The 141,550-nt window shown below is 33.5% G+C and overlaps 6 protein-coding genes, 3 long non-coding RNA genes and 1 pseudogene across 10 annotated transcripts; 2 read left to right on the top strand and 8 right to left on the bottom strand.

Annotated features, from left to right (window-relative positions):
- Window positions 1-22,721: 22,721 nt before the first annotated feature.
- Window positions 22,722-24,429, bottom strand: LOC140058232 (galactosylceramide sulfotransferase-like). The gene is made up of 2 exons (XM_072103796.1): window positions 23,685-24,429; window positions 22,722-22,786 (listed from the first exon to the last, which is right to left on the bottom strand). Exons 1-2 carry the CDS (start codon window positions 24,427-24,429, stop codon window positions 22,722-22,724), a joined length of 810 nt encoding a protein of 269 aa, XP_071959897.1.
- Window positions 24,430-49,837: 25,408 nt separating this feature from the next.
- LOC140058231 (uncharacterized) lies at window positions 49,838-51,298 on the top strand (annotated as a pseudogene).
- A 4,876-nt stretch (window positions 51,299-56,174) lies between these two features.
- LOC140059132 (uncharacterized) lies at window positions 56,175-75,255 on the bottom strand. 2 transcript variants are annotated; one of them, XM_072104977.1, is made up of 10 exons: window positions 75,088-75,255; window positions 74,061-74,238; window positions 70,220-70,370; window positions 64,258-64,345; window positions 63,304-63,740; window positions 62,805-62,994; window positions 61,437-61,652; window positions 60,885-61,051; window positions 60,273-60,469; window positions 56,175-57,979 (listed from the first exon to the last, which is right to left on the bottom strand). In XM_072104977.1, exons 3-10 carry the CDS (start codon window positions 70,347-70,349, stop codon window positions 57,383-57,385), a joined length of 2,022 nt encoding a protein of 673 aa, XP_071961078.1. In that variant the 5' UTR covers window positions 70,350-70,370; window positions 74,061-74,238; window positions 75,088-75,255; the 3' UTR covers window positions 56,175-57,382. The 2 variants fall into 2 exon arrangements, with proteins under 2 accessions (XP_071961078.1, XP_071961079.1); XM_072104978.1 differs by lacking the exons at window positions 74,061-74,238; window positions 75,088-75,255 and adding an exon at window positions 72,058-72,167.
- Window positions 75,256-82,354: 7,099 nt separating this feature from the next.
- On the bottom strand, window positions 82,355-101,063 carry LOC140059131 (inter-alpha-trypsin inhibitor heavy chain H3-like). Its single transcript, XM_072104976.1, has 15 exons — window positions 101,043-101,063; window positions 100,489-100,652; window positions 100,047-100,103; window positions 99,624-99,784; window positions 98,604-98,714; window positions 98,227-98,365; window positions 97,582-97,851; window positions 96,091-96,376; window positions 94,970-95,520; window positions 94,242-94,527; window positions 93,501-93,554; window positions 92,907-92,945; window positions 90,998-91,111; window positions 90,069-90,431; window positions 82,355-83,477 (listed from the first exon to the last, which is right to left on the bottom strand). The coding sequence occupies exons 2-15, from the start codon at window positions 100,642-100,644 to the stop codon at window positions 83,251-83,253; spliced, it is 2,814 nt and encodes a 937-aa protein (XP_071961077.1). The 5' UTR covers window positions 100,645-100,652; window positions 101,043-101,063; the 3' UTR covers window positions 82,355-83,250.
- LOC140059294 (uncharacterized) lies at window positions 84,210-89,702 on the top strand. The gene has a single exon (XM_072105160.1). The coding sequence runs from the start codon at window positions 84,264-84,266 to the stop codon at window positions 88,899-88,901; it is 4,638 nt and encodes a 1,545-aa protein (XP_071961261.1). The 5' UTR covers window positions 84,210-84,263; the 3' UTR covers window positions 88,902-89,702.
- A 2,686-nt stretch (window positions 101,064-103,749) lies between the features above and the next one.
- Window positions 103,750-105,487, bottom strand: LOC140059139 (uncharacterized). Its single transcript, XR_011847125.1, has 3 exons — window positions 105,455-105,487; window positions 105,205-105,261; window positions 103,750-104,884 (listed from the first exon to the last, which is right to left on the bottom strand). It is a non-coding gene; the product is annotated as an uncharacterized lncRNA (long non-coding RNA).
- Window positions 105,488-106,197: 710 nt separating this feature from the next.
- Window positions 106,198-110,968, bottom strand: LOC140058230 (uncharacterized). Its single transcript, XM_072103793.1, has 6 exons — window positions 110,474-110,968; window positions 110,161-110,365; window positions 108,828-108,972; window positions 107,230-107,781; window positions 106,742-106,789; window positions 106,198-106,373 (listed from the first exon to the last, which is right to left on the bottom strand). Exons 4-6 carry the CDS (start codon window positions 107,759-107,761, stop codon window positions 106,198-106,200), a joined length of 756 nt encoding a protein of 251 aa, XP_071959894.1. The 5' UTR covers window positions 107,762-107,781; window positions 108,828-108,972; window positions 110,161-110,365; window positions 110,474-110,968.
- On the bottom strand, window positions 108,149-117,934 carry LOC140058229 (uncharacterized). The gene is made up of 8 exons (XM_072103792.1): window positions 117,821-117,934; window positions 112,179-112,373; window positions 111,616-111,768; window positions 111,204-111,503; window positions 110,474-110,581; window positions 110,161-110,365; window positions 108,828-108,972; window positions 108,149-108,290 (listed from the first exon to the last, which is right to left on the bottom strand). The coding sequence occupies exons 1-8, from the start codon at window positions 117,932-117,934 to the stop codon at window positions 108,149-108,151; spliced, it is 1,362 nt and encodes a 453-aa protein (XP_071959893.1).
- Window positions 117,935-122,821: 4,887 nt separating this feature from the next.
- LOC140059135 (uncharacterized) lies at window positions 122,822-124,163 on the bottom strand. The gene is made up of 3 exons (XR_011847121.1): window positions 124,082-124,163; window positions 123,376-123,480; window positions 122,822-122,834 (listed from the first exon to the last, which is right to left on the bottom strand). It is a non-coding gene; the product is annotated as an uncharacterized lncRNA (long non-coding RNA).
- A 7,898-nt stretch (window positions 124,164-132,061) lies between these two features.
- LOC140059138 (uncharacterized) lies at window positions 132,062-139,028 on the bottom strand. Its single transcript, XR_011847124.1, has 3 exons — window positions 139,008-139,028; window positions 132,254-132,323; window positions 132,062-132,121 (listed from the first exon to the last, which is right to left on the bottom strand). It is a non-coding gene; the product is annotated as an uncharacterized lncRNA (long non-coding RNA).
- Between the last annotated feature and the right edge of the window lie 2,522 nt (window positions 139,029-141,550).

Genomic DNA, 141,550 nt, shown 5'->3' with positions numbered 1-141,550 from the left:
AAAAGTTACTATATTTGAACTGTCCAGGGGAGGAGTTAAGGTTTGTTGATGGTGGCTGAGGTGGTGAAAGGAGACAGAAGGCTGGGGGACCGCAGTATCACTTTTCCCCACTTTCGATGTTTGTTCGTTATACAACAAATTTCTGTTTCTGCACGTAACCATACATATAGGGTATCAAAATGATTGCAATTGTACCGGGAAGGTTTTAAACTACATTTCAAAAAGGGGGAAGGGGAATTGGTGGGAGAGGGGGGTTGGGAGATGTGTAAAAGGGTGTAAAAGTTGGGGTTCAGGGAATAGTGGCCTTAGGCTAGGTGTAGTAGGTTATCAAATTGACCAGAATTGTGGTAGGAAATTGTTTGAAAGTGGGAGTGATGGCAGGCCCGTAGCCAGGGGGGTTTTTATGATTCGGGCGAACCCCCCTTTACAGCGACCCCCCCCCCACCCTTAACCGACTGCAAACCCCCATCCCCGACATCCCCAATACCTCATCCTCCAAATACGTGCCCCACAATACAAAAGGTTGTTTGTAAATTGAAAAATTCGTAAACTCGTTCGTGAATAACTCATACCTTATTTGTTAAACAAATGAATTGGTTGCCGATTTTCACCTGAAAAATAATATGAATTTTTGGTCCCAGGATGTAACATGATATTGACGCGAGCTTGGGTACGAACGAGTTGTACAAAGAACACCGCTAGACAACCGCGTACCTATTGTTTCGATCACTGGCAGTCAGCATTTATAAAGTATATAGCCTTCCGACGTACATAAAAAAATGGAACGCTGCGGTTACCTACAATATTTATGTGTGGCTATGAAGTATAGTGTATCATCATCATAGAGGATTATAGTGAATTTAATATATTACACTATAATATCTATGATATCATGTACTGTAGTTTACATTAGGCCTATAGCATTCGATTATTTTTTTCTACAGTAGACCACCAGCCGATACGTAGGCCTATACTCAACTGTATCAATACCACCTATTTACATTGATATATTTAGTTTCCTCAACACATTCCTGTAAATAAATATAGATAGAGCTATCAGGGGCGGTCGCAGGACTATCTTAAGAGGTTTGCCTAAAGACTCCAGGGCTGTAGACACTGAGTATTTGAGCAAGCAAATTGTTAATTGACACCCCTAGATGGCCGCAAATAGTACTCTCGCACGTAAATTTATAATATTTTTTTTTTCGTTCAATGCAAACGTCACGGGGAAGTCTCCGATTAAGGTACTTTTGGTACGGTAATACATTCTAATAACTGTACATAATTAATGTAAATTAATTATCAATTAATAATTTTAAAAAGTTGTACAAAAAATATGAAGCTGTTTCTATAAATATATTGAGCAAAAGGTTAAATTGTATAATTTGGAATTTTAATTCATTTCAAAATGCTAAATAAAGTCAGATGTTAAAACCAAATTTTCCAAAAATTCATTTTCATTTATCCACTATAAACTTTACAAAAGTGTTTTTTTAAACCACACTCCAAATAAAACAAAGAAAATAATGAGAGGACATTTGCAGAAAGAAGCAAACGTTGCTCTGTTACCGGTATAACACGGTTCAAATTTTGGAACGTCTATAAATTACTACGGAAATTCGGCCTATTTACGACGAACGTACGGAAATGAAGATAAATAGGGTACTACACGCATCGGAAATACAACACTATACGCACAATTATGATTTGGCCTAAAAATTGGCAAAACGCAATAATTATGGACAAATCGATTGGCAATATGCCTAATATTTAAAAGGAATGAATATAGGCTATATTTCGTTTGTCGATGAATTTTTTAATTCATGTGTGAATGATTGATCCATTAGAGGTAATCTTTGATGGCTCTAGTCACTATGCGTGGGTAATTTGTGAATAACGTAGTAGTATGCTACATACACGAGCCTAGATAGGGAAGATCTGTACTGTCGTTCATTGCGAGAGGAGAGGGAAGTCCGGTAATGTGAAAAATGTAACAAGATTGTCGTTGTTTTAGTCGTCGTCAGAAGTTTATCGACCGACATCTATTTCTCATGTGTAGTAGAGCGTTTCTTTGATTGAATAATTTTTTTTGTATTATAACACAAGTTCATTTTGGATTTTCAGTAAATTACCAATGGTTTATTCAAAGTCAAACTGTAACTAATCCCTCATTATTCAATCAAAATATTATTATACTACTATATTGTTGAAAAATGGATTGCGTGACATGAAAATAGATTGATAGTAAAATTAATAAAGATACGTTCTTGTCTGTGTAACAGGTTCGTACTACTAGCGTCGTAGCTTTATCGCGTAGTCTTTTCCGGAGCTGCAGCACTGGCACAAACACAATAAAATCATCCACAGAGACAGTTCTTGGTTTGGAAAAGTTAAATTCTTTTATTGAAGCTAGTAACCAGTCGGAAGGAGATAGAACAAAAACAGTGTTACTATTTAAGATAACATATCAGTGATCGATCGATCGTATCATTAACGACAGTATAGGCTACTATTGCGTTGTGTCTAGTATAACAATCAATTAACTAATCAACTATATTAACTATAGTATAACATCAAATAACTAATCAACTATATTAACTATAGTAAAACAATTCTAAATTTAAGAGAGATAAAAATATAGATGCTTACCTAGTAACCAGTCGGAAGGAGATGAAAACCTTCACTTTGGGCTAGGCACTAGTAAGTGTCATCCATTCCCAGTTGGGTACTATGACAATTTTTAACCGATGGTACATACATTTACCATAACGTTATTTCGTAGTTTACAGAAGGATTGTATTGTAACTCGAGTCATACACATGTAATTATCAATTTAAAGTTCGGTTATACAAAAAAAGAAACTATTAAAAATGCAAATCAATTAACAAAATCCCTTGTCCATTTATGAACTGACCCATACTGAAACATTATACACTAAATATTCATGACTATTTTCCCGCCACTTGGATGAGGTGACTCATCTATTTATAGCATGGTCACTTATCATTCCAGCTTTTACTTTAATGAGTCCCACAAGGTTTCTCATATTCAAGTCAGATTCAGCAGATAAATCATTCAAGTATTTGGGTATAAGCATACCTGTTACCCTGTTACATCTGGTTATTAGGTATGCATGCTCTGATAAAGCAGAGGATTATTTTTGTAGCGTTCCATTTAAAATAAATTTTATTACAAAGAAATATTTTGGTTGTGAAGGAAGTTTATCGACCGACATCTATTTCTCATGTGTAGTAGAGCGTTTTTTTGATTGAATAATTTTTTTTGTATTATAACACAAGTTCATTTTGGATTTTCAGTAAATTACCAATGGTTTATTCAAAGTCAAACTGTAACTAATCCCTCACTATTCAATCAAAATGTTATTATACTACTATATTGTTGAAAAATGGATTGCGTGACAAGAAAATAGATTGATAGTAAAAATAATAAAGATACGTTCTTGTCTGGTTATTAGGTATGCATGCTCTGATAAATCAGATAAATAAATTTTATTACAAAGAAATATTTTGGTTGTGAAGGTCGTTTTAACAATTAGACTAATATCAAAACATTCAACAATGATAAAATGCCCTGCAACTCTGTAACTACTTTACCTTGGTCCTCCCCTGGCTATAATAAGCATTGAATTTGCCTTCTCTCCCAAATTGTACTTTGGGGCTTGTAACTTGAACGCAAAACAAAATACCGAGTGAATGATCAAACAATCGTTTTGTTCAATGGTAGCATGCTGCATGAGAGTGTTTTTGAATGTTATGTGCGAGACTATCATTTCCGGCAATCAAGGGGTGTCATTTAACAAAATTCGCCTCAGACCACACTGGGGGGGGGGGGATGGGCTTGGGACAGTGACCCAAATACTAAAGCTTGGTTCCCACTAGAACGTAACGCAATGACGTAAACGCAACGCAAGCGTTTTAACCAATGACAAGCGAAGTTATAGGCCCTGTTTCTGCTGCCAACTAAATACCATATATTATACGGTATTTTTTTAATACAGTATATTTTTGGCAGCAGAAACTGCGCTCATAAAAAATATACCGTATTTTGTATACCGTATTTTCCCCACAAAAGTTGTGGATAAAATACGGTATTTACAAACTTATACCGTATTTTTTGTACCCGTTTCTGCTGCCAATAAAAAATACCGTATTTTTTTTTTACATGACAAAAGGGGAACATTCGTGTTTTTATTTTCTGTCGCTGTCAGCTGCTTTACACACGTGTATAGATATATTCGGCGAAAATGTGGAGCGAAGACGTCACAGTTTTACTTAATAAATGTGTGTGGGGAAGCTAAAAGGTAATAAAAGGGACAACCACATTTATAAAGACATTTATAAAAAAATAAAGCAGGAGTATGGAATAAACTTGTCTCCAAAGCAAGTAAACTCAAAGCTGAAGAGCCTGCGAAAGCAGTACAACATTGCAAAATACAATAACTCGGGGAGGGAACGAATTAATTGTCCCCATTACGATGTTTTCTGTGCTCTCACAACATCTCTATCACTAGGGCTAGGCTGTTGAAAGTGAGACGTAAAACTTCCTTTATTGCGACTTTTAATTATCGACCAAATTAACACGACCACCCAAGAAGTATTGTTAGCAGACCGGGGTACTAAAAAATACGGTATAAAAAATACCGTATTTTATACCGTATTTTTATACCGTATTTTGAGCAGTTGCAGCAGAAACAGGCCCATAGACAGTTTGCAATCACAAGCGAATAAGCCATCGCTTGTGATTGATCAATTCACTTGCGTTGCGTTACGTCCTTGTGTTGCGTCGCTAGTGGGAACCACGATTTAGTGTCCGAACCCCCCTTGACAGATCCTGGCTACGGCCCTGGATGGCTAACATAATTTGTACTGGAACCGTCTTACCATTATCTGGGGTGTGTTGGGAGGAAGGAAGAGCGTAGCCGAAACACTGGCGTAATGAAGTATATATGATTGGAATTTTACTAGGAAAAGTTACTAAATTCGAACTGTACAGGGGTAGAGTTGTTAAGGTTTGTTAATTGTGGCTGGGATGGTGAGAGGAGAAAGAAGGCTGGGGTCCCGCAGATCAAAATTAGATATTTTAATTATCAGCCTATATGACACCTATTCATTTACAAAGTTTACAACGTACTTATACCCTATAGGCCTATACTTAGCTATGTATACTCTTCTCATTAGAAGTTGAATTTGTTCTGGGAAGCGTTTGTTTTCAAAAAAGCAGTGTGGGGTGTGATAAGTATAGGGACATACTGGCGTTGGGTGTTATACTGAGAAGCCTTTAAACTAATTTTGAAACCCGCCCTGGGGTGGGTATTAATTGCTAGTGAATTGTATATACGATAAACACAGTCTCCGTGTAGAGGGCGCTGTTCTATATGATGTATCTATAGAATTAGCCACGCCCGTATTAGGGCACTGTTGATTATTTGATACCTTGTTTACACATGTACACCTTCGTAAGAGGGTGCTACGTTTGATCTGTTTTGCAGATAGTTTTCTATTTATGTTATGTTTATTAATACTATTTGGAGCTGGATTTAAGTATGCTTAATTTCAGTTCACCCTGTTTATGGCTGAATTTGCTGTATGAAAGAGTAAGTCAACAAGTTATTTTGTTGCAGTATTTTTTGTCGGGGATTGGATTTATCTACTGAATAGCGGGGTTGACGGTTCGCAAAGCTCGTGAGGTCAGCACAAGTACATGTCTTGAACTGATTTGATGTTGCTCATACTTTTGTGTTATGTTCCTGTGTTTGGAGGATGACTGTAGTTGATGAATGATTCTGGTGGTGAGAATCCATTACCCATACGGAGAATGAATCCTCTCACCTACTGATTTTGATTTTGGAAGTGAATGTTGGGATAATGTCTGTACTCACATTGGTCATGTATCGTCGTCTAATAGTGCATCTATCTGTCTGATGGCTTAGATTTATCAACTATGAACTTGTCTTAATGAAAAACATAAATAATAAAACTCGTCCTAATTATTAAAAACCTAACCCACAAGCCAACTGGACGATCCAACTCGTCGATCCAATTGGGTTTTACCAAAGAACTTATAACACAAGAATCTCCTGTTCGTCCGAAGCGGGTAACAATTTCGAAAGGCATTGTGGGATAGAATAGAGCTATGGGTGGCGCCATTGTGAGCCATGGAGTAGGGCGCCCGCATCAAATTAGAAAGTCAAAATCATAGAGGGGATCTGCTAATGCTCTAGGGGGGGATAAAGTAATTGACTGACGAGTAGGGCGCCCGCATCAAATTAGAAAGTCAAAATCATAGAGGGGATCTGCTAATACTCTAGGGGGTATAGCAATTGACTTCCTAGTTTGGAGGGGGTGCTGTTCCATGCTGTGAAATGGCGTCGCCCAGTTTGACCTTTTAACCCTGTACTTCCGATACTGTGTTTTGAATGCAAATTGAAGAACAGGAGATTCTTGTGTTATAAGTTCTTTGGTTTTACTTTGTATATGAATGAATATAACACACCTTATACATACGAATTTTAACCGACCAATCAGAACAGGGTTGACATCTTTTCTTGAACTTTAAATTTGGATGACATTTCCAAGCATCCCGATGCTTTCGAAGAGGTTGTTTCCGAAGACATGCCGAAGATGAAGTTTTCTGTGACGTCACAAGTTATTGATGGAATCAGAAAATTCATTTTTGTGCTCAAATTTTTAGTTCGTATGTTTTACAGCGTTTTCAACCCTCTTTAAACCATTCTAAGGCGTTCCGTGCGTATCCGGATATTCACCCCCTGGACATTTACCCCCCGGACAACTACCCCCCGGACAACCACCACCTGGACCACTACCCCCTTAGGACAACTACCCCTTTAGGACAACTACCCCCCGGACAAATACCCCCCGGACAACTACCCCCTTAGGACAACAACCCCCTTAGGACAACTACCCCCTGGACAACTACCCCCCGGACAATTACCCCCTAGGAACAATTACCCCTCGGACAATTACCCCCGGACAATTACCCCCCGGACAATTACCACCCAGAAAACTATCCCTTTAGAACACCCTAACCACCCAGACCATTCAACAACCTGACTCTGCAACTATTAATTAATAAAATGTCCTAAATCTGTATTGTATTTTATGTAGATAAGATGATTTTAGATTTTATTTGTAACGCATGTAATAAACCATTTAAACCAATTCAATTGTTAAACGAACATCGTACGGGAAGCCTTTTAGACAACGACGTAGACGACGCTGAATTACGTAACGACTCTATTGTTTATCCTGCTTTTGGCATACTATGCAAATTATGCGAGATTGATTGTACAAAGGGTTTTAAAATTGGTCATTTAAATGTCAGAAGTCTCTCTAATAAGGTGGACCATGTTCGGAGTTTACTTTCGGAATGCCGTTTCCATGTTTTAGGAATTAGTGAAACCTGGCTAGATCAAAATATACATAATAGTGAACTTGCAATCCCAGGATACCTATTAGTTAGAACAGACAGAAATAGACACGGAGGTGGGGTGGCTATCTATGTAAACGAAAATGTTGATTTTGATGTCATTGACTTTGGTGAAAATACAATTGAATCGGTATGGATAAAAATTAAGCCGGTTAACACTAAACCGTTCGTTATAGGTAATGTTTATAGACCACCAAATTCGTGTACTGGATTTGTTGATATAATGCATGATCAAATATCTTTTATACTAGATAGTATAAGAGAGATTATTGTTGTTGGTGACTTAAATTGGAATATATTTGATAAACAGCATTCTCGGAACATTAAAACCCTCCACCAAATTTTCCAATTAAACCAGTATATTAAAACTCCAACGCGCGTAACGGAAAACAGTAGTAGTTGTATTGATTTAATTTTTTCAAATAGGGATGACTTTATAAGCAAAACTGGAGTTGTACCAATTGGAATTAGCGATCACTCATTGATATATGCAATACGTAAAAAAATTAAAATAAAATTGCCCCCGCGTATTTTACATACGAGAACCTTCCGGAAATTTAACGAAGATTTGTTTATTTCTGATCTTGCATCTGCTCCGTGGAGTATTTGTGAGGCGTCCGAGGATGCTGACGAGGCTTGGGACATTTGGAAACACATTTTTACTGATATTTGTGATATTCATGCTCCTATGGTGACGGTCAGGAGGAAGGGAACTGATATTCCATGGCTTACAGACGAATTTGTTTCCCTTTCTCGTGACCGTGATTATTTAAAACAAAAAGCCGAAAAAACTAAGAACATAGATGATTGTAATTCTTACAAAAAGGCAAGAAATAAATTAAATAATTTGTCTAAATCACTAAAACGCGACTATATAAATAATAAATTAAAGGATAATGTTAATGACACTAAAACATTATGGAAAACCATGAAAGACTTTTTACCCAATAAAAAGAAACAAACTAAAACAACTCTCAATGTAAACGGTAATGAAATAAACAATCCAACTGATATTGCTAATCATTTTAATAAATATTTTTGTTCAATTTCTAATGAACTTGCATCCCATTTTAATGACAACCAAAACGATATTACCGTTGAATCGTTATCACAATTTCAACAACGTTTCAACTTTAAAGATATTAATGGAAATGAAATTGAAGCTTTGTTGGAAAAGTTAGAAATTGGAAAAGCTACTGGAATTGATGGGATTTCCGCTAGGTTACTTAAAATTGCATCTTCACAAATTTCTCAAAGTCTTGCCTTTTTGTTTAACTGGTCATTAAGATCTGGTGTTATTCCAAGTGAATGGAAATGTGCTAAGGTTACTCCGCTTTATAAAGGAGGATGTAAACATGAACTTAACAACTACCGTCCAATATCTGTTATACCTATTGTTATGAAAGTTTTTGAGAGATGCATCCATAATCAAGTTATGAATCATATAAATGAGTTTAATTTATTATGTAAAAATCAATCTGGTTTTAGGTCGTTACATTCAACTTCTACTACACTGATAGATGTATGCAATTATATATATAAAAATATTGATAATGGCTTGGTAACTGGAGCAATTTTTCTTGACCTAAAAAAGGCGTTTGATACGGTAGACCACGATATTTTATTACGTAAATTATGCACCTTTGGAATGATAAACACTGAGCTTGCATGGTTCAGTAATTATTTAAAAAATCGCAAACAATTTGTTAATTTTAATGGAAAAAAATCTGAAATTTTAAATGTCAACTATGGGGTACCACAAGGCTCAATTCTTGGCCCTTTGTTGTTTATTTTATACATAAATGACTTACATGATAGTGTTGATGGGATTTGTAAAACAGTCCTCTATGCAGACGACACTGCGCTTTTTTATGCATGTAAATCAAATGAAGAGCTTACAACAGTTTTAACTGAACAGTTGGAAAATGTAAAACAATGGTTAGATAAACATAAATTAACTCTAAACATTGATAAAACCAAATACATGCTTTTTGGTACTCATGCACGTGTTAATAAAACAACAGATGAAACAGTAATTTTTGATAACATTCCGATTGAGAAAGTTGAAACGTTTAAATATTTGGGACTTACATTTGATGAACAACTCTCATGGAAAGTACATATTGATTCTATATGTGCAAAACTATCAAAAATTCTACATCTATTTTATAGATTGAAAAGTTTTACATCTCCTAAAATTATTAAAAGATTATACAATGCTCTATTTTTATCACATATTGACTATTGTTCAACAGTCTGGGGTACTGGTTCAAACGCCCATATTTTAAAATTGCAAAGGGTACAAAATAGAGCTGCACGATTAATACTAGGTGCTGATATTCGAACTCCTGTTAGACAAATGCATTATAAATTAGGTTGGCTAACAATTAAGACAAGAATTGAATATCATACAATTTGTTCAATATTTAGATGTTTACAAGAATCTGTACCTTCATACTTATGTAATGTTTTGCAATATATTAGTAGTGTACACAATATTCAAACCAGAAACTATGAAAATAATCTGTTGTATTTGCCCAGATGTAACCTCGAAATATACAAACGTAGTTTTGTTTATTATGGAAGTTCACTCTGGAATGGCCTACCTTATGAATTAAGAAAACAAAACAATTATAACCGTTTTAAATCACTTGTTAAGATTCATTTATTGTTGCCGGTGGTCTAGGATGGTTCCAGTGAAATATATTTAAATATGGTATAAAAGTATAATAATAATGAGAACATGCATTGAAGTTTAGTTTTAGTTTAAGTTTTAGTTTAAGTTTAGTTTAAGTTGTTTTCAAATTTTGTTTAAATGTGCCGTAGGGCCCCTCGGAAGAGCAGTTTTATTTTATTACTGAGAGGGCTACCCTACTAAAAGAAAACGAAATAAATAAATAAATAAACTATATTTTAATTCGTTACTTTGACGAATTGCTATTCATTATTGTAAACAAAAGTAAAAGATTGAACATAAATATAGCCTGGTGGTATAAACTGAAGATTGTCACACATGATCATAGGATAGTCGAACGTATTATATAGTACTCCATGTATTTACTGTAAAGACTGGGTTCGCTAATAATAATAATAATTTTTGCGTCAGGACAATGCTTCGATAACCACTGGTCTTAAAAGAATTAATTTTTGTCTCAAATTTGTCATATATGTATTTTTGTACACTTGAAGAATAATATCACTTTTGATATTTGACCTCAATGTTCACTCGCCGAATAAACGTCGATCTTTAAATAAATTCCCCTCAAATAAACGGTGACCATGTCACTCCCATGAAACATCATATGGAATAATCGGCGTCTATTTCCATTAGATTATACCCCCTCCCATTGAATAAACAACTTTTTTCCAATAAATGTCCACCTAAAAACCACCTAAACAATAAACAGCCCAGGCCGTTTTTTCAATAAATACGGTACTTTAAATCTAGCACATCTAGGGTCTAGCGTGCTGTTAAACAGAATAATCGGTTAAAAACGGGTGTTTCGAAACTGGAGACCCGAGACCAGAGACCAGAGACCCGAGACCCAATACGAAAAGGGAGACCTAAATATACGAAAAGGGAGACCCACGTACGAAAAGGGAGACCCCACTATACGAAAAGGGAGACCCCGCTATACGAAAAGGGAGACCCTAATATACGAAAAGGGAGACCTAAATATACGAAAAGGGAGACCAAATATACGAAAAGGGAGACCCAAATATACGAAATGGGAGACCTAAATATACGAAAAGGGAGACCCACTATACAAAAAGGGAGACCCTAATATACGAAAAGGGAGACCCAAATATAGGTCTCCCTTTTCGTATTGGGTCTCGTGTCAGGTCTCTGGTCTCGGGTCTCTAGTTTCGAAACACCCGTTAAAAACAGATGATTTCATTTTTACAGAAACCGGTCCTATATATTTGTCTACTTTTGGATTGGGGTGGGGGGGGGGGGGGTAGTTGACCGGGGGGTAGTTGACCGGGGGGTAGTTGACCGGGGGGTAGTTATCCTAAGGGGGTAGTTGTCCTAAGGGGGTGGTTGTCCGGGGGGTAGTTGTCCGGGGGGTTGTTATCCTAAGGGGGTAGTTGTCCTAAGGGGGTAGTTGTCCGGGGGATAGTTGTCCGGGGGGTAGTTGTCCTAAGGGGGTAGTTGTCCGGGTGGTAAACATCCGGGGGGTAACTGTCTAGGGGGTAGGTGTCCTAGAACCGTTCCGTGAGATACAATGTAAAAATGTTGGCTACAATACATATCTGGGACATTTTATGTAATTACCTGATTTTTCCTACGAAAGTATTGAGTGGTTCCGGGAACATTGCGTGTAGTGTCTATTACCACGAAAGAGTGAAATTACTTATCCATGCTACGTTTTTAAGACATTCTGATCTGTATACTGTATGTAAGGATCGAGAATTAAGTTGGTCAAGATGAGTGTATTGATAGTACCTTATTATAATTGGGTTGGTCACACATGCCTTTTAATTTAATTAATGAACTAGAAAAGTTAATTGAGTACAATTTTACTTTGAAATAAAAAACCACCATATTCATTCTCCTGAGTTAATTAGCAACATAATGGGAAAGGTCAATAAAATATAAAAGTATAATTCCAATGTTGTCAATAACATAGTCAGAAAGACTGTTGTTTAAAACTACCCACGCTATATCAACATTAAGAAGGTATTAAAGCTATACGATTAAAGTATGTGGGGTAATAACATATTCTTAAAATTCTAGTAAAATTTTCTCGTTAAAGATGTATTGTCCCTTTGACTAATTCCAAAAAAATAAAAAATAACAGATTTCGAAAAAAGGTGGGTCATTTTGAAGTATCATAATAGTTATTAACTATCACCAAAGAATATATATCACAAGAATGAGTAATCCGCGATTTTCCCTGTAACAGTAATATTGTCCATGTGGTAGGGCGCCGCCATAAGTGTGGATGTATCTGGGATGTATGCAACTTTTTGTGACGGTTTCACTAATCAAAGGCTGGACCACCGGTAGTATTTTCATGATAAAAACTGTTGTCAACTACATGCCAACATCATGTTAAATACTATTTGGATATTTAATTGTTCGTTTTATGCAATTTATTTAGTAAAAACTGCCGTATAAACAGTTTGCTTTATCAACCGGGCGCTACAATAGCGTGACCGGGCGTGTTGGTGTTTACGCGTTTTCACGTAGGATAGTTTAATAATATTCCTATATTTAACTTGTTTCTGGTAAAACAAATAAATGTTAATGACATTTAACATTTTTTCCTATTAATAACATGTATTTTATACTAATTTATATCATAAAAACAATACTTAATTTACCGGGCGTAGAGTAGTACACGGGCAATGGTAAAGAATAGGCCGTGCTGAGTAACGATTCGTTGACTTTAGGTGTTGCTGTAATAGGCCTTTTTTGTGAACTAACTTAGCATGTTAGTAAATAATTGTCTGTAAAAGTGAATGTACACTAGTTTGTTAATAAATATGTATTATAAAATAGTTTACAATTGCAAAACTATTATCATAATTCTATTTAATGTGACATGTATAATATCTATTAAATCAAGTCTTATTTGTATGTATACATCCGCCCTTATGAGGGCGGGAATCACTCTCTGGAGCTCTCTGTTACAAATTTCTCATGCAAAAATCACGGAATACTCATTCTTGTGATATATATTCTTTGCTATCACCAAAAATTTATCGCGCAAAAAAAATAATTTAACTGAAATACAGACGTTTTTTTGTTAAAAAAATAACTTTGACTTCCAGAAAAAGCTTTCGATCAAAACATATCCCATAATGAAACGCGCTTGTTTGGCTACTCTGTATGCATAATCATAAAACTTCCTCACGATCTGTGTGAAAATACCTTCTCAACCGTGACGAGTTGTAAACAATTGTAATTAGCATAATGCATAATGCGTACTCGTGGTTTGAAATCTTTGTTTACTTTCGCTCGCGACGATTTTCCAGACGAAATGTAAACAAACTAATTTACCTATTAATTACGTAAACTTGTTGCTTTTGGCTTGAATTTTCGACTTAAAGTGAATAACTTTAATATTACTTTGATATGGCCAATTTAAACTTATAATATTTTGACCTTCATTTTTTTGTGTTTCAAGGGAAAATGCATCTTTAAGATATTCAACATGAGAGTCAATCCATGATTTGACAGACGACGCCATTGTTGATAATAATAGTTCATTCTTATAGCCCATAAGCAAGCTCTCAGTTTCTCTGCATATATTATTACCAGGTCATTGCTTAGACGTATGGAAACATACTCCCATAATAATACAGCTAGTAATCAGCGCAAATTTGTTTCTTGATCTAACCGGTACCCATTGATTTATTCAGTTTTGTCCCTTATCTACAGCCTGCAATGAGCAGACGTTGAGCAGTTGTCTCTCATCATATTATTGACCATGATTGCGCTGATGGCTAAGGGTGAACCAAGTAAGCAGTACTGTATCGACATGTGATAATTGTATTTGAATTCTGTGGAATATCTTTGTGTCATGGTGTTGAATATTGGTAATACAATTTCCCTGACGTAAATGACGTAAATTTCCCTACTCTGACGTAAATGTGTATTATACTATGTACATTGACAACACTGAAAAAAAATTGTAATTTATTCTCCGGTGGAAACTCCCGATAACTAGCCTGACGTTAATGCTGGACCACCACCAGCTTGCGTTTGCGCTGCCATCGAGTTTCACATTGATCATGAAACCGATATAATTGAATTGGCCACTACTCCAATATTTCTGTAGTTTACTGATAGTTGAAATTAGTCTTCTGATTGTGTTTTATAGATCAGCATCGCTTTTGTTACATTAAGAAATAATTCTACTTTCTTATTCTCAATTCAGACTCTTTTCACAAGATATTCTAGTTCAGTTTGTGTTTCTACTTACAAGGCTACGTAAGTACGTCTACGTCTATATTGACGTTGAAACGTATAGAAGAATATACAAGGAAATTTAAAGTAATAAATTATAGTTTATACACAGCACAAGTACTTTCTTTTAACTAAGGCTATGTTCAGACCCATGGCGTTAGACCGTTTTAGCGTACAACGTTACTAGCAAGGTCACGTTACAAACCGCAGAGAAAAAAACGAGGTGTTCAGACCCATAGCGTACGATTATCGTTAGCCTAGATCTCAGCCCTACAATTAATTATGACAAAATTTTCCGTAAATAAAACATACCTCAGCATTATTTAAGAAAAATATAGTAAGGCCAAATTTCTGTTTCTATTGTTTTTATTTTGTAGTAAAAAACATTTTCCCCAGGCTCTTGTGTTACGAAAATAAAGCAGGCCTCATAATGATGAAGAAAAAATTGATTGTGATTAGTCTATCCAGTCCAGTCAAGGATATATATTCTTTGGTCCAGTCGGTTGAAAATAACCCTTAACTTGCTAATAAAAGGGACACAGCTCCCCTTCTTTGTTTACTGAATTTTTTAGGAGTTAGGGCGTTTTCAGCATTAAACTTGTCCAGTCTAGTCTGCCTTGTATGAATGAGTGACTTGATGATGTCCCACGTTAGTTTTTAGCTTGAATGAAATGCGTGAATGGCTCTAGGCCTAGCTAGGCCTAAAAGCGGATGGGATCGTAGTCCCTATGTTTAAATACAAGGTGCATGTATTTATGTCATTTGTTAGAAAATATAATGGTAATCAGTTGATAGTAGTTTGTAGCCTGTGTAACAGTTGTATTTATAGTGTAGTTAGGCCTTATTTATTCTGGCATTTTTGTTATTGAAATCCATCTCACACATTGACGATACAAGATGTCAGCCTAGGTCAAACCTTGTTTCGCGTCATAACAGGAAACGTTCTGATTGGATACAACGTTGACTTACAGTAGCGTCGTACGCTAAAACGGTACTATCAACCGTTTTCCACTACAACGCTACAACCGTTGTACGACGCGTTGTACGCTAATCCCCAACTGTTCAGACACACATTCTTTTAGCGTCGTACGCTAAAACGGTCTAACGCCATGGGTCTGAACAGGGCCTAAGGATGTGGTATATAAAAGTGGGTAGATTTCAGAGTAATAGAAGTGTTAGGATGAATGGTATATTGTTTTTACAGGTAATTAAAACGGAATTTTAGTAGTCAAGGGAGACACTTTATCAAAGTTCCAACCACAGTAATTGACAATGTATTTCTATAGACCAACGGGTATATCTAATAGTGGAACCACAAAAATGTAGGATAGACTAATTTCTAATTGGCAACCAATGGGAATTCAGTGTATTTTCAGTTGTTTACTAAGATGCATACTAGCACACTTCATTGTTAAATTAGCCGTTCGATAGTTGTACAAACTTTTCAATCTTTGGATACTTTGTGGATATATTACTTTGAATCTCAGTACTATTAATTGTCCATATCATAGCCTTTGTTCCATAATAGGAATCATTCAACCTTCATCAAAACGTTCATCTTACTTGGAGTATTTATACAACGGTTTATTGTATCATTTTGTTTACTGTGCGTATTTCAGTACATTTCAAGCAAATATGTAATCAATTTATTCGAGACACAATTTCATTTATTATTCTTCAACGGCAGTTTCATTAATTTTACTGATATTTTTAAAATAGCTCCAACAAGAAGCAAACGCTCAGCGCCGTATGATAATTGGTCAGTAGCGAAACTAAAAGGTGAACTTAAGAAACTTGGAATTGGACACTCATCTAAGGCCACGAAAGCACAGTTGTTGCGCTTATTCAATGAAGCCACTATTGCTCGGCCAGCAATCGAACCTCAAGCTGCCGAGGGTACTGATATACTTAGTTTCTAAGTTGTCAACAACAGTTCAAAATCTGCAACAAAATGTAGCATCATTGACACAAAAAGTGAGTTTGCTGAGCTCTCAACAACAGCCGGCAGTTGGTAGTCCTTCACTAATCAATAATACTGCCACTAGCTCTAGAGCACCGACAAGTGAGGACATCACACTGGAGCCATTCTCCATTCATTCAGCAGTCGAGGCATTCGAACGGCCTAGTACGTCGGCAACTGTTGTTGAAGAATCCTCACAAAGAGGAACACACGGACGTACCAGGTTTGGATACGCTGCGGAATCACTGCCCATGGTGGAAACTATATCACCTGCAATCCGCCAACAAATATTATCAGGTAGGAACATTAATCTTGCTTCTCTATTATTTCCTTCATTCAATGCTTCGCCCCGAGACAATAAAGATGAACTTAATTTGTTCAAACACGATCCACGATTGGCAAAATCCCTCAATATTGGACAATTTATTCAAGCCTTTGGGATTTATAAAAATATAAGGAGCTCGACAAATACGAAAGGGACATTGTAGATATGGCTTCTCGATACCCTGGAAATGGTTTTTATTTTATGAATATCACAAACAATTTAGCTTAATTGCGGCTTCACATTTGAGATACAACAATGTCCTTGTCGACTGGTCCATACGAAATAACACGCTTTTCGGTAACATTTTTGCCAATAGTCGCCCTAACACATGCAACTATTGCAGCAGCACACTACACAGTACAGCCTTCTGCGATATATCCGAAAACTTACCTAAGAAAGCTACTAGGAATACGACCATCCCTAACGCAGACAACGACTGGTATGGTCGACGACGCGTCTTTCATCAAGGCAGAGAAATCTGCAACAATTATAACGGTGATAGAGGGTATGTAAAGAGAAACTGCAATTTAGCTCACATTTGCTTGTTATGTAAAGGCGGCCACTCACAGTCAGCGTGCAGGTGGTCAAAAAACGGACAGGGGCCTCAAATGATAGGGGCCACTGCACAACGTTAAACGAAACCGCTAACTACGATACAACAATAACCACCCCTATAAATATTGAACAGCTACATAAGCATATGGCACTGTGTCCATACACGTATCTAAAGAACTATTTGTTAGACGGGTTGGTACATGGTTTTTCTACAGGTATCAAATCACTTCCAGAGCAATCGATTGAATGTAAGAACTTAAAATCGGCTACAAGGCAACCCGATACGGTTGCCGAATTGATAAAAGCAGAAGTTACCAAGGGATATTTATTAGGCCCATACAACGTTATTCCATACAATCAATATCGCATAAACCCTATTGGCATCGCAGAAGGCAAATATTCAAACAAAAAGAGACTAATCGTTGACTTGTCCGCTCCGCACGATGATATTAACAACCCGAGCTTGAACGAACTTATAGATAAAGAGCAGTATTCACTACAATACGTCAAAATAGACGACGCTATTAGAATTATTAAAAATCAGGGTCGTGGAGCATTATTTATTGATAAAAACAGATATAACCGACGCATTCAAAATAATACCCATCCACCCCGGACTCAGATGCTACCATGGAATTAAATGGAAGGAACAATATTACTTTTTTAAACAACTTGTTTTTGGCTGTCGTTCAAGTCCAAAAATATTTAACACACTATCCCAAGCAGTTTGTTGGATAGCTTCTAACGTTTATAACATTCATAATATTCTTCATCTTCTGGACGATTTTCTTGTAATTGAATCTCCGACGGCAAACGCACAGTCAACCAAAATACGTTTTCTGGATATGTTTAAAACCCTTGGTATTCCGCTATCAGAAAAGAAAACAGAAGGACCTTCTACGTCGTTAGAATACCTTGGTATATACCTCGACTCGATTAACATGGAAGCGAGACTACCAACAGAAAAAATAGCGGAATTCAGTAAGCGTGTCTCCTGTACAAAAAGAGAATTACTGAGTCTCTTGGGGCATCTACATTTTGCTTGTAGGGTCATACACCCTGGCCGTTCATTTGTATCGCACTTAATCAGCCTGTCAACTACAGTTAAGAAACTTCACCATCATATACGTATCAACAAAGATTGTAGGACCGATTTAGCGATGTGGTCCCTGTTTTCAAAACACTGGAATGGTGCATCTTTCTTTTTAAATAATAACATAACAATTGCTAATGACATTTCGCTGTACACCGATGCAACACGCACATCGTTTGGTGGTATATATCGGAACGAATGGTTTCAGGGAAATTTCCCACAAACATACCTTACGGACAAGACGTCCATGGCGTTCTTTGAACTTTATCCCATCGTCATGGCATGTGTATTATGGGGTAATAATTGGTCTAGGAAACGAATAATGTTCTTTTGCGATAATATGGCCACGGTTGAAATTGTCTCCAAGGGTAGGTCCAGAATACCTGATATTATGAAATTGATGAGGAAACTAACATATCATTCTGCTATCCATAATTATCATATATGCGCCATTCATATTGCAGGGAAACGAAACGTTATAGCTGATGCTCTTTCTCGCCACCAGATGCAGAAATTTCGACGGCTTGTACCAACAGCCAATGCTCTTCCGACACCATGCGTGCACCATTCAGAGCTTCTAATGAATTGAAACTACAAGTTGAACAGTTATGGGACAACTCTATTTCTGATTCTACGAAGAGAGTATATAAATCTGCATTGCGGTGTTTCCTAACATTCTTGACCATGTCAGGCGTACCAGTAAAGAAAGCAACACTTCCGCCAATTGACGAAGACCAACTTATATACTTTGTTACCCATTGCCAAAAAGCGCTAGATCTGAAATTTGAAACAATCAACTTGTATCTGGCGGGAATACGTTTCCACTATATTAAAGCAGGTTTACGAGATGTTACAGTGGGGGCAAACAGACTCCACTATGTGTTACGAGGGATTAAGAAGTCGCAAAACACCTGTAAGGCAAAACGCGCCCCGATAACGTCAGCAATCCTGAGCGATATGTGCGCCATACTTTCTGATGTTACAATGTATTTTTAAATTAGCTTTCTATGGGTTTTTAAGATGCGGCGAATTTACAAGTATAAGAGGGTCAGGTGCATACCTACAAATTAATGATGTTACATTAAAGCCGGAATCACAATGTTTTTTACTTCGTTTAAAGGCTTCTAAAATCGACCCATTTAGAACAGGGGTAGAACGATGTCTAACTACATCGCTATTAGGTTAAGACAAGGGGCATCTCCACTAGCGCCACTTTTTCTAGAGAACGAATCTAGTACGGAGCCCTTATCACGAGTAACTTTCTTATCCTGGCTTCATGATATACTACAAATATGTGGTCATTTTCACGGACATTCGTTTAGAATAGGGGCGGCAACATCAGCTGCGGCTGCAGGAGTGGAGGATCATGTTATTAAAACAATGGGTCGTTGGACATCCAACTGCTATATTAGGTACATCAGAACAAATCTAGAAGTAGTTAAACAAGCACAAAATGACATGTGAGAACGTTCCGTTCCTTCCTCCTCCCCTCTCTCACACCACTTGCTCATTTCCACTGCTTCATTCAGGCCTTCCTGCTGCTGCTTCATGTAAAAAAAAAAAAAAAAGGATTTTCATCCAATCATTATACATGTTCGGCTAGGGGAGGGCTTTTCCAATTGGATCTTCATCCAATTATCCTGGCCTCCCTGCTGTTGCTTCATGTGAAAAAAAAATGGATCTTCATCCAAATACACATGTTCAACTAGGGGAGCGCTTATCTTCCCATTGGATCTTCATCCATTTATCAAAGACCTCCCTGCCACTGCTTCATGTTGTAAAAAAAAAAAAAAAAAAAAAAAAAAAAATTGGATCTTCATCCTAATACACATGTTCGGCTAGGGTAGTGCTTTTCCTCCCATTGGATCTTCATCCAATTATCCTGGCCTCCCTGCTGTTGCTTCATGTAAAAAAAAAAAAAAAAAAAAATGGATCTTCATCCAAATACACATGTTCAACTAGGGGAGCGCTTATCTTCCATTGGATCTTCATCCAATTATCTGGGCGCATCTTCCACCAATACCCTCTATGTCTCCGTTCTCATCCACAATAGCAACAATAAAATTATATACATTATTATAACTAAGATACTGTCTTTGGGGGCTTCTACTCATTTTATTCGCTCATTTGGCTGGTATAATTCTGGGGAATTATTTTGCCCTCAAATTCCACAATTTACCTAACGGATGTCACTTACATCCTTACCGATATACTTAATAACAACCATTTGATTTACTGGCTCCTGTGACAACACACTGGACCTTTAATACAGCGATGTCATATGAGTGGTAGCCCCCAAGAGGCCCAAATGTAGTTTATTATTAAGCTTTAGTAGTTGTTAGCATTGCTTGTACAGTATCAGTAGAAATAAATATTATGTATTGTTAAATATGTATACTCTGAATAAACTTGGAAGCTTAACCTATTTGTGTTGTGTGTAAAAGGAAATTTAAAGTAATAAATTATAGTTTATACACAGCACAAGTACTTTCTTTTAACTAATGTTTCCACTGTACGATACATTTTATGTTTCTCACTACTTGCTCTTATTGTTCAATCGATGTTAATACTGTACCTAAAAAAAAAATACATTTGTGTCAAAATATCTGCATAAAATGTTTATTTGCAGAATGTTAATTTGAACCTAGGCCTATTGCATTTGATGCAGAAAATATTTTTAAAATTATAAATACTGCAATCAGTAAACATCCAAAACAAAATTTAGATTTATTTGGTAATTTTCTCTGCCGAATAGATAGTTGAAATATTTAAAAATTAAACCAATTCATCATGATAGAAACAAAAAATTATAAAACAAAAATACATCCCTTCTGGTGGTGGTCTACTGTAGCCCTAGCTAGCAGTGTACTGCCTAGGCCTACTACACTCTACTTCTAGAAACAGAAGTAGGCAGCAGTTAGGCTACTCGAGACTGTCAGTGCTAGTAGTAGTAAGTAGACTAGTACAGTAGCAGCAAATCCGGGCCTAGGCCTAGCTAGGCCTCTCCTGTTAGCGAAACAAAAATTCACCAAAATGAATAAGATTCAACATCAAAGTTACCAACTGTAATTCTAACTTAGCATTCTGCTAGCTATAGTTTTCGTGTTTTCTTCAAGATTCGTCTCGCATCACTAACTCGACTCTCTCGATCGCACGCATGCATTGCTATCGTTGTTGGCTGTTGATTTGGAAAGCATCATCATCCTCACGATGTATCGAAAGAATATGAATATTTATGAGCTAACTCAGGTCAAGGGTTAAATTAAACTGGAACACATTTGTCTTTCAGACAAATAGCTTACGGTTTGTTAATTTTTGCTTTAAATTGCGATTTTCCCGTGTAAACAAATTTATTTTCAATCCAAATTGAGGTCAAAGTGAATAACTTTTATGTGCAATTAAATGACCTATTCAACAAAAATATTAAAAAAAATAAAATTTTCAGGGAGACAATACATCTTTAATGCTGTTTGTGGTTGAGGCTAATTTCAATAAAAGCATTTTTGGTGTAATGGTTATGTAACAAGCCTTTCAATTAACAATAGCTTCAGTTGACTAACAATAGAACAGCAACGCGAAAATCAAACGAGTCAATTTGAAAAGAAATAGGTTTTTTAAACTACTCGCATCAAAAAACGTGCACCTTAAATCAATTAATTATGTTTTAAAATTACAAATTACAAATTATAACGCTTGCCTCTTGTACAAAAATGAAGTTTTTTGGACAAATAGTTCTCGAGAAAATGTAATTTCAGTTTACTTGTTACTTTAAGACTGCTTGCCGGCTTTTGAAATCTGAGTTGGTGCTCAGAGAAGGAGGTAGAGTCAATAAGATGGTTGGTTCAGGTCTGAAAAGTATATTCAAAAAGTGGTCCAGAATTGGGACCATGGTCCCAAATGGCATATCTATCTGTATATTCATTTTGGTAGCGATCTTGTAATTACTTTTTGAGTAATTCTGCTAACAAACAAACAAACAAACACACGCTACCCATTACATTTCCTCCTTGTCGGAGGTAAATAACAGCAATAACCAAAGCAGATATACACCAAGATCATGAGGAGAGAGAGAACAATAGAGGGAATATGCCGCTGTGCTATTTTTGCTACAACAGTACTAGCTAGGCCTAGGTATGCTTAATTAGGATGGACTAGACGTTAATGAATGTACTGCTCGGTGATTTTGAGTTTACATTGAATTGTTGATTCCTAAAAATTTATATATAAATCCTGTTTTCCCAGTAGGCGAATATATTCGTGCGAATCGAACAGTCTTCAGTTCTGATTTGATGCATTTTTCACGTCACAACAATTCTCGACTCTCGTGTGTTAAGCCGATTTTTCACAAGGCTAATTTGTTTGCATGAATCGAAAGCGTAAGCTTATAAACATGTGTTTCATGTTGTCATCTTCCAAATCCCTTTCTACGCATGCGTATAAGCTGACGCTCTCGATTCTGAATTTCCTTCACTTTATTCCAAATCACAATTGTTAAATTAATAATTTTAAAACAAATGCTAATAATATGAAAAGGAACAGGGCAACCACGAACAAGCAAAGCTTTACAACTGTGGCACCCTTAAAAATATAAAACAAATTATTTTAATAGTAGGCCTATGCATGAAAGAATAGAAATTTACTAAAACAGTTTTTTAGAGTACTGCAGATAATAAATATGAAACTATACTAACTTATATATACATATAATTAATAGCATTGTAAATAATAATAATTATTCGCCTAGTGTAAAATAGGATTTAATGTTATAATGTTAACCACGCGTAAATAAAATACATGTGCTATACTACGTTTTGGTATGATACTGAGAAAAATAAGGAGCTTGCCACCTACCGTTTTTATTCAAATAAACTCCCACCCCCACCCACATAGGACATCATTTTTAATAAACGCCCCCCCCCCCCCCACCCATAGAACATCATTTTTAATAAACGTCCATGCGAATAAACGCCCGGGGCTTTTATTTATGTCTTTGCAAAACGGCCCGCCACATTCATACTTATACACTTTTGTATTACAAGACATTTCTATTTTTGTGGTAGAATTCATTGATAGACATGCTAATCATATTTGTGTTAACATTCCATTTTAAATTGTCTCGTAACCGAACACCTAAATATTTATATTTTTATGGTTTTTCTTCTTCTTCTTCTTCTTCTCCTCATTTTTTTCTTGTTAACGATTGTCCCGTTCAGGGGGATTGTCCCGTTCAGGGGGATTCTTCCGTTCAAGGGAATTGTCCCGTTTAGCATCATCTTTCTAATTCGTTTGTTCATCTGTTGTGGTGCTTCTGTATGATATTGACATTCCTTGCTAAAATTGCGTATTGTATACTTCATACGTTTCTTACCAGAAACCTGCCCGTCGACGCATTTAAGCCGCAACTTTGACGTCATATTACGGAATCGCCAAAGATCTGCTTCAAACGATGGTCCGTAGTCAACTATGCGTTCATGCAGTCGTTTTAGAAAATGATTATACAGCAGTGTATCGGCATGGTTCCGTTTTCGAGCTTTCTCACGAATCTCCTCAGACATAGCGTTTTTTTTAGATGTTGGTCTCATATTTTTTGGAAGATATAATACATCTTCTAGACTCCAGCAAAGTAGTTTACTTAGTAACACTAAAGATTCGTCGTAAAACTCGTTTATGAGGACTAGGTCCATATCTTGATCAAGTCTAGCTATTGTCTTATTTATTATTGTATCATTACGAAAACTCTTCCTAGATAACCCAAGATCAAATATTTGGTTGTTATAACCAATGATAGAAGACGAAGCTTTACGATATTTGGTCGGGTTAGAAACAAACGCTTCAAAGGGCGGAATACCTTCTGCTGTGCTGTTAACGTATTTTACCAAATGGAAAAACATAAACGACGATTCTAACTGTGCCGATGGTTCTCTTATAATTGTAATGTGAACAGGATCTTTTTTCATGAATGTATTTAACACTGATCGATTATAACGAACATGCAATGTAAATATATTATATTTATAGTTTGAGTAATCTCCCTTAGTTACATTGGGAGGTGGTAGAAACATCTTATGAGATTTGTACTCAAAATTTCGATTACCGAAATGAATTGATCCCATTTGTCCTATTTTCCTCACGAACGTTAGTGAATGTTTGTATCCGTACAACTCAATGAGTCTTGCAAGAGTTGTACCACCTGTCTTGTGAGTCTTCAGGAAAACTATAGTTTGTCTTGGGCTGCATTTTAGAACTTCAATCGTAGGCCTATTGAGAGAGAGAATAATTGTTTTATCATTGTATTCCACGTAGAGCAGACTATTAGTTTATTTAAATAATGAATTAGTGTTGAGTAAAGGTTTTGCAACTGGTTTATGTTGCGCGCGCAAAGACAGAACGTTAACAAGACGGTTCTGCACTTGCTTTTATATAACAATTATAAGTTTTAATACATTTTTATACATTTTAATTCCATAAGATCGAAGAAGAAAGTAATATGTAATACAAACATAACAAAAATTGGGAAAATGGAATAGGATACGAAATTGGCATGGATACTTTAAAAATTAGGTATCTACGTACGTTTAATCATGTATCTACGTACGTTTAAACATTAAGTATCTACGTACGTTTAAACATTAAGTATCTACGTACGTTTAAACATTAAGTATCTACGTACGTTTAAAAATTAAGCATCTGCGTACGTTTAAAAATTAAGCATCTGCGTACGTTTAAAAATTGCATCTGCGTACGTTAACAAATTGCTTCTACGTACGTTTGAAAATGTAGTATCTCCGTACGTTTACAAATTGCTTCTACGTACGTTTACAAATTAAGCATCTACTAAGTTCATAGTTAGAGAAGAAGTGGAAGTGACTGTGAAGTGAAAGAAAATATAAAATCTTCAAAACGAAAGAAAATAAAATTATTTCAATTTGTATTCTGATAATTTTCAAAAAGATAGTATTAACATAAAGTACCGGTATGCGTTCCTCAAAGATATCGTTACAAAATATTAGTGCATTTTAGTTATGGACAAAATGTCAAATGTCATAGGTTGTTAAAATTAATGATATACTTATAAAAACCTAAAAAAATTAAAATGAAATGCATCATAGACGTGACACTCCATAGCTCACTATGTTGGTCGGTAAACAATAACTCGTATTCATATTTTTTTCGTTTTTTTGACACTGGATATTAATACTTGGAGGCAAATATAAATGTTTTATTGTTCAACATTTTTTAACATTTTGCAATTTCGATCGGTTGGTAAACACTAACTCATATTCATATTGTTTCGTTATTTTGACACTGGATATTAATACTTGGAGGAAAATATAAATGTTTTTAAAAATTGTTGAACATTTATTAACATTTTCAGCAATTTCGGTCGGTTGGTCGGTCAGTTGGTAAACACTAACTCATAATCATATTTTTTTCGTTATTTTGACACTGGATATTATTACTTGGAGGCAAATATAAATGTTTTTAAAAATTGTTGTAACATTTTGTAACATTTTCAGCAATTTTGGTCGGTAGGTCGGTCGGTCACTAAACACTAACTCATATTCATATTTTTTTGTTATTTGGACACTTGATACTTGAAGGAAAATATAAATGTTTTTACAAATTGTTGAACATTTTTTAAAATTTTCAGCAATTTTGGTCGGTTGGTCGGTCGGTCGGTAAACACTAACTATTAATCATATTTTTTATTTATTTTGCTACCGGATATTAATACTTGAAGGCAAATATAAATGTTTTAAAACATTTTTCAATATTTTTTAAACATTTTCAGCAAATGCATATTCATATTTGTTTCGTTATTTTTACACTGGATAATAATACTTGGAGGCAAATATAAATGTTTTTAAAACTTGTTCAACATTTTTTTAAATTTTTTAGCAATTTCGGTAGGTTGGTCGGTCGGTAAACACTAACTCATATTCATTTACATTTTTTTTTGTTATTTTTGACAGTAGATATTAATACTTCTTGGAGGCAAAATATAAATGTTTCTTTAAAAAAAAATTCAACACAAAATAAAAAAAAAAACATTTAGGGGACAATGTATTTAACTTAATAGCGCTAAGCATTGATTATTATTATCAAAAATATTTTCTTAAAAAGATAATGGTAACAACAGATTTGGTAACCTTTGGCTCGCATTACTAAAACTCTGTCTAAACTATCAAACTAGTTTAACAAAAAGTTTTATGTGTCCAAACAAGGCCATATACATAGCTGCAGTCGCGTGCTCAAATTTTATTTAGTGTTTACCGGCCGACCAATCAACCAACCGACCGACCAAGCGACCGACATATAGTGAGCTGTAGAGTTGGGTTGCATGCGACTAATAATGGTAGTGATATTCCGAAATATGGTAGTGCTATAACGTCATCGTGTCCATATATGGGCACATCACACTGTTTTGTCCCATACATTATGATAGTGTTGACAGACCTTTAAAAAAACACCTACTCTGGAAGTACGGTCTAAACACATGTACAATATAATTACATTAGTAATTTTTTGTCCACAACAAATTAAAATAAAATACAATACAATTAGTTAAAGATGTATTGTCCCTTGAAACACAAAAAAATGAAGGTCAAAATATTCTAAATTTAAAGTGGCCATATCAAAGTAATATTAAAGTTATTCACTTTAAGTCGAAAATTCGAGCCAAAAACAACAAGTTTACGTAATTAACAGGTAAATTAGTTTGATTACATTTCATCTGGAAAATCGTCACGAGCAAAAGTAAACAAAGATTTCAAACCATTAGTACGCATTATGCATATGCTAAATTAGGATTGTATACAATTCATCACGGTTAAGAAGGTATTTTCACACATATCACGAGTAAGTTTTATGATTATGCATACAGAGTAGCCAAACAAGCGCGTTTCATTATGGGATATGTTTTGATTGAAAACTTTGACTGGAAGTCAAAGTTATTTTTTTAACAAAAAAACCTTTGTATTTCAGTTAAATTATTTTTTTTTCGAAACATTTTTGGTGATAGTTAATAACTATTATGATACTTCAAAATGACCCACGTTTTTTCGAAATCTTTTATTTTTTATTTTTTTTGGAATTAGTCAAAGGGACAATACATCTTTAAAATTATCGTGTTATTGCTATTCAAACTATAATTTTTAGTTTATTCACCCAATTAAAATTATATTTCAAAATGTAGCATTGGCATCTTACCGTTGCGAATTCCATAATCGTGTTGTATTATACATTGGTATTGGTGATGCAAAGGATTCATACTGTGGTGACACATTGTAGAATACGCAGCATAGTATCAGGCACGATGTTAAAACAAAAACGAAGCTCTACAGTGAAAAAGAAATATTCTTACAAAAAAACTCTGCTCGATTTTTTACTTACTTAGTTTTAATTACATATTGTTCTTTCTTCAATAAAATATGCTTTTTTATTTATATTCTACTTAATAATTTAAGAAATAATGATTTATTATCAATTATTTTGGTTTGACAATCAGTAGTAGTAGTAGTAGTAGTAGTAGTCTGAAATTCTCTATTAATTATAGCGTATCGAGGATTAAATACATAGATGTTTTGAGGATGTGTATTATGATTGGCTTCAGTTTTTCTTCTCTAGTTGATTTAGCTAATCAATTAAGGAATCAATCAATCACTTTTTTTTCAGAACAAAGTCGTGGCCTATAATGTATAGAACAAATCATATCAATCCTATAACTAAACTATAATACTATGCATATTCCGGGTTTGGAGCCTTACTTCCTAAGGTTGGAGTGACCAACTCATATCCAGAAACACAATTTCTATATTGACAAATAATATCCTGACGGTAATTATACCCGGCCGCAATGCTAGCCGACCACATTATTATATATTTTCCTATTAGGTTAAGGCAGAAACTATAGAGGGCCTGAATCAATACATGAATAGTCATGTGACGGAAAACCCTGGAAATAGTTTTCAAGCGGTACACTGTACACTTTTTGTGTAACAATTATCTCAAAAAGTTAAATTTCAATGATCACACACATTTCACAATATCTTCTATATATAAATTTACGTAAGGGAAAAATTCGATAAATCGCGGTTTATTTCTAGAATTTTTACGTTACTCGATGGTATATAAAGTTGGTTCGTACTTTCGGTACTGATTTTAACCATCTGATGTAACCATGTTTACTAATTAAATTGAGTTAGATAATTAGTTATTGACATTTAAAACGAATTTAGGTTCAACGATTTGCCCCAAATAGGGGTGTTTCGTGGTCGTGGTATACACTGTCCAATAGATGTCCAACTTTAAAAATACCTGCAGACAATAATGCGAGGATGCTTCGCATTTTCCTATCTCCTCCTACGATATTTGTTTTTAATAGCTGAAAACCGGTTGAACAGCTCGAGTACAGCATCATAATGTTGAAGACAGGCCGATTTTCTTTAAAAAATACTATTTTGATAGATTTAATATACGTTTATACAAATGTTTTGATCTGCGATAAATGGAAAATTCCAATCTCTGTTACACAAGTGTCTATTCCCTCAGGCGTCGTAAAGACAAGTACAGTCATCTATATAATAAATTTACCTAAGGGCAAAATTCGGTAAATCGCGCGTTATTTCTAGAATTTTTACTCGATGGTATATAAAGTTGGTTCGTACTTTCGGTACTGATTTTAACCACCTGATGTAACCCTGTTTACTAATTAAATTGAGTTCGATAATTAGTTATTGACGATTAAAACGAATTTAGGTTCAACGATTTGCCCCAAAAATAGGGGTGTTTTTCGATCGTGGTATACACTGTCTAATGGATGTCCGTCTTGATAAATACCCGCAGACAATAATGCGAGGATGCTTCGCATTTTCCTATCTCCTCCTACGATAATTGTTTTTAATGGCTGAAAACCGGTTGAACAGCTCGAGTACAGCATCATAATGTTGAAGACAGGCCGATTTTCATTAAAAAATACTATTTTGATACAAATGTATTGATTTGCGATGAATGGAACATTCCAATCTCTGTTCCTCAAGTGTTTATTCCCTCATGCGTCGTAAAGGCAAGTACTGTATACTCATAACAGAAATTCGATCCATTTTTTTTTCAATCTGTGCTGCAGTGGTTGGATATACAATTTTTTTAAACGGATAATGAGCTAGAGTTTTCACTCGCCGTATATTATGTACACATCTTTATTATTGCAATTAAACCACCCACATCATCACCCTTCTCTCACTGGCATGAGTAGCGTTGTAAAACCAGTAGAGGATAGGCCTACGGTACATCACATGCCCTAAACGCAGAACAACTTTGGTGGGTAGGGTAGGAACCAACTTAAGTATGAATTGGCTCTAAGAAACAAATGAAAACCATTAGGCCTACTTATTAAGTTGAGTTAGATAATTTAATATTTATTGACGATTACATCGAATTTATGATTTTCCCCGAATAGAGGTGGTTTTCACAAATTGTTTTACATTATATAAACATATACACGTCGTAGTGATGTATCGTTACATGTACTGTACTATTTCAATCGACTTGGACGGTGATAGTTTCAACAAAGTATTACATCGCAATGTTTTACTGTGTTTAGTGGTATATTATTTGTAAAACATGAAAACAATTAATATTTCGTTACTAAATAGAATAAAGAATATATTTAAAAATTGTTCCTCTTTGCACCCATCCTCTTCACATACAAAACACAAATTAAGTTTGTTTAAATTTGACTTAAACAATTGGTCTCATTTTGTGACAAGTTTCTCTTTCGGAAGAAATTCCCAGGGTGCTAATTTTAGTTGAGTACATAAATCACATTGTCTATTTATTCGTTCCTGTAAACGACATGTATTTGTCCTGCGGTACGTACATTTGAAATCGCCAGTTTTTAAACGCTGAAATTATTATGTATTCGAGAACCATCTAGTTCAAACAATTTAATTTAATCCTATTAAGCTTTTCAGTGTGATCACTCATCCGTGACGTCATTTATACGCCATTTTGTGAAATCACATTATCAATCTTATCTGCATAACTTGTCATAAAATATCAATAAAATTCACTATAAAATGTAAACTTCAAGTGAAGGGTAAAACTATTAGCAAATAAAAACGCGTTTCAAAGTCATGCACGTGAAATTGCTCGTTAACAATTAAAAAGCTCAACATTAAGTTTGATTAATTTAGAGCATGAATTAGGCCATTTGCGTGTTTCAAAAATTACTACGGAAAAACACGTTTTTGGAAGGTTTAAAATTACATTTGTATCTATAGTCACAATGCACTTAGGTGATCCAAAAACCAACCGTTAAGGAGATACGGAGCTTCAAAATGGTATAGTAAATAGCGGCTATTTTGAATTTATGATTATTAACCCACTTCGTCCGATTTTGGTAAACTTTGGAAATGATGTTCATTTCAACAAGAAAATGTTAAGAAACTTTCCTGCAGATACTAAATTGTTTGCATAGTAAAATGTCATTGTCAAAGCAGTTTAAAAAAGTATATGACGTCACAACTATCATATGGCGTCATAGGTACGTCATATAAAAATTTAAATATGCTAATTAGAATGTTTAATATCACAATTATATTTACTTGTAATCCACATGTCCGATTTTGGTAGACCTTGGATATGATGTTCATTTGAACAATATTAGGGACTTCACAAAACACGACGGGAAGTCACAGAACGGTGCTAATGAATCATTTTTTGCATGACAGGAGCGGTCGCAGGACTGTTCCCCAAAGATTCCAAGGCTGTAGACACTGGGTGAGTATTTGAGCAAGCAAATTGTTAAATGAAACCCCTAGATTGTCGCAAATGGTACTTTCGCACGTAAAACTCATGATAAATTGCACTTCTAGTTCGCCGGAAATGTTACTCACTCTATAGTGCGCTACTACTGAGCAAACAGAGAATTGTAGCCTATATTATTTTGCCGGTAACAAAACATACCCGACTAACAATATAGGATAACATTTTTTTTCGTTCATTGCTAACGTCACGGGGAAATCCCTGATGAAGGTACTTCTAGTACGGTAATACATTCTAATTAATAGTTTTAAAAAGTTATATAAAAAATATGAATCTGCTGCTATAAATATATTGATTATTTTTAATTAAATGCTAAATAAAGTCAGATTTTAAAACCACAATTTCAAAAAATTCATTTTTATATATCCACTATATATTTTACAAAAGTGTTGTTTATGATTTGGCCTAATAGTACAGGAAAAATTGCAACATAATTTTTTCCACCACAATGCATTTCTATAAGGTCCGTATATGGACATACTAAAAGTCTAGAAAAATCCAGGTAGGGGAAATAGGTTTTTTTAAACAAAATGGCTGCCAATGGCGAAAAATTTCTAAAAATGAACAAAAACATATATTGTAAATCTAATTACCACTTGATATCAGGTTTTATAATGCTTTTTATATTTCTTTAGTGTCAAACATTTCAACTGCAATATGCATATTAATTTAAGTGCTATTTGGCAGCAAAACACACATTAAGTATCAAGATATCACCACGGTTATAATAATAGAAAACGTAGTCATATGCATTAATGCAGGACTACGGTGTCTAATAAAACAGTTCATTTAATTTTGTACTGTCACAACAATAGAATTATACAAACTTAAAATCTATTCAACCTTTTACTGATTCTGAGCTTATCTTTCCTGTACTATAAAAATTGGCCTTAGATTATAGAAAACCCCCGGAACAACGCAATAATTATGGACAAATCGAGTATTAGCCTTGGCAATATGCCTAATATTTAAAAAGAATGAATATAGGCTATATTTCGTTTGTTCATGATTTTTTTTTAAAGCAATCTTCATATGTGAATGCTTGATCCATTAGAAGTAATCTGTGATGGCGCTATTAGCACTGCTATGCGTGGGTAATTTGTGAATGACGTAGCTATAATAGGGAAGATCTGTACTGATGTTCGTTGCGAGAGGAGGGTGAAGTCCGGTAATGTGTCATGATAATGTAACAAGCCAGAGATGAAATAAAATCACGAATACATTTAACTGATTGTCGGTGTTTTATTCGTCATCAGACGTTTATCGACCGACATCTTTTTATTTTTTTGTGGCCTATATATATATTTCTCATGTTTCTTTTTTATTAAATATTTTTGTTTGTATTATAACACAAGTTCATTTTGGATTTTCAGTAAATTACCAATGCTTTATTCAGTCGACACTGTAGCTATAATCCCTAACTATTTAATCGAAATGTTATTATTATATTACATTGTTGAAAAACGGATTGCGTTATATGAAAATGGATCTATAGTAAAACGTAACAAAGATACGTTCTTGTCTGGTTATTAGGTATTCATGCAGTGATGAAGCGGAGGATTTTTTAAATCAATTTTGCTTCAAAGAAATATTTTGGGTGTGAAGGTCGTTAAATTGACAATGAAAAAATGTCCTGCACTTATGACTAAGCATATCAAGTACCACCTCCCCTAAATGTTAAAGGTGACCATTTTTAGTCGCGTGGACGCGACTCTATAGTTCACTATGTCGGTCGGTCTGTCGGTCTGTCTGTCGGTCTGTCTGTCGGTCTGTCTGTCGGTCCGGTATCACTATGCGTTTTATCGCTTTCTGACCTTATCTTGATATCAGTTTAATCTAGCTAAGTCAATTTTTCACAGTATATTCCTTATGGCCAGGAATCGATGTGGTTATGTTTTCACGGTGCGCAATAAAAAATTACGCGGTCTACGCACGACTTAACGAAATCACGTTTGTAATCATATCTTCACAACCATGAATCACAATTAAATAAAATTTGGTACTCATAAATTTCAGGGCATAAATCATCATATGACAATACAATTACGTGCGTAGCGCATGTAACGCATGCGTACGTGCGCTTAAAATTTTCAAAATTTATTTTCGATGAAATAAGAGTACGTTTCAGGCAATTTTAAGCGTTTAAAAAATGTCCATGAGTGCGCAGATTTTTTGCGCGCGCACTGCGCGTTAAATGTTATTGCGCACTCTTTTTGCCCGATTTATGTTTTCTTGACTTACTTTTCAACTCGAAATTACGTTATACGAGCACGTCAAAAGTGACAGGCTACGCACGTGTAAATTAAAAAAATATAAATGTTTTTAAACATTTCAACATTTTTAAACATGTTCAGTAATTTCGGTCAGTTGGTAGGTTGGTCGGTCGGTCTGTCTGTCGGTCTGTCGGTCTGTCTGTCGGTCTTTCGGTCTGCCGGTCTGGTATCACTATGTATTGTAGCACGCGACTTAATGGCTGTTGGCCTTGTTTAGATAACACACTAACTAATTTTTTTTTTGCCGTCAATGCGGTACTTCTGGTACGGTAATAAATAAAATACTATTAATTAATGTAAATTAATTATTATTATCAATTATTGGTTTTAAAAAGTTAGACAACAAATATGAAGCTGCTGCTATAAATATTGAGGAAAACGTTAAATTGTATTATTTTGAATTAAATCCTAAATAAGTCAGCAGTTAAATATAGTTTGTGATCTTAAATTAGATCTAAAAAACGTAGGGAATGGGGCTTTAAAGAAAATATGACAAGGAGCAAATTTCCAACATCTATTTAACGCTGTGCACTTTCAAAGAAACAGAGGGATGAATATTATATTGGAAGCAAGAACTTCAGTCCAAAATTAACAAAAGCCAGTGAAGTAGACGAGACTTGCTGTGCCTATGTATGGTGGAATTAGTTTGACGGCGCCAACTATTACATTAATGTATGTACTGTATTGGGAACTGTGATCCAACTCCATATTTAGGATATGGTCGAATTATTAAACCCCAGATTCATAACAGACTTAAGATATTTAAAATATAAGATAGCAGTTATAAAAGATGCAGATGCAGTTGCAGACAATTAACTGGAATGTTCTATTGCATAACTTCATGATCTTAACCTGGGTGCGTTAAATGTTAAACCGTATTAGACAGACTTGCCTTAAGCCTGTATGTCTATGCAAATGAGCTCCAAGGCAAAGATTTCTCCTATCGTGATACTACGTTTGTTTCATACTGTACACTCTAAAATAGGCCTAATCTGTTCCCTCTGACATATTAAGACTGGCAATGTTGCTGCGGATTATTTAAATTTCATTTCATCGGTCAACATGAAGCTTCGTATAATTTGAAACCTATATATAAATCAGATTATTTGCAAATATGGACAAATTTAATACGACTAAACCATTGACGACACACCATGATCATCAGCATGCTCGTGAAGTTAAAGGGGTATACAGTACGTCATACTTACAACCTCCGTATCCATATATGTATGGGTAAAAATCGCGTTCTACGTCATCTTATAAAAAAAATATATATAATTATATACACATCTTACCGTACGTGATACCGATTTTGTATGTGGGTCAACGTGCGGTTTGCATTTCAAACGTTTAAGATTTATCCGTTGAAAATTAAAGAAACCTTTCCTACAATTTGTGTCGTTTTGTAAAAATAATACATATGTATTACTTTAAAAACATTAAACCAGGTCATTCCTTGTCTTAAACGTACGTTTTATGGTAAATTACGATAAAAAGTTTTTTTTGCCAGACTCCGTTGATACAAATTGGAGAAAACCCGGTATTTTCGCTGAAAAGTAATAGGAGTCTTCCATTTTGGCCTCACGATCGATCGAAAAGTGGGTGAATTACAGAAGAAAAACAAAAATATCAATCCGCGCGCAATGCATTTTGGGATTTATAGCGGGCCGCTATAATTATTAGAATCGACTTATTTTTCAAATGTTTAACCATTTAAAGACGTAAACAGTTATCGCCATAGGACCATATAGTATTATTGACATTAAATATAGTTTGTGATCTTAAATTAGATCTAAAAAACGTATGTAAGGTGTCTAAGTTGTTAAATGCGGCAAAGATAATATTTTATCAGCAAAACTTAAAAATATAACAGAGTTTTAGTATCTTTTCTGCTAGATGCGCCGATGAACCTGGCTAACTATACTATATTTATTAGTCTAGGACCTGGGTAAGATTTGTATGCATTTAATTTAAGAGAGAATATCTTAACTACTATAGGATAATTTGACCCCAAGGAACAACATGGGATATGTGCCAAATTCGTTATCCGGGGCGAACATGCCCAAAACTGGGGTCAAATGTAAAAAATGTATGGTTCTTATATCTCGACAACCACTTATCGTACAGATTTGCTTTTGGTGTCAAATTGTTCAGAATATACATATTTATATTCGGTCTAACACAACTTTTGCGAAAAAATGACCGGAAATGCTTTTACTGACCTTTGACCCCAAAACACATTTTCTGTTGAATTATTCTTTAAAATGCCAATGGACAAACTGTATGGTATCAAATGAAAGCATATACAATATGCTACCCATTGCTACCCAACTTGTATTAAAAATGTTTAATTATGAAGCTAATTGTATGGAAAATGTGCATATTTTGATTAATTTCATACAAAAAAAATGAATATTTGGTAGCGTAATTGTTATGTTTATTTATATAATATTAAATAATTTAAGTTTTTTGAAGAACAGTTTGTCCATTGGCATTTTGAAGAATAATTAAACCGAAAATGTGTTGTTTGGGTCAAAAGTCAGTAAAAGCATTTCCGGTCTTTTTTTCGCTAAAAGTTGTGTTAGACCGAATATAAATATGTATATTCTGAACAATTTGACACCAAAAGAACACTTTTTAAGAATTATTTAATAGGTATAAATAAACCAAAATAAATTTACACTATTTAATATAATCATTTTTGTAAAAAAAAAAAAATATGCACATTTTTAACAAAATTAGCATCATAATTACAGATTTACAGATACAAGTCGGTTAGCAATTGATAGAATATTTTATGGGATTTCATTTGATACCAAATATTTTTTTCCAAACACTTAAATTATTTAATATTAGATAAATAAACAAAACAATTACGCTACCAAATATTCATTTTTTGTCTATAAAAGTAATCGAAATATGCACATTTTCCATACAATTAGCTTCATAATTAAACATTTTCAATACAAGTTGGGTAGCAATGGGTAGCATATTGTGTATGCTTTCATTTGATACCATACAGTTTGTCCATTGGCATTTTTAAGAATAATTTAAACAAAAAATGTGTTTTTTATCATTTTTGGGTCAAAGGTCAGTAAAGCATTTTTCGCTAAAAGTTGTGTTAGACCGAATATAAATATGTATATTCTGAACAATTTGACACCAAAATCAAATCTGTACGACAAGTGGTTGTCGAGATTTAAGAACCACACATTTTTAACACCGATTTTGGGCATGTTCGCCCCGGATAGCGAATTTGGCACAGATCCCATGTTGTTCGTTGGGGTCAAATTATCCTATAACAGTTGAGATATTCTCTCCTAAATTAAATTCATACAAATCTAACCCAGGTCCTAGACTATATCTCTAACATAATCTAAAATTATTTGGCCCAAACGTAATATAAATTCAACCGTGTTCGTATTATGTAAAATGTAAAATGGGTATACGTGAGATAGATTAGCCTATTGATTGCTCTAATAGGCTAGTACGTCGTTCACGTTACAATGCAAACAACTAGAACCATAAGTGCTCAGCCTGTTTAAAAAAATATATTCTGACAAGAATAACAAGAAAGCTACATTACCTTTAATAGATTCATAATTTCCACAATCTAATATGATTTTACCGAGTTTGTGAGTAAGTACAGAGAATATAAAACCTCTAGGCCTACGAAATGTCACGAATACAAGTTATATTACAATTATATAAATTATTATCAAATACATAATCCTTCAAACACACCTTCGTGTTTTATGAAATTGAAATGATCTGTTACAACAGCAAATGTACAAAACGCCAGCTAATGTCGAAACGACCGCTAATGTAGAACAATCCACCGCTAATGTAGTAAAACCTTCAGCTAATGTAGAAACACCAACAGCTTATGTAGTAATTTTTTTATGTATACAAAATCAACACCAGTTAATGTAGAACGGTCAACAGCTAATGTAGTAACGCAAATTTCCTCCCAGCATGTAGTTACTATCGCCAGTTAATGTATAAAATATTATATATTTGTCTAAATCATGTGCAAAAGCATTTCTTTACTTAGCTATCAGTCTATCTCTTAATCGATAGCTTCTCTTAAGACCACACCTCTCGTAAGTGACGATCTCTTTTAAAGGACCACCATCTCTCTTAAGGGACCACCATCTCTTTTAAGAGACCGTTTCTCATAATCGACCATCTTCCGTAACAACGACCTCTCGTACGTGACCACCTCACTATTAAACGACCACCGTCTCTGTCAAGGAACCGCTTCTCATAATCGACCACCTCTCTTAACGAACACACCTATCGTCAGGGAGAGAGAGAAAGAGGTTGTTGTCCCTCCAAAGAGGTGGTTACTTACGAGAGGTGTGGTCGGTTATGAAAAGTGGTCGCTTACGAGAAGTGGTCGATTATAAAAAGCGGCCCATTTAAAACGGTGGTCCTTTAAAGAGGTGGTCTCCTACGAGAGATGTGGTCGTTAAGAAGGTGGTCGCTTACGAGAGATGATCGGCTTAGAGAAGCGTTCCCTTATGAGAGGAGGTTATCAAGTAGAGGTGTTGTATTATGAGAAGTGGTCTCTAATCAGAGATGGTGGTCGTTCAATAGAGGTGGTCATTTACGAGAGGTGTTCGTTGCTAAATGTGATATATTATGAGAAGTGGTCCCTTAAGAGAAAGAGAGAAGTTATGGTTCCTTAAAATATTTGGTCACTTACGAGAGGTGTGGTCGTTAAAAGATGTGGTCGCTTACGAGAGGTGGTCGATTATGAGAAGCGGTCCCTTATGAGAGAAGATGATCCCTTACAAGAGGTGGGCGATTATGAGAAGCGGTCCCTTAACAGAGATGGTGGTCGTTCAATAGAGGTGGTTGCTAACGAAGGTTTACGATGTATGGTCGCTTTCGAGACGGCCGCGTTTAGAAGTCAGTCGTTTACGAGATAGCTAAGTAAAGAGATGCATTTGCATGAATTAGACATAGGTTTGTAAAATATATAAAATTTTCTACATTAGCTGGCGATAGTAACTACATTAGCTGGGAGGCAATTTTTGTTACTACATTAGCTGTTGACCGTTCTACATTAGCTGGTGTATACTTGTATTTACTACATAAGCTGTTGGTGTTTCTACAAACATTTGCTGGTGGATTGTTCTACATTAGCGGCTGTTTCGACATTAGCTGGCGTTTTCTACATTAGCTTTTGTAACAAGCCCTATACTTAAATTCGCATTCGCATCTTTGACAACCCTAATTCATGTTGTTAATAAAAAAAACGTACAGTATCCAGAGTTGTTCAGAACTAGATATATATCCCATGTGTTGCGTCTGGCCAGATGAAAACGGTTACCTGTACATTTATAGATGTTGTGTCGCTGCACAAAAATTAAAAGATGAAAGTTTTAGCAAAATGACCAGGTGGTACAAATTGCGTTGACTTTGTGCAGTGTTTGTTGAAGGCATGGTGAAGGGATTTCAATCTACTGGTACATGTCTTGAACTGTTTTGATGTTGCACATACTTGTGTGTTATGTTCCTGTGCTTGGAAGATGACTGTAGTTGATGAAGGATTATGAGAGGATAAGAGAATAGGACGCATTACCCATACGGGGAATGCATCCTCTCACTTACTGATTTTGATGTTGGAAGTGAATGTTGGGATAGTGTCTGTTGTTGTCTACTAGTGCATTAATCTGTCTGACGGCTTAGAATTATAAAAAATGAATTTGCCTTGATAAAAAACCTAAATATTAAAAGCCTACCATCTAAATAATCTCTCTCAAACTAAAAGAAAATATTTATAAACATTGCCAAGTAGAGAATAGATCCTGTAACCCACAGGTTAGCCTCAACACAAGCCCACCTCAACGATCCAATTGGGTTTTAATTTGTATATAAATGAATAAAACATACATTATACGTAAGAATTTTAACCGACTAATCAGAACAGGGTTGACATGTTTTCTTGAACTTTGTTTGGGTGACATTTTCGAGCATCATAATGCTTCTGAAGACGTTGCTTCCGAAGACATGCCGAAGATGATGTTCTTTGTGACGTCACAGGTTATTTAAATAAAATCATAACATTCAATTTTGGCTTAGATAATATATACTGTTTCGTATGTTTTCAGGGTTTGCAATCCTCTCGAAACTATTCAAAGATAGAATGTCAACATTTTGGCTACCTGATTTCTCCTCTCTACGAACAGTATTGAATGTGTTCCGTAAACACTTTAGTCGTGTACAGTGCCACCTATCAGTGGTTCCGAAAACATTGTATGTAGTGTTTATAAGCCAACTGACACGAAAAGCAATTGAGTCACTAAAAAAATTCCAAAAACGCCTTCAGCACACGATTTTCTGATTGGATAATTACTTACTACGCTATACGGCACGCGCTGACATATAATAAATCAGAACATGTCATGCAGAGTGAAATTTTGTGAGCTATCGGCTCACGTTCGGCGCACACTTGAGGAAAATAACACGCGTGCCACAAAAGATTGAATCACGATAGGTATTTTCCTAACCGGTACCCATTGAGGTATTCCGTTTTGCCACTTTTCCTGATGACTAGGGTGAGATTCGAACCACAGTAAGCAGTACTGAATCGATATGTGTTAATTGTATTTGTAATATCTATGTAATATCTTTGTATCATGGTGTTTAATATTCGTAATATAATTGCCCTAGTCTGACGTAATTTTGTACTATATTATGTACATTGAGAACACTGAAACAATTTTTTTATCTCATGTTGAACCTTTCGATAACTAGCCTGACGTTCATGCTGAACCCCCAGCTTGCGTTTGCGCTGTCATCGAGTTTCACATTAACCATGATACCGATAAAATTAAATTGGCCAAATACTCAATATTTCTGTCGTTTACTGATAGTTGGAATTATTTTCTGATTGTGTTTTACAGATCAGCATCGCTTTTGTTAAATTGAGAAATAATTCTACTTTCTCTTTCTCAATTCAGACTCTTTTCACAAGATATTCTTCAGATTGTGTTTCTACTTGGGTAATCATCAGGAATAGTCCTGAACAGGGAGATGAGCGCCCCTGCCCACCGATGAGTTTCGGGATCCTTTTGACCCGTCAGGATCCCTACCAAGGGTTATAGGCCCCAGGTTTTTAGTTGTTTTTAAAATTAATTAGTGTTCCATGACCTTCTCATCAAAATTAACGTCTCTCATTTTTGTGCTATGTCAACATAAGGTCAATGACGGCCAAATAATGGGGATAGCTATGCAAACAAGTAACAAGTAACAAGTTACAAGGCTACGTCAGTACGTCTAGGTCTATATTGACGTTGAAACAAAATGGATTGTAGGAAGAAATCTAATCATTTAACTGGCATCACATCACTCTCATTAAAAGATAGAGATCAAACAAAAGTTTGTAATTACCAAATGGATCGACTACTTGCAGTAAAAGTGTTCATTCATTCAAATACAACATTATAATATAGTGCACCGTAAGAGTTTTACTCAAAGCCTCTTTACTTTATTGGTAATGATCTTCTTAACATTGATTGCATATATAACCATATAGCAATATTGTCACGATTTCTGCAATACTAATCATTACAATTGTTTGTAATTTGGCATTTACCAACAGTCAAATACCTTACTATAACAGTTATCATATACAAAAATGTAAATTATCTATACTTGTGTTAAGAGGACTGAGGTATGTTCAGTAATACTGTATTTTATACAATTTATATATCCGATCTATAGATAATCCTAATGGTATGATTTTTTAAATAATGTTCTATACTAATGTACAGCTCTATCAACAGCACGATGTATATTTTACATTACCCCGTGGAATAGTACTTAATGATTAGTAAGTATCTTCCACAATATGTTACACAATTGGAGAATAATATTTTCTATTTTAATTACTTTATTTCTTTCATGGATTTAGGAATAGAAGGTTATGCACCGACGGTGACATCAAACGATTTTCCAACGCGCTTGCCTATATTAAAGCACTGCTGCCAATCAAACAAACACGCTCATTGAACTCCGTATCAACTGTTACAAAACATAGCAATGTAGAAATCGTATGCGCAGTCTGATTGTTCTATTGACATATCTCTGCGTCGATGATTAATTGACAACAATAATATATTGCTGAACAATTCTGTTTTAATTTCATCACAATTGGACAACGAAAAGTTCACTTTCTCACCACCGGTAGTTTTAAGTAGTTGGTAATATTAATAAAATATGCAATTTTTATATTGAATTATCATATATTGGCCTGCCACCTCCTGTCATAAAAAATTGCGTTAATCTATGAATATTAAATTATGAATTTGACCATATATGTTGTTACCCTGTATTGTGGTGTACAACAAACGCGTTTTTAATATATGGCTAAGCAGTGGTTTCTTCATAAATCTCCCTAATTATCGATGTGATTTAACAAGTTTAATTACATATTGTTCTTTCTTCATTAAAACAATGATTTTTATTGATATTCTAATAATTTAAGAATTAATGATTTATTATCAATAGTTTTGGTTTGACAATCAGTAGTAGTAGTAAATATAGTCTGAAATTATAGCATATTGGGGATTAAATACATACATTTTTTGAGTATGTATATTATGATTGAATTATGTTTTCTTCTGTAGTTAATTTAGTTTATTAATCAATTAATAAATAAATTAATCAATCAAATAATCAACTTTTGTTTCAGATCATTTTGTGACATATACTTTACAGAACAAAATAGTATTAATCATATAACTGAACTATTAGTACTCTGCATATTCCGGGTTTGGGGGTAACCCATACTGTACCCAAACATTTCAGTAATCACAATTTCTAATTTCTCACGTACGGCGAACCTTCGTCGTACAGCCGCCGTACAAACGTACTTAATATTTAAACAATTATTTTTCATCTATACACAACGTTCGTCAAAATAATATCTATAATAATAATACTTGACGGTAAATTATACCCGGCATACATTGACAGCCAATACAAAGTCATTGTACATTGCAAATAGGTCTTACAGACTAGACAACTATAAACCACAGCAGGATTTGAACTATGTAAAGCTAATACCTAAAGCAAAACTTAACAGTGGATATATTTTTCCAAGTACTTCACTCAGTTTCTAAGTGCTTTCATTTGTTTGTTTGTTTGTCTGTTTGTTAGCAGGATTACTCAATAAAATATTGCAAGCTTTTTACCAAAATTAGGGTTAGATAGATATGTGGTAAAGTACCACGCCATTACATTTTGGACGGTCCCAATTTTGGACCACTTTTTGGTATTATTTTCAGACCTGCTAGTGTTAAAAGATAGGAGAGCATTTTCAAAAACCGGCGAGCAGTCTTAAAGTAACAAGTAAACTTAAACTGCATTTTCTCGAGAACTACTTGTCCAAAAAACTTTTTTTGTACAAGAGGCAAACGTTGTGATTTGTAATTTTAAAATATAATTTGATTTAATGTACAGGTTTTTTGATACGAGTAGTTTTAAAAAACCTATTTCTTTTCAACTTTTATTTTTATTACAAATCTAATGGATTCCTTGTCTGAAATAGGCCTACGTGTGTTTCGACACCAAGATCGTGAATCTACCATATTTATATAGTAGGCACATTTTTATATAACATTTGCCGCCATTTTGAAAAAAACGGCCGCCATTTCAATATAAAGCCAAAAAAAAAGTGTCATAATGGATTTCTTGTCTGAAGTACATGCCTTTAGACACCAATATTGTGAATCTACAATATTTAGATTAATTTTATATAAAATTAACGGCCATTTTAAAAAATGGCCGCCATTTCAAGACAATGCAAACAATTAAGTGTCAACAGGGCTTAGAGGGATCAGAAGGGATTAATTAGAATTTACGGCTATGTTGACTGCCTCTAACATTCTACTACTTCCCCCTAACTTGATTTCTAAAGCATCTTTTCAGATTTTTATCCTAAGCCCCTTTCTCACAGAGTTGTGTGCCAGGAATATTGCGGGAATATACCATTACCATGCCGGTATGGTTTTCTGTGAGAACGGGTCGTCTTGGCATCATGCCGGCATCATGCCGGCATCGACATGACCTGCTTTAGACCTAGTAATATTCTAGGGATATTCCCCGAAATGCCAGACGGGCATTCTGTGAGAACGTATCGCCGTTATATTCCGGGGTTTCCCGTCAAGGCTTTGACACCTTGCGCGGTCAAGTGTATCACTTTGGCGCCTATTCAATTCAATTAACAATAATAATGTCGAAATGGAGGGATAATGAAATAAGAGAGCTGCTTAAAATAAGGGGACAAGAAGAAATTTGTAGCATAATCTATAGGCCGCTAGGCTAGGCCATAGCTCTTTGTTGGTGCCTGACCTTTCGTCGCCTTGTAAATTGTAGGCCTACAGCCTTCTAAGGTGTTTTACAGATTGCCGATGACGGCAAATTAATTGCTATACCTGTATAATATATGCACAATATACTGTACATAGCATGTATTGCATAAATATGCTATAAAGGAAGATAATAATCTATAACTTAACATTCGCCGCCATATCATCGCTAGACAAAAGAATAATAACAATAAAGGACGCCCTCAATAATTATTTTGTCAGAGACTTTTTATTGGCCGAATATGCCCGACTCCTTTCTCACAGAAAGCCGGTATATACCGGTTATATTTCCGGCACGATAGTCCGATGAGAATGGGTATATGCCGGTAACGATACCGGCACGACGCCAGCACTGTACCGGTATATTGCAGGCACATCTCTGTGAGAAAGGGCTCTAGACTAATATACTCTCTAAGCGCATGCCCAGTTCGTGTTTACCAATTCCTATTAGACTCTCTCTCATACGTACTTTGGGTATTGCGCATGCACGTTCCAAGTTTCAAATACTTATTTTTCAGCCTTAGTAAACTATAAGCTTGCACATTATAACTGTTTCCTAATGCTTCCGTTCTCTTGAATATTATAATTATGCATAAAGGCGCGGCGCGAAAAAATAAAATGAAATATTTGGCCTAGCTTACTCAAATAGGATGATAAAGCTTAGTTCTAAGAAAAATCATTTTAATAAGGTGATTTCCATGATTCTTCCCATGCCTGTGAGGTTCAAGCAGCAGCGTTATCACTCCACGACAGGTACTGTGTTTTTATTTCTATAATAATAATAATACTTTATTTTAACACGGAAAAGCTTGTGTCACCATAAAGGTGTTCTTCTACAAGGCCGTGATCAACTAACAGTAGTACATTACACATTTAAAAATAACAAATTTTAAAAATAACAAATTTTAAAAATAACAAATTTTAAAAATAACAAATTTTAAAAATAACAAATTAGAGAACAAAAATATATGAACAGAAACCTTAATTACATTTGTGATAAGAGTACAAAATAAATAATAAATCACACCAATAATTTTTTGAAAGTATTCAAATTTGTGGCATTTTGCATTGGTTTTTTTAGAGTATTCCATAAACTAGCACCATGATATGAAAAACTTTTTATGTTTTTATATGTTTTTTTAACGGCAAACACATTTATACAAACAAAACAATACACACAATAGCTAGTGGCAAAAGAGGCCAATAGTTTCTGTTAATTAGGCGTGATACTCCAACAATAAACATTAAATTGCCTGCTGTTAATAATAATAGGTAATCATATTTTTTTTTTCTCTTTTGTGGCGCAAACACCACTTTTATTCACATTCATATTATCTCATATTACATAAAATCGTATTATTTAACTTGTAAATGTCGTTACAGTTCATAAGTAACATTTTTACATATATGAATTCTGTATTACTCTTTTTTTCATTAATTTTCTTATATTTTGTTATACACTTGACAGGATCATCATTATCATCTATCCCGTTTTAAAATAGTTCACACATTTTCATTTGTTTGTTTTCATTTTACAACCCGGATTATACAATATATTTATATACATGATAAAAAAAAAACAATAATAGCTTAGTACCACCAGTAACCCGTATCACTGTAATTCTTTTTCTGTTAATCGTATCAAATTAGAAATTATATTATCATAATCTTATTTCTTAAAGCTACCCATTTGTCTATACTTGTTTCTTTATTGTTAAATGTTTCACATTCAATGTTATATAACATATTGCTTTTAAATGAATTCCATAAAGATTTACCCACTGGCTTATTTAGTGCAGATAACATTTTTATTCTATAAATAGTAAATGCTGCAAAAGTGTAAATATAATCTATTAGCTTATTAGCTTAGGTAATCATAATTAGAAACAATTCTGTAGACTGTCTACAATATTTAAGACAAACATAAAAGTGAGTTTAATGCGAGTGTTTAATTTAAGTTCAAGATTGTTCCAAAATTCGCCGGTGAAGTATAAATCTCTTCTTTGAATCTTCTCTATCTTATCTATGTGGCATTGTCGGTAGAGATACCAGATTGAAGAACAGTATTGGACATATTTATATAGTTACAGCAGGATTGAAGTAGAATATCCGGTCGAATAAAACCCAGCATCTTATTGAATTCTAATGTAACCTTTTCCACTCGATGTGACCAAGACAAGTCATGAGATACTACAACGTTAAGTAGAGTAATATCCTTAACATTTGAAAGCAAATTTCAGTGGCCGTATTCACCAATCTTACTTAGGCTAAGGGAAGTATTTACCCATAAAACTTAAGAATTTTTAAAAAACACTAAAACTTAAGGGTAAAAATTATCATAAATATTCATGAGTTGTCCCATTGTCCAATCAACAGAGGATTTAATTCCCCTATGGTCCAATCACTTTCCTCCTCTCTAAAACGAATGTGCATATTCTATAAAAGTGTAAGTGGTTGGGGGATTGGGGATGATGAAGAGAAAAGTTTGTGGACGATGATCAATAAATAGAAAATGGCAGTCAAAACAAAAACAAGTAAATGAATATTAGACCTAGACTAATTTGTATGAGGATCAAGAAAAATAGGTCTAGCCTAGATTCTACTAACAAATCAACATTTTGTGTAGGCTTAAACCTGTCTGTATTGAGGCATATGCATCCTAGGCTGGTTACTGGGCAGGCCTATCCTAGCATCTCTAACTGTAGATATGCTAGCCTAGGCCTACTAGAATGAGGCTAATTTCTATTACAACGAAATGGTATGCCATCTTCCACGAAAATAATGGTAGTCAAAACAAAAACAAATAAATGAATATATAGGCCTAGACTAATTTGTATGAGGATCAGCAAATAAAAGTCTAGATGCTACTCAAACCAAACATGAATCCTAGGCTGGTTAGTGGGCAGACCAACAGGGGGCCTACCATCTCCAGTTAGCCTAGACTGGGGCTTTCTACAAGTAGGCATAGTACTCGCACATACAGAATCGTCAGCACAACCAAGGTACTGAAGTTGAATGGAAAATATACCAAGTTAAGGGTTTCCCTTTACCTTAAAACCTGAATACCACTTGAGTGAAACCCTCAATATTTTCTTAACTTTTAAGGTACCTCAGAGGTCCCTTAAAAGTTCCCTTATATTAACTATTCATTCATTCAGGCTTATCGCCTGACTTTATTTACTTTAGGCCTCTGGCCCCTAGTAATTAACAAAATAATAATTACTTTGAAAAATAAAGCAATTTATGGTCACAAGATAATTGAATTAATTAATTTCGTTCTCTAAGCAAAACATATATCTTAACTTATAAGCATGATAAATATATTTAGATTATCAATAATTATTGGATCCTGTGATGACATTAAACGGCAGAATTTAAAAGTATTTGGATTTTCAAAAAATAAAGAAGGTATACATTTTTTTCTGATTTCCTTGTAACGAGAGCAAACTGTAACAAAATGATATACATCTTCAACTTCATTTATATTACATATTTTACATAACCTATTGCTGCGCTCTATTCTTTTCCATCTTCCCTTTTCTACCTCTAGTTGAAGTGTGCCCAGTCTTAGTTGACTTAAAGCTCGCTTATATCTAGTATCAAGGGTCCGTAGTAAGTATCCATCTACTCCGAAATTGTTTTTGAACATTTTATAATATCTTAATTTTGAGGAAATATTTATGCTTTCAAGAAAGGATTGGCGTTCCATATCGGTTAGCCTTTCTTTTATTTTATTAATTATATACAATTTATCAAGGACATTATTTTGTGAAAACCATATGTTTCCATGACCAATAGAGCATAACATATGTTTTACATCGCTTACCCAACAATTACTATTATTTTGAGATTTATAACATTTCTTCGCATATTTGTCCGCGTTCATATTTACTAGTCTTACCCAATAACGGATAACATTGAGTAGGCCTACACTTTCGATTGATAAAGAGAATCGTCCACATTCTCCTCTAATTAAAACATTTGTGGCTGATTTCCCGACCCCTAAAACTACAGAAATTATTTTGAATATCATCAATTGTTTTGTTGTTTAGTTTTCCCCATATTTCACTACCATACAGTATAATTGGGTTTATTTTAACATCAAATAAGTAGTTCCAAATATTCACTGGTAGATGTCCATATTTCTGATATACTATATTTTTGAGTGAGAAAAGTGCTTTATTAGCCTGTGTATTATTTTGTTCTCTGGCCTTTTCCCAATTTCCTGAACAATCGAAAGTGACTCCAAGATATTTAAGAGATTTTACTATTTCAATTTCTTTACCAAGATAATTCCACTTTTCGTAGTTCTTAAGTTTTCCATTTTTTAAAAAATACTATTATTTTACCTTTGTCAATGTTAACTACCAATCCCCACCTATTACAATAATATGTTAATTTATTTAAAAGATCTTGTAATGAGTACACTGTATCACTTATTAAAACTAGATCATCTGCATACAGTAGGTGATTAATATTTATGTCATCAATTTTTATTTTTTTTCGATTTTCAGCAGTATGTAATAACTCAGTTATATCATTAATAAAAATATTAAATAATAATGAAGATAAAGGTGACCCTTGTTGTATTCCTACTGCACATTTAAAGGATTCTCCAATTTTGTTGCCAACCTTTACATGCCCTTTTAGTTTACTATACATTGTTTTTATAACTTTGATTATTTTACCTTTTATACCAGATTTTCTTAGTTTACTTATAAGGAAATCTAATAGAATCGAAAGAGCGTTTTAAATATATAAACGCCGTGTACACAGTTCCTCGTTTTTTTAGTATTATTCAGTACCTTGGTTGTGCTGACGATTCTGTATGTGCGAGTACATCACGGCTGTTTCAACGCAAATAATGCCCGACATTAAGTGTTTACAACGCGCTTTTCTTTTTATTCGCTAGGCGCGCGTTCTCGAACACTTTTTCATATGTTTCCATGCACCGCCGATACTTAGCAACTGCTGCATAGTTTGTTCACTACCTTAATGCATAATAATGGTTTTATATTCATATATAGAATTCTAAAATAATTAGACAAAACTAAGATTAAAGAAAGCAGACAAAACAGGTAAAATTCAAGACTGACAATGATGTGGACTGCTTTGAAAGAAAATCCTTTAACATTTTAGGTATAGGCCTAATGCACCGCGCCGTGGTTAACGCCCTACATCACCAAACTTACTACTGTAAGTTAGATATTTGTCTTTATATATATACTTACATAACTTTGCTTGTTTGGCCAAATAAAAAGCTCACTCTATCGGTCGGTCGGTTTTGTTTTAGTTTCAATTCATCGTTCAACCCGAAGCTTCGTATAATTTGAAACCTATATATAAATCTGATTATTTATAAATCAGGAATTGACGACACATCATTATCATCAGCATACTCGTGACGTTAAAAATTACTTACCCAAATAATACCTCCGTACTCGTATAATGTATGGGTCAAATCGCGTTCTACATCACACATTATATCGTACCGATACGTGATACCGATTTTGTATGCGTCTCAACGTGCGGATTACTTTTCACACGTTTAAGATTTATTCGTTGAAAATTAAGTTGTTAAACGTTGCAAAGATAACATTTTATCAGCAAAACTTAAATATAACAGATAGAGTTTTAGTATAAAACTGTTTAATGAAAACGACAAAAAGTAAACATTTTGGCTAGGTTTACAGTAGGCTTCTTAGGCTAGATGCGCCGATGAACCTGGCTAGCTATACATAATATAGCTCTCTAACCGAATCTAAAAGTATGCTGAAATGTAATATAAATTCAACCGTTTCCGTAGAATGTAAAACGTAAATGCGTATACGTGAGATAGAATTATCTAATAGGGTTAGTACGTCGTTCACGTTACAATAGAGAGTTTACGAAACACGACGGAGAGGGACGACGACGGATTACCAGTGCGCGCTGATGCGTGAAAAGATGGTTGTCGTCCACTTTAAAAAGTTCGTTTACGATACGCGATGGGACGACGACGTCGCGTCACGCTCGGCTTGATATGTTTGTAAACAATCATCATGGCTTTCGTACAAGATGCATTAAATATCGCACTTTATGAAGATATAATTGACCCTGAGGAATATTTGCTTTTATATAATCTTAATAAAACAAATAATTTAAATGTTCAGTACAATGATTACAATAAATTTAATCTGGAATCTTACAATGACGACGAATGTAATGCGTTTTTCAGGTAAGTCCGGGGATAAATCACCCACAAGCCAATCATTCATCATATTACTAAGACTTAGTTAGGCAGTAGGGTAGGCTTTAGAGAAAGTAGTATTGTCTGGCATAATTATGAGCTAATCTTTTTGGCTAATTTATTGTCACCAAGTTGATTTAATAAATTGTTGGTCTGTCTATAATACAGTATTTTTAATATTATTATTCATGATTTATAGCCAATATAGGCTACTTATTTATACTACTAGGGCTAGGCTAGGTATTCAACTTAGTTTAGTTACAACACATGCTTTCAATTTTATTTAAAGATTTCGAAAAGAAGACATTTATCGACTGCAGAGAGCTCTACAGATAGAGGATGATGTTAAATGTGTTAACGGTCTTAAAGTTACTGGCATCGAAACTTTGTGCATTTTGCTGAAAAGGTTTGCATATCCATGCAGGTACATTGATATGGTGCCAATGTTTGCCAGGCCCATTCCCCAACTCTGCATGATAACGAATATGGCTCTGAATTACATATATAACGGATTCGAGCATCTGTTTAGCAATTGTTTTCGACAGCCTTGGCTATCACCTGGCAATATGGAACGTTTTGCTGCTGCAATCTGCGATTGACAATTGTTGGGGGTTCGTGGATGGGACGGTGCGTCCAATTTGTAGGCCTGGTGAACACCAAAGAATTGTATATAATGGCCATAAGCGTGTACATTCATTAAAATTTCAGTCAGTTGTCACGCCAAATGGACTAATCGCAAACCTGTTCGGACCAATAGAGGGATGTCGCCATGATGCCTTCATGTTAAGAGAATCCAACTTATTACAACAGTTAGAACGTTATGCCGTACGGCTAAATGGAGATCCTCTCTGCATTTATGGAGACCCGGCTTATCCCCTTCGTGTCCATTTACAGGCTCCTTTTAAAGGAAACTTGACACAAGGTCAACAGGATTTTAACAGATCCATGAGCCAGGCTAGGGTGTCTGTTGAATGGCTATTCAGAGATATCATAGAAAATTTGAAATTTGTGGACTTCAAGAAAACCCAAAAAATAGGCTTAAGTGCAATTGGGAAAATGTAGTTTGTTGTCTGTTAACAAATGCTCACACGTGTCTTTATGGCAACATTACATCCAAAACCTTTAAATTAGATCCGCCTGCCCTTATGCCCTTATTTCCGATAAATTATACAGGCAATACAAGTAATTATAAAATAAATCATTTTACACCTTTTTAAAAGTTAATAATTTTAATACAGTAATACATTGGATCATATTTATACAATCAGATTGATACACGTAAGTTAGGTATACTGTAAAGTCTCAGGGCAATTTTATTTATAGTAGTACTGTAAATGAACTCAACTGTTTAAACTTTATATTGAACATTAAAATATATTAATGTTACTACAGAATACATAAGCATATTTACTTTAAAAGTTGTTTATATTGCATTGTTTTTAATATTGCACAATTATTATTGTACCGTGTGTAATACAGTGTATTCAATTTGTTAAAATATATTATGAACTCAACTGTTTAAACTTTATATTGAACATTAAAATATATTAATGTTACTACAGAATACATAAGCATGTTTACTTTAAAAGTTGTTGATATTGCATTGTTTTTAATATTGCACAATTATTAATTACCTTATACAGTATATACACTTTAAAGGACTCAGCAAGTAATCTTTTAATGGTTTTAAGTTAGATGGGAGACCACCTTTATCAAAAACAGAGAGGGCTATAGAAGAAACCTAAAAATACAATTTCTTATCCCTATTTATATGCCTAGTGTGTAAACATTATTGACATAATTTCATTAAACATCCACATACAGTACAACTCTTATTAACAATTTTTTCAATCTTCTATCAACTAAAAGTCGTAGTTAGCCATGCCTCGGGTCACATTATATGGTCACCGTACAGGTAGGCTACTACATCAGTACTTATATGAATGGATGACTAGTCGGTGACAATAACGCTAGTTGGTCATACCCAGTACCGTTTTGATTTTACGATCATTCGGGAAACCACCTCACGACCTCTTCACCTGCAGCTCGTGCTGTGGCTGCATCACCACTCTCTGATCTTATGTTTAAGGCATTTTACTCCTGACTTAGCAAATCTTCTATTGCAGCTTCTGTTTCTGATAATGCTGATGGAGCGATACCAGACCCTCTTATCTCATTATTCAATTTTGCCCTCAACTTGTCCTTTAATAGATTCCATCTATCCCTTACATTTCTTCCATCTAAGTTAAAGTCGAAAGATGGTGAAAGATTGCCTGCAATGTCTTTCCATACTTTTCCGTGTTGCTGCCTTCTTTCTCTGTACTGGAAAGGATCCAATGTATCATTTCCTTCACTAACTGGTCATCCTTTTCTGGAGACCACTTCTTAGTTGGAGATATTTTTTTTGCTAAAATAGGATAAAAAATGTATGTATAATATCAATCAATAACACTACAGAATAAAAGTATTCTGTCATTGATGTTGTTATAGCTCAGTATATTATAGGCTAGGCCTCAAACCAAATCTAGGTAAACCAATGTAGACAGGTCTGGATGAAAAATGACTGGTATGACCTAGCTAGTCTCTAGAAGTAGGATGGGTTGCGCCAAAAGCTAAATTTGTGTGTCTTGCTCGAGCCTACTAGCATATAGCTAGTACTATACTACTACTAACTAGGCCTAGCCTAGGCTAGGGCCAGTAGTAGGCAACCTAGGTAGGTGGCCTACCATTAGAGGCTAGGCCTAGTCTAATGCTAGCCAGGCTAAACATTCAACTTGGATTGCCACAAAAATATATAGGCCTAGCCTAGGCTAGGCCTACCTATATTTAAAAAAAAACAATTAGGCCTACTACTACTCTAGGCCTAGTAGCCTAGCTAGGCCCTAGGCCTATTATAGGCCTGGCCTACCTACACAGCGTGGCAATATGAATAGGAGGTAAAAAAATAGAGGGCCTTCCCAGCCTAGCTAGGCCTAGTTAGTGACTTAGTATATGTAGGAGGACTAGGCATAGAATAGGCCGTAGTTTAGTTAGGCCTAGTAGTAGCCTAAGCTTAGATAGTAATAGCTATTAGGCCTAGCCTAGGTGCGCCAACCTGCGGCCTATTCTTTCTAGCCTACTTTTTTAGGCAGCAAATGGCACTTTATTTTAAGTGATAATTTTATCTATTATTAAATAGGTCATAAATCAGAAATCGATGCAAACATTATTTAGGATCCCATTATTTAATTGATGATCATTTTAAATATAAACATAACCAAATATACATACTTTGGGCAGCTAATTGAGAAGTCATTGTTTGTATTTTTTTTTCGTGCACTGTGAACTGCAAAACAGCAATTTTGCAGTTGTCTGCTACTAGACGACAACTGGTGAAATTACTTACGCAGGCGCAGTGTCGCCAGTGGGCGTGGCTATCACTGTCAATCACTCGTTGTCTGAGCTCCCGTCGTGTTTCGTAAACTCTCTAATGCAAACCACTAGAACCATAAGTCCTAGCCTGAGCAAAAAAATATATTCTAATGAATAACAAGAAAGCTACATTACCTTGAATAGATTCATAATTTTCACAATCTAATATGATTTCACCGAGTTTAAAAAGTGAGTACAAAGAATATAAACCTCCTAAGCCTACTATTACGTGTCATGAATACAATTATTATACTGTAAATCAAATATCATTATAAGCCTTCACATTATGCTGACGTGCTTTAACACATTTTCGAGTTTTATGAAAATTGAAAAGGCCCAAACAACTTAAATTCGCATTCTGATATTTGGTAACCCTTTGGTAATTCATTTAACAAAGCAACGTACAATATCTAGTGTCTATTACCATGCCAGAGGGAACTTCCTTATCCATGCTACGTTTTAAAGAAAGCATAGTCAGAAAGACTGTTGAATTGCTTAAAACTAATCGCGTTATATCAACATTAAGAAGGTATTACATATTATACATTTACAGCCTGTAGGGTAATAAGACATTCTTGAAATATAATACAATCTTCTATTGTACTGTAAGATATTCAACATGAGAGTCAATCCCAGATTTGACAGGCGACGCCATTGTTAATAATAATAATAGTTCATTCTTATAGCGCACAAGCAAGCTCTCAGTTGCGCTGCATATTATTAGCCTGGTCATTGTTTGGATCAAACACGTATGGAACCATACTCCCATAATAATACATATAGTATTTATCGTAAAGTTGTGTATTGATCTAACTGGTACACATTGATGTATTTAGTTTTTTCCCTTTTCTACAGCCTGCAATGAACAGACGTTGCGTAGTTGTCTCTCACATTAATGGCCGTGATTGGGCTGATGGCTAGGGTGAGATTCGAACCAAAGTAAGCAGTACTGTATCGCGATGTGATAATTATTATTTGATTACTGTAGAAAATCTTTGTGTCATGGTTTTCAGTATTGGTAACATACTGTAATTGTCCTACTCTGACGTAATTTTGTACTGACTATGTACATTGAGAACACTGAAAATTGTATTTTTTTTCTCCTGTGGAACCTTTCGATAACTAGCCAGACGTTCATAATGGACCACCCCCAGCTTGCGTTTGCTCTGCCATCGAGTTTCACAGTTATCATGAAACCGTGTGGAGCCGTGAAATGTGCAAAAAGTCACATTTGTGCAAACAACCACATTTGTGCAAACATTTTACCTTCAAATGTGCAAACAACCACATTTGTGCAAACATTTTACCTTCAAATGTGCAAATCTGTAAAAATGTATAACCTGCAAATGTGCAAACATCACGACGTTAAATGTAAAAACGATCAGTTTTGACGTTAAATGTGCAAAAGGTATTCTACAAATGTGCAAATCATTTATTCAGTCAAATTCCTATTACATTTTATATTTTTGGTTCGTAGGTCTTTCAGAGTAGAAATAACAATAGGAAAAAGAGTCTAATAAATTTAAAATGCTCAATATCATAATAACTAATTATACTGTTGTATTTTATTATGATCAAAGGCTTTAACCCGTCTAAGTCAAATTCAAGTCGACCCCAAGTCAACTCGCCCACAAGTCAACTCGCCCTGAAGTCAACTCGCCCTGAAGTCAACTCGGCCTCACGTCAACTAGGCCACCTTAAAGTATGAAACGCAAAAAGTGCAAATGAATGGGACAAAATAAGTCTACTGAACAGAAGAAAAATAATATGAATATGAATGTAGTTGACCGATTAGTTTTTGGCCGAGTTGACTTGAGGCCGAGTTGACTTCAGGGCGAGTTGACTTGGGCCGACTTGAATTTAGCCGAGGCGATTTGGAGCCTTTGATTATAATAAAATACAACAGTATAATTAGTTATGATATTGAACATTTTATTATACTCTTTTTCCTATTGTTATTTCTACTCTGAAAGACCTACGAACCAAAAATATAAAATGGAATAGGAGCTTGGTTGAAGAATGCTTTGCACATTGTAGAATACCTTTTGCACATTTAACGTCAAAACTGATCGTTTTTACATTTAACGGCGTGATGTTTGCACATTTGAAGGTAAAATGTTTGCACAAATGTGGTTGTTTGCACATTTGAAGGTAAAATGTTTACACAAACGTGGTTGTTTGCACAAATGTGACTTTTTGCACATTTCACGGCTCCACAAACCGTTATAGTTTAATTGGCCAACTACTAACATTTCTGTCGTTTAATGAGTCAGAGTTGAAATTAGTTTTCTGAATGTGTTTAGAGATCAGCATCGCTTTTGTTACATTAAGAAATAATTCTCCTTTTTCATTCTAAATTCTGACTCATTTTCTAGTTCAGTTTGTGTTTCTACTTACAAGCCTACGTCATTACGTCAATGTCTATATTAACATTGAAACGAAATGGAATGTACGAGGAAATCTAATTGAAACGCATAGAAGACTATAAACGGTTATATAAATATGACCTGCTCTTCATTTAACAGGCATCACTTCACATCACTCACATTAAAAGATAGAGATCAAACAAAAGTTTGTAATTACCAAATGGATCGACTACTTGCAGTAAAAGTGTTTATTCATTCAACTACAACATTGTTATGATGCACCGTAAGAGTTTTACTCAGAGCCTCTTTACTTTATTGGTAAGGATCCTCTTAACATTGATTATATATATATATATATATATATATATATATATATAATTATATATAACCATATTGCAAGATTGTCACGATTTCTGCAATACTAATCATTCCAATTGTTTGTAATTTGGCATTTACCCACAGTCAAATACCTTACTATAACAGTTATCATATACAAAAATGTAAATTATCTATACTTGTGTTAAGAGGACTGAGGTATGTTCAGTAATACTGTATTTTATACAATTTATATATCCGATCTATAGATGATCCTAATGGTTTGCTTTTTTAAATAATATTCTATACTAATGTACAGCTCTATCAACAACATGATGTATATTACATTACCCCGTGGAATAGTACGTAGTGAATAGTAAGTAGTAAGTATCTTCCACAATATGTTTGTATGTGAGATGGAGAATAATATTTCCTATTTTAATTACTATATTTCATTTAATGTTATTAGGCAATTATCATATTAATTAACTATAAATAATTTAATAATAGTCTATAAATAAATATGTATACTTTGTAATATTGTATTCTACAAAATCTATATTTTTTCTGCAATGCGCTGCTGTAGTGTTGACAATTTTTCATAATACTATGAATTTACAAATCGTTTACATTCTTTAAAAAATAGTTACTATTCTAATGTTTAAAAATATCTGACATTACCATTAATTTTGCGCGCAATTTAAAAGTTGTACAATAGTTGCAATTAATATTCCTAACCTAATGAGAGAAAATGTACTAGTAATATGCATCGGTACTAAATGATATGTATAGTTTAGTTTCAATCTCAGTTTCCACTGATTCAATATAATGTGCAGATTTCCATGCAGTACTGACTTTTAGCTGTTTGTTTCGCTCAATTGGTTGATGTGTCAAACCAGTATATATATTTAAATTGTACTGGATTAATACAGTACATAGTTTTCAATTACCTTAATGAGGTACAAGATCAAAATGTTCTCCAATACTGACATTAAATTGTTTTATAATAATTTATGATAATAATTATTATTATTACAGTAGGTCTATGTCAATTGTTCTCCGGTAAATATTTACTTTATATAAATTTAAAAAATACTTTTTAAAGAGTTTTCTAAATAATATAGTAAGTAAGTCAATATGCTGTATTGGTTCTGTACGAATTGCATCTGATTGGTCGATTGCAACAGTGACTCACTTTTAAAGGTGTGATTGTGTTGGCGTTTACCATCTGTTTTTCAATAATATTTCTATGATTTTATGTAAATTTAAACTTCACTTGCTGTCCTTGGTCTCATCGTTTGTAACTTTGGAAGAAGCGTAGGATTATTCGATATAGACGAAGATCTAGGTTTCGTAGCTGACTGGCTAGAATGATTGTCTCTATCATCAACAACTATTTCAACAATTGGAGTTGATTCTAAAATTGAATTGTTTTCACTGCTGTTTGGGGATACTTCTGTGGTGTGTGGTATCTCTGGCAGTATTGGTGTAGGTGTTAAGTCGAGCATGGCACTGTCAGAGAAGCTTCTTCCGCGAAGCCCAACCACGTCTACTTTAAGTCTGTCAAGTGGTTGCTGCTGTGGTAGAGGTTGCTGTGGAAAATTCGGTTGCAGATGTGTGTTCCTCATACGATGCCAATCACCACCAAGTGCTGCATACTGCATCTGCATTCTTTTCATTTCTTGTAGACGTCGTTCTCTCTCACGTCGACGTAGGAATTGACGTTGCCTTTGTCGATATTTGTGCCAACCTTGGTTAAAGAGAACACTGTCGTCTTCTGCTTTTTGTTTGGGTCCTTTCTTATGAGACAAATTTATTTCTTCAATCTTCTCCAGCATCTTTTCCATGACTGGTGTATACACCTTAAAGATTAAACATTTTGATGTATGTTAAACTATAAAAATAACATAAAAATAATTATGAAAGGCAAGGAGTTAACGGTAGAAGATAATATATTTACATTTACAAACTAGTTTAGTACCATGCAAAGTGTACGGTAGATTATGGTGAATAAAATTACATTTGTCCCTGCTATGATTTTTTTTCAGAATTCATTCAATTATATATATATACCCGCCGGAATAAACAGACGACTCTCGTCCTTGTCATCCGACAAGAATTCATTCGACCAAGCCGCCCCTGTATACCAGAAAACTCTCAACGACAGTGGATACCAGTACACACTAAAATACGAGCCGGTAACCCAGACAAGACGAAAAAACAGACAACGAAAAGACATTCTGTGGTACAACCCACCGTTCAGCAAAAACGTCAGCACAAACATTGGACAGAAATTCCTATCCCTAGTAGACAAACATTTTCCAAAAGATAACAAACTAAGAAAAATCTTCAACCGAAACACTATCAAGATTAGCTACAGTTGTATGAACAACATGAAACAGATAATAGACAGTCACAACAAGAGAATACTCAACCAGCCCGAAACAACATCCGTGGAAAACACGCAAGAAAACAAAACATGCAACTGTCGACAGAAAAACACATGCCCGCTAAGCGGAAATTGCTTACAATCATCTGTAATATACCAAGCCACAGTTACACGCAAAGACAAATCCACCTCGGAAACTTATATCGGACTAACTGAAAATGATTTTAAAACACGATACAGAAATCACACCTCATCATTCCGTAATTCACGTTCTAGAAACTCAACTGAACTCAGTAAACATATTTGGACACTCAAGGACAATAACACAGACTATACAACCTCATGGCGCATCTTGACATCTACTAAAGCATATAGTAGCGCAAACTAAAAATGCAATCTCTGCCTCAAAGAGAAATTATTTATCATCCGCCACCCTGAATTATCGACTGTCATATTATTTATGTTCTGATTCCCTGTGTTTAGATAAGGATGCTTTAGACCAGGTCCGCCTAATATTATTAGCCAATCAAAATCGTATAACTTTGGAGGGAAAATGTTATCCTCCTCTGAAGCCTAAAATTTGCATGTCCAGTATAAAAGTAGAATGTAATAGATATTAGAAAGAGAGAAGAGAGAATAAGATCAAAGTAGATAAACGGAAAGATGATAAAGAAAATATTAAGGCTTGACTGGTAGTGGTAGAAAGATGTATTAATCGAGTTACAAGGAATAAAAGTTCTAGTTGAGTTAAATATACTTTTTGTATGAGTTATCATTCAGTGACAGCTGTGTACGTCGCGTGGAGTTATATACGCCTGAGATTAAACAAACGTAACGAACTTGTGTCCGCCTGCCGGCACAGAAAGAAAGCATTGTTACATAACAGCTAACATTCCAAAACATATCACCTGTAAATGCTAATTCTACAAGTAAATGTGCTTATAAGCAGCGTTGTAATTGATTCTTCTCATTATAGTCTCCTGATGAGTGAGTTGCACGACTCACGAAACAAGCCTGTAGAGACCAAACTGTAGTTGTTACTTCTTTTCCAGACTTAACGTATATTTTAGCTCTACTTTACCGTATTGAGCACTTTCTAGACGGTTATATTGAACCGAAAATGTATATATATATATATATATATAATAACAATATAATTATGTTTTTTCAATTCACTTGGCAGTCTTTTAGATTTTTACTTGTTTTGATGTTGTGTTCGTTAATTTTAATGTTTTTATATAATGTATTGTTTGGATCTCAATTTTTGATGTTATTTTATGCTATCTTTTTAAAACAATCTAAATATTGTAATAACCTTTTAATAATGTAAACAATTGTCACAATTCAGTTTTTCTGTGAAGATGATTGTAATAAATATACCATTATGAATGAATGAATGAAAACTTTAAGCATTTTGAAATTGTTGTAGTATGAGGGCCCTAAGAAAAATTAGTTTTAAGTTGAAAGAAAGCTTACAATAAGATGTATAGATAATTACCTCGCCATGTCAACATTCTTCAAACGTAATGAAGAGATGACAAAATCATGGATCTAGATTCTAGTCATGCATAATATAGAAGAGATGATCAGATTGCGAATTTATAAAACTCGTCTACAAATAAGTGATCAGATGACGAGATCGTGTCTGCATAATTTAGATGATTGATTAGGATGGCAAGAGCACAATTCAGCATGTTGTGTGCGTCATCTTTTATAAGCTTGATCTGATTATGTAATCGGTGGTTCTTTTAAGATTCCGTACTTACTTGTTTATCGTGCAGTCGCTGCATTCTGGACGTCAGTTTGGTCTGAGCAAGTTCCCTCATATTGGAAAAAGTCTTTGGACTTCTTTTTACAAGCTGCCTTTCAAAATTGTTCAAATCCAATTCAAACACATCTACAGGTCCCTGACATCTTACTGTCTGTAAATAAGTTGGTAGTCGTAGAATAACTTCAAAATCTCCTAAAATTATAAAGAATATGTTTCTTTTTTAGATTTTCTGTTTTGGTAGCAACATGTTATGAATCTGCAATAAAAGTGTGAAATGTGAATCATTATATTTTTTATTTGGAAAATGTCAACATTTTTGTCGACAAAAGCAAAGCATGAGCTTGTTACATTTTATGAAAAATTATTACACATTGTGCAACATAATTTAAAGATAAAAAAGAAAACGTTATCGTGATAACACAGTGTTTATTGAAACTTCATTAAGGACATATGGTATATTGAAAGCTACATAGTACAATACATTATTTTATGCTCATAACAAAATAAAAGTTGAATGGATGATCACACAATTAAAAAAAGTAAATACAAGATTAATGGTTAGAGTAATTTTTTCAATTGAAAATATTTCACAAAGACAAAATATTACCTATAGACTCGCTTGGTCCAACTGTACAGATATCTACAAACTTTCTAGTTGCTAACTTTTCTGCTTCCGCGTAACCTCCTCGTCTACGTGCTGCGCTTGGTCCAGCTAATCGTAAATTATTATTGTTGACGTCACGAAGTTTTCGGTCATGACTCATTTTTCCACTTCTACAAGACAATTTTACTAATGATAAGTTGTTTATATACTTTTTAGCAACTTTGGTTCTAAGATTGGCCATTTATTTAGAATTTTAGAAGAAAAAATAAAAATAAAAACGTTTATGGAACATTTAGTCCGTTTGCTCAGTACTTTATAAAATAACAGGGTGATGGTATTTATTTTAACAATGAAAAAAAAAACCTCGGCTTAAGTCGGCTCCCAACGATAGCGACTTGCTTCAGAGTTACAATATGGAGATCGGGAAGAAAGGTTTGTCGTAAAGTTACACAGAGTTGATTGATTTACTCCCGATTTCCGCACGGCACTCATTGTTTTCGTTTGGTAAGTTCAATGATAACTAACTTATCAACCAACTTTGTTGTAATTACTTACCTGAGGGCATTAGCTACTGACAGTTCTTTTTCTGAACTATAAAGTGGATATTGTTTGACGTGGTGCAGAGGGTCTACCGACAGTTTTACATTTCCATTTAGAACAAAGAATATTCCCCTAACTGGTTCACCTTGCTTCACGATAGTGTTGCCGTAATCGTAACGAGTCTTTGTAAAGCTCATCGCCATAATTTTTCTTTGACGTGGTGTCCAATTACTAAAAAGTACAAAGTGATGTTTAATGGCGGTATGCGTGCTTCTAATCATAAATTGAATACAATAACAATATTGTCGGTGACTTAATGCCAACTCAGACAGCCTCGTACGACGAGGACTGATGAGTCATCTTTTCGGGAAAAAGTTAAAATAAGTTTGATGTTCTCTAGAGACGTTTCGTCTGGCCATGTCGTACGACGTTGCCTGTGTTGGCTTTAACCTGGCTACAGACCGTAAGTGAAATGGATTTATTATTTGTTAAGTTCGTTTTTTTGTTATTCAAAATATTTCAATACATAAAATGCAAAGTCTGGAAGAAAACAAAATAATCTCAAGAGATCTTTCAGCCTATTTTCACCAGAAACATTACTGTAGTCTCTACACGAAGAGACACTAATGGCTTGATGAGCATAGTAGTTCATTAATTAACAAGATTATAATTAAAGTAGCTGAATTATCTAAAGCTAACATGATGTGTTTTGTGAAGTTCTCACTTCTATCATTAGTTTTGCACAATTTAATGGCCAATAAATAAAAATTAAACATGCATAATTTATACTTTATCAATATGAGCAGGCGTAAATGTGTGGTTACAACATTACGTTACGTAATATGAAGCAATTTAACTTTCTGCAATTGCTGCAAGGTCTTCTACAAGCAACTCGGGGAAACATTGAATATATGCGGTTCTTAAAAACCAGACTTCAATCAACGTAAGGCAGCCTCACGTCTCTGGAGTTCATTATCCGTAAACGTATGGGTAATTAATGTCCTACGTAACACAATATGTGTAGTTTGACATCAATACCGTGCGTTTCGACGAAGTTTTTAAACGTGACACAGATCACCATTAACAGCAAAACTCAGACAATTTAGTTTAGAAATTTAGTAAAAAAAAGGTTTCAAGAAAACGACAAAGAAGTAAAATATGTTGGCCATGCCTAAGCCTATGCCAGATGCGCCGATAAACCTAGGCTAATCTAAACCTCCTACATACATTTAGCCCTTAAGGTACGTAAAATGATTTTGTCCAAATTAATAAAGCTATAAATTCAAAACGTATCCGTACACGTGTTGTGACACGGTTACGTATATGTGGGTTTGCACAAACTCTCTATTAGTTATAGAAATTCTGACTGTATTGCGATCTTACCTAAATAGAGAACACGATGCGACAAAATCTTTTTTCTCCTTAAATTGCATCTCTTGTGCTGTTTTCAAACAACGATTATAAAGATCTCTATTAACCACGATGAGATCCGTAGATAAGTCAGATAAGATAGAAGCGCTTCTGACATTATCTGCCTGAACAAGTGCCAACTCTCCAAAACTTTTACCAGCACCTACACATAAAATAACATAGGATGGGTTTATTACGATAGCCTAGAATGTATCCATTTTGTTAATTCTTTGAAATGTTTTCAAGCAGTGTCTGTAAATTATTATAGAATAATTTAAAAATATTGACTACAACTTGAAAATATGTTACGATTTTATGAACCGTACCACTGCAAGTAGCAATTTTATAGATGGGAAGATACAGATTATTTCATTAATTTTATTTTTTTGCTTATATTTTTTAAACTCATAATATGGATTATTCTGAAATGAAAACAATTATTATAAAAAATTATCATAAAAAAAGTATTTACCCAGTTCCCGTATGTGAACACCAAATTGCTTTCTATCCAACTTTTCTGAGTTGGGTTTGAAATTATTAATAGATCCAAATGCACTTTCAGAATCAGAATCGGACGAACTTTCGGTTGACAGTGTTACGTCATCATTGGATATTTCAGAAATCCCAGAATCACGCGTATGACCAGATTCACTTTCCACGGATTCTCTAGAGTCTGTGCTTGTGCTTCCGCCGCCATCGCCATTGTGAACTGTGCTCGTGCTCCCGCCGCCGTGGCCATTGTGAGCTGCTTGTTTGTTTTCACCGTCTTTTCTGTTGGCCGACCGTCGGCTGTGATTACCAGAACGCGCCTTCCTTTGACGCAACGGCGTGGATTTCGTCAAGTTTCCCTGTTCTTCTAGTTGTTGGTTGATGTAGATTGACACTAGCCCAGTCAAAATTATAAAGAAGCTGAATAGTAATATCAATTGTATGTTATTTGTATCCGTGATAAATAACAAACGATGTGAGAGAAGAGAGAATTAGAAAAATTAGCACACTGTTGGGTTGATTTTGGAATTTGTTTCAAATAGGTTTTTAACTTAACTTACAAGTTTCTATGGAAATTGTATAATGTACTACTATTATATATTTTATTTATTATTATCTTTAGGCACATGTGGCCAGGGACTACCAATAGTACATTAATAATTGTTCCGTCATACGATAGGTAGTACTTTCCCTGATATAAGAACCAGTTCACCGAGGTAACCACCTACTCCTCTCAAATGAACATGGATAAACTGTGTATAATTAGACCTCGGGTTATGGTCCTTCAGAGAAAATACTTGTTCCACCACCAGAACTTAGAAAGAACCCATGCCGATATTGTTTGTTTTTAGGTACGGTAAATGGTGCCCCTGCAAACCTATTTGACTCGCTTTTGTTAAACCAGTGCGTGGTACAATAATGTTATACTATAAGTTACCTGTCTCCTTGATCTCCTTGTCGAATAATAACAGTATCCTCGGGAACCGATAAAAACTTGCAATTCCTTACAATGTCTTTAACTACATCTACAATATGAGAAAGTAATGATGAAATAATGAACCTTATTAAATAATTAGTTTAGATGTATTAATAAATAATTTTTATTAGTGTTAAATAAACTTAATCATCACTGACTCAGGTATTGTTTTTAAAGTTTTAAACACATGGATAAGTTGTTCTGAGTTTTAATACGGGTAGACTTTTTAGCGAACTTTTATTATTTTATAATTTCGCCTTTTAAAAACGTTTCTCTTTAATAGTCATTTTCCTCTATCAATGTATAAGATGTATTTTAATGTGGTAAGTTGAAAGTATCTCCCCTCCTTATCCACCGTTTCCTATATCTCATAGTAAATCTTTAGACGTCGTTTAGAAGATTAACCTTTTCAAATATTGGACACATTCAATGTTGTGTCGAGCGGAATGTAATAATATACACGTTAATTTTCTTATTTAAAAGCGACCTTTGTGGTATTCAAATGTATATTTCTTTCTTCTTTACTTAATGACTTTCAAACCATCTAGGCCTAATTTGAAGATTTCGAAACGCAGTACTAAATTACTGAAAATGCAAGCTAGTCAACAGAAAGAATAAATAATACATTATACATCCACATTCGGCATGTATTTTTTGTAGGCCAAAATACCCACTGGTTCAGAAAATGTTATAACGATTCCAACAAGAACAGAGGTGAATTCACATCCACCTATAACATTAATAAACACTATCCACATTAAGTACTCAGCTTGAACTTTACGATAACATTAGGCCAAAGTTATACGTTCTGCGTGTTGTTTCTATGGCATTGGTCCTTCCGTTTATTGTTTATATTATTAGCTGGTCAAAGGTTCGCATTTTATTGTGATTAATGTGATACTAAAAGTAGTATGTGGGTACTTACTTAAAAAAACCGAATATAAGTCATTTAGTTTGACTAAGCACAAGACCCTGTAATAATTGTTTGACGTATACGTGATTATGTACTTTTTTTATGTATTTTTATTATTCAAATCATAGTACGGTCCAATTAAATAACACCATACAATAGCACATTAACTACATTTGTTATTCCAGTAAGACAATTTTAAAGCTTTTGTATTTTATGTGTTAATTATAATATTTAGCACCTTATTGGTTGCCAGCTTCATAACAGACTTCGATAAAGGTGTTTGTAGGTTGCATTCATGAAATTTATTAGTAACCAAAACATACAAGATGATAAGGACTTTCACAATCAAAAGGAGATAAACTTCGTTTACCAACATTCCCTTTGAAGTATCATATTAATTCATTATGTATACAACAATACATATTGTAATCAGGGAGATATAGAAATATTATTTCTGTACCTCCCTGATCGATGCTATGCAGATAGGCAAGATCACGTACATACCCCTCATTAGCATAGATAGATATAAAGTAGGCCTATACAATTAAAAATAAGAATTAAGAAATAAAATTGCATCTTGTAGTCACAGGTTACTATAATGTTATTCCATTTCTACACAATACTAAATCATTTTTGTTTCGATCCAATCTTTGTGAATAACTATTATGGGATATTAAAATACATATTCAATCAAAAAATGTATACCGTTTTCAGAGGAACAATATATCTTTAAGAGAAAAAAAATTAGATCCCAATGGAAATAAGCTGATAAGCTTTTTGGGCTATCCTGGAAAGTCTTTTATAAAATGTATTATTTATAATGTCCGTAATTTATGTTATCACTTTGTATGTATTTTTTATGATGATTTTCCAAATAAATTCAAATCAAATCAAATCAAATCAAATCAAATCAGAAACAGGAATTTTAATCAAAGATTGCTTAGACAATTTTTTCTACGATGATGTGACGCAAACTGACTATTTAAAAAAAGAACTATAACATAGATATAAATAATGTAACAAGTCACTCTGAAGTCGTCTGTTTATTTCGGTAACATAAACAGACATTCGTTACTCATCACCTCTAATTATTTGCTTTATTATTGTTTAAAGTTGCAATGACATAAATATCTTAGTGATCTGTAATAATAATAATAATATAATCAAATCGAACTCGGAACTAACTAAATTCTGACTGAAATGAACACTGGAAGAAATGTACTTAGTTCCTACATGGATGAATACAATGTCGCACACATATTAGAAATGCATAATAATTCTACCTTCATTATTTCAATAGTTTTCAGGAAAGTTCAGCTCAATAGAAAAGGTGTGGTATATGTTGATGTTTCATAGTATATACTGGTTTCATAGAAACAATCTGGAACTCAAGTCTGACCGAAATTAACCATGGACAAATCTATTTAAATGGATGAATACAGTGTTTTGAACCGGTAGATATTATCTTGATGTTCTATAATTATGATATTCATTTCGTATCGAACTGGAACTCAATTCTGATCGCATGAACCATAGAGGAAGTGTTACTTAAAATCCATAGATAAAAAAAAAATGCGGGACAAAAATGCCATGCCATAATAATAAAACTACCTCAGGGATTTCTCAAACTTTAGGCCTACGAAATGTTGTCATATCGATAATAAATATTGTTGATTCAGAATTACAATTACAGTCAGACAAAATCATGCTCCTTGTTTGGGCTCAGGTGCCAATCAAATCTAAATTGCAGCATTTGAAAAAACGGGGCTATGTTATACTATCCAGTGTATTATTCAATCAGTTGAAATAAGATTCCACTATTACTTAATAGAAATGTGGATTATTTGATCAGTAGCTTAGTGAGTAAACAAAGTTCTATTTCTTTTGTTATGCCGACCTAGATAAGCCATCGCGGTACAAAATACGAGCTAAACAACCCATTTAATTTGTAGTCGCGTGCAACGCGACTCTACAGCTTACTATGTCGGTTGGTCGGTCGGTTGGTCGGTCGGTAAACACTAACTTTAGCACGCGACTGCAGCCATGTATATGGCCTTGTTAATTTCCAAACTAATGCAGACAAAAATATTGTTACTGAATATCAATATGACAATGCCGTTTTGCCGGTTCTAATTGAAAATAGTGTTTCTAACACAATTCTAAAGGCTAAATCAACACTTTTTAAACTAGAATTTAGAGCACCGAATAATCGATTTATGATTCTATTGCTCCGGATCAGTGCACCGGATCAAATCTATATCTTTGTGTGAAATCTTTTATTCTTAACTTATTTCCCACGATATTTTTATCCGGCCTCCGGATCGGAATCTGAGCTCAGTGCAAACGTAGCTTTAGTAACCACATACTGCTAAAGAGTGCATGCTTTAATATGATTACTGATTACAACATGTTTTTTTACTTTCAAAATTATTGTAAATTTCTGCCATTGGGGCATAGTTCTACTTTTTTAGTCGCGTACAAACGCGCATCTACAGCTCACTATGTCGGTCGGTCTGTCTGTCGGTCGGTCGGTCGGTCGATAAACACTAACTCAAATTTGAGCACGCGACTACAGCCATGTATATATGGCCTTGTTATATGTATACATTGTAGTTACGAGCGCTTTAGCCGCAAACAAAAAATTAAAGAATCCATTAAAACATCACAGGAAAAAAAAACAAAAAACAAGCCAAACAAGACTTTCACGATGAAGTTGAGAAACTTAAGGACGTTTTAGGAATACAGTTCATCGTAATGATTTCATTTAGTGTATTTATCATGTGATGTTGACACGTCAAGTACCAACCCGTAAGCATTGCATAATCAAAGTAGGCATTGTCAATTTGAATATGAAATCACGAACCCTTGTTAACGTGTTTAGTTTCGCGTTTCTCCTGCTTTTGTGTCGGTGTCACTGACTCCGAAAAATACAAGGTCATAGTAAAATCGACTTAATTTAAAGGTTCACAACCCATCGAATTTGTCAAGGGCCTTCTTCTTTAGTTCGAACCTTTACATTCGAAGGCATGTAGTGCCGTTTATATTTACTTTAACTTAAGGAATAGCGCAAGCATTAATAATAATCACAAATCTTTTCTTAAAAATATAATGGTATCAACAGCAGATGTGGTAACCTTTGGCTCGCATTACTAAGTTATGTCTACACTATCAAACTAGTTTGACAAAAGAAGTGTGATGTGCCCAAATATGGTAGTGATATGACATCATCATGTCCAAACATTTTGTTTGTCATATAATTGTTGATAGTGTAGAAAGAGCTTTAGATGCAACCGTATGATAATATTATACTTTTCTAAGATAAGGATATTCCGTAGTGTACCAATACTATACCGTTTCACCAACCAAACCCAACCTCTTAATCCTTCGCAAGAATGATTTGTTTTTATTTTATATTATATATTATTATATTCCTAATATACTATTTCAACGGCTGAAACAAAATAATATAAATAGCATCAAACTTTAGCCATGCAATATGCATAGATGAAGGCCGATTTTCCATCGCTTGCTACGAGAAGGAAGTGTGTCCCTCCTTTTAAAGGCCCATTTACACTAGGACGATAACGATCGACGATAAATAAACAAATATGCATTGCTCATACATAAAACAAAAGAAATCTAAACAGTTTTTATTCTAGGACTATTTAGGAACCATCTATGCTTCCTTTGATGAAAATAATATTTTCAGACGTCCAATCAAATGACGTCATGATTAGTAAGAGCAATAATATCGTGACAATACAACGATATTTTTTGTTTATTGATCATGACGTCATTTGATTGGATTTAAAAAAAATATATATTTTATCAAAGACAGAATAAATGAGTATTCTATAATTCTAGAACGAAAAACTTTCTAAATTATTTTGTTTTATATAAGAAAAATGCATGCTTATCTATTTATCGGTCTTACCCTCTCCTTCGTATACCTTTTTGCAGAACTGAGCGATTCAAGAAATTCAAGAAACATGTTCCTATAATTAGACTGTTCAATTTTTGTAAATTATGTTTTGATGTATGATCTGCTGTTTTTTTGTTTGTTAAAGTTTTTAGTTCACCTATTTATCATGTAGGCTTATAAAATACAACTACGGTTTTATCCTGTGGCTGCTTAGGTGACATTTAAAACAAATAAAGATATTCCGGAATAAATTATATGTTGTTGTTTTCTCATTTGACAAACTAAACACGGAAATAATTAATCGCTTACAAAAAAAGATAAATGAACTCTCATGTTCAAATAAAACCCAATTGATTGCTTAACTCGACGTTTCTATGTTGTTAATATTGTGACTTCAAATATTAACATTTTCGATTTTCTGATTTTAAGGCAAAAATGTTTAGCATGTGTACTATTAATATAGTTATATATCTTTTCAAACAATAATAATAATAATTTATAACTAATGTACTTTTTTTCTTGAAATTTAAGCATTCCAAAGTGTATGTTATCGTATAATAATTATTGATGACAGATCGAAAACAGGTTTCTTGGAGAGAGACCATATAACAAATAGCCGTTGTGACTGGTCTGTATGAAGCTATGTCTACACTACCAAACATCACGTGGAAAACTACTGATTGACAATAAAGTGTGAAGTGCCTAAATGAGGTATTGATATATCATCGTGTGTATATTTTTAGTGACGTGCAAACTATGTCGGTCGGCCGGTCGGTCGGTCGATCGCTTTGTCGATGGGTCGGTAAACACTAACACTATTTTGAGCAAGCAACTGCAGCCATGTACATGGCCTTATATACAGATGGCCTTATATAGTGATTTATATATTTGGTGTTTATTCGTATGTTTATATGTTATATTTTACACGCGTATTTTTTGTATCCATGACTTTTTGATATTTATAATTGTTTTGAGCTTGTCAACAAAATAAATTTCCGTTTGGACCAATAAAGATTAAATGTATTCTGTCCATATATGGGCACATTTTGTGTCACATAAAGTTTGATAATGTAGACAGAGACACTCACCTGTTTTCTGTGACTTAAAAAGTCCACTCATGTTTTGGAACCATGATATAAGAAGATCAATATCTCGCTCGTGTCTTTTATCAGGAGGCTTTGAGATTAAGCTTACCACTCTCTCATAAATGTGCGCCATCTTGTTTTTTTTACATATAACCTGGGGGAATGAAAATGAATTAATAAAAACTAATTTATTTATTTAACCATAACATTTCACGATGGTAAAAAGTGCCGTGACCCTAAATAATACAAAGCATCAATTACAAAGAAGCATACAATACGAATATTATAAAAGTGTTTATTTAAATTTAAATCTCTATAAAACGCCAATAATAGTTCAATAAAGTAACAAAAAGAGGAATAATGAAAAAGAAAATTCTTAAGTTTAGATTTCGTTTGAAGGTTATTCGTATAGTGTTGATAATCAATCGGACAATACAAAATGTATGACATTTTGAATATGCTTATAAATGGAATGCATTTTTATGCGAAGTATTCCACAATAAAGCTGGGCTTATAATTTTTCAATAATAGTCAGTAACAATACGCATTATAGTTTATTCACGAACATAATATTGCATTGACATAAGTCTATAAAATCCCACTTATATTTTTATTTTATTTTATTCAATTGAAACCAACAGCGATAATTATCGCCACTAACAGGTTGAATACAAACAAAGCCAGAACTGTTTCAAGCACCTTGATTGGTCCTAACATTGATCAATGGCTTCTCTCGTCCAGTGCCCACCTTGACCAGAGGAAGGCATAAGCCAATACGTCTGAGGCAGATGCTAGATGCAGAAGCTGACATGAGAGTCATCAGTGCTGATTTCAAATGCCTAACGGGACCCTAGCTCCATATACAGCACCCGATATTCCCAAAATATGGTCTCCAATCTAAGCTCCAACTTGATTGACATAATTGTAGTAATGAACCACATTATTTATCATACCACGTGGCTAACCATAATTGTGTGATTTACAGCAGTTACAATACTGTGTAGCCTATTATGATTAAAACAATTATAATCAAACCATTTATTTTTTACAAGCACGCCAATGAAACTCAATAATTACACAATTATCTGATAATACAGCACTGGGCAATAAACGACTGATCTTTGGAAGAACAAATAACGTATACAATTTTGGAGTCTATAAAATCTTATTTATATACTATGAAATAGTATAATAAAACTATTCTCGACTTAAAGCAAGTAAAACATACACTCATGCTCTAAATTAGTGTATACACACATTAGGGCTGTACATGTATAGAGGATCGTAATATGGAGATATAAATAGGCTAAATAAAAGATTTTAATTTAAAAGAAAAAGACTTTTCGGATTTCGGATATCCTGCCGCATATTAAAAAAGTCCCTAAATAATAACAAATAATACTTCCATTTATCGTGATATATCAATATAGCCAATAAATTGAAAAATATAAAACAGAATTTATGAAGACAAAATGAAAAAAAAAGAAACAAGATACACAAAATTGCAGTTTGTATTAATTAAAAAATTACCAATTTGTCTTAATGAAATTATTAGAAAATATTAGCAATAAGTAAAGGAAATTAAATGTTATGTTATACCCATACAAATTGCTAGGCCAAAAAAAATAATATCTAGGTTATTCCATCCGGTTACCACTCGTCTGTGTAAATTGGCCTTAAGCGTCATTTAATACGTATTTATACTTTTTTTTTAATTTGTATCTTGTATACAATTGTTTAAATAATGAATGTATTTCTATATTTTGTGTTTGCTTTACAAAATGAAAAAACAAACATTTTTTAGGCATATTTTACATCTCTGTCTACACTATCACACTTACTTAGTCCGGGACATACCCGAACATGTATGACTAGATTCCTCATTTCTCCTATTGTGACAGCCAGTTCCTCTCTCTGCATACCAGTATCCGTCTCTAGTTCATCAATGTATGTGAGTGATAGCCTTCATTTTTTTCCTTATGTTTTGGCTCCCAACATCAGAACATCTTTAATAATTCCAAAGAGCCATATCGTTGTTCGTGACTGATTTATTTTATGACCATAGCAGCATGACGTAGTAGTGAATGACTTTCATCAATTGCTTTCTGAAGTTTTCTTTGTAGTGATCCATGTAGAAATACTGATTCAACATTTCTCTTGAAGATCTGTATTGTTCCGTATATTTGATTTCATTTGTCAATTGAATGTTTTTTTTTTCCTTTTCTTATTTCAAAATATCTGCTGGTCGTGTTAATAAAGCTTCCCATATACTGTTAATCATTCACCTTGTCTATCTCTATACCATTCTGAATTGTAATTGTTCCGGATTGATTATATGATACAATTAAGTTTTTCCTTCATTTAGTTGTAGCCCAACACTTGCAGAAATCTATCAAACTAGTTTGACAAAAAAAAGGTGTAATGTGCCCAATGGTAGTAATATCTCCGATTATGCTAGTGGACATCATCATGTTCATATTATATGATATTATCACATCACATTTTTTGTCAAATACAATTTCATAGTGTGAACCGAGCTTAAGATCAAACATTTCATTAATCGCCGACAACTACTCTGTACGAAATCTTAAGTATTCATTTGTTAAAATAAAATTTAATTTTGAAATTCAAATTCCGTCTAATTTACATAAAGACCTTACATAAATCGACGCTTCCTTACAATGTACTGCTAGCCTCCTTAATCTCGGCATACTAATATCAAGTACCACTAAAGTCAATTTGTATTTATTATACATTAACTTAATTTAGAAAATGTAATATCTAATTTACACGAACTGTTCATGCCTTGCGTAAATCTAAACGGTTACTGAAGTCTATAACTTATATTATATAACACCTATATAAATTCCTGTCATTTGATTGGACGAATGTGGGTCACATGGCGTGCAATAGTACGCACTATTCAACGATCGTTAAATAGTACTTTTTGAAACATTTTTGTGTACGAAAAAAAACGTCTAGATGTTATATAAAACAAATAATGAATGTTTTGTATTCGTGTAATGGTACAAATAATAGCACTTGGTGAATGATGAAAGGTTATATCAACTCGGCTTTGCCTCGTTGATATAACCTTTCATCATTCACCTTGTGCCATTATTTGTACCATTGCACTCATAAACATTCATTATTTGTATACTGTAGTGCGAAGTAATAATGTATTCCGGTTGATGTACATCTATATTAATTACATTTCGTACAAATCTAATTCATAAAATTTAAATTATAATTAATTTATATTTCTGTATACTACATTGCAATACGACAACGTCTACAATCACTGTAATAAAGTATCGTAATCTTGAGGAAAATAATATATGTCCCGCACTAGGTGTAAATTTGTTTGCTTATTAATTACATTTAAAATAAATTTAATTTGGAAAATTATCTAATGTACATGAGCTGTTTATAATTGACGCAAATAATCACTGCACTGAAGTCTAATCATGTAAATTTAAAGTATATATAATACACTGCTAAGTATAGATTAATTTAAATTTATTTTATTTAGAGATCTCAGTGCTGTAAGTTAAGGGTTTCTATTATGGTTTAGTATAGGCCTACTATAAAAACACATGTGATGCTGTATTCCAGAATATTTATATGATACTGTACTGGAGACTCATATAGAGTATCAAGAATCAAGTAGAATATTTAGTATCCATTGAATTATACAATTATTTATATAATTCTGTTAATCGAATCTGGCAATCACTAACTAGATATACATCAATAATACAATGTAGAAATAAGTGTAGATTGATATAGGCCTATTAAGTAAGATTAATTTAGAGAGAATTTAATATATATATTATGTTCATACCTTATGTTAATTGACGCCAGTAATCACAATGTACTTGAATTATACATTAACCGCGAAAATGTACCGCTGTGATCTTGATAGTATATGTAATAATGATGTTTAACAACTCGTGTATTGTACCGTATGATGACTACCACAAACAGTAAATGGAATTTGGCCATTCACCACCATCACCGAACTGATTAAATTAGAGAAACATAACAGTAAATAAATTTGTTATAGATTGTAATATTGTTGACATTTATTGACTTTTGGAAAAGATAGCATTTAGTTCCAAAGTCTTTTTTAGATCCTGTTGTTCTGGCAAACCCCAATGATAACGTGTTATCTAGTTTGACAAAACAGTTAGTGTGATGTGCCAAAATACGGTAGTGATATACCTAATATGTTAGTTATATGACATCATCATGTACATATAAGGGCACATCGCATTTTGTCACATAAATATATTGATAGTGTAGACAGAGCTTTATACAATTTATTTTTTTAGAAATATGCGTTTTCAATATAAATAATAATAATAGTAATAATAATAGACCTCCTAATGATAACGCAGTATTTTAGTTCAAAACAAACAGTAAAGCCATAATTATTATTTGCAAATCTCCTACACTTTTTTTTTATACACAACCCATTCGACACTACGCAGCCGGCTGGGTGGGGGAGGGGTTGCTCGGACATTATTATCTAAACCATTGCATGACTAAGAACATTTTCAAATCACTCATGTGTTATTGTAGTCAAATAATAACGTTTGAACATTTTAAAAGCATACTTCTTGTGTGTGTGTATATGCTTCTTGTGTATGTGAATATGCCCATATTTTATAACCGAAAAAAGGTAAGCCTTTTTGGATATTATGGAAAAATACCTCGCGGTACGCATATTAAAACATTGTACATACTATTATATACATTTTAAAGAAGTATTATTTTGTATACATTTTTAAAGATTCTTTAAAATACATTGACTATCGTACTACTCTTATCTTGTGCATGAATGATATATAGCCTATGTCCCGTATTACCTTAATTCCAACTCATAATTCCAAATACGAACATGTATTAAGTCCAGTCCATGTGTCATGCGCCGCTATAGGATCGTTTGTATGTTATCTCGCGACAAAGTGAGTAACATGCTCTCGTACTTTTCGCTTAGTAACGAGTGTTGACGTTTTGTCGTTCGTAACTGCAGCCCAGTCGTTCCCAAGCAATTCTGAAGTTATGTATATTGATATACTGTAGACTTACGTTAACGGTTAAGTCCCTAGGGTCAACTCTTTTGTGTTGGCCAACAAACGCAAGCAAACACTTCAAATGTACATATCATTACAACTTTCCTCACTTGACTTGCGGGTCAGATGTTAATAACATACGTTAATATTATTCGCTGTTAGAGTAATTTTTACATTTTGTCTTTTTTAAACATTAGTTTTAACTATCTGAGTGAGCACATGATTTTCATTGAGAATGGTGTTCGTTTATTAGTACGGTGTAAATGTTTATGCACAGATAGTGTGTGTTAATAGAAACTACGTACATGTTATAGTGTACATATATCGCCTACTCTATGCCTGAACAATCTTAGTATACAAGAGAGCGTATGTTCCTTATATCAGAGAAAAGTGAAATTACACAGTTTATTTTAACTCTTCCATGGAAAGTTTACTTTCCCCCGGTTATATACATGTTTACTGTTTCACACCTAATCCAGTGAAATTTTTGCCTTGCTGATTATAGAGTCAGGGTGGATTGCTATAAAACAGTCTTAATTGATGATCTTAACTTCTCGATTCATGCCGGCTTTATCGGCCTAAGGTAGCTTGCTCAATTTAAAATCATAACACTTACGTACATTTCTGCTCCAGAAAATCTATTCTAGACCTATATTAGGGTAAAATCAGCGTTTATGATTTAAGACTCATTCGGGAAAGCTTTTTTAAAGACCGCTAGCAGGTTAGACCGCGGTATAACAATGGTCTATAATAAAGACTACTTGCTACGTCACGAATTATAGCCGGCTAAGACCGTTTATAGACCGCTTATATTATGTTTAAGTCAATACAAATGTGTTTTAAAGGTTGATGCATTGAATTTTTAAAATAATATTACCAATTAATAATGCCTGGTTTATCAATATCATTAGGCCTAAAATGAAGACACATGACTAGACCTCGTATGAAGGAATTTCTACCCAGAGTCTCGTATTTAAGTAGGCCTAATTAATCAACTATACAACCCTACAGCACCACCAATGTTCGGGGATGTCACTAGTGTAAATATGCATCACCCACATAAAGTTATTATCTCATATGTATACATCGCATACACTTTTAAGATTGTATGTAGAGCCTAATGCATCTAGTTGAGCCTGTTAAATTTATTAGTTTAGGCAAACAAAGTTTGAATGTAGGTCGATTGGCCTTAGTGGTTTGATCTCCAACAAGCTAGTATTTCTTTGAAGAGAAAAAAGGACTAACATGAATTTATCATTTTAAAAATCGCATTGCGAGGACATTCGCGCGACGCGAGTAAGTTTGCCAATCACAGTTCAAATGTTCTTTCGCTTATGGTATTGGTACTTTACTAGCTGCAGTTCTCTTTAGTATGCTTTCTTAGGTTTTACATTAGCTTTGAGTATGTTCTTCGTTTGCTATGGATATGAGCATTGTTATGATATTCCAAAATAAAAAAAATTATGACTGAATGAAATTGGACAAGCTGCTTGTGTCACTTTTATGTTCTTGTATTCCGTCGTTTTTGGGACCAAGCTTTAATGTAGAAATGTCACTGAACAGAAAATAATTGTATTGAAATCATTACTACAATTATAGCTAGTGATTATATGTGGCTTTATTTGAATTCTTGAAACTATAAACATGTTAATACTAGTTATACTACTCGATTGACATCGGTGACTTAACACGTTCAACCAAGAAATTAACCTAGTTAATGTCGTCATGTAACGAACACGTTTGTGACTTATTTTCTCCCCATGCGGCATGATCCATGATGACGTCAAAACAACAATAAACGAATGTCTATTCTAAAAAAAGATACTTCACACTGGTAATTAATATCTCTATATTCGTTTGAAGTGTATGTATATAAGAATGAGATATGAGTGCTATTAATTATCCAGTTGTGTAGAAATAATGTACATCTTTACTGTTTTCACAATTTACAACATTAAAAGATTGTTTCTTTTTTATAAAATAGACAGGAAGAATCGAATTTGTTTTCTACAATAATAATAACTTAAGTTTAAGAACATATATAATGATATGTTATGTAATATTTTATTTGTTTTGCATGTAATACCAAAAAGTAAATTAAGCGTTATGAAAAAGTATAAATAAATATGCAATTGTACGAAAGAAGATTATTTAAGTTGAAAGAAAAAAACTTTAAATTATAACCTCCTTTAACAAATTTGAAAACTATAAACAAAACCGATAAATCAAAGTAAGGCGTTCTATAGTATTGCCTAATTAAGCAAATATAAATTCAAATAAAAACCAGAGTAGAAGTGAAATATGATTAATGTACAGAAAAAATATTTATTTATGTAACATTTGTAAAGTGTATGGCCAAATATTCTCCTCTATTGAACTACTAGTAATTTGTAAACATACAGTATAAACTACTTCCCATTTAGTAGGAACATGCCATCTTCCCCGGCTAAGCCAGAATAGTTCCACCTGTGTCAAGCTATTTCAAATTAATTGATCATTTGAGCAATTTACACAAAAAACAAGGACCTTGAAATCATTGTAATATCCCATCAAACAATTAAGAGCCATTGTCTGTAAAAATCAAAGATTTGGTGGCAGATGTAAAAAAATGGATTTCTCTCAAATTTTTACCATGAATAGACATTTCAATAAAAGCATATCTACAACATTCATTTTAATGTTTAGCCTCCGTTGCCATGACAACGGTCAATTATCCAAATTTTGATGTTTTTGCCATTTTTCACAGATTTTCTATAGTGAAAATAGTGTATACTTATTTTAACAAAAAATACTTTCAGTATACAGTTTTTGTTTATAGCAGTGTAAACAACATGTATTGAGTTCCATTTAATGTAGAAAAAAAATAAATTACAAAATTAAGTTTGGTTGATACCATTATTTTAAAAAGAAAATTTTTTTTTTTATAAAAGTATACCTCATAAACGTACCTATAACTTCCAAAGTGGTGTTTTTAAATAAATGAGGTTTTTGAATTTGATAGTCAATAGGTTTGTCAACAATAATCACGAAAAAAACACTGGGGTAAATTTCGTACATAGGTTTTGTGTTGCCAGGAAAATACAAAAAATACAAAAAATATAACAAAATATCAACAAACAAAACACATGAAACACAATTTAAATATGGCTAATCAAATAATAAAATGTATATGTGGCTTGTCATAATGCTACTAGAGTCATACGAATAGTTTAGATAAAATAGTAGAATGTGTTGCCAGGTTTATTTCAATTAATTGCCAGAAAAACAGTATTTTGCATTGAAATATTTAGTTGATGGAAAATAATGTTAAACTTGGAAATAATTGCGTCAATGGTTTTTATAAATTTTTAAATCTATTTTGTGTAAAGAGATACAGAAAGACCTCCCAAAAAATCTGACCTTGTAAATAGGTCATTTGAGGTCAACAGGGGTCAGAATGCAAAACAGGACAGGTCCCCACTTTACTACAACTATTAATGTTTGATCAAAATTTACAAGATAGTTCATAACAATTCTCAACAATTTTCATATTTTACCTATAGTGTTACCTTAGCAACCATTTCTATGTGTAACTAAGGAAAGTAATTTTTAAAAAACGTAAAAAATGGCGTTTTTATAAATACAAAGAATTGATTGCATTTGTAATTTTTCTCAATTTTACTTCTACTGCATTCCATTAATGACAAACTTGACCTTGTAAATTCATTCATTTTGAGGTCAACATTTTACCATAGTAACTGTTTCTATGCGAAAATTTAAAAAAAATAAGGGGTTTTTCATAAATACAAAACATTTTTTCTACATAGTTTCCATTTCTACTTTTTGCCAAATTTACTTTAAATACTGAATCCTAATAATCTCAGAAAGAAAGTCTTGACGAATCTGAATAAAGGTAAAAAAAATTACCTTTAGTGTTATCGTAAACCTGTTTACGTAACAAATGATATTTTTAAAACAAATTAAATATGAAGTTTCATGAAAAAAAAAATATTTTACATATTGAGGTCAAATGACATCAACATTTTACCTATAGTGTATTGTAGCAACTGTTTCTATACGTAACTAAGTACAATATTTTTAATATGGGGTTTCATGACTCCAAACAATTGATTACATAGCTTTACTACTTTTTTCCAAATTTACTTATCTACTGAATCCCAGAAAATGTCTGACCTTGTGAAAGGGTCATTTGTTGGATCAAGTTATGTCAAAATGTATTATTTATGTTATCTTAGAACCTGTTTCTATGCCTAACTAAGGATAAATGTTTTTTAAAATACAGTTGCCACCTCGGGACCTGGAAAAGGGCCAAAATCACTTATTATGGCTATATACGATATTCTTAACGAAACGAGCCTCTCAATTTTCCAGCTAATTGTAGGCCTATTATTATTTATAATCAGGTGGTTTAGTATTTTTTAGCATTTTCAGACAAATTTTAAAAACTTTTATCATATGAAAAATGGTCGGTCAAAATCTGTGTAGTTTTCTCATCTCTTCACAGTAATGTTTTTAAAACCTCTTCAAAACAAAGCTAATAAATGAAGAAATACAATAAACATGCACCTCTAATTCATAGGTCCATGCAATAAGTATCACATTTTTCGATTGGCCGCTTACAAAAAATCTCATTTTTAGTATAAAAAGGTGCCCGCAGCTGCTTACGGTAAGCACCAAATGCACTAATTAGATAGGAAGAACAAACAGGCTTTTCAAACTGCGTCCGTTAAGGGAGGTGGCCGCTGTAAATATATGGGGTTTTCATGAATAAAAATAATCACAGAAGAAAGTGCTTACGAATATGACCTTGTGAAACGGTAATTTGAAAATGCAAATAAGGCATGCCTGCTAATAATCTACAAATTTAAATTTGTATGAGATAAATATGCAAAATCTAAAGAATATCTCATTTTTAGTTACCATAGTAACTGTTGCTATGCATAACTAAGGAAAATTAAATAATTATCAGATAATTATTAATTAATAATTAATACTGAATCCAACCATCACAGTAAAAAAAATATAGAATTTAAAACCAATATTTAATAATAAAGTGTGATATTTTACATGCTGACCTTAAATGAAATGAAATTTCAAATCAGGGCTTCAATATTTGTTATGTAGCATTAACATACCTGAGTATATCATTGACTTTTGATTGGTTCTATTTTGGGGAGGGGAAAGTGGTGGATCCAGGACTTTTAAATAGTTAGGGGGTTGAAGGCGAGGTCTAAAAACTTAACTTTATGTCCTATCTTTTGCATTGCAATTTTTAACTTGGGGTGGGTGGGGGCTTGGAGAAAGGGAGAGGGGGTGGGGTGGAGGAGTTTGAATCCGTCTATTCATTGGGGCGAAAGTAGCGGCAGTGTGGGTGGTGCTTGAATGCATGCATTTGACACTCTATAGTGGATGATCGACCAAAGTGTTGCAGTTTATCTTTTTGTGGTTATAGTCGGGGTGGGGGGGGGGTTGAGGGGTGGTAGTCGAAAGTGGTGGTGGATGGGCATGTTGGATCTGCTTAGGTTAGCAAATAAAAGAAGTAAACAAATGAAAGAGGAGCTTCAAAATAAGTGAGGAGTAATCTGTTGCAAATATTAAAATTCACAATGATCTGATAATTTATTCAAATTTCCAGAGGATATAACCTATAAAACGACATTATAACTGGGAATTACAGAATCTATAATTAAAAATTAATTTTTTTTCTCACAACACAACTAGAACTATATAAAACATTAAGAATTTTTCTGACCAATGATCAAATCAAATAATCAAAGAAAATAAAATGTTTTTACTAATATACCATGTTTTTTTTTTTATAAAAATGCCTATGTTTCTCGCAACACTGCTTGTAGATTTTAAATTTACCCCAGTATTTTATTTGAGAAATCAATTATTAAACATTAGAACTACCTATTTGTAATAAATCAGCTACAAAAATACACCACTTTGGGCGTTATGGTGAAGTAAAGTTTAGTTGCATTGAACAATTTAAAAAAAGTGAAAAACACCCCTTTTTAAATAAATGGTATCTCCCAAAGTATGAAATAAAACAAAATAAAAACATTTGAAACAGGTACACAATGCATTGTTATTATCCATACACTAATTATTTTTTAAAATTAAATGAACAACACAAAAATATCGTTCATCAAAGTAGTACCAATATCCATTTTAAAAAACCTTAAAAAAGTACAAAATTTGTCAAAAACACAAATTTGGCCGTTGCCATGGAAATATACGTGTGAAATAAAAAATACTTCATATTTGATTTCTCTCAACACATATATAGCCATGTGCAAAATTTGAAAGAAATCCATTTTTTTGAGTCTGCCACTCTTTTTGATATTTCTTTGATTCTTACAGACAATGGCTCTTAAATTGTTTTAAGCCTCTTTCGGTACCGTCCAGTAATCTTTCGGTTCCGTCCAGTAACAGTTTACCTAAATATGTATCTGATCCGAATTTCTAATTTCTTTAATTCCACCTCCGAAGATGATAAGTTACTTATAAATTAAGTCAGTTTCATTGTAATAAACATTTTACAAATGTTACACTGTAAAATATTTTTGTATTTATAAAAATTGTACAAAATATTAAAAAAAAGCTGCCTTGAGAGATTGGGAAATGTGTTGATGTAATTGTAAAGTGGTAAATTGAATACATGTTGAAACTTGCTGAAAGAAAAGTCAATGTTTATTGTAAACTACTTTGAGCGATTAGGAAAAAAAGGTCGTGAGGTGGTTTCCCCGATTAATCGTATGATCAAAACGGTACTGGGTATGATCAACTAGCGTTCGTGTTCCCAGCTAATCATCCATTCATAGAAGTACTGATGAAGATATCAATCTGTGGCGACAATAGAATGGACCCGAGACCTGGCTATCTTCGACTTTTAAATAATAGAAAGTTTAGAAAAAAACACTTGCACTGCTCACTGTAATAATAAGGATGCTTTTTTATTAAAATAATATAATATTTAGTTTAAAAAAAAACACACACATAATGTTTACTATTATCAATTTTATTGATCAAAATAGACTATAATTGTCACATATTATGTGACAATGTGTTCAACGTCAAAATGCATACTTTTATGTAATTGATAACATTTGTAAGATTCATGTTAGATATTGGTTTAGGTATATTTGTTAATGTTTTAAAACATATTGAATTTATTTAGTCTTTAGGCATCAGAATTGTCTAATTCGCACATATCCACTAAAAGTGCTCAAGGCACTATTTATTTAATACTAAAGAAGCAACAGACATGTTTGTGTTTAAGTTATATGTACTGGTCATAATTTTCAAAAGTTGCAACATCATCATTTGTTTGATAAAGACAAAGATGAGATATAATGGAGTTTTCGCATGAGCATGTAAACGGTAACTTTAACGGATGTCGTCAACACTCTACTCATTTGCATAAAAACGTAGTTCAGCCAAAAGTTGCGCAACGTACTATTTTTTTTTATTTCGCTTCGACGAGAAATGTAGAACGGAACGCATGTGTCGCGAACAAATCATGGAATATCTTGTGCCTAGATACTAGGCCTAGCTAGGCTTGTTTAAAGATGAATACTGGCTGACAAATAGGAAATTCGATGAACAATTCGTATTATTTGGTTTAATTAAAAACTTTAAATTTACCATTGTTTTCTTAACCATTTTGCAGAAATTGAATGATTATTTCATGTTTCGATACCCTTCGGTTAACGTTTTTCATTGACGCTATTTTTTCAGAAATAAGGTTATTGACGTACGTAACAAAAGGTTGTTGTAATGCATGCGCACGCGCAGATCGATTTGTTTACAAAGTAAGCGGACAGCTTGCGCGTTGCATGATGAGAAATATAGTTAAAGTTAACGTTTACGAGGTCCTGCGAAAACTTATTTATTAATACAGTTATACGATGTTTAACAATTATTGAAAGGTAATGAACAATATCTACAAAACTATATTTGTTTTTGCAAGTAGTCAGTATGATGGCCGTCAATCAAACCGGCTGCGTTGTCGCCTGCAAACCAACATGGTTGTTTTTGTGCAAGCGCAGGTACCATGCGATACTGTTTAGTAACGGTTACTTGACGAGATTCTACTTTAAGTGTGGCATGAACTTCGAAATCTTCATTAACTCGGATGCTTTCATTCTCAACCAGCATCTCCTTGTCCTGAAATTGGCCTATAAAATAACAATTCATCATGAATTAGATGAGCTCACTCTATATCATCCAGCATTTATGTGATAATGTATGCAGGAAAGTCAAATTGGGTTATACCTAGAACCAACTTGCCTAACACGTAGGCAGTTTGTCCCAAGAAGTGTTTGGCCCAATGTGAATTATTTTGTCTTGTTTTCTTTTAAAGTATACCGGTGATTTTTCCAATCTTAAAGGATATTTTCTTAATAATAAATATTGTTACGTGTGACGAGAGTCAGGTGTCACATGTCGCATGCAAATGAATCAAGTCGTCGGTGGTCAAGTGGACGAATCAGAATGGAGCATGGTGGTGCGCGGTATTTTGGAAAGCTGTGCTGGGTGTGGGATACAAAGAAGGGAGTCACTCAGGAGACAGGGCCAGCTAAGGACGCTTGCGGTTAGAACTGTGCTTGATACTGGAAGCAAGGCAGGACGATAAGAATAAGAAGGTTGTGATGTGTACAGATGGCCAGGCAAACCAACCACTCGGTATCATACGTATCTATAATTGTGTTGTTATGTATTTTGTGCTTCGTGAAAGGAAATAAATAGAGCTCGTGCTCTTTGCATAATACTCTGAGTGTCGACTATTGTCTGTTCCAAGCCTCGTTGTTGCTATTTATTTAGGTATTTCGGCCTAGGCCAAAAGTGGTCGTAACAGAAATTGGGGGCTCGTCCGGGAACACCGGAGTTATCGGACTCACTCGGGGTTTGGAACAAACAATCACTACTACACTATTGTAATTTTTTTTAACCATTTGTTTATAATGGAGTTTGAGGCTGAAAAATACCTTGCAGAGTGTGTTTCCTGGGAAAAATTTAATACGTTAAAAAAGCCAGATTTGTTGGCGTTGGGAAGGTATTTTGATCTGCATTTAAAACAGTCTACGAGAAAACAAGTTGTTAAAAATAAATTAATTGAAACCCTTGTAAGAGAAGAATACTTAGAAGAATCATGTTTAAAGGAAGTGATTGTGGTTGAGGAAGTAGAGAGTGAAGCTGTAAAATTGAAAGAATTAGAGTTACAAATGGCTAAGATGGAAATTGATAAAGAGAGAATGATGATGGAAATGGAAATGGAGAGGGCAAAGCAAAAAGCAGATGTAGAGTTAGAGCTTGCGAAATTGCAGTACCAAATTGAAAGAGACATTATTGAGAGAGAGAGAGAAGGAAAAGTAAATGTTGCTAGTGCGCCTGATGCTTTCGATGCGTCTAAACACATTAGGCTTGTTCCAAAATTTCAGGAAACCGAAGTTGATAAATATTTTCAACACTTTGAAAAAATTGCGTACAGTATGAAGTGGCCGACAGAAAAGTGGACCCTTCTGTTACAGAGTGTTTTCATAGGGAAAGCACGTGAAATTTATTCGGCTCTACCCCTTCATGAATGTAGTGATTATGAAATAGTGAAGAAAGCAGTGCTCAGTGCTTACGAACTTGTGCCAGAAGCTTATCGACAAAGATTTAGAGATGCGAGGATACAGTGTGAACAAACGCATGTGGAGTTTGCCAGAGTTAAAGAGCAAATGTTTGATAGATGGGTTAGTTCTAAAGATGTAGAAGTGAATTATGATAATTTAAAGCAAATGATGTTAATAGAAGAATTTAAAAGGTGCATTCATGTTGATATTAAAATTCACCTTGATGAACGTAAAATTGATACATTGAAAGACGCAGCAGTATATGCCGATGACTATGCATTGACTCATAAATTAAGTGCGATAAACATAAATAATCCTAACCATGAGGATAAACCACGTGATTACAAACGGGTATCTGATACTAAGAGACAGAGTCCGTTTAAGAGTAAGCGTTGGGATAAGCCTAAGGTATTAACATGTTACCATTGCAAAAAACCAGGACATGTTATGTCTCAATGTTATTTTCTCAAACGTAACTCAAGTAACAAATCTTCTCTTCCAGTAGGATGTGCTACATTAAAAGGGGACACCAACAACATTTCAAAAGTAAATAAGCAAATTGAATGTAATAAAACTAATGAAAATTTTGCACCATTTATGTCAGAGGCACGGGTATCGCTAAAAGGTGATGATTGCTTTAAACGCATTAGGGTCATGCGAGATACATGCTGTGCCCAATCTATGATGTTGGAAGGAGCTCTTTCTTTCGGTAAAAGTAGTTCTACGAGTATGACCGCGTTAATTCGAGGTGTGGGGATGAATGTTATTAATGTCCCGTTACACAAAGTAATAATTGATTCTGAATTAGTTAAAGGGGAAGCGATAATAGGTGTTGTACCGGAGCTTCCAGTAAAGGGTATTGATATGCTTTTGGGTAATGATTTGGCTGGCGGTAGGGTGTTACCTGAATTAATGATTAACGATAATTTAACTCGCACACTACAAGAGTCTAATGTGCTATGTGAAACTGGTACGCCCGACAATGATTGGGAATACCCCGCCTGCGCTGTAACACGTGCAATGACACAGAAAATTGAAGATAGAATGTCCGATAACGATGGATTAGATTTAGAGGGGACATTCATGTCAAATCTAGAATTTTATAACCCAGGTGAAGATATCAAAAAGACAAAGTGCGACACTTCCTTAAATGTAGGGTCAGGTGAACCCAAAAGTAGAAAAAGAGAGCCTTTAAGTACAGAAATGTTGATCAAGGAACAAGAAGATGATTCATTTATACAGAAATTGGGGTCTAGGGTGTTACCTAAGGAGGAGGCGGCAAAACTACCGGTCTGCTTCTATAAAGAAAATAACGTTGTTATGAGAAAATGGAGGCCACGTCATGCACAGGTACATGATGTGTGGGCTGTGGTACATCAAATTGTAGTCCCGAAAGTCTATCACGACGATGTAATAGGCATAGCCCATGACAACTCTATGTCAGGGCACTTGGGTGTTAGAAAAACACATGATAAAATTATTCAACATTTCTGGTGGCCATCTCTTAAAAAGGAAGTATCACGCTATTGCCGTTTGTGCCACATATGCCAGGTTGTGGGAAAGCCAAATAAGAAAATTCCGGTAGCACCGCTTAAGCCAATACCCGCTTTTGGGGAACCATTCAGCAAAGTTATGATAGATTGCGTTGGTCCATTGCCAAAAACAAAGTCCGGAAATCAATATCTCCTTACTATTATGTGCTGCTCTACGCGTTTTCCCGAAGCAGTCCCACTTAGAAATATTAAGGCAGCAACGGTAGTCAAAGCTTTAATTAAATTCTTCACATTAGTTGGTTTGCCTACATCAATTCAATCTGACCAGGGCACTAATTTTAAGTCAGGGTTATTCCAACAAATTATGTTACAATTGGGCATAGAGCAATCAACATCTAGTGCGTATCACCCAGAGTCTCAAGGTGCTATAGAAAGATTTCACCAAACGTTAAAAAACATGTTAAGGGCATATTGTGTAGAGTTTCAAAGGGAATGGGACGAAGGGGTACATTTAGTTCTTTTTGCAGCCAGAGAATCTGTACAAGAAACATTAGGTTTCAGCCCATTTCAGTTGGTCTTCGGTCACTCCGTGCGGGGACCATTAAAATTGCTGAAAGACAAGTGGCTCCAAGGAGAACTAAATAATGTAAATTTATTGGATTATGTATGTGACTTTAGGCATAAACTTAACAGGGCGACCGTCATTGCTAAAGCAAATTTAGTAAAAGCACAAACTAAGATGAAAACTTGGTATGATAAAAATGCAAAAAGCAGGGTTTTTAAACCTGGGGACAAGGTTTTGGCGTTGTTTCCCATTCAGGGGAGCCCAATGCAAGCGCGATTTCACGGTCCATACGAAATCGACTCAAAAATAAATGATCTAAATTATGTCATAAATACACCAGGGAGACGGAAGAGTAGACAATTATGTCACATTAATATGCTTAAAGAATATGCCGAACATGTTTCTCGCGATGTAAAACCAAATTGTGCGGCTGTAGCTTGTAACAATGACGGTGGCTCTCACAATGATTTAAAAGAAAAGGGCAAGGAATATGATTTAAAACTAAGCAACTCTGATGTAATGAACAATTTACAACAAAAGTTAACTCATTTATCAATAGAACAGCAGAGTCAATTGAGTACACTTGTGAATAAATGGAACGGTATCTTTTCTGACACCCCTAGTGTAACAAATGCTGCAATCCATGATATCATTGTTGGGGATACACAACCTATTAAGCAACATCCTTACAGGGTGAATCCAATTAAAATGAAGTATCTCTATAAGGAAATTGAATATATGTTAAAAAATAGTATAATTGAGCTTAGTAAAAGCGACTGGAGTTCGCCATGCATGCTTGTTCCCAAGTCTGATGGTTCATATAGACTCGTGGCGGATATGCGAGCAGTTAATCGTTGTTCAAAAACAGACTCGTATCCAATTCCGAGAATTGAAGATTTAATAGATAAGGTGGGGAACGCAAAATTTGTTAGTAAATTTGACCTTTTAAAAGGCTACTGGCAAGTGCCACTAACGCCGCGCGCCCAGGAAATTTCTGCTTTCTGTACCCCGTTCGGGCTTTATCAATACAGGGTGATGCCGTTTGGCCTTAAGAATGCGCCCGCGACATTTCAACGAATGGTAAATCGACTTGTAGCTAACGTAGAAGGCTGCGAGGCGTATGTTGATGACCTGATTGTATACAGTCAAACTTGGGAGCAACACATGCAACAGTTAAATGAAATGTTTAAAGCTTTGTCACAAGCAAACCTAACTGTAAACTTAAGTAAGAGTGAATTCTGTCATGCTACGGTTACGTATCTTGGTCATGTTGTGGGGCAGGGAAGGGTTAGACCCATCAGGGCTAAGGTTGAGAGTATTTATCGGTACCCAGCACCCACAAACAAAAAATCGTTGATGAGGTTTTTAGGGATGGTGGGGTACTATCGGAAGTTTTGTCCCAATTTTTCTAGCGTAGCAGGTCCTCTTACAGAATTGCTTAAGAAGAATGTAAAATTTAAGTGGTCGGATATATGTGAAAGTGCCTTTAGGAAAATTAAGTCTATGCTAATGTGTGAACCAATCCTTATAGCACCGGATTTTAAGAAACAATTCCGTTTGTATGTAGACGCCTGTGATGTGGGGATTGGTAGCGTTCTCATGCAGAAGAACGTTGATGGGATAGAATGTCCCGTATGTTATTTTTCTAGAAAATTAAGTAAACACCAAATGAATTATTCGACTATTGAGAAAGAATGTCTGGCACTATTGGAGTCGTTAACGCATTTTGATGTATATCTAAGCACTACCGTAGACCCAATACTTGTGTTCACTGACCACAACCCACTTACCTTTATTTATAAAATGCGAAATAAAAATCAGCGGTTGCTGAGGTGGGGACTAACTTTACAAGAATACAATGTTGAGATTAAGCATGTTAAAGGAAAGGAAAATGTGATTGCCGATGCTCTGTCTCGTGGGGTGTGAACAATATTATGAATGTAATGCAAATGAATATAAATATTATGAATGTAATGCAAATGAATATAAATATTATGAATGTAATGCAAATGAATATAAATATTATGAATGTAATGCAAATGAATATAGATGTGTAAAATTAAGAATAATGTATGTATACTTGTGTGAAAAAAAAAAAGTAAATAATACAAGTTAAAATAGTGATATGTAGCTCTAAGGTAAAGAAAAGTAGGAAATGTAATAAAAATGGAAGTGTTAAAAAAAAAAAAAATAGATGAATAAAATGAAAATATATGATGTAATGTGAAATTGAAATTGTGTAATAAATTAGAGATGTTTTTGTAAATACCAGTGGTTGGTGAGGAGGCACCAAAAGTTTTCCTGACGAAAAACTAACTTTAAGGGGGAGAGTGTTACGTGTGACGAGAGTCAGGTGTCACATGTCGCATGCAAATGAATCAAGTCGTCGGTGGTCAAGTGGACGAATCAGAATGGAGCATGGTGGTGCGCGGTATTTTGGAAAGCTGTGCTGGGTGTGGGATACAAAGAAGGGAGTCACTCAGGAGACAGGGCCAGCTAAGGACGCTTGCGGTTAGAACTGTGCTTGATACTGGAAGCAAGGCAGGACGATAAGAATAAGAAGGTTGTGATGTGTACAGATGGCCAGGCAAACCAACCACTCGGTATCATACGTATCTATAATTGTGTTGTTATGTATTTTGTGCTTCGTGAAAGGAAATAAATAGAGCTCGTGCTCTTTGCATAATACTCTGAGTGTCGACTATTGTCTGTTCCAAGCCTCGTTGTTGCTATTTATTTAGGTATTTCGGCCTAGGCCAAAAGTGGTCGTAACAATATACATTCATCCGTGAAAATATGAACTTCAATAATATTGATTGTAAGAGAAAAAAAAGCAAAATCTAATGAGCGAAATAGTATTTGTTGTGAAATGAAAATAAGATAAGGAATATATTTCTTTCAACATACAGAATAAAAATTCAAAAGAAGGAAGGACAAAGAAGAAGACATTTATAAATATCTTATATATACTTATTTAGGGAAAGGCTTAAAAAGAAGAAATAACAAGGTAAAATCCATTCAAAGAAGAACAAAACATTTCCAAGTAGTGTAAGAAATGTTTAAATCGTTTATAGATGATGTAAACTTTCTTACCAATGAGTCCATGGACTTTGCTTGACAGACCTTGTCCATTTTCAATGTACACTCCCATATATCCAACTTTCATGATATTTTCTCCAGTAACAGCATGTCGCAATGCCACCAATGTAATGTTTTCGCAAACGTATATTCGAGTGAACCGGTGGTCTTCGATGCTCAGAGACAAATCAGGAGACCCAATCGATACATCATAATCCCAGGAAAACTCATGGATTCCATCAAAGATTATTTCCGACGGGTTTACCGTTATTGTTTTCTTACCAATCTCGAACGTTACTTCGCCGAAGTATGAACGCTTTTTAAGTTTTCCTGGTCGAACGAACGGCTCTTCAATAATATTACCAGTAACCGTTATACCTTTGTAAGAGAGACGATCACGACCATGTCATGTAATTTACATATAATTATAATAATAATACAGAAGATAATAATAATATTATTAATAAATAAAATATTAATGATCATTACTTTCAGCATTGCGCTTTCTTTTTATGTTTATTCAAATAATTCTGTAAAATAGATTCGTATAATTATCTTGATGTAATGCGTCCGTTTATGTATTATGTTTATGCTTAGGACTACAAAGACAAGGCACTTTGGCTTCTGTGTATCTTAACCCATAAACTATGTATCTACGTATCTTTATTATCAATGTAATTATTGTATTTATTGTATTGAGTGTTTACCATTAAAGAGGTCTGTGTGATTGATTTTATCGGATAGTGTACATTAATTGTTATAGTTATTGTTTTATTCCTTGATAACTTTGGCGGCGATGACGCCCCATAAATGACATTTTGATGCGCGGGAAAATGTTTTGTAAACACTGGCATGTGGTGTTAAACTTTAAGTAGGGCTATTCTTTATCATTATGTTGTATCGTTGGTACAACATGATGTATTACAATGTAACACTTATCTTACCGTTTTCTGGATCGTGTATTAATCTATAAGTCTCTCCAAAAGATCCCATAATATTGAAACAAACGTACAGATCTGACTGTGGGACGTTAACCATGAAGTGAGGATCGCCATCAGCTAATAACAAAATAGTTAGACAATTATTGCATAACTAAATATACATATCTCTCTTTTTGTAGAAATTCACTATACACAAATCTCATGTATATATTTATCCACTTTTACCAAAAAATCAATCAAAAACAGAATATTTACTAGGAAAAACGGTAATTTTAAGAAAAGAATTGTCATATTGGTTGCCAGCCAATGGTGTTTTAGTTGTTATTTGGTTTATTTTGTCATTTTGTAAGTGAAAACTTTATTCTGTTATCGTTTCTGTCTATGGAAGTATTTAACTTTAAATATGGCCTGTTCAAAGTTTAATTTTTATTAATCTTCATTTTCATGTTTTAGTGGGACAATACCTCTGTTATCTATTCTCATATTTTAAATCTATTCTTTGAAAAATAAAAAAAAAACAACAAAAAAATGCCATTTTTTTGTAGTATGTTTAACACTGTACCCGTTATAATATCAGCAACTGATGTTGAGTAGGATCTAAACACATGTTAATGTTTTCAAATTTATAATAGCGATCAACAGATCAACAGAATGCCCAAAGCTCTTACAAATAAAGATGGGTGAAAACAGATTGAAATTACAACTAACAAAAAAGATGTGTTTAAACAACTTCGATATAAGGTGTATTGGAATTGGATTAGGAAGATGTTTCACAGTTTAGGACATGCAAGTGTAAAAGTTTGATCACCATAATTCATTTTGGTATTATAATAAATATTAAAAAAAACACACATTAACACTTACCAAACGATTTCCCTGCAATGTAAAAAAAGAAGTGTTTAAAAGTGTTTGTATTGTAATGATATGTACTGTATATATTATAAATATTATATTATAATATTTCATTTAAGTGTTTTCTAATGTTTCTTTTGGAAATGAAAAGTCCAAAGATTGAACCATGATGACACTTTAGTCAAAACGCTGGGAATTTAAACAAGATGGTAAAGTAACAAGCCCATAGACATGGCTGCAGTTGCGTGCGCAAATTTCAGTTGGTGTTTACCGACCGACCAACCAACCAACCGACATAGTGAGCTGTAGAGTTGTTAACTACCTGCATACAATCTAATATTGCTACATTAACCTAAAATTATAAAGAAAATGACAGTTTTTCTTGCTTTACATTAATTTGTTTACTAATTTACCATAATAGTTTTCGTCATTCTTTGTGGTTATCCTTCTTTTGCAGGTAAAGTACAGGGTATGCCCTAGGCTTTCTTGTTATTTTGTTCACTATAGATATTTAGCACAAGTAGCCTATATCAGTCTTTTTCATTCCGCGCAAAACGACTCTATTTTATTTGATTTTTGTCATTTACTCTCGAAGGCATTGTCATATGCCTTCTTTTGAATCAGTTTAAATTAAATAAAAAGAAAATATTAGAGTAAACTTTTTTTTTTCAAAACACTCTATTGTAATTAGGGTAAATTAAGTACTATTACCAACACCAATATATTATTCATTCTTTCACTAAAACCCGATCTGATACAGGTAACGTTTCTTTTTATAGCCACATGGTATTTTTTGTCGCGTGCAACGTGAATCTACAGCTCACTATATCGGTCAGTTGGTCGGTCGGTCGGTCGGTTAGTCAGTAAACACTACTTGAGTACGCGACTGCAACCATGTATATGGCCTTGTTCAATTTATGATTAACTACAATTGTATTGCCTACTGATGATACTCAGTATTTGTATTTTGCGAACATTTATCGGCATCTGTTAAAAGCTGTGTCTCTGTACCGTTAGTACCGTTATTGTTATTGTTGATAACAACTTGTTACAAACTTACATTGTTTACGTTTGGCTAGATTTTGTGATGAAGGACGACCTGGAAAAAATGCAAATAATTTAGAATTGATCATTTATAGAAACCCAGTTTTGTCAAGTACATTTACAGCTGACAGTATTAGCAATATTAACCACAGATACCATTTTTTTACTATATTTGGTCACATTTGTCCATTACATAACTATGGATAATTTATTTTACTAAACATGTTCCACCCAAACAAATTAAAAAAACTTTTTTCTAAAATTGTAAAACTATTCTGTTTTATCTGTTTTGTATTAACCACATTTCAAATCAAATATGAAGTCATAGATTCTACCGTAGGTAATACAGAACAGTGTAGGGTGTGTTAAAAGTACAGCATTATGCACCTATTGACTGTAGCAGAATTAAGTGGTGATATAAATGTATCAACATTTCTAATTGAATCATTTCAAGTCCATAAAGCCTGTTTCTAACAGAACAATGTGTTCCCTCGATAAGCTAAAATTGTTTTATGCACATATAATTTTGCTATGCCAAAGATGCGCAGCAGCCTTTCATTTTTAGAAGAAAAAAATGTATTTTAATGTCTATTAAGTATGTATACTATACCTGGCCCTCTAACTGGACTGGCCTGAATTTGACTGGCCATTCTTGCAAATGATCCTAAACACAAATTATTGAAAGTTGTTTTACTAAAAATAAATAATGGTAATATAATTTTGGCTGACATCGTCAATTGTCACAGTTGCGCTATATTTTAACGTCATGATTCTAATCGTTAGAAGATGCTTGTATCTCTTTCGGCTGTGAAACTCAGTCTACATTATCAAACGTTATGTGACAAACAACTGTAATGTGCCCCTATATAGACATGATGATGTCATATCACAACCATATTTGGGCACACACATTTTTTGTCCTACTAGTTTGATAGTGTAGTCAGAGATTTAGTCTAGTTTGTCAGCTTCTTTACACTTACAATTTGACAATCTATAAGTGTAAACACTCATAAAGCTAGGCCGGCCCTGAGCCGGATGCATACCTGGACCACCTCTCAAGGCGGGTCCAGGAGCGACTTTAATGTTTGTGCAAGCTTATGCAGTAAACCGTGACAAAATGAAGTCAATTAATCTCCCTGGCTATCGTTAGGAACGCACGGTCAATCAGATTCAGGCTCAAATATCTAAGTTTGGTTCTGATTCTGGCATGGAGTGGCAAATGAACATCCCAGAACACAATCGTAAGTGTAAATAGGGTAGTTGTCATCTTCAAGCTGAAATCCATTATATGACGAAAATCCATTACAATACCGTTTATAAATATTAAAAATAAAGTAATGATTTTATTTACCCCCACTTTGAGACGGCTGTACTTCTCGTTCTTCTGATAGTGAATTTATTTCATCCTGCACGTATTCTTTCTTATCTTCATCCGGCTTAACAACGACCAATGAGGTCAAAGGAGTTACAAAATGGTACTCAAGTGATAACTGCAGAGCCTTTTCTTTTAATTCGTCTTTTTCGGTGACATTGTTACTGATACTTCGTCTCTGTAGCATGTCTTTGATTGACAGGTAAGCCCATAGCCGTTGAGCAAAATCATCAACTGCATATTTGTGGAGCAATAGTTCTGGAACCTATACAGAAGATAAGAATCAATTAATAAATTGAATTTTTGAAATATACACGACATTACCACGGTATGTATTCGTTTCAATTGTATTCGTATTTGAATTAGTTAGTGTTTGTTTATGTTTAATCTTGTATAGATTGTAATAAAAGGAAATGACTTCAGTACTTTCTATGTTTATGCAATGTAATCTAACAACAAGATACTAAGTTTGCCCTGCTAGGATAGGAACACGTGACAGTCCTTTGATCTTACGTCTGGCTGCGATAAATACCAACAGTACTGTATGTATATATTTTCCCCGCGCGCACGCGGTGTCTTTAAATGGGCATTGAACTGATTGTGTTGCAGACACAGATAAACCATCTGATCTCAATCACTGAAGGATACAATTAACTAGCTAACATTTGAAACTGTTAAGAGTGTGCTGTTTTACTAATATTACTTACCACTTCTGTTTCAACTGATAGTGGAAATTCAATAGCAGTCTCGACGGAATTCGCACCAATTGTCATTTCAAGGACCTCATTACTCATATGCGATTTTTTTATCTTTCCAGTAACAACTAGTTCTGTGCCTTTAAAGTAATTTGGAAAAGTCGTCTGAGATAAGCTGTTGATTTCCACAATCTCTTCTGGGTAATTGAAAACGACGTTGTAAAGAAGAGGTGTTGCAACCTCATCAAAGAACCCTTCAAGCTGAACGCTAGCCTTTGAGTCATCGTATATCTTTCTTGCCAGGCCACGATTTCTTAAAGCTAACTTCTCTAGAAAAGTGAAATCAACATTGTCACCAAAGCCAAGGTTAAAAAGAGAATACTTTCCATCTATTGCTTGTTCTACATTTTTTTCTATAACGTTTAGTCTGGTTTCACCATTCGTTGGCTGCCCGTCAGTCAGCATGATCACCATGGACACCCCATGTATGCTGTCTTCTGTGTTTTCTGTGAGCCTCTGTAATAGTTGTATACCATCTATCAGTCCCTCATTTAGGTTTGTTCCTATAGACAAAAAAGAAGAAAAAAAAGTCGTGAATACTTTCCGTTAAATCAAAACGGCAGCGTTCCTGCTCCCAACTAGTCACCAATTCATAGAGGCGCTGGTTGTGACTATAGAACAATCCCGAGACATGACTATACTATTGTTTATTAGTAATGACAAAAAGTGACAAAAAAAACTGTTACTATTTGGTAATACAATAATAATGGATTAATATTATTAGCGATTTTTTCTATATTTAACATCAGTCATGGGATAGATTCTCACTGACTATCGCAATTCACCTAGTAATGAATCGAGGTGTTGAATACTTTTATTACATCGGTAATATGCGCCAGTAGGTTCTATCTACAGACAAGTTATAACGTGAATGTGTTAAGTATTTAGTTACTATCTCATAACACCTGCAGATTCTGATTATTTCAGGGTTTTGTTGTATAGGTACTGACTTATTCATGAATGTCTATGCCTAGGCCTAAATCATCATAATAATTAATATTAGTCAATAGAGGGCGACGTATTTCCAGCTTAGGCATCATTTATCAGTTTATCAGAGAAGAGTGAACTCTTACCGTAGAGGGCGGTTAATGATTTTACAAACTTCTTAGCACGTTGAATATTTGTATAAGTTGCTTGCTGAAGCGTGTTCTTCCACGTGGTTGTAATATCAGTAAAAGTTACGATATTAAAAAAATCAACTTCTCTCATATCATCTAAAATCGTGTACATAGCTTCCTTTGTTTGCTGAATCTTCCGTCCATTCATTGATCCACTGACATCAATAACAAACACAACATTCTTACGAACCACTGGAAGACCTTCTGGTGAAAAGTAATGGACAAAATAGCCATTCACAATCTGTAAAATAAAAAAGTAAATACATCCAATGTTGGACTTTTCGAAAGTATAGCTCTGTCTACTAGTTTGGCAACACATGGTTGTGATATGACATCATGTCCATGGCACATACATCATACTGTTTAGTTTAAAATGTTTGATAGTACGTTTAGACAGAGCTTAACGTTGTGTAGATATATTTAAACAAACAGTTACATTGTTTTGATAAATCAGCGAGCTTTCAATTTGTCCAGGACGCGAATCGTTTATTACTCGACGTACTCGACAGAAATCTACATTATGGACTCTGTTACAACCGCTAATTTAGAAAACGCCAGCTAATGTCGAAACAACCGTTAATTTAGAAAAATTCACCGCTAATGTAGTAAAACATTTAGCTAATGTAGAAACCCCAACAGCTTATGTAGTAAATAAAAATCAACACCAACTAATGTAGAAACGGTCAACAGCTTGTGTAGTAACGAAAATTGCCTCCCAGCTTATGTAGTTACTATCGCCAGCTAAGGTAGAAAACTATATATTTTACAAAAATGTCTAAACCTTGTGCAATGTATCGATCTTTACTTAGCTATCTTAGCCACCTCTTTTAAGGGACCACAAACTTTTTCTCTCTATTAAAGGACCGATTCTCATAATCGACTATCTCCAGTCACAACGACCTCTATTGAACGACCACCTTCTCGTTTAAGGGACCGCTTCTTATAATTGACCACCTCTTGGAAGTGATCTCCTCTCTGAACGACCACACCTCTTGTCAGTGACGACTTTTTTTAAGGACCACCACCTCTATTAAAGGACCGCTTCTTAAGGACGGTTGTAAAAGGCTCTATATATGCATGGACATAGATATATCAAATAGGTTGTCGGCAAACCAGCTTGCGTCGCGCGACATTGTATATACTTATAGAATTGAAACCATGGGTTCGAATCACACCAAAATAGTAGATGTATTAATAGTTGAGAAAGATTATTTAGGTTGTCATATTTAAGAAATAGGTTTTGGCTATCTTTAGGCTTACACAGACAATAAGTAATCTTATGCATTATTCATGATTTTTTCCTGAGACGTCGCGTAATTTCTCGCCCTGGACGTATTCTCAGACAGAAGGTTAATTTATCACGGTTAAACCGTCACGACTGGAAAACGAGCTATGACATTAACAAAATAAAGATGCAGCTAAGTACAAGTAATATCAATATATCACCTGCAGTTCACCTCCGCTTTTTGGATGATCAACGTCGTAACGGATAACGAAATCCCCCTCTAGTCCATCTTCTGAATCTTCTCGTTGTTCGTCAGCAGTTGGTTCATACGATATGAAACATCGTGTATCTTTGCCTTTAAGTTTTATTTCGCCAACATCATGTATTGTTATTACGTCGTTTTTATTTCCATCCCCGACCCAACTTGTATTAACTTCGGTCAATCCTTGACTTTCAAGGATAGCCACTTGCATGTCAATAGTTTTAACAATCTAAAAAAAAGAACACGGGTTGGCAGATTTTTTAGACAATATCAAACTAAGAGACACATTCTGTCTTAGGATTTGGCCTCCAGATGTCAATGCTGTGGTATAATAAATTGTCTCTCTACACCATGATATCCAAATCGATCAAATTCGTATCTTGCTTACACAAATATTTATTGTTTTGTTTAAAAATAGATAGAAATAGATAATTTCCCCATTCAATGAATACAAACCATTAATTTTTACTGAAACGAAAATGAATATATATTTATTTTTTAATTGTTCTGTCTTAGAATAATGTGTTGTATTCAGACAGTTTAGATTGAGATACATTTAGATTTTGCTGATAATACTTAGAAAACAGGGTAAAATTGCACTTACCTGTCCTGGGCGAATACTTGTTCGATGCTCAAAATAACCATTTTTGCGTGTCAGCATTTCTTGGTATATCAGTTCAAATGTAACGAATGTTTTCTTGGCCACACTAACAGATACCTTAAAACTATTTACCTTTTCTGACCTTAAATATAATGGAATAGTAAACAATGATACGATGATTTGGAAATTGTTTAACTCAGACTAAACATTACAATCAGATTTAACAGAAATTAATATTGTGTTGTGTTGCTCTCTTCACCGTTTCTCTTCAAATCTGTTTTAAAGAGTAAATACATTGATTGTTTGATAGTATCGTCAACGTATCGTACTATAAGACTTTTAAACTGGTTTTGTATTATAGTATACTTCATAATACTTACGTTTGTTTTACTTGGCCTGCACTCTGACCTCTGTCTCTTGCGTCGTCGTATATCTTTTGAGCCTTTTCTTTTTCTTCTATATTCGCAGGATACACAACTCCATCTATTTCCCTTAAAACATAGTCATAGCAATTTTTAACAAATCATATTGCATGTAACTACTGTATGCTTGTTAAATTATTGTATTTTATTTTTGAAAATTGATCTAAAAATATCTATACAAACATGATGCTTATTATGTAGTGGCAAACTTAATTATTATTTATTTATATATTTATATAGTCTCAAATAAACTGCCACAAAACAATAAGCCTAATGAACAAAAGTTTGTTTGTTTTGGTATCATAGACAAACGAGACAGCAACAGACCATGACGAGTGGAACATGTAACCCGTCCACGTTACACAGCCTGTTAAATTACAGTCTTCTTTGTCTACCATCTCAAATCGAAAGCGCACTAATATCAGGCGGGAAAAAGACTTCTGGTTGCAGTGTTACATTACAACATTTTTTTTACCAGAGAAAAGAGTAACATCACATTGCAATTATTTTGTAAGTCAGCTGCTGCTTTTAAGATTTTTTTCGTAATTTTGTAATCAGATTTTAATTTAATATTTAAAAAGATCACCTGTATAAGGTAAATATAAATAGCTAGAACGTTTAAAATCACATTTTTAAACAACGTAACAACAAAATATATTTGCAAAAATTTGTAATAAAGTTTAAGTGTTTCAACTACTGTATGCTGTCGAAAGTACAACATTATTAATGACATCACCTTAACTACTTCGGTATCAACTAGCAATTACGAAAGTTGAAAAAATTCTCGAAAAAAAATCTTTAAAAGCAGCAGCTGACATTAGCTATCAACAAAATTGTAAAACGTTTCCGAAATGTTTATCATTGTAATTCATTGTAATTTTTACTCTTCTGTGGATACGTAAACTAAGAAAACATTTTTATTCTAAATCATTAATCGCATTAAACTATCCTCTTTTTATTTTCTAATAATAGACCTACATTGAAAAGTTAGCAATAAATGCTTCTTCTGGAAGTCTGATGACAAACACGGCCTCCGCTGCTTCATCGGCTCGGTTTCTAAGAACGCTGGTGACAGTGGTACTCGAAAATCTAGATGTCACACGACCACGAATCTGTAGCTTAGATATCTCGGGTTTCCTCTGAAAAAAAAACATACCGAAATAATAATAATGTTCAACAAAAATACATACAGTATACATATTCGCAATTTTTCAAGTTAAACAAAAATATATTGATACCCATTGAAATAGTAGCCACAGGCATAATCTGTTCATAAAAATGTTTGATTTCCTTCAGTACAAAAGAAACAATCTGACGTTAAGACTGTTTAGGCCTATTATTATTCTTGTATTGTCAAACAATTGTTTTAAACAAAAATAGACAAAAAAGAATGCTACTCACCAGTCTATTTTTCTCAGGCTTAGGCTCATCACCCGATCCAACATCGCGCTCTCCTCTCTGAAAATAATAGATTATAGGCCCGTGTATCTCTTGTAAGTAAAGGCAAACTGTACTTGTATTTATTTAGGCAAAACATAATAATAATGGATTTAATTTTAGACAAACTTTTTATATTGAATGTTCTTTTAGTGCAATATACAGTACATGTTCCGATTTAATTATTTTGTCGAGGTAGAAGAGCAGTTTTAACGCAGTCAAATCCGCAATATTCACGTTATCACGTGTTTGCAATAATAAGTTACACATGCACAACTGAGCCAAAAATGTATTATTGATAAGTTATTTAGGAATCAATTACACCCATTTTTATAGATAATAGATAACTGATTGTGGTATTTAATTTTGCAGCAATGTGTTGGTGAAACGTATTACGCAACCTTACCTCTAAATTCAGATCTTCTTCGTCAATGTGTGTATCCCCTTCAAAATTAGTGACTGGTACTATCACGGCCAGAGGTGTAGCATTTGAATGTTTCGTAACTACGAAACACACCCACGTCACCATGCACGCTAATGTCAACAACGAAAGTCTACCCATAATTATACCTACATTTCGAAACAAACTCAATTTTTAAACTGCTGCATCTTAAAAGCCTCTACATTTGCTACGAAGCGGCTATTCATTTTCTATATTTGCACTCAATGGGTTATTTTTTGTCACAAAGCATATAACTTAAGAAGAGAATATAGGCTGTACGTATTTTGCTCTGCAATGTGGCTTTAAGGAAGCATTAATAAAGGCTATTGTTAGTATTTTACCCCCAACCACCAAGCAATGTGTTTTATCCCTAAAAGAGTTTTACAAAGGGTAAAAGTTATACAGATACTGTACGTACTAAAAAGTGCGCAACAAAGTTGTTAGGAAGCCACTTTAATTAAAGTGGCATGCTAACTGGCAAAAAGTTAATTGAAAGATTTTAATAAGCAACCACTTACCTTTTTAGGCCAACACTCTCCCACCGTTGATAGAAAGCAAAGTGGTACCATTCGAAGCTTTATAGCCACAGTATGCGTCCGGTTCAAAGTAATACAATGCAACATAACCAATAGAAATGTTCTTATATACGTCAGATTAACAATATATACATCCTTCCGCCTTTTTGTATGGTAGGCTACTTAATTATGTCCGTGCAGGTACACGCTAAGATACAGTGGCCCAATCGAAATTAATTTTTAGATGTTATGACGTCAGTGAGTACGGACTGCGAATTCAAACGTCCGTATTGCCGATTTGCTGCACATACGTCGGCATGGTGACTTGATCCTATTATATTAGAGTCTTATAATATTTTTTTATTAACTTTGACAGATAATTTAGAAGTCAGTATGCCTATTTTTAAATATTCCGTCCGTTCTTTGGGCAGTAAGAAATATGTCAACTGTAACACGAAGTTTAGCTATTGTCATACTATTTTCTCAAATATTATTATTTAGCGTCAATAAATACAATTCGTGGCATGTCATTAAAAAGCACCGGTATCCTGAAACTTAAATTAACTATTTTGGTACAACTTCCGTTATACAATACACATCTTTATAGACTTCCTTTCTGCGTCATTGTAATCTATTATTGTACAAATAAGAAAACTAAAGGAAGTTGTTTTACTGCAATATCTGTTCTGTGATCACCCCTACCAGTATTTACTAAATTAAAGCATCAGGGGTGACAGGTGGTATATATTACTGAACGATACTGCGAGGACATTCTGCGCTAAAAAAATAGATTTTCCTGTTTATTTTATATATAAAAAGACTGATCATAGTTATGATAATGTGATTTTGATAATGAAAGCAAATTAATTTATTATTTTTTGTGATTAAGAAAAAAATAATATTAATTACAATAGGTACCGTATGCGCTAACATAGTACCCTCTCCAATTTATTAATAACACTCAATTACGCTAGTACTCAATAATTCAATAATGTAATGAGTTGAATAAAATATCAAATGATATGGATAATTAGTTTTGTTATTTTATTCATCTGATTTGACCCAAAATATGGTTGTAATGACCCAACATTTATTGCAATCTACTTAGTTACTATAACCCAATATTGGGTCACCATGACCCAGTTTTAATGCCTCAACTTGGGTCACCACAACCCAGTTCTAATGACCCAACCCAATTTGTTGGGTCAGCTTACCCCAAAATATTGGGTCATTATGACCATTTATTGACCCAACTTTGGCACGTTCACGGTTTGTTTTTACCCCAAAAATGTCAACATTTACGGTTACAAATTTATCCGATTTTGGTCACTTTGTTTTAAGAGTGTATGAGTCTGGTGAGTAAATAATTCAAGAATACAACACATAGTAATTCAAACAAGTCAATAGTAGTAGTAGTTTATTGCCTTCATATTCACATCATTTGTTATTATCTATTTTCGTCTGTAAAATGTCAATGTACTAAACATTATCAATATTAAAAGAGGTTTAAACAATACAAAATTACAGTATATTATCGATAAAAAAAGTTAGAAAGTTACAAACATTACATGATCGCTTATTGTAGAAAATACACAAAATACCGGTAGTCAGTGTAAATCTGTAAATGCCGGTGCAAACATATTGGCTACAATTACTTAATGTGATGTTTAGCAGCAGCTTAGACACATCATTTTAGTAACTTGTGTCTTGTTCTGTATTTCTCAGAGTAAACTATTATTACAATAATATAACCTAGAAGTCCTGGACACATGGAATAGTACTTACAAAGAGGCACTGTTTAATAACTTCTGCATATTTTCAATTTACCAAAATGCATGAGATGCTGATTTAAAAAGCATTTATTTGTACTTTACTGTATATTTCATGGTACCAACAACAGGACCAACGCAACGGTAACAGATACACACACAATAAATATAATATCAAATTCTGCAATTAACAATTCATTTTTCTAAGTAATTTAAGCATATCTTAATTCTATATGATATACAAATATATATTTAAATGTGGGGTTTCCAATCGATTGCCAAAAATACGTCTGAATTGAAATAGACGTTAATATACTTCTATATTACTGCATTACTATATGTATTACTACTTGTATGGTGGAAGAGTTAGTGATACACAAAAGCTCTGTTTTGCCTGATTAACTTTGTCATTTTAATTTAGCATTTTGCTTTTGAATTTGTATCTTTATTGAAATCCAGTCACTGATACCCACATCATTTACATTTTCAGTAATTACCTCATGAGTTGCATTATAGTTCGGTATCATAAAAACGTATTATATTATTCCTGTCCTTTGAGTCAAATAAATGGTAGGCCTAGCCAAGGCCGACGTTTGCTTCACCAATTATCATTGATTAAAACAGAAACATCTAGTGTTTAAAAATTATATTAAATATTATTATTGATATGGATTTTATAAATGCACCTACTGTAGTGTTAATTATGTCAACAAACAAACGACCAAACAATCCTAGGCCTACTACTAGGCTTATGCTGAAAGACAGCAATACGAAATTTCGACAGGCAAATGGAACACATCTAAGCTAATTATGTTTTCTCCAACGATTCCACGTCCTTTAGAGATGTTCACCATTAATTAATAAAAATCCTAAAAACGATCTAAAGTTAATTTAAATGCTTTTTTGATCTAAATTAGTTAATTAAATAATAATTAAATATTTCTCAAAAAAGGAACTTACATAGGTAAACCAGTCATAACAATAACATTGGCGGCGACGAAAGTACAAAATAGGTGTCGCTGTTGTATTTCAGAAGAAATCGAATAATCAAAATATTTTCCGAAAAGATTTTTTTTTGTACACGGAGAAAAGTACTATTAAACGATCGTTTAATAGTGCGTACTATTGCACCCCATGTGACCCACAATCGTCTAAGCAAATGGCAGTAATGTATTTAGGAGTTATATAATTAATTATTTACTTATATATAATACCTGTACTATGGTACCAATGCATAAACTGCATTGCAACATAAAATAGAAGTGCGCAAGCAAACGTGAAAATGGTACAGTTGGACAGTTATGTGCTTTCTTAAAAGTGTTCCCAAATAAAAAATACTCTAGTTGTTATTATTACAGTATTATTATCAAACAGTTCGCAGAATCGTATCGGTAGTGATAAAAAAATTCTGAAGTATTTAAGCTAAAACGATTACGGAACATTTTTTTATCAATTATAGCAGTTACGGTACGCGAGATTTACTGAAATGTTCCCATAAGTAAATTTGTATAGGCCTAGTGCATACATAATAATATCAATTGCATAATTGGTTAAAACATAGCACCACAAAGTCTACATTTAGTTTAACTTTCCAAATTATTTTTAAACAATTTAATGTTGTCTTCACTCAAGATCCCTCGCTTTTCAAAATCTAAAATCAAACTCCAATTATCTGCATACCTCTTTAAAAAAGGAAAGTTGTATCGTCCAACAAGAGTTTTCACATCTGAGTCACTGAGACTTTTTCCCAGATTAAACAGATTTATGGTGGTGAAAATGACAATGTAGTTTGGGTCTCAAACCTTGAAAAAAGGAAGCTTATTTTTAACCATGTCCTCAAAGCCATTTTGTTTAGTTATCTGTATTGTGTCAAACAGTACAGCCAGATTGTGTCAACTTAACAGCCCAGAATCAGTTAACAGTGCTAACAGTTCCATTGTACTGGTAACTCTAATCACCGCTTCAAAATCACCTGCATTTTTTTGAACAGAACTTTCAGTCTGTTAAGGAGTTCACGTTCATCATACCATTGTGCAAACTATGTAATGAACTGTTTAAACTCATCGTCCGAAAGATCTACATGGTTAAATAAAAACAATGTTTACAATATTATTATGTAATCAATACAGTAGAATGGTTAACATGAATATAATCACTGTTGTCACTTGCTTTAAGATTATGCTTATATAATTAAGTAATGAAACACCAATTTGTATATCATATTGTACACTCATAATGTACACTTTATAGTGAACATTATATTATTTTGCATAAGTGTATAGGACTCTAACTTTATGAGTAACAGTGTCATGATTATTAACAATTATTTGTCAACGTGTTATTCATTATCATGACCATAGTTATTGCATTGTAGTCTTGGTCTACTAGTAAGTTACCTTCACTTGGATGAAATCGGTGACTCGATGATGCGCCTTCATTTTCGTCACTATTGCCTAAAAGTATCACGATGAGATGTTACTTTATATGAATTTATTAAACATGGCACAGAATGTTATCAATTGTTATTCGTAAAAAACACGCCCATTTCCAGTTCTCTGTTCTATCCATGGGCGACAGTGAGGTTACTTGTGCATTTTAATTAATAACCACTTAATCTAAAACATTACCAACACAAATATAACATACCTGGATATGAACTTGATGCTCCAACAACACCTTTAACAAATACAATTCACATTGTCAAAATTCAATATCACATAAACAATACATATTTATAAATCGTAAAATCAATCCAAAAGTAAAAATATGAAAAAAACACACTAACATAATAACTCAATTCGTAAAACATTTTTCTTACAAAATAAGCATTAAAACATGTAGAGACCCATTAATAAAACAATATTTATATTTATAAGGTGAGAGTATTATGTAGTGCCGCAACGCAACTTGTAAAATAAACGCGCGCAAAACGTAAAAATTAACACAAAAAAACGCTATAAATTATCGCTTTTTTAAAACGAAATAATCTTTAAAACGTATAGAGCCCCAATAGTAAAATTAACTCAAACGTAAAAAAAACCACTTTATTATATATTATTATAAAACATATGGTCATCAAAAACATCTAGATTGTAGGTCTGTTGTAATTACTAGCAGACAAAGCCAATTAGAGTTAATATTCTTTGGGAAGTATTGTTACCTTAGTTATTGAATTGTGGAAAATAAAAGGTTATGTTATTTTATAAATTTAAACAAACAATTTTTAATTAAAAATGTAAAACACTAAAGTGAAAAAAATGCGATTGTTAACAAAATGCAACAAAAAAGAAAGAAATAGAAAGAAATAACATATTGGTTTACAAACTATAAAGGTATGTTTGCAAAAGAATATTTAAATCTTCTGCTAGTGATACATATTACTATTATTATTAGTCATAAATAATACTATTATAGTTACATTGATGTCCTGTAGATGGCACATGTACTGGTGCTACCCCTGGCATTGGCTCATGGTCTTCATTTGCCCGAGGTACTGAGTCTGGCTTTGACTTTGGCTTTGTCTCTGTAACCGGCAATAGCTGATTCGCCTGGTTAGCTCCTGACTCTGATTCATAAAACAATATTTTATTTGATGTTTATTAATTCGCATTTGTTAACATTACGATACATTGTAACGTTTTAAAAAAGTATGTCATTTTAGGTTTTAAAACCCTCCGTCGTCTGGTCACAGTATGAAGTCAACTTTTTACCTATTTTCTAATTAAGAACCAAAATCCTTAAATGTTTTAATTTAAGACAACTTTTTTTTTATCAAACATTATTGAATAGTTTCTTAAAAGAGAGAAGAATATTCATAGATTATGTATTTAGTTAGTATTGACTTAAAATAGACTGTGTCAAAATAACAAAATATATTTAAACACATCATGACAATACCTAATATATTATTATCTTTATCTATTGGTTATTTACCTTCACTTGGGCGACTCAGTGGTGCGCCTTCGCTTTCGTCGCAATTTCCTAAAAGTGATCAAATTGTGTTCATTATTTGTACGCAATGTTGTAAACAACATACGTATCACAATTGTTCTTGTTCTGTGTGACAGTGAATAATTAGGCTAAGATAGTTGAAACTTTTAATTAATATTCACTTAATCCATAACCAAAACCATAATAAATATGATATACTTTGATTTGAACTGGATGCCTCATATTTCCAAACAAATTATAAATTCCAGATTCTTTGTGTTACATTATGATTATCATAATGATCTGAAACCACAATTTTAGGTATCCTAACTTGACTAAATAATACTAATGTCAGCGCCTTATCAAACGAGCTTCGCTGGTAAAAAAGACTTGTTGAAATTGTACTAGAATACACATTTTAGCATAATGTTTATCCCAATTATTGAAAATGATTGGTACTTGTAAGTGAACGAATATATTAATTATATTACCTCTATCAAGTAGTAGCTTCTTAGCACGTTCATTAAGAAGACTTGCAAATTTCTCTATTTTGCCTGGTTCATCTTTCAATTCTTCGTTACTCTCTAATTTGAAAACTACATCCCAGATATTTTTTAATCCAAAATGTTCAAGGTTGTAGTAAGCAATAACATTTGATAAACTGTCTCCTTCAACTTGTTGTAAAGCATCAAACAACCGTTTTCGATATGGCGACATTGGTTTTATATTAATTTGAGTTTGTTTAATATTGTTATCCTTAACATACTCTAGTACAAGAATTTCAGCAACCTTAAATTCTGTCAGTTTTGCGATCTCCATGAGTAACTTGACATTAGAAGGTTCGATATAACCTTTTGCCTGGAGTTTATTAAACAAATTGTGTGCTGTTAAGCCACGCCCTTCAAAGTCTCCCAAGGGCAAGTGATCGTATAAGCATAGTTTTACCAAACGATAGTGATCACCAGCATAATGTTTACTAAGATTAGCTTTTAAGTCTTTGAAATGCTCATTCAAGTCTGTCATTTTATTTACTTTTTGGTTTTCTGCAAAAACAAAGTTTTATATGTAATAATTGTACCTTCTTATTATCAGAAATTCAATTTGAATTGTTATCTCAGTTATCAAAAGAAATATAGTTTGGCTTACTGCCATAACAAAATCATAAACATCCATTTACAAATATTTCTGCTTTCATCATTATAATGGTACATAGTACTCCAAATAAAACAAAATGGCTACATTAATGTATGTCCGAGGTACTGAGCCTGGCTCTGATTCTGCCTTTGTCTCTGTAACTGGCACTAGCTGATTCGCCTCGTTAGCTTCTGACTCTGATTCATAAACAAAGTATTTTATTTTGGTGTATATTAATTCGCATTTATTTGTGAACATTATGATATGTTTGATGATTCATTGGTCGTCTTCATCTTCTTCTTCATTCTTTGGTTTGTCTGTTTGGGCTTTCTTCCATCTCTTAGCCAGTGCCAATAGTTTGAGATTGTAAAGTTGTAAACAGTATATCATTTTAAGTTTTAAAATCTCCTCTCTTTGCCTGCTGGCAGTGTCAAGTCAAGTATCATTTATTGTCATTTGTTTTAAGAAAAAACATAGACATTATGTTTTCTCGTCCAGTGAAGAAATTGACCAGATATTTTAATGATCATTGTAGACTTAATTAGTTTCCCAAAGAAACAAGTTTATCTGATGAACTTTGCTATTGTAAAACTAATAGAGATCGTCTCTTTTTAAGCATTTCACAGGGCAAATTCGTCATTGTAACCCCCAGATACCATCGATCACTCCCTCCAAAAGTACCTGGATAAACTTAGAACCAATAGTTAAGCGCAGAGATTAAGTAATGCTAATGAACAGAAGCCGATATGGCCCAAGTTTCAGAAGAGCTCAGACACGACACTTCCTCAGAAGCACATCTACAGCCATATCGTATTACTGAATAGACAACTGTGATATTTCAATCAACCAAGCGATTAGAATCCTCACACATTATGCCTATATTACACCAATAAGGTGTGCTTTCAAAAGTGTATGTATAATTTCTGCTAGTCATAACAATTACTATTATAGTTACCTTGACGTCCTGGTGATGACACGTACTTGTACTACCTCTAGCACTGGCTCATGTTCTTCATTTTCCCTAGGTACCAAGCTTAGCGTTGACTTTGGCTTTGTCTCGGGAACTAGCTGCTTCGCCTGATCTGCTTCTGGCTCCGATTCTTAAAAAAAGTTGTTTAATGTTAGTGGATTATTGAATGCATAAAGTATAAGAACAATTGCATTACATAACAAAACAACTTGATACACACTTAAATATTATCAATACAAGAATATAAAACGAAACAGTAATACAATATCTATACAAGTTTCAGTATATCCATCAAACCAATTACAAAAATCATATATCGTTTGTATTATTAATTAACTTAAACGATTTAAAACAAGGCCATACAGATGGCTGCAGTCGCGTGCTTAGTGTTTACCGACCGACCGACCGACCAACCTACCAACTGACCGAAATTACTGAACATGTTTAAAAATGTTGAAATGTTTTAAAACAATTATATTTTTTTAATTTACACGTGCGTAGCCTGTCACTTTTGACGTGCTCGTATAACGTAATTTCGAGTTGAAAAGTAAGTCAAGAAAAAAGAAATCGGGCAAAAAGAGTGCGCAATAACATTTAACGTGCAGTGCGCGCAAAAATATGCGCACTCATGGCAATTTTGTAAACGCTTAAAATTGCCTGAAACGTACTCTTATTTCATCGAAAATAAATTTTGAAAATTTTAAGCGCGCGTACGCATGCGTTACATGCGCTACGCACGTAATTGTATTGCCATATGATAATTTATGCCCTGAAATTTATGACTACCAAATTTTATTTAATTGTGATTCATGGTTGTGAAGATATGATTACAAACGTGATTTCGTTAAATCGTGTGTAGACCGCGTAATTTTTGATTGCGCACCGTGAAAACATAACCACATCGATTCCTGGCCATAAGGAATATACTGTGACAAATTGACTTAGCTAGCTAGATTAAACTGATATCAAGATAAGGTCAGAAAGCGATAAAACGCATAGTGATACCGGACCAACAGACAGACCGACAGACCGACAGACCGACCAACCGACCGACATAGTGAACTATAGAGTCGCTTCCACGCGACTAAAAATCACAAACTAGATACAAATTGAATACACAATGCTAATACTGGTAAATCTGCAATGTTTCCTAACGTTTCTGTTAGGACTTGGTTGGATACGGTATGGAATCAAATCTAAAAAGAGTATTGTTTCGTAGAATAATGTGTTTGTTTTTTTATAATAATTATTAATGTTGATGAACATTTAAATACGATGAAATAACACTGATAAGCTTGAAGAAGAAGAAACAACTTACCTTTCAAAAAAAGGCGTTTGATATGAGCAGTACTCATTGCAGAATGACGTCCACATGGAACCGAATCATTCCTCAAACACTTTTCAAGATCAACTAAGTGATGATTCTTTGGATTACATGCATCGCATACCACACGTAGATTGTAACCACTGCCCTCGTATATGTTGCAGACAGTTTCAAGTTGGTCCTTTAAGTAGTTTAGTACCTACAACAGGGAAGTGCCATATTGTATTTATTTAAATATATTATTACAGGTACAGTATAATGTGAAAAGTAAATTTATTTTACAGTGTTATATCATTATATTGAATACCTCAAAGCAGACATCGGGTTTCAGTTGTCGTCGTTCAGATATTACCTTTGGTTTGGTTCCATCAGTTTCTGTGTTATATCGATCGATTGTCCGACGATATATTTCAAGCTATAGGAGTTTCAATTTCAAATTAGTTAGATTTGTAAAACAGAATACCCATTTCCAGTAGTTAATTAAGGTGTTCTTTTTTTAATAATGGTTTTACTAAATGTTTATACATTGTTTGATAATTTGTATTTACTGGAGTTTAGATATGGATATTAAATTGGACTTTTTTTAATACTGTACATTATTATAAAATGTGTTTTAGAGCTGCCGGTGAAAGCATGTATTGTGACCTTTATCTTTGATTCTACCCCGTCAATACCGAACCGAGTTGTTGGGTCATAGATCATTGTGTCAAAGGTGACATTCGGATACAACTGTGGTCTCTACGCATTTCAAACACACACATACAGGGGTGAAAACCTGGTGGAGGTAGTATCAGGAAACGTAAAGGATGACAATTTACAACTCCACTCCCAAAGACTTAATAATAAGTCTTTGTTTATGTAGCGCATCTTGTGTATATGTTTGTCTTGTGAAATTTTAAATAGTTTATCCATCCTGTAATTGGCGGGTTACTCGCTGTTGGATGAGTATGAAATAAATAAATAAATAAATAAAAATAAAATAAATATATATATATATATATATATATATATAATAAACATAGTAAATACTTTCATACCTTTAATGCATGTGGCTTTTCCTTTTTACGATTTATTTCTACGGCACCTAGACTGACTGTGTGATCTTTAAATTCAAAATCACTACGATTCCGGAACACATTTTGATCAACACTACCAGTTTCAGTCACCAATTCAAGAAATGCAACAACCAAAGTGTGGTACACCGCATCAGGAAGAAAGTCTGTCGGGGTAAGATAAATTGATACCCTTTGCCTGTCATCTTTTGTCACTTGTAGGCTAGTCTCATTATCAACTGTCATCCGACATGGCACCAAGAATTCACGGTTACCTTCTTCTTTCTGTTATTATAAACAGTGTTTGATAAAAGGATAAAATATTTCAGAGTGTTTAAGCCAGAATTTTTAAATGATTTAATCAATAATTAATGTAATAAATAAGCTTCGTACATACCGTTTTTTTCTCAAAAAGTAACCGGAACACCCTCATCACTTCTACAAAGATTTCAAAATTACCTTCGTCTTGATTTTGCCATAAATAACGCAACACCTTTTCCTCAAGAATACCTTCATCTTTAAGTCTTTTCCATCGCCTTTTCATTTCCATCTGTATTCAAATAAAAGTAACAATTTTAAAGAGCATTTTCACTTCAAATCGCAGTAATACTGATCACTTCATTAATTTTTAACGAAAGACCGGGATTGTACAAAAGACCAATATAGTGTAGCCTAGATAGTTTCACTTTTCTACTTTCATGCCATATGTTTCAGATACAAATGATAGAACAGATTCGCACGCTAAATGTTCATTTGTAAAATTTACCATAATAAATTAATTGACAGAATTGCCCTCTTTTACAATGGATCAAAACAGGCTATTGTTCGGCACGGATTGAAACCACTCTCCCTCTATCTTTAAGTAGACTGGATCCCCCGCTTAACATTTTTATTTGAGGATATTTCTGTTCATAATTAATCTAATCGCATTTCTAGTATTAATATAATTGTCTAACATACCTCTTTAATAGCTGGTGGAAATACTGTGATCACAGTTGTCAGCATCTGAATCATCGTGTGAAGATTAGTTATTACTGTGTTCCTTAATTTCTCGTCTTTATTGGAATACATAATCTTTCCAATGTCATTCATATACGTTATGGCAACGATGATCGCTTCTTCGGAAATTCCACACTCAGTGCCAATTCTAGAAGCCTATAATATGGAATTGAAATTAGTAAATATGAATAATATAACATTTTTATAGCAATAACCTAAACAATGATAGTTATAAATGTAAATATTGAACAGGAAATTAAGAAAGCTCAAGTTAATCCGTTGGTAATAAATATTTTACTTTTATTACACGATTGCATCCATTAATGATATTACTGTTTATATTATACCAAGCTATCGTAATTGTTTTCTATACTATTACTTTATTCCAATCCACTCAGGCAGCTCATGCTTAACTTACAGTATATTCTTACTTCTCTCCAATTACTCTCACTTGTACTTCGCAAATTTTTTCTGGTTGTTTTACTTTATCGTTTTGATTTAGCTATCATTTGCCTATTTTATTTGTAACTTCATTATAATTAGGGGCTTCTCGATTTGAACATTCATTATGACTCACACCATATAACGTCAATAGTTATGATTATGTGCATCTATGATGTACGTACTGTAAATGGGATTAAAACATTCACCGAGCTCAATGAAACCATCTTTTTAATGTATTGATGTATTTTCTGATTGTTTGACATTGATATTATTTGTAATACCGGTACCTGGATGAAATTATGTTTTTTTTATTACAATTCTAAAAAAATATTATATGGCATTATATCGGTATTCTGGTTAGTGTTATAAGTAAGCAATTGGAACTCTATTTAAAGAACAAAACCAAGAGAACGCCGCGGCAGATGTTTTGGCTGTGGAGTTTTTAGAGATTTAGAAAAATAAAATGAGTCTTATATTTATAACTTTAATAAATAACTTTGGGATTGGGTCAACCGGCTCCGCTACAGTGACTAAGTTCACTTTGGTTTACCTTTTTTTGTATGTATTTATATTGAAATTGACCGAATAAATAATGAAATACTGTTATATAATAATAGTTCATTCTTATATAGCGCATAAGCAAGCTATCAATGCGCTGAACATTATAACCCCATTCATTTCCTGATCAAACACCTATGGAAACATACTCTCATAGATGCAGATAGTAATCAGTTCCCAATTATACACCTGGGTGGAGAGAGGCAAACGTAAGTAAAGTATCTTGCCTAAGGATACAAGCAATGCGGCGAGAGTTGGATTCGAACCTCGGTCTAACGATCAGTAGTCGATCGTCCAACAAACAGCGCCACACGCCCTCACTAAATAATGTAACAACTGAAACAAATGAATACCCATAATCCATTATTAGGCTTGGTAAAATGCAGTAAGTAATTCTGAAAATGTTTGTATAACTTGATAGTTTGATCATTTATAAGGAAATGGGAACCGGTAACGTTGTGAACTGAATTTGCGGTCCAGATTGAAAAATCAAAGTTTCCCGAATATAAGCGACTCTTCGATATGATAGGCCTATCTGGCTGGTAATTTCATTAGCTCCCGGTAGGTGTATTATATGAAATATTGTAAAGTACATTATGCTTACATTGTGTTTTGTTATTTTTTTGGTTGATTTTTAATTGTTTGTTTTATATAATTTATTTGCAAAGAATGTAAGCTATTGTATATAAGGAGGTACAAACAATAAGGATGAAGTTTGAATCATATTTACTTCTTTTTAATTTTGCCACCAGAAAACATATACTATTCATCTTAAAGACAAACTACGAAACATTCTTACCACCACAAATCAAGACATTTAACTGAGAACAACGGGAGACTGCAAGAATATTCAACCAGATTCAACTAAGTCGCTGTTAACCAGACGGAAATGATAACATACTTTAGAAGCTTTTACAAAACACTACAATTTACCAGACGACCATGAAATGCAGTAATATTTTCCTATACCAGACATGAGGACGGAAAATAACTGACATAATATTAATCAATAACACAATAAACGTCTATTATTTTAATATTTTTACACAAACAAAACAAAACAAAGATAATGTACAGATGTACGGTATATTAATTATATTAACGTGATTTAAAATGTTTTGACTGCAAAGATTTTCAAACATTCATTTTACAGTGAGCACTAATATTATTTGCGATGACTCTGCAAATGTGTATTTAAAATTGCTGCTTTTTAGAATTAATAGACACTTAACCCTTTGAAAACGTGGCTTGTATCCCATACGGGAGTAATTCACTGTCTCATGACGCAAGGCCTGTATATATACGAGTTACTTGTTGGGGTCACTGACTTTTTTTACATTTGACCTTTGACCTCCTCCTACGATAATTGTTTTTAATAGCTGAAAACCGGTTGAACAGCTAGAGTACACCATCATAATGTTGAAGACAGGCCGATTTTCTTAAAAAAATACTATTTTGATAGATTTAATATACGATTGTACAAATGTATTGATTTGCGATGAATGGAACATCCCAATCTCTCAGTCTGCCAGAGTTTGGTTTAACACAAGTAGGTAAATTTATGAGCCCTTGGTTTAACACATACGGTAGGTAAATATATGGGCCCTTTGAGAATAAACTTGCAATACTTTGACAATACTGTAAATACTATTAACTATTTTTGGTCCTCATTTGAATGGAACATTTCTTACTGTGAATGTTCGTACTGTTAGATGTAATATAAAAATATATACAATTAAACTTTATTACTGAGATTGTGGATAGGCTCTACTGTTAGATAATTATATAAACACATTATTATATACAAAATACACTTTATACTGACAGTTCTTTCTCAACGTTTGTATTAATTAATAATTACCAAAAATATAAACGTCGTAGTGGTGTATCGTGACATGTACTTTAATATTTCAATCGATTATGACAGTGACAGTTTTAACTAAACTAAATAAAGAATGTTCTCTAATATAATTAGGAATCTCTCGGAGAAAATTAGAGTACAATGAATATTTAAAAAAAATAAAATAATAAATAAATAAATAAAATAAACAAAGTATTAAATCGCAAATGTTTTACTGTATTTAGAGGTATATTATTTATAGGCCTATAAAACATTAAAAAAATATTTCGTTACTGAGTGGATAAAAAAAAGTAAATATAAAAAGTAATATACTTTAAAACTTTTCTTTACATCAAAACAGTTCAAAAAGTTCAGAAAAGCGATAAAACCCATAGTGATACGGGACCGACAGACAGACAGACAGACAGACCGACCGACCGACCGACATAGTGAACTATAGGCATAGAGTCGCGTCCACGCGACTAAACATGATGCAAAAATATATTTGTGGTGTAGATCATAAGTACGTTATAGGTGTAATCATATACATTATCTCTAGCCCATATTACCTTATTTAGTGCTGTTACGGATGCACCTTGCTTCATGACATACTCTATTACTTCTAAGGTAGGTTTATTTGAACGCATGTATTCATGCAACGGAGTGTTTCCGTTCTATAGAGAAATTATAATCATGAAGTTTATACATATACAGTGTATTGCAGCAAATGATTATAGTTAGGTAATGATAAATATTACACAAAGAAATTGAAATAAAAGGTTTTGCTGTGAACGTAGAATGAATTATATCAATATTATCCGTGCATTCCCTTATTTTTGCAATGTTACTGATAAAAGAAATCATAATCGTGTAGTTTATACATACAGGTTTATGTCAACATTGCTTTCTGTCATGATTCTAAATTCAATATTATAATACTATGTCTACATAAAACATAGATCAATTAATAATTTCATTGCAAAATATACCAATCTAACAATAATAGTAGGATCTTGTTTAATTACTACTAAATAATTATTGCAGCAAGTAATTCTAAATAGGCTAACTCAATCAATTGTAATATGATATAAAATAAAGTGGATAAGATATGTTTGCGGCTCAGATCATAAGTACGTTATAGGTGTAATCATATAAATTACGCATTCCATAGAGAAACGGATGCCGAAGAAAATGAACGATTTCCATAAAACTTAGCACCCTAGGAATTACTTCCGAAAGAGAAACTTGTCACAAAATGAGACCAATTGTTTAAGTCAAATTTAAACAAACTTAATTTGTGTTTTGTATGTAACATTAGGGTTGAGGGATGGGGAAGAGGATGGGTGCAAAAACAAAATTTTTTTTAATATATTCTTTATCCATTTAGTAACGAAATATTAATTGAACTTATTCAACCTTATGTTCCTAAGCGGTCTCTGAGATCTAGATCTGAGTCTCTTCTTGCCCATATATTTCATCCTTCCACGTTTTATGGAAATCGTTCATTTTCTTCGGCATCCGTTTCTCTATGGAATGCGTTGCCTATTGAAATTCGTCAGGCTACTTCCACCAGTGTCTGCAAATCTCTCCTCAAAACCCACCTTTTTAATTTGTAATTTTCTAAATTTTCAGCATAATGCGCTATATCAAGTACCAGTTATTATTATTATTATTATTGTTTTCATGTTTTACAAATAATATACCACTAAACACAGTAAAACATTGCAATGTAATACTTTGTTTTAACTATCACCGTCCTAGTCGATTGAAATAGTACAGTACATGTAACGATACATCACTACGACGTGTATATGTTTGTATAATGTAAAACAATCTGTGAAAACCACCTCTATTCGGGGAAAATCATAAATTCGATTTAATCGTCAATAAATATTAATTTATCTTTATTATAACTCAACTTAATTAGTAGGCCTATATGGTTTTCAATTGTTTCTTAGAGCCAATTCATACTTAAGTTGGTTCCTACTCTACCCACCAAAGATGTTCTACGTTTAAGGCATGTGATGTACCGTAGGCCTAACCTCTACTGGTTTCACAACGCTACTAATGCCAGTGAGGGAAGGGTGATGATGTGGGTGGTTTAACTGCAATAATAAAGATTTGTACATAATATACGGCGAGTGAAAACGCTAGCTCATTATCCGTTTAAAAAAAAAATTATATCCAACCTCTGCAGCACAGATTGAAAAAAAAAATGGATCAAATTTCTGTTATGAGTATACAGTACTTGCCTTTACGACGCCTGAGGGAATAGACACTTGTGAAACAGAGATTGGAATGTTCCATTCATCGCAAATCAATACATTTGTATAAACATATATTAAATCTATAAAAATAGTATTTTTTAAAGAAAATCGGCCTGTCTTCAACATTATGACGCTGTACTCTAGCTGTTCAACCGGTTTTCAGCTATTAAAAACAATTATTGTAGGAGGAGATAGGAAAATGCGAAGCCTCCTCTCATTTTTATGGCGGGTATTTTTCAAGATGGACATCCATTAGACAGTGTATACCACGATGGGAAAACACCCCTATTTGGGGCAAATCGTTGAACCTAAATTCGTTTTAATCGTCAATAACTAATTATCTAACTTAATTTAATTAGTAAACAGGGTTACATCAGGTGGTTAAAATCAGTGCCGAAAGTACGAACCAACTTTATATACCATCGAGAAAAAATTCTAGAAGTAAGGCGTGATTTACCGAATTTTGCCCTTACGTAAATTTACATATAGATTACCTTATTTAGTGCACCTTGCTTTGTGCGATAGTTTACTACTTCTAATTTAGGTTCATTTGAACGCATGTATTCATACAGCGCGGTGTTTCCGTTCTGAAGAGAAAATATAATCATGTGGTTTATATATACAGTGTATTGCAGCAAACACTTATGGTTCTGAACGTCAACCTAACTATATACTTGAACTAAACACGATGAAAGATACCTCTCCGTGTAGTTGCTATATCGTAAACCGCATTTATGAAGATATATTATTATTACATAATAAGACATACGTAAGCCAACTTTTTCCCAAGTGCATTACAAATCACACATATTATTCATACAATAAACAATTTAATTAAACAAACGATGCCGATAATTCAACAAATATATTTGTATATTATTTTGTTTCCCATTAAGATATTTAATCTCCATACCACGAACGCTAGAGGTGTCCAGCTGTATTTGCTTGTCGTAACCAGTCTGTTGTAGATATATATAATGAGTCTTATAAATAATAATAATAGTTGGGTCAACCGGCTTCGCTACAGTGATTAAGTTCACTTAGGTTGACCATTTGTTATGTATATATTGAAATAGACAGAAAAAATAATGAAATGAAATACTGTTATGTAATAAACAACTGAAAACATGCATACCCATACTCGATTATTAGGCTTGGTAAAATGCAGTAAGAAACTCTGAAAGTTTTTAGATAACTTGATAGTTTGATCATTTATAATATGGAAATGGGAACCGGTAATGTTGAACTGAATTTGCGGAGGAGTTTGCCAAATATAAGGGACTTTTGAACAACTACACAACCAGAATTGGAGTAAAGCTGGGTTATTACAACGTATTCATAAGCTCGCGAGGCATTGCATCTCACATTGGCTCAGTTGATTAAAATGGTTCCAGCAAATCGGAAAGTGGTTCAAAAGATGATCAACAATAATGGTGATAAGAGATTTTTTTAAAAGATAATTGAAAAGTGGAACAGCTAGATTGTTAGAGATATTTAAAACATAAAACATATCATCATGATATCAAAAAACATCAGATCAAATTTGCTGCTTATAGCGTGAGACAACCACATTACATCCAGACCAAACAGCTTCTTTTTAATAGTTGATAACAACAGTAAAAATGACATATGGTACCAAATTTAATTAGAACAGCAGTTTCATATTAAATTAAAATTGTCTGACACACAGCTAGATAATCCAGAGGAAGGAATCGGGTGGTTGAAAGATTCCAGGTTGTACAATGATGTATGGCCTTTATGGGCAACAACCATTTTTGGTGATTGGCTATCATATAATAATTATTATTATTATTAATTAAAGATGTATTGCCACCAAAATCATGAAAATTAAAGAGCTATAAAGTCAGACTTTGAATAGATGAGATTGCAGTTTTAATAAAACTATTAAATAAGAAAAAAAACTAAAGAAAATAATGATTTCACTATTATTCTTTGTCTGGCAGACAAGTTTACAATGTTTTGCTTTACATTACAGTTTTCTCAGGTAAATCTTTTTTGTTTTGATCCAAATTCTGGTCAAAGTGAATAACTATTATGACATTAAAATGACATATTGAACAAATGAATGAATGTAAAACAATTATTTGTCAGGGGGACAATATATCTTCAACTACTTTTATGCATGCATGGATATCTAGTGGTCAAATATATGATGAATTCGTAGAACTAAACCTAAACTTTTTTGTCGGTATCTTAGATGGTAAGTATAACATTTTAAAGTAACATCTCTTTTGTTCGGATTTTATTTATTTTTATTTAATACCATAATTAATGAGGGTGGCCTATCCAGTTATATTGAAGGAAGGGCCCTCGTTAGTTAGTTTGTGGCTGCTTAGGAATGTAGTACAACGGGGTAACCACCTACTCTTATAAAAATAATATGCACTACTTTCTTTAAAATGCACATGACCTAGATGTGTACACTGGACCTACGGTTTATCGTCCTTATCCCAGAAGACTCATTCTCTACCACCAGAACTATGGAGTGAGTGAGCCTCGAACCCTTACGTTATGGCTACGGTTCCACTGTCTTAACCGCTCAGCAACTCACTCTATTTTTCTATCTGATGGGGAATTTATTCAAAGCAGGACGTATATTTAATAAATTAGGCCATAGAGATATGTATCTGACATGGGAATTTCCTTCCTATACCGTAGTTAATACATAATCATGATGTTTATACATACATGTTATTGCAGCAAATAATTGTAGTTAACTAATTATAATAAAACAAAAAACAAATTCAAATAAAAGGGTTTGCTTGTGTATTATTGGTCTGTGGGCTCAACCTATAATAGCTTTCGAAAATTCTTGGCAATTTTCCTTCATCACAATTAGATCACTAGGGTCAGTAGCAATATCGATATTGAGAGAGCACACGTGATGTGATCAGCGCAGCTGCAGTTATAATATAGCGGCAGCACTCCGTGCCTCATTTCAAATAAAACGGGCGGTACGCCTTCAAAACTGTATTCTTGCTCATGTTTCTACCTCATGTACATCACTCCCGCCAAACTTAATTCAGCACCCCTTTACCATTTTTCCAAATACCTAATGCAGTGATAACACAAGGCTAGATTACGTTTCTCAATAAATACAAGGTCTAGGAAATAGCTGAATGCGGGATGATTTGGCCGAGGTGTGACGAAAATCGGCCCACTTTTAGGCCGATATAATATTTGACTGGTTGATAATAATTTCATTAGCTCCCGGAAGGTGTATGAAATATTGTGAAGTACATTATGCTTACACTGTGTTTTGTTATTTTTTGGTTGATTTTTAATTGTTTGTTTTATGTAATTTTTTTGCAAGGATTGTAGGCTATTGTATATAAGGATTTACAAACAATGAGAAAAAAGATGCAATTATATTTACTTCTTTCTAATTTGGCCTACACTACCAGAAATATATATTGCTAATCATCTTAAAAACAAACCACCAATTATTATTACCACCACATATCAAGACATTCAACTGAACAACGGGAGACTGCAAGAATAGTCAACCAAATTCAACTATTATCACTGTTATCCAAATGGAAATGATAATCATACTTTGAGAACATTTATAAAACACGATAATTTACCAGACGACCATGAAATGCAGTATTCTTTTCTTATACCAAATATGAGGACGGAAATAACTGACATGATATTAATCAATAACACATCAAACGTCTATTATTTTAATATTTTTACACAAAAAAAAAACACAAAGAAAGATCATTTTTTGACTGCATGGATTTTCAAACATTCATTTTAAAGTGAGCACTAATATCATTTGCGATTACTCTGCAAATTTGTATTTAAAATTGCTGCTTTTAGAATTAAAACAAAATAGACACAACCCTTTGAATACGTGGCCCGTATCCCATACGTGGGTAATTTACTGTCCCAGGACGTGAGGCCTGAATATATACGGATTACTTTTTGTGGTCACTGAATTGCATTGTTTGACATTTGACCTTTGACCTAGGTCAAACAAAATGAATGCAATTTTTCGGAGGACCAAAACATTCCACATAATTTCGTACTTATCTATCGTATTTGATTGAATAAAAAAAGAAAATATAGGCCTCTATAAAATAGGATCCAAATAAAATTATTCCAAGAGTTGGTTATTATTATTTAAACCAACTTAAACAAACTAGACAGATAAATTTAAGTGCTACTATAAGTGTAAAACAATATGTGAATTAATATTAATTGACTTTATGCAATGTAATATTGTTTCTAAAAAAACATGTCGGTTATGACAATAAATAATTCAAAATAATCAATATTAATTATAAATTACATATTATAAATGAAATAGAGATGTTTGCTGGAACAGATACTGTTTTCATAATAATGAAATAAATACCACTATGATTGTATGTACATTACTACATGTTGTGATGTTACTGATGCGCCATACTATGTAAGACAAGTCACTATTGTTGTTAGAATATCGCAAATACCTATGTAGTGTAGTGTCGCCATACTAGAAAGAAGCCATATTCATGTAATTTATTCATATTTTTTTGTTATGTTAAATTAAGACCCAATAAAATTAGTTCAAGAATAATAATTATATTCTAACCAGCTTAAAAAAATAGACGGATAAATTGAAGAACTACTATAATTGTAATACAAATGTTTGAATTACAATCGATTATATTATGACATCATAATTGGTGAGACGCACTTAGTTATACTATGGAATAATTGTTTTTACTAACACATATCGATCATGGCATGTCTGCATAATATAATTTTTAATTAATTTATTTTTTATTTAATAAATGTTTTTGAATATGCAATACCTACTTATAAATAATTCATATAATTATAAAGAGACGTCATAAATGGAATAGAGATGTTTGCTGCTTGAACCGACAATGTTTTATTAATACTGGCATAATAGACCTCCTAAACTTGTATGTTACCTTATTTTTTGACGTTACTGGTGCGCCGTGTTGTATGAGATAATCCACTATTTCTGTTGTAGGATTGGCACATCGTAAATACACATGTAGTGGAGTGTATCCAGACTAGAAAGAAATCATAACCATGTAGTAGTAAATATCAATTCCAGCTGTATTGTAATCATTCGGTCATGCCAGATTGATAATGGTTTTAAATTGTATATTGTTATGACAAAATCCTCTGAGTGTACAAAACAATAAAAACCAGCTAAATTTATTTGTACATTATTTACCACATATGGCTTGTTACATATAGCATGCCGTACAGACCAACGTCAACGCAACAGTCTACATGTCTACGTCTTTATAAAAAAGGACCCAAATACAATTATTTCAAGAGTTAATTATTATATTATTTAAACCAACTTAAACAAACTAAACAGATAAATCAAAGTGCTACTATAATTGTAATACAATGTATGAATTAATATTAATTGACTTTATGCAATGTAATATTGTTTCTAAAAATACATGTCGGTTTTGGCATGTCTTCATTTCTTGTTTCATTCAATAACTGCTTCTAAAATTCGCAATAAATAAATAAAAATAATCAATATTAATTATAAATTACATGTTATAAATGAAATAGAGATGTTTGCTGGAACAGATACTGTTTTCATAATGATGACATAAATACCACTATGATTGTATGTACATTACTACATGTTGTGATGTTACTGATGCGCCATACTATGTGAGACAAGTCACTATTGCTGTTAGAATATCGCAAATACCTATGTAGTGTAGTGTATCCATACTAGAAATTCATTCACACTATGAATGACAATCGATTATATGATGTCATAATTGGGGAAACGCACATAGTTATACTATGTAATAATTGTTTGTACAAACACATATCGTTCATGGCAGTCTGCACAATAGTTTTTAATTAATTTATTTTTTTATTTAATAACTGTTTTTGAATTTGTAATACCTACTTCTAAATAATTCATATAATTATAAAAGAGACGTCATAAATGGAATAGAGATGTTTACTTGAACCGATAATGTTTTATTAATACTGGCCTAATAATAGACCTCCTAAAATTGTATGTTACCTTATCTTGTGACGTTACTTCTGCGCCGTGTTGTATGAGACAATCCACTATGTCTGTTGTAGTGTTGGCACATAGTAAATACAAATGTAGTGGAGTGTATCCAGACTATAAAGAAATCATAACCATGTAGTAGTAAATATCAATTCCAGCTGTAATGCAATCATATATTTCGGTCATGCCACATTGATAATGGTTATAAATTGTACATTGTTATTACAAAATCTTTTGAATGTACAAAACAATAAAAATCAGCTACATTCATTTGTACATTATTTACAACACATAGCTTGTTACATAGCATACCGTACAAACCAACGTCAACGCAACAGTCTACTTGTCTACGCCTTTATAAAATAGGACACAAGTAACATTATTTCAAGAGATAATTATTATATTATATAAACCAACTTAAACAAACTAAACAGATAAATTAAAGTGATACTATAATTGTAATACAATGTGTGAATTAATATTAATTGACTTTATGCAATGTAATATTGTTTCTAAAACACATGTCGCTTATGACATGTCTTCATTTCTTGTTTCATTCAATAACTGCTTCTAAAATTCGCAATGAATAATTCTAAATAATTAATTTTAATTATAAATGACAAATTATAAATGAAATGAGATGTTTGCTGGAACAGATAGGCCTACTGTTTTCATAATAACGACATAAAGACCACTAAGATTTTGTGTAAATTACCAAAGTTTGTGACGTTGCTGATGCCCCGTGTTGTATGAGATAATCCACTATTTCTGTTGTAGGGTTGGCACATAGTAAATAGTTATGTAGAGGAGTATATCCAAACTAGAAAGAAATCATAACCATGTAATTTATAAATATAGATTACAGCTGTAATGCAAACAGGTTTTTTTATTCATGTCACATTGACAATTGTTGTAAATTCAACACTGTTATGATATGAATAAAATCAGTTAAATTTATACTACATTTAATAACATGCTAATATTACAAATCATGAAGAACAAAAACAGTTATTGTACAACCCTGAAGTAAATAATTGTTATAACTATAATGATAAGCGAATAAAGTGAATACATAGTTGCTGTTGTCGACTGTCAAAGAAATGTGATTCTACTGTAGTCACCATTATGAATTATCTGTATAATTATTTAAAAAAAGTCTTACTAGATTGGATGTAGATGAACTCAATTATGCTCTTTTTTTATTCACATACACAAAATGGGCTCTTGACTTGAAACTGTCATTCTGACCGTTTACCTAATCGGCCAACCCTCTACAGTAACTGTACACACCGATGATCTCACAATTTAAAACAAACATTAACAGTAGGCCTAAGTACTGATCGTTTATTTAATTTGCAGCATTCGTCAATGAAGCGTGTGTTATTGATCCAGGGTATTATACAGTAATCATTACATTTGAATATAGGCATAATGAATACAGTTTTACAATTTACATACATGTAATGGTCTAATTGAAAATTAAACGAGACTTACCTGTAAGTTGAAGTTTAATTTTAATTCTATGAGTCATCAGCCGGGAGTGGAGGAGTTGTACGAGAGAGAGTACCGCGCATGCGTATACCAGTCTTTAGAGCAGAATACAGGCTCAGTGAGGAGAGTGGAGGAGTCTGGGTCAGGGCCAAACCTACGTAAGGGAGGGCGTACAACTCCTCCACTCCCGGCTGATGACTCATAGAATTACAATTAAACTTCAACTTACAGGTAAGTCTCGTTTAATTTTCAATTCTATTTCGTCATCAGCCTATGTCGCTACGGAGTAGTACGAGACTTTAGAGCACAGTGAGCCAGTATTCGCAAAACGGTGGAAAAACAGATTAATAAACAAATTAACAGTCATTCAAATCGTTTACATTCTTTCAATAGAAAACATTTTATTACCACAAAACTATGTAGTACGATACTTTAGTCTGTAAACAATTAACTGAAATCACTGTATTTCCTGTATTATACACTGCTTACAGGAAAAATAACATTCAGGTAATAACACTGTAAAACATACCCTTGGATAGTAACTATAAGAAACATAAACTTTAAACAATGCAAACATGGTTTCAATAACACTTCATTTCTCGCTTGAGCATGACTCAAGAACTGCAGTACCATAATTAAAAGTAGGAGGTGCTATATGATTATAATATTTCTGAAAAGTTTCCTCCTTAGCCCAACCAGCTGACTTCATGTTGTTGTTTAGGTCAACATTTTTATTTAGAAGATGAGAAGCTGAGGCTGATCTGGTACTATGGGGCTTATATTGGACTGTATCTATACCTGCATTACACATGAATTTCTTTACCCAGTGGGACACTGTATCTTTTGAAATCGGCTTATGTGGAGAAATGTAACTTAACAGTAGCTGTGCCTTATCCTGGCGAAAAACACTTGTACATGAAAATGGCTTTTGATGTGAGCCAACCCATGTATGCTTTAATTTTTTAGTTACATAGAAAACAATTTTATGATCACTCTTTTCCATATTTGCAATCGAGAGATTTAATATCGTCTGGCACCTTTGACCACTTAAAAGACACAATAAGAACGCCAATCTTTGTGATATTTCTTTCAGCGATGATTCTTGGATTGATGGTTGCCCTCTGATGCAATCTAGGGCAACATTGACATTCCAAGTATAACTGTACCTTGGTAAAGATGGGCTTTATGGTCTCTTATTCAAAAATACCCTTCATAAAGCGTTTCACAATAGGTAATTGACCAAAAGATGCATACTCTTGACCTACAGCAAAAAGAGAGGACAACATACTTCTAGCAGTATTAATAGAACTGTACGATAAACCTGAATTAAACATATCTGATAAAAACTCAAGTGGTAATGTCACATGTGGTGAAATAATGTCACAATTTTTTCTCTCACAAAATTCAAACCATCTGTTAGCCATAGTTTGATATTGAACCTTTGTTCCTGCTCACCACGATGCTAGTATGATCAGGGAGTTTACAACTCCCTGGTATGATATCTAATGTGCCTGAGGTAAATCCCTTTGATAAGCTTCTGCTGATACATGACATATGAGCAGTCATAGTTTCTTGGGTAGAGGATGAGTCAAGCCCGGTTGTGCATGAATTTGTGTTTGCTTCCTTGAGTATCCCCAGCAGCATGGGGTACCACGATTGGGATGGTCAATCTGGTACTACTGTACTAGAATTCCCTACGCCTTGTCTTGTATTATTTTCTGTATAACCCTGAGAACACAATTAAAAGGGGGAAAGCAATTTTGTTGTGTACTAACACCATTTAAGGTAAATATCCGAACCATAAAAGCACAACAAGTAAACACACGTGAGTCGAGGTTTAGTCGTTCTCCATCTTCCCCGCATCCGGGGCTTTATTCATTCTCCACAACACTATGTATATAGAGGGCGTTAGACCATTACAATCGGTTACAATTACAGTACAAGTAATGTACAGTATATGACAAATAAAATAATATATTTTGCCATTATATTGTAAACGCATCAATATCTGTTGCATATGGATCTTGTCTATAAGAGATGTATTTATCAAATTGTTTATTTAGTCTTGATGCAAATAAATCAATTGTGGGTAGAACATTAAGTTTCGTTAGAACCTCACATAAAGTTTTAGAATTTAGCATCCATTCTGTATCTATATTCTGTCTTCGAGATTCAAATCAGCAGTAACATTACAGTGGGAAAGCCACTTCGCGTTTTGACCGTTAAATCGTGTAAAATCGACTTACTTCCGCATTGATGATTTTGAAGCGCCACCTATCGTTGAAAACTGAAACCACGATTTTTCGTCGCCTAGCAAATAAGTGCCGTTTTATTTTAAGCTCTCATGAATATTTAAGACCCGCCCAACATTACCTATTATGGTAAAAGCATTTCCTAATAAGTATTATTGAATAACCAATCGGTTTCCTTCAAAGAAACCGAAGCTAATACAATACATTCGGCGACTGAAGTCGGGACTCGTGAAATTTATAAATGTGGTACGATTTGACTACTGTTTTGTTGTCCATTTTCTGAATAGTCGGAGGTGCATCCCAACAAATTAAAAAAATTATAATCAATTGTTTTATCAAGAATAATATTAGTTTAATCGAGTATGATATATTTCTATCCTGTTCAAAATTTGTTGGTGTATTCTCAGGCCTCGAAAGGTAGATACATTTTCTAGCTGTGAGCGTGGTTTCGGCAACGCGAGACACGTGTGTCAGGATAGGCGATAGCGAGACGTGTGTTGTACTGTGTTGATGCTGATCCGATAGTCGTTATAAGTTGTACTGATTACGAGTATCATTGGTCCTGGCCGGCCTAGCCTGGTGATCTGATCTCCGCAAAAAAAAATACTTTTTTTCAATCAGTATTAATATTATTATTTTATTTTTCATTTATTATTTGATTTATTAGGCTCAATAGATGCCTAGCAGGCTACTAGTACTAGTAGGCCTAGATTATATAAATAATAATAGTAAATACTGTAATTTAAATAATAAAATACAGCTTCCATTTGCCTTACTTTTATGTCATCATATAATATTATAATTATATATACAGTACAACCAGACATTAACATTTTTTTTAAATAATATTTATTATTTTTTCTGACACTTTCAGGAATCGTTGATGATGCAGAGTTCTTTGTCTTTGTGACTTCAAACTGAGAGTGAAGTGGATAAAAAGATGACACCGGTACCTACCGACATTGTCATACCCAAACTATAATTTAATTATTTAAAACAAAATGTTGAATTACAAATATATATGTATGTTGCAGAGGATTTAGATGAATTACAATACAAATATTTATGTTGAATGCAAACGTACTACACTATACTCTGTAAATTATGTTATTGTCATGTGGTAGACCTTAAAAATTGAATATTTATTGTATGTTAGGCCTATTTTATATTTGATTAATACTGTATTAGTTTAATAATTACTATAAATATTATAATTTATATTATACAGTACTAGTTTGTACATGTTTTTACCCAAAAAAATGAATAAATAATTTGTTATTCAATCTAATTGCTTGTTTGTTCATCAATAACAAAACAATTGTAAGCAAGTATATAACAGTTCTTGTTAGCCGCTTATTTCAGGTCATATTATTAATATTAGCTAGGCCCGACGCGCCCGATCACAACGTCACTAAGTGACTTTCCGCCCCTGGAACAATCGGTCGCTAATAGGGCTAGGCCTCGGACTCGTATAAAAGCTATTATAATAGTTATGATAAATATTCCTCAACTAAAATGTATACTGTGATAAATAAACAAGTAATAATATACGTTGTATTGGAATGTATTTATTTATATGAATTCTTATACGCGGACAATTATAAACATCGCGTATATCGTTCGATATAAATAAATTCATAAACACGATGACGATGTGTTTACAAAATGGCGGTTTCGCTAGTTTTCGATGGAACAAATAGTGGTACCTTTAGATTGAATAGTCGGAGCTGCATCCCAACCACCGAATTTTGTATCTTAATATCGTATATTGTAGATTATTAATTTTTCTAACAGGGATTTTAAATTCAGGACTGTTCAATTTATCTAAATATTTTATTTTAATGATTTTCTAGGGTACATTTTCGAAAAAAAGACATTGGTTGATTTTGCCGTTAAATTACAGATTATCGTTTTGTTCAAATACATTTAATTTTACATGACAATATATTAAAACCATTTATGAATTTATTTCACTAACAATATTTTTCCGATAATCAGCTAAATTTACAAATATTGTGTTTTTCCAACACCCTAAAATTTAGCAATTTTGAACTAAATTAGAAAAGTAGGGCGCCCTCTCCGAGTCGAAATTTGACACGATTTGTCGACTGTTAAGCACTCCTGGTATGTGGATTGCAGTAATCCAATATTATTATAATATTATGCCCAAATTGTCCATGTAATATCATTACAAGGATCACTGTGACATGTTCCCATATTATTTATAATGGAAACAGCAGTAGTAATGTCAATCATGAGCTTTACCTGTTCACCTAGAACTTGTTTGGAAAAGGATTTCAGGCCAAATATGCAGCTAATAGCTCTAAATAATTTATATGGTATTTTCTCTCATTTACTGTCCAATGACCACCTGTAGCGGCTTCACCCATTGTTACCACAACCAGAAAGAGAGGCGTCTGTGTAAATAGTTAAATCAATTGCTAAATGTCAAATTACATTAAAACATTGTGGTAGGTTTATCAGCCACCATTGTAGATCCTCAATAGCCGAGGACATTTAGAGTCGAAATTTCCTCTGGCTGTCTTTAAAGCATTCATCTTATCCCTCTCCACTGCCCGATAATGGCATTTACCATATTGTACAGCAGGGAAGCTTGACACCATATACCCCAATAATCTGTGCTATCTCTCGAATTGTTGGAGTAGGTATTGCCAATATCCTGGTAATACAGTCAGTAAGTCGATCAATTTTGGACTTGTCAAAGTAATTTTCATATTACCTGAATTAATATTAAAACCTAAGAATGTGATACTTTGTGTAGGTATAAAACTGATTTTTCAGGATGTATAACAAAACCTAAATTATCAAACATCTTTATTGTTTCCATAATAGTATCAATACATCTTCTAATAATAGTAGATCATCAATATAGACACATAAAATATGTCCTCTCTTTCTCAGAAAACTAAGTGGTGGTTTTAATAGTTTGGTGAATGTTCGTGGGCAAAAGGAAAGACCATTTGGATATGCTGTAAATTTATAAAGTTCTCCCTGATAGTGAAATTTTAGATACTTCTGAGAATCCTTGTGTATTCCCACACTATAATATGCATCCTTTAAGTCAATAGAGGCCATCCAACAATTCTTCGTTATCATACTTAATGCGGTATTGATTGTGTTCATTTTAAAGTGTTTATATTCAATATATTTGTTTAGTGATTTTAAATTTAAAATTATGAGTGCCCTATTATCTTTCTTAGGAACTGAAAAAGTTGGAGATACATATTCCCCTGGTTCATATGCACATTTAACCAGTACACGTTTAGTTAACAGTGTCTGTATTTCATGTTCTACTAAGTTGATGTGATTCTTTACAATACAATTTGATGGACGTGTAATGGTTGGTGGTGGAGGACTTAAAAATTGTATTATTTCACCCTTCACTGAATTTAGGATTGTATGGTCAGAAGTTAGTTCTTGCCATTTTTCTATAAATGTTTTCAATTGGCCACCAACAAATGGTCTACTCGATAGTCTAAGTATCATTTAAGATCATTTAACTCAGAGTGTGCCTTTACCTGTGAATCTATCGCCGGTAATTTGTCGATATGTCTGAGGGTTGTACCCTCTCTGAGGTAAACAAGGCCAACAGCCATAAGTCGCGTGCTAAAACGCATAGTGATACCAGACCGACCGACATATAGTGAACTATAGAGTCGCGTCCCCGCGACTAAAAGGGTCTTCTCTGTGTAGTGTATGGGGCATATCTGCCTACTTCTCCCTGGTTTTTCATAATCCTCCCTTCCAGTTTTGAATCAGTCATAACCTGTTTTAAGTCATTGCCAAATAGCATTCTTTCAGGTTTGTTTGTTCTTAAACATGCATTTTTGAGGTCTGTGCTTAGTAGCGGTCTTAATGTGTCCCTCCTTTTATACGATAACTCTTTGTTGACAAAACCCAAGAGGGCTACAGAGTCAAACAGGCGGGTAGCTGTTAGCATATAATCAGGAGCCTTTTTGGATTCTTTCGCCTTAAGCATATCTTCGATACAAATAGCAATGGCACTTGTGGCCTTTACGGCTGAGTCCTGTAGGGCTGCTACAGGCAGATCCCTTTGTCTATTAAAAGACTTCAGTCCATTCCAAATTTGGTCATTTACTTTTGGTACATATACTTCTTTTAGATTACCAGGTATCTAGACTCAGTGCAGATTCAAATTTAGCATTTATTATTTTTGCGATTTTTTCCGATATGTCAGGCCCAACAGTGTTGTCAACACATAGGGACGTATCGATTAGATTAAGGATGGAGTCTACATTTTCCTCCTCCACCTCTTCAAAATCATCCCCTCCGAATATGTCATTAGAGGTATCATGTGCTGCATGTGCAGTATTTGATGCTTCCTGTGAAGCTGGAGTGTATGCTTCCTGTGTGTGAAGCTAGTGTGTATGCTTCCTGTGAAGCTGGTGTGTTAATTGCTTCATTTGAGGACAATTGAATAGGCTTGGCTCTACTAAGCTCGCCCAACAGTGTATTAGTCTCTTCGGGAAGCGCGCCGGCGGAAAAACCCTCGCGTGACCTAGCTAGTACTAGCCTAGCCCTAGCCCTAGAGGCTAGTAAAGTAGAAAAGTAATCACTGTTCTCCATAGAGAAAACAAGAAATAACCTGTTCTAAAAAACGGTCTGTAGTGTCTATATACTTATCTGAATTGACCAGTCTAGGTGGCAAATCTACAAAAACTTTGAAACTGTAGTTTGGAAATTTATTCTATCTGATATAAATGAAAATGACTAGCAGCATGTACATGAACGGTACAACTGGCATACGCATGCGCGGTACTCTCTCTCGTACTACTCCGTAGCGACATAGGCTGATGACGAAATAGAATTGACTAACTAATTGAATGAAAATAATTTGTTATAGTAATATGGGAGTCCTATCATTATTTTGTCTTACCCGATGTTTGGTTTCCAAAATATCTGGTTTTCTTTTACATATTTCTTTAATTTGTTGCAAGTCATTAACCTGAAATGCATTTTCTAATCTGTAACTGTAAAGGTATAGGATATAGCATGAATTACATCAATACATTAACAAAATAATGATTTAGTTGTTTGCCTCGTTCGAAAATGTATTTAATATTCGTAGGCATATTGTGTTGTTCTTTAACTTTATAACTCACCTCGACATCTTGATTACTATACTGAATCTCCATTTAGCTTTTTTCTTTGGTGGTTTCGTTTGATTTGTTTCTGTTAAGATAATATAATTAATGGCTTTGGATGCAACAATAATATATACTGTGCATGTTGACATAAATCTGAAATATAAAGTTATCATTAACAAAAATGTAATGTAATACTAATTATATGAAACGTGTGGAACACAACATTTAAGGAAAATTTGACTTTTGTCATTCCCCATTTTGGTTATTTTTTTTCAGATCATTCAATCATACAATGACAGAACTAACAAGTAAGTACTTGACAATTGGTTTAACAAAAAAGTTAACATTTATTTTTAAATAATGATAGAACTGTTAAGTACATCAATAAGAATAGTTTTTCCACGAATACCTTATTATAATACAGTATTCACTTTTGTGAATGTTACAATTAAATATTGTTTCTCATATATTACTCGTTTAACTCCAACATAAATACATTGCTTTCAATCAATGTATATCGTATACGAACTTGTCTAATGATAGTTTTAAAACAATCAGTTTAAACAGAAAAACTTACGCAAAAGTTGATGTCATTTCAACAGTACCTGTATGCATGCTGACGATGCAGTATGAGGATTGTAAAAATTATACAAATTAGACTTTGTAGTTTGGTATCTAACTGTAGCTAAGATAAAACCAATATTTACCCTTCTTTGGTATTGTTGCAAAATATAAGTAATGTATACATACAATAATTCACAATATATGCTGTAGGTATTTACTTTATTTTAGTTAAACATATTGACTGTTTTTTTTAAAACATAGTTTTAGTCCTGCATAGTCTTAATGATAACATCATAATAGCGTTTCGCTCCTCAATCCAGATATCAACAAACAAATGGGCAATTTTTGTTTTGCCAATATGTCAATAGGATTTTGATTGAATGTTACCGTTTATTTTGTCTTTTTAAGTGACATACTACGAAAGTGATTAACTTTATTAAAACTGCAAATTACTTATTTACCTTCATTGTTCATATTTTGGGGGTAAAATACATTTTTAAGTTAACAGACTCATTGCCAGTGTAGGCTACACATACCGAACGACTCACAGTTTAATGTATAATGTACGGTATACTAAATAGTACGGACATGGCGATAATCTAATGAATTGAATATACATAATATAAACCTTTCTAATGATTCGATGGTGTGTGATCCGGTGTGGCCTACGTTGCACTAGTGTTACCTTGGTACTAGTAAGTTGTTACTATTAAACAGACGGTCCAATTTACCCGTATGTTGATTCGATAATAGAGATGAGAGACAATAACCACAGCCTTTACAAAACGTTTACTCTCTTTTCATGATTGCGGTTAAGTGAAAAAAAAAACACATGTGAGGCGTTGGTGATACATGGTGTTCACAAATGATTGAAAATTGATTCAATAGGTTATACAGTATTGTATGTTTGTTTCTCTATTGTAAGTGTTACATCTGCTAATTGTTTTAAGACGAATTAATACGTGTATGTATGTTGCTGTTTGATTCTGTCATAACATTTTTCAGCTGCTCTAACGAACAGTAACAAAGTTAGTGCGATAGTACACAGATTTCCTCATCTTTATCGTTTCAAATCAAGGCCATGTTTGTACCTTCTTTTCGTACCTACGATAGTCCATTGCGAAAGATATGCTATCATTATAACTATCGTTAATTAACAAAATTTTGAAAGTTCTATTATAAACACGCACTATATATTATAAGTTTAAATACACCACCAATATTTTCGTTTTAAGTCTCTTCTTTAGATAAGATAAATCAGAGAATCAGAGACGTATTTTACAAACTGTCCTTGTTCTGACGATTTTTTTAAAGTTAAAATAAAAAGTATTTATTTATACATGGAGTAAAAAAGGATTAAGACAATTTAATATCTGGATTAATCTCACATTTAATTCTTGATACATACATGGTGTTCAAATAGCGTGTTTATTTGATTGACAGCAGTGCTTTAGCATAGTCTATCGGACTGGATTGGAAAGTCCGTTTATTGTGTTTGTCGATGGTTAACAATATAGGCTTATGTAAACATTACAAGGTAGCTATACGTGGTGCACATTTGTAGAGTTTGCCTTAATACGTTTGCAAAGAAAGTAATTATAGTTTTTGGGGAACATTGCGTCAACACAATTCAGAAAAGTTGTTAATATGATTGTGCACCTTCTTAAAACTGTATTTAACAAAAACAATATTTTCAGATAAACAGATAAACGTAAAAAAGATCGCTGTTGAGGCCGATACACACTGTAAATGTAATATTCATATATTATTTGCTGACCTTTGAACGTTACCATGATAACTGCCCCGGATGTAGTACGCGATGAGCACATGTGCAACTGTATCACCGCACTGGCGGCACGCGATTTTTTTTCGTACATAATTTGGGGACCCCTCATGAAACGTCACAAAATAAACAGCCGTCGATTATTTTATATTTAAAGTAGTGCGCCACGTGCGTAGAGAATGTGTCAAAGCATTTTCAGTTACCTCATAAGAGCATGATACGTCCCATATTTTAGAATGACGAAAGAGTATAAGATCATGATAAGTCACATAAGAGCATGACGAAAGAGTATAAGGTCATTAAGAAAGAGTATAAGAGCATTAAGAAAGAGTATAAAAACATTAAGAAAGAGTGTAAGAGCATTAGGAATGAGTATAAGAGCATTAAGAAAGAGTATAAGAGCATTAGGAAAGAGTGTAAGAGCATTAAGAAAGAGTGTAAGAGCATTAAGAAAGAGTATAAGAGCATTAAGAAAGAGTATAAGAGCATTAAGAAAGAGTATAAGAGCATTAGGAAAGAGTATAAGAGCATTAAGAAAGAGTATAAGAGCATTAATAAAGAGTATAAGAGCATTAAGAAAGAGTATAAGAGCATTAAGAAAGAGTATAAGAGCATTAAGAAAGAGTATAAGAGCATTAAGAAAGAGTATAAGAGCATTGGGAATGAGTATAAGAGCAATATGTATGCGCATAAGAGCATTAGGAATGAGTATAAGATAATGATAATAAGAGCTTAATGAAAGAGTATACGAGCATAATGAAATAGTATGAGAGCATGACGTCACCGCATGAGAAGAGAATGGTTACTGGCGTTCCATATTAGCGAGCTCTCTCTCGCTCTTCGACCTGTTCGTTCAAAAGAAGAATGGCTGCTGTTACAGCATGTGAGGTGTGTTCACCTCCAGCTTTCAGCTTTGATGCCAAAAGAAATCCGTTCTCAATAGCCTAACACTACCATCACGCAAAACACTATTTATTATTAATAGAAATTACAATTTAAACACGTAATTCGTTGATAATAAATTCTATTAAAAAACACCATGAACTAAAGGCTGTACTTATTTTGACAATCCACATAAAACGCCGCTATTCTTTTATAAAATCGCACACCGCAACCACAGCGGAGATATAGGCCTAGAATCGCATTGCAGTTGTAATCAATCTATACGCTTGGGTGCAAATGGAACAACAAATTTAACTGATGGATTATTCATGTGTATTTTGTGACGTTTCATGAGGGGTCCCAAACTTATGTACGAAAAAAATATCGTTGGCGGCACTCTGATTGAGGTAGCAACGTACGTGTGCTTTTTATTTTAATAACTCCAAGTTATTTACAGTAACCACAACAACAACACCTAATGTCAAACTATTAAAACGACAACGATCGAATGTCGCAATTTGATTTATGCTGCTGAACATTGATCTACTGTGGTTGTTTAGTTTTATTTTCTGATTCTACAATGTGATTGATCTATTTTTTTAGATTTATTTATTTATTTATTTAATTTTTTTTTTTTGTCTTGTTTGTTTCTCTTAATTTCCAATCATCTTTTTCATTTTTAATATACCTTACCATTTCTGTTTTTTATTTTGTATTGTATTGCAATGGAGGAAAATAAATGTCTTTTGAAATGAAATGTAATGACATTCGTGACAACGAAAAAGCAACAAGAATAACGTCATTGTCTTATGCATATTCATTTGACTAGATAATGCCCTTTAATAGTTTCTGCCTAATTAGAAAAAGAATAATTCTGCTGGAATAGGGAATAAGTAAAACAATCCTGAATTTGGAAATTGAATTACGAAATTGTTATATCGCTTTAAGCTGGTTTTCATTATGCAAATGTATTTACTATGCGCATGCGTATATATATGTTAATCTACTTTCTATGACGTGAAAAAAATATGCAACAAATCAGAACCCATGAATGTTTGATTCTCGCGAATATACTCGCGATTCGATGTTGAGACGATTTATGAAAAGTTAAGTATTTCGGAATGCGTCTTCAGATGAAGATACTACTACTACTACTACTACTACTACTTTGTTCATATCTCACAAATGGAAACTAACTTAAGGTTGCCTATGATAAGTTGGGATTGTAAAACGGAATGTGTAGGTTATTGTCCTCCTGTATGTTGTTTTTCGTACATTAATTTTTTTGTTATTTTGTGAATGTTGGAGGAAGTACATATATTATTATATTATTATTAGAAAATGAATAACCAGATATTCATAAAAAAACAAAACCAGAATACAGATTATATGCATTAGATGTGTATTTCAGAGGTATAATTCAGAAAAATACTAAAATATAATTATTACATAACACAGATTTTCTTGATGATCTCGCCAGTCTAGGAAAACTCGACTTTTTTAATACTTTATTATAATACAGAATTCACTTTTGTAAATTTATTATTATATTACGTTCTTCGAAATTTGTTTGTTTTAATAGGCGTGATTTCGCTCGAGATAAATTATATATGTATAAAGGTGTATTATAAAAACAAAAACCATTGTGGACTGTTAACATTATTTTTATTTAAAAAATGAAAATTATAACTTTATAATTACTCGGATAGTTGCATAAATGCATTTGAAAGGCGAACAGCATAAACTGTAAACTATTATTTGAACTCGTCACTTTGACGAGTTCGGGTTATCTGCGCAAACTCAACATGCACATACGTATGAACGCCGACAATTCTTATGCCATCCTATGACATGAATTAAATATGTTACAGTGCTGAATTGTACCTATTTTGTAGCATATAGCATATTACAGTATTTACGGAATACTCTGTATATGTTATATATAATTATTGTAGTATAGACGAATTAAAAGACCCGTCATTTAATCCAATTTTAACAAGACGCGACAAACATTTACGAAAGAGATGAAAATCTGACTTTTTGAATTTAACTGGCCATACGATGACGTCATGACATCAAATAGACAAAATGTGTATATGAATTCATATCTACAATTCAACAGCTTCCAAAATACGTTATAATCATGCAAGTCACTTTTCATTCATAGGAGCTAATGACAGATTGAAATGTACTGTATAGATAAAATTAAGCAAGTCACGTTATTCTACTTTTTTTTATTTGATCACGTAATAACAATTAAAATTGTTTTAACTCATGTGAAAGAGAATTTATTGAGAAAAAACATATTCAAATATAGGACGATATGGGGAAAGCATAAGCGCAATGTCCTCTATGAAATGGGATTAATTAGTACTAAAGCGAAAAAATCTTATTTTTTAAATTCGAGTGCCCATATGGTGACGTCAAAAGATCCGATAGATATAAATTGTACATGAATTGATAACTACAACTCATCAGCTTCCATAATAACATTTAAAATATGTGGGTCACTAGCCATCCTGAGGAGCTATAACTGATTAAAATTAGGTATATTTTTGCACAAATTTGCATTAAATTACCCATTTTTTAGCACACGATTCTTGAAGTATAACGGGCACGGGATCTTCTACATATTAAGATATGAAAAACAAAAATAAATTTCAAAAAACATTTTTCTACGCTTTTTACGAGCTGCGCGTAAGTGCGTGCGCAAAACGCAAACAATTTAGAAAATTTTGAAATGCTCAAAATGGCCTGAAAAATGTACGCGAAATTGATTAAAAATTAATTTTGCGCATTTTGAAATTTCAAAAACTCGTACTTGCGTAATTTTTTGCGTAGCACGCCATTTTTATCATGTCAAAAGTTGCTCCATATTATGAAATACACTTTCGTTAAGTTTCATTGAAAAATAATTTTTTTTTTCAGAATGTATGAGTAACAATAAAATGTCATAAAATCGCGCGTAACTTGCGCTGCGCGACTCTGACGTCATATAACAAAGTGTCTTGCACATCTACAGCTACAGGCCAACCTTATAAAAAAGATATAAAAACTTATGTTGACCAGAATTAGAGATACACGTGCAAAAAAATTCCAGGAAAGAAATAAGAATAAGATAAAAAAAAAATATCCTGACAATAACAAGGGGTTATCCGCCAAGTGCCAAAATTTAATTTAATTCCTTTCTTTCAAACAGAAATATATCACACTGATCAGGAAGCAATGTAGTGCTGAACGGCCTAGAATCTATTAGAATCAAGATATTTCACTGCAACAAAATCCATGTAGACCTTTCATACTTAAGCCAACATTATGCCTTTAAGGTGTAAACGTCATGGAAACCATAATTATAGTCCCGAACAGCATGTTATACTTAAGTCAGCGTAGGCTTATACGTTGTACACCTACATTCATATAGAAACTAGATAATCTGTTTCAACATAAATACTTGCTATCAATAAATGTAAAATGCTATACTTGCCTACTGATAATTTCAAAATAAACAGTTTGAACAGAACAACTTACACAACAACTTACACATAATTCTTCAACTTTTCCACAGTTATGTACGCTGACGATACTGTATGAAGATGTTCTAACTAATTTAGACTTTGTACTCTTTTATAGTAACTCTCTGCTTAGCTTCGTTAAAACAAACAAAAACCATTGCCATATAGTGTATGTATACAGACCATAATTCACCAGTATTTCCCTGTTGATTTAGTTAAAACGTATAATAATGCCTGTCATTGTCAATAGTTCATGTATGCTTACGAGGTTATATGATGATTGTCTAACGTATACAGATTAGACTCTTTTATCTAACTGCAGCCAAGTAAAACAAATAATAAGAGTCACCATAGATCTAGTTCTTTATATTATTTATTTTATTTTATTTTAACATTTAGATTGTTTTTCAAGTATTGTTTAATCATGTAGTCTGTAATAATAAAATCATAATGACGTTTCGCTCATCAATACAGGTATTATATCAACAAGAAATTAGCCTATTTTGGCATTAACTAACAAGTTTCCAAATAGATTATTTAGTCTGATTTTATGAACAGTAATTATTCATGTTTTTGAGGGACAATATATGTTTAGGTTGACACACACGACGACTTGTTGCGTGTATGAAATGTACTGTTTGATTGTGTCATTTCATCTTTTAGAGAGAAACCGAATGAAATAAGAACACTTTACAGCAGCTGCTAAAGAACATCACTTGTTGCGATAGTGTATGATCTACGTCTTTGGCCTGGAATGGAGTTAGGAAAATTAGAGGTATGGGGAAGAAAAATTATGAAATGGAACACAGTTTTAAACCAAATGATTTTAATATTTTTTTATTCTAGATTATGAAATAAATTTTAAATGTGAAATGACTGCATCTTATGAAGTGTTTAAAAATGAAATGAATGATAAAAGTGCAATAAAATTAAAAAAAAATGATGTAGATGATGTTAAGAAATATATGGAAAGGGTAAATGTTAGTAAAGCAAAGGGTCCGGACGGTGTATCAGGGCGTTTGATTAGATCATGTGCCTCTCAGCTTTCACCAATAATAAGCCAGCTTTTCCAGTGTTCACTGAACACGGGGGTGGAACCTGATCTATGGAAGGTCTCTGAGATTATACCTGTTTCGAAAATGTGTAACCCTAAAATCATTAACGACTTCAGACCAGTGGCATTAACATCTATTCTAATGAAGATCCTTGAGAAAATTGTTAGAAGTCAACTAATGTCTGAATGTAGTGATTTTATGGATAATAACCAATTTGCATATAATGTAATAGAGGGGTCGATGATGCTATTATAACCTTGTTAGACCTGGTGGTTTCACATCAAGGGGACCTATGCTCGAGAGCTATTCATAGACTTTTCATCTGCATTTAATTTGATGCATCCTCATATTTTAATGAATAAAATGTCTGAATGTAAGGTTAATCATTACCTTGCTCTATGGGTTGGTGATTTTCTTACAAATCGGCTACAGTATGTTAAAAGTTGGTAAATCTATCTCAGAGATTAGAAGGATCAACACTGGTGCACCCCAGGGGTGTTGTCTGTCACCAAGTTTATTTACAATATATACTAGTGAATGTCGATCTTCATGTAGCATGTCATATAATCATAATTATATGGGATTTTAGGAAAAAGAAAAATGAAAAAAGTTATCTGATAGTTAATGATCAGACAATTGAACGTGTTCATGAAACCAAATATCTTGGTACACATATTGATGATCAACTTAGTTTTGAAAAAAATACGGCCGAGATAATTAAGAAAGGTCACCAAAGGTTATATTTCCTAAGAAAGCTAAATAAATTTCATGTTAGCTGTGGTACTTTAAAATTATTCTATGAAACAGTTATTCAATCAGTACTAGTTATCTCTTTTATTGCTTGGTTCGGTAATTTAAATGAAACACACAAGAAAGGTCTCATTAGAATTACTAAGATAGCATCAAATATAATTGGTTGTACGGTTAATGATTTAAAATATCTTTATGAAAAACATGTCCTAAGTAAATTAAGTAAAATTTTAGAAGATAAGAAACATCCATTACATATGAGATTTTTTAAGAACAAGTCAGGCCGGTTACGGGCTCCAAGAGCTGATACGTCAAGAAACCGACTGTCTTTTGTACCAAATTCAACTCATATTTTTAAATCAAAGATTGTTAGATCATAATAGCGCACATGCAATATATATTTTAAAGTTCTATGTATGATGTAATTATGAATGTTTTACCATATTTTTCTGTCGAGGAAAACAATTTTTCCATGTACAATTTATTTTATATGGAACGAATAAAGATTTGATTGATTGATTGATTTTATTTTATTTCATTTACACCTATATATTGTTTTTTTTTAAATATTGTTTTAGTCACGTAGTCTTCATTGATAACATCAAAATAACGATTCACTCATCAATACAGATATTATACTAACGAACGAAATTTGGCTTTTTGTTTTTGGCATTATGTTAAAAAAACAGTAATTAAATATTTTCCATGATTTTTTTTTATGAACCCTTATTTTTCATGGTTTTGGGGGACAATATATCTTTAAGTT

The sequence above is a fragment of the Antedon mediterranea genome, chromosome 9 (assembly GCF_964355755.1).
Source record: "Antedon mediterranea chromosome 9, ecAntMedi1.1, whole genome shotgun sequence".
Taxonomy (NCBI): domain Eukaryota; kingdom Metazoa; phylum Echinodermata; class Crinoidea; order Comatulida; family Antedonidae; genus Antedon; species Antedon mediterranea.
The sequence above is the reverse complement of the archived record's forward strand: the minus strand, read 5'-3'. Positions and strand labels throughout refer to the sequence as shown.

Coding starts and splice junctions, on each gene's coding strand:
- LOC140058232 (XM_072103796.1), bottom strand. CDS start 24,429: ATGGGATCAATTCATTTCGGTAATCGAAATTTTGAGTACAAATCTCAT. Junction 22,787..23,684: donor CGTCGACGGGCAGGTTTCTG/GTAAGAAACGTA, acceptor TTTGGAATAAAG/TGAAGGAAATTCAGAATCGA.
- LOC140059132 (XM_072104977.1), bottom strand. CDS start 70,349: ATGGCGCACATTTATGAGAGAGTGGTAAGCTTAATCTCAAAGCCTCCT. Junction 61,052..61,436: donor TCAGTAGCTAATGCCCTCAG/GTAAGTAATTAC, acceptor ATTGTCTTGTAG/AAGTGGAAAAATGAGTCATG. Junction 57,980..60,272: donor AGCGACTGCACGATAAACAA/GTAAGTACGGAA, acceptor TTAATCTTTAAG/GTGTATACACCAGTCATGGA.
- LOC140059294 (XM_072105160.1), top strand. CDS start 84,264: ATGGAGTTTGAGGCTGAAAAATACCTTGCAGAGTGTGTTTCCTGGGAA.
- LOC140059131 (XM_072104976.1), bottom strand. CDS start 100,644: ATGGGTAGACTTTCGTTGTTGACATTAGCGTGCATGGTGACGTGGGTG. Junction 98,366..98,603: donor GCAGGCCAAGTAAAACAAAC/GTAAGTATTATG, acceptor ATTATATTTAAG/GTCAGAAAAGGTAAATAGTT. Junction 93,555..94,241: donor ACAGCCGTCTCAAAGTGGGG/GTAAATAAAATC, acceptor ATTTGTGTTTAG/GATCATTTGCAAGAATGGCC.
- LOC140058230 (XM_072103793.1), bottom strand. CDS start 107,761: ATGACAGACTTGAATGAGCATTTCAAAGACTTAAAAGCTAATCTTAGT. Junction 106,790..107,229: donor GAAGCTACTACTTGATAGAG/GTAATATAATTA, acceptor GATCACTTTTAG/GAAATTGCGACGAAAGCGAA. Junction 106,374..106,741: donor ACTGAGTCGCCCAAGTGAAG/GTAAATAACCAA, acceptor TTTATGAATCAG/AGTCAGGAGCTAACCAGGCG.
- LOC140058229 (XM_072103792.1), bottom strand. CDS start 117,934: ATGATTATATTTTCTCTTCAGAACGGAAACACCGCGCTGTATGAATAC. Junction 111,769..112,178: donor TTCCACCAGCTATTAAAGAG/GTATGTTAGACA, acceptor ATTTGAATACAG/ATGGAAATGAAAAGGCGATG. Junction 108,291..108,827: donor GTCATCACCAGGACGTCAAG/GTAACTATAATA, acceptor CACTGCCAGCAG/GCAAAGAGAGGAGATTTTAA.